This window comes from Peromyscus californicus, unplaced genomic scaffold (genome assembly GCF_007827085.1).
Source record: "Peromyscus californicus insignis strain IS unplaced genomic scaffold, ASM782708v3 Scaffold_4__1_contigs__length_199733344, whole genome shotgun sequence".
Taxonomy (NCBI): domain Eukaryota; kingdom Metazoa; phylum Chordata; class Mammalia; order Rodentia; family Cricetidae; genus Peromyscus; species Peromyscus californicus.
The window spans coordinates 59,707,915-59,838,514 of NW_026294562.1; the positions used below are offsets into that span (position 1 = coordinate 59,707,915).

The 130,600-nt window shown below is 50.6% G+C and overlaps 2 protein-coding genes across 7 annotated transcripts; one reads left to right on the top strand and one right to left on the bottom strand.

Moving 5' to 3' along the window:
• Window positions 1-12,635: 12,635 nt before the first annotated feature.
• On the top strand, window positions 12,636-15,386 carry Cdkn1c (cyclin dependent kinase inhibitor 1C). Of its 6 annotated transcripts, none has more exons than XM_052762032.1 (4): window positions 12,647-12,845; window positions 12,982-13,966; window positions 14,476-14,614; window positions 14,703-15,386. In XM_052762032.1, the coding sequence occupies exons 2-3, from the start codon at window positions 12,991-12,993 to the stop codon at window positions 14,607-14,609; spliced, it is 1,110 nt and encodes a 369-aa protein (XP_052617992.1). In that variant the 5' UTR covers window positions 12,647-12,845; window positions 12,982-12,990; the 3' UTR covers window positions 14,610-14,614; window positions 14,703-15,386. The 6 variants fall into 6 exon arrangements, with proteins under 6 accessions (XP_052617994.1, XP_052617992.1, XP_052617991.1 ...); XM_052762037.1 differs by having other exon boundaries at window positions 12,650-12,845; window positions 13,023-13,966; XM_052762036.1 differs by having other exon boundaries at window positions 12,651-12,845; window positions 13,020-13,966.
• Window positions 15,387-49,287: 33,901 nt separating this feature from the next.
• Window positions 49,288-120,416, bottom strand: LOC128123804 (potassium voltage-gated channel subfamily KQT member 1-like). Its single transcript, XM_052760108.1, has 6 exons — window positions 120,307-120,416; window positions 118,913-118,988; window positions 114,958-115,052; window positions 114,312-114,358; window positions 113,351-113,412; window positions 49,288-50,302 (listed from the first exon to the last, which is right to left on the bottom strand). The coding sequence occupies exons 1-6, from the start codon at window positions 120,414-120,416 to the stop codon at window positions 50,087-50,089; spliced, it is 606 nt and encodes a 201-aa protein (XP_052616068.1). The 3' UTR covers window positions 49,288-50,086.
• Between the last annotated feature and the right edge of the window lie 10,184 nt (window positions 120,417-130,600).

The following is a 130,600-nucleotide window of genomic DNA, read 5'->3' on the forward strand; positions in this document are numbered from 1 at the left end:
CCAGTGGCGGCTTTGACTGCTGTCATTCCGGGAACAGAAAGTGCCTTATGCTCTCCTTTCTCACAGAGTGGAAGCTTAGCTTTATCCCAGTGCATGCCAGGCCTCTCCGTAATGGTGCAGATCTCCACGGCAGCCTCCCTTCAGCACCAGCCTCGCCTGCAGCGCTCACCTGGCCAGTGTCCTTTAGCTCTCTAAACTGCACGTTTGTGTTTCTTTCTGCCCCACTGCTCTTTTTCACTCTAGACCTGTATAAGAGTGATCACCAGTAAACACTCCCCAGAGTCGATATTAGGCTGTCTTGAGATTGCCTCTGTCAGTGAAATTAGCCTGTTACTCTTAAACAGCATCAGGCAAGCTCTTAGGTCAAAGGCAGAAAGCAAATGCATTCTTTTGGCCAGAATACCCCAGGAACAGTCTCTAGCCTAGTTGTTAATACTAGTTCCTTTTGAAATCTCTTGAGTTGAGCCTCCACAATCTGCATTTCTCTTGGCACTAATGTCTTCCAGGCTACTCAGATGGTTCATTAAGCTCTGTTTATCACATTTAACTGTTGTTGTTGTTTTTAATCCCAATGTCTTTTGCATTCTTCTGAAAGCCCAGAATGAATAGGCCTGTCACATCAATACCCTACTCCTGGTACCAACTTCTGTATCAGTTACTTTTTTTTTTAAGACTTATTTATTTTGTGTACAGTATTCTGCCTGCACGTATGCCTGCACACCAGAAGAGGGCACCAGATCTCATTACAGATGGTTGTGAGCCACCATGTGGTTGCTGGGAATTGAACTCAGGACCTCTGGAAGACCAGCCAGTGCTTTTAATCTCTGAGCCGTTTCTCCAGCCCGTCAGTTACTTTTCTAAGCTGTAATAAAACACCACAAGGGAGACAACTTATATAAGGAAGAGGTCATCTGGCTTTATGTTTCCATGGATATAAGTCCATGATGGCAGAACAGAGGTATGACGCCTAGAGCTGGAAACTGAGAAATCACATCTAGAATTGCAAACAGGAAGCAGAGAGAGTGAATTCAAAATGGTGTGAACCTTTAAACTCTCAAAACTTGCCTTCAGTGACACAGCTCCTCCAAGACCTCCTAAGTCTCCCTGAAGATTTTCTCTTCTAGGGAAGAATGTTCATGGTTCTGAGAGACAGACATTTATCAGACTGTGATTACTCCAAACCACAGAGGAGGTAAAAAAAAAAAAAAAAAAAAAAGTCTGCAGGGAACCATGACCACACCTAACAGTGACTTTGAAATCTTCAAAAGGATGATGGGACCCCACAACGATGATTCCACATGGACTACGGTAAAGCCATTAAGCTGATTAACACCATGGAAAGATTGACTTTGGACTACAAACTGCTCAGGACAATTTCGAGTTGGCTGGCTGAGGTGATCCAGCCTGACAGACTATTTGAACAAGGATTTGAAACAAGCCCTGCACTTTCTCAATATGCAGAGACTGAACAAATGATACAGGACTTGACAATTAACCCAAAAATTTTCTTTTCAAGATTCCCTAAAGATTCACCCCTAGAAAGCAAAAAGAAAAAGAGAATATAGATATGAAATAGATCGTTGAATCTACTCTGAGAAAAAAGATAAAGAAATAATAGGATAAATAAATAGGTAGATCACTGAATCTACACTGAAAAGAAAAAGGGGAAGATATAAAAATGACAAAGGGTAGATTATTGAAACTTTTATGAAAATGGTAAGATAAAAAGGTCAGTTTTTGAATCTACTTTTAAAAAGGAACTACTTGTTTTAAATAGGATAAGTAATGAAAAATTTTTGTCTGAATTTGTCAAATATTACTGGACTGGACATTGGTTATATATTAATGGAGTTTTTTATCTGAATCTGTCAAATGTTAATGGACTAGACATCGTTAATGTAATCTTGACTGTGTATATTGTATATACTTACTGGATGTAATTTTTCTTGTATTAGTTATAAGCTTTTTTTAATTTAAGGCAAAAAAGGGGAAATGTGGTGGTATTGTATTCCCCAAAACATTGTGTACCCTAATAAATTTATCTGGGGTCAGAGAACAGACAGCCACTAGATACAGAGGCTAGAAAATGGTGGCACTCACACCTTTAATCCTAGCATTCCAGAGGCAGAAATCCATCTGGGACCTCTGTGAGTTCAAGGCCACATTGGAAAGAGCCAGGCATGGTGACACAGGCCTTTAATCCCAGGGAGTGAGCCTTTAATCCCAGGGAGTGATGGTAGAAGGCAGAAAGATATATAAGGCGTGAGGACCAGGAACTAGAGGCATTTGGCCTAGTTAAGCATTTAGCTGGTTAAGCTTTCAGGCTTTCGAGCAGCACAATTCAGCTGAGATCCATTGGAATGAGGACACAGAAGCTTCCAGTCTGAGGAAACAAGACCAGTTGAGAAGTTGGCCAGGTGAGGTTAGCTGTGGCTTGTTCTGGTTCTCTGATCTTCCAGTGTTCACCCCAATACCTGGCCCAGGTTTGATTTTATTAATAAGAATTTTTAAGATTCCTGCTACACCTCCCCAAAACAGCATCACCAGCTGGGGACCAGGTACCCAAATGCCTGAGACTGTGGGAACATCTCCTTCCAGCTGCCACAACATGGAAGTCATGCTCTGACTGGTAGCATTGGGCTTCTGATCTGACCTGCTGTGGGCTTGCAGAGGAATAGCCTGGCTGAGGAGCCACTGAGGAGCTGAGAGACAGCCAGCACAGGCAGGGGATAAGGCTGTGGGTCTTAGGTCTGATAGGAGCCTTGAACAGTGGGACCTACACATCTATGGAGAGAAGAGTTGACCTGAGACCTTGGGTAGCAATCCGGAGAGCTAACCCCGTCGCCAGTTCTGCTGCATGGAGCTGTCCTGAGTTGAGCAGACCAGGAGTTTTACAGAAGGATGAGGGCTCCGGGCTTGTCAGCAGAGGGGACTGTGAGCAGGCAGCAAGGGAGTGGGCAGTGTGGGGTTGTGCCTGAGTCTGCTTGTGACTATTGGGCCAGAACTCAGGTCCTTGTGTGCAGTTAGGTGTGTGCTCTATCTCCTGTGGCCCGACACGAGCATTTTCCAGTGTAGCCAACAGTTCAGTCCAAACAATTCATTCGAGAAGCTTTAGAATCACCTCTGTGGTACTTCGGGAATAACAGGGCTTTGACTGGGGCTGGGGACAGAGCAGGGGTCAGGATTCAATGCAGTAACAGCCCTGCTCAGGCTTTCGAGGTCTCAGCCTGTCTCAGGTTCCTTCTCTGTTGAAGCGGGTGAAGTTTCAGACCTTGGCCAGCAGGCGGCGCCCAGGTCTACAGCTCTCTCCTCTGTTGCCAGAAAGCGGCAATGTGTCAGGTAGCCTCTATTGGTGTCAATGCCAGGAAACAGCCTGTGGACTGTCTTGAGGCATCAGAGCGTGGGATCCAGGCTGGGCAGACAGCTTCCCATCATCCACTAAGCTCCACTGTGGGTCTGTTCCCTGGGAGTTTACACAGTCCAGGCTGATAGTGATAATGGAGACCGATGAAGGCTTTCCCAGAAGTCTATAAAAGTGTCCACTGAGCTTCTGAGTGAGAATTTGCAATGTGCAGAGCCTGGCCCTGTCTCTCCAACCCAGGCCAGATGACCAGAGACTAGGGTAGGATCTGGTGAAGCCCGTAGTTGTCTCGGGAGTCCTTGGCTTGATTGGGATGGAGGGCCCTCCCTTCTCTGATCTTTGGAAGCCACACAGACCACTGTGGTATCGCAGCTGGCCTCCTGATCAGACCAGACAAGAGTGTTGGGGGTCCTGTAGCTTCCCTTGCAGTGGTTGCCCCTGCACCCCAGTTAAGGGATCAGGGTTTGTTCTTTGTATTTTTTAAATATTTATTTTATTTTTTTAAATGGGTTTCTCTCTCTCTCTCTCTCTCTCTCTCTCTCTCTCTCTCTCTCTCTCTCTCTGTGTTTGTATGTGCATGTGTGTACACGTGAGTGCATAGTCACATGTGCAGGTACCTGCAGAGGCCAGAGTCATTGGCTTCTGGGTTTTATGTAGGTGTGAGCTGCATGATGTGGGTGCTGGTGTGAGCTGCATAAGGTAGGTGCTGGGAATCAACCTGCAGTCCTTTGGGAGAGCGATATGTGCTCTTAACCACTGATCCATCTCTCCAGCTCTTGTATTTTATTTTTTTTGGGCCAGGGGCCCACTCTGTAGACTAGTCAAGGCAATCCTCCTGGCCCTGCCTCCTGAGTTTAGGATTACAGGTGTGAGGAGACGTTTTCACTCCCCCCCCCCCCCCCCGCCACCCTCTACCTTGCTCTTTTGAGACAGGGTCTCACTGTGAAGCCCTGACTGGTCTGAAACTCACTCTGTAGACCAGACTGCCCTTGGACTCCCAGAGATGTGTTTGCTGTCTCTGGAGTACTGAGATTAAAGATGTGCATCACCACACTTGGCTAGCTGGGTAAGTTTCTGAGACACCCTAGGGTCCCCACCTAGGGGGGGGGGGCTCAGGTACAACCATTCAACCCAGGGAGTGGCCAGTGAAGACCCAAGTCTCTCTGTCCCCACTGGTTCTGAAACAAATATGCCAAACTAAGGCTGCCTATCAGAGCCTGCCATGGGTTATCCCCTGGGTTCTGCCTGCCATGATCATACATGGCATCTCTGGGTGCGTCTATCCCTTGTCCAGCTGCTGGCAGATCCCTTCCACCTGTGAGTGTGGCACAGGTTAACATCTTGAAATCCCTTCTGTCTCCAGTCTTGCTGGGCCTGGGACTTCTCTCCCTACCCACCTGCTTGGAAGCTCCTAAGGGCTCAGCTTCTAGGCATACTTACTGCAAAGCAGATGCTCCTATTCTGTGTGCTGGTTAAACACGTACAACGGGAGAGTATTGGCTTGGGATAAGGAGGCCCAGGCCCAGAGACTCCATGTCCTCTTCCGTGCCCAGGGCACCAAGGCTGAAATCCACGTGTACTAAGGCTCAGCACTGGCCTGATTGGCTGTCTGCTGCCATCCAAAGCCTGGTGGAAGCTGAGCATGGTGTACTGCTTGTAATCAGGACTCAGGAGACTGAGACAGGACAGTTAGTTGTGAGTTTGAGGCCAGCCTAGGCTACACAGGAGATCCTTTCTAAAAAATCCCATTCAAAATAAAAGTCTAGGGTGATACAAGGAGGTAGCAGAGGAAGTTGGAGCCCGGCAGAGGGACTGCTAGTATGGGAGCATTCACATGAGGCTCTGTGGTCAACAGTCATGATCGACCAGGCTTAGATAAGACACTTGCCCCCATCCAGCCTCAGTTTTCCCATCTGGGATGTGGCTGTGAACCCTGCTCTCCGCCTCATTGATTCTCCTGAAGATTCCATGCAGTTATTGGCATCTAGAGACTATAGCCTGGGAACTTTGGGACGGAGAGGGCGCACTGCCGGATACAGTGGGTTGGTGGAGACACTACTGAGTCTGCATGTGTGTGCAGAGACTGGAGGAATGGGCCACTGCTGACTTGCTGGGGGAGGGGTGGTGCTGTCAGAGCTGGTAATTAGGCTGCGGATTAGGGGACCCCACGTGACTATTGGTGCAAGTGCTTTTGTTGTGGTCCGAGTCTCCCTTAGCACCACCCCCCACCCCTGGGATCAAAGGAAATGTCCAGTTTTCTTTGCAACACAGTGGGAGGGGGTCACCCGGAAAGGTCCGAGCCTTCCTCTCGGCGTTGTTAGGGGCGACCAAGGGAAGAAGGTAGTAAGGCACCTTCGAGGAAGGCCTGTTTGGACAGTTCACATGCCGTGTACGAGACGAGAAGGCCAACGCACAGAGAGGGTCATACACTTGCCCAAGGACACAGCCAGTAAGAGGGTGGGCCTCTGCCTGGTCCTTCTGCACTTGCCCCCATCCACGGAGTGAGTGGGGTGGACCAGCCTTCAGGGATGGAACCTCACCCCACCCCCCTCCACCTGGCTCCAGTGGTCTCTTTAGCGCCTACTCTCATTCTCTGCTACAACCATCTGAGAAGGCTGGGGTGCTCGCAGACCTGGGGTCCTGCCCGTAGCCACCGTCCCGTGAAGAACTACTGACTGTAAGGCCTGAGAGCTGCTAAGCCGTCACTGTTGTGCCTTGTACCTTAAAGCATATCCACTCACATGGTCACCTAGGCCCAAGAAGGGCCAGGGGACATGTCTCCTAGCCGGCACAGCTGACTCTGGAGCTCTGAGGCCTGGGGCTTTGTGCAGCAGTTTCAGGGGAGGGAAAGAAGGCAGAAGGCACTGGAGGCAGGCCAGGCCTGTGGGGGATAGTGAGGGAGCAGGTGGGCGCTAGGAAGGAGGGCTGAGGGGAGGAGGGGAGGAGGGGAGGAGGGAAGGAGGGGAGGAGGGGAGGAGGGAAGGAGGGAAGGAGGGGAGGAGGGGAGGAGGGGAGGAGGGGAGGAGGGGAGGAGGGGAGGAGGTTAGGAATGGTGGAAGAGAGACCTCACTTCCCTTGGGGCTTGATCTCTCCCTCCTTTTTGGTTTGTGCCCCTTTTAGTCTTGGCTTTTTTGTTGTTTGTTTGTTTGTGTTGTTTTTGTTTTTTGAGACAGGGTCTCACTATGTAGCCCTAAAACTCACTATATAAACCAGAACTCACAGAAATCTACCTGTTTCTGCCTCCCAAGTGGTGGGCTTAAAGACTTGTATCACCACATAGGGCGCCTTCAGTCTTTACAGCAGGCACTTTGTCCCTGCCTCTGGCCTTCCTTCCCTTTGTCCTTCTACTTACCAGCCTTGGGGGACAGGTCAGACCCACAGGCTAATGGCCAGTTTGCCTAAGGCGTGAGTCATGGCCCTGGCTCCCCAAGTATCTGGGCTTTTAACAGTTCTCACTGGACACATTGGGCAAAACTATAATCTTGAGGGCATGCAGCCTCAGAACAGCGAGATCCCTACCAGGTCACCTTCAGGTGTGAGGCACAGTTGTGGGCAGGACCAGCTTTCACATCCCCGGTGACGCCCTCTTGCTGTAATGTGGCTACTGAACACCAGGGGGCAGCAGGAGTCCAGCCTTGGTCTTGAGGCTGCAGGAGGCCTCTGCTGTAGCTTGTCTTTGCCACTTTTGCCTCAGCCTTGAGTCGCCCAGCTGGGGAAGAACCTGCTCACCTCAGCATGGGGTCCTGGAGGAGACACTTTAAAGATGGACTGTTACCTTGGGAGCTGTCCTAGGCCCTGATGTTCCAACTTCCAGCCTGGCTAACTTCTCTCTTTAAAACACAGGCCAGAGAGGGTTAATGAAGGAAGTGAGGAAGCCCCCCTCCTCCCACCAGCCCGCCCGCCCTGACCATCCAGGTCCCAGATGAGCCGTATTCTTTCAAACTCCATTTACAGCGGGATCCTGAGCTACCTCTCTGGCCTTGGTTCCTTCACAGGGATGTTACAGGATTAAGTGAGGTCACACAAAACAATGTCTACAAGTCCTGTGGTCTGAGGACACAGCTCAGTTGTTAGAGTTCTTGCCTACCACACACATCCCCAGCACTACGGTGTGTACCTGAAATCCCAGCACTTAGGAGGTGGAGGCAGGAGCATCAGAACTACAAGGTCATCCTTGGCTGCATATTGAGTCTGAAGCCAGCCGGGTCCACTGGAAGACTGTGTCTCAAACTATAATAAAAGAAAGTATCTTTTGGCAACTCCTTTCACCCCTGAGGTTCAGTCTGGGGATCTGAGTGTGTTTGTGGTGGTGGGTGGGCTACATCTCCCTGCAGTGGAGAAATACTTGGGGTGCAGAGAGGATCCTCACCCTCCTCTCTAGGGAGTTGCTCTCTCCCCTAGCCTCTCCAGCAGATCCTGGGCTCCTCTGACACTGTAGCTATTGGAAGCTAGGCCAAAGGTAGGTGACTTGGAGGGACCTAGGGGTCCTGGGTAAACCTCGTGGGCAGGAAGTTCTGATTGTGAGTCCTGCTAGTACCAACAAGAAAGGGGATGTGGGGGAAGGGAAGCCAGGAGCACAAGATCTACAATATAATTTCCTTGGTAAAGCGGGCTCCTTGGCCTGGGAACCCAGCATTGCACACGGTCTGTGGAAAGAGGGAATGCTGGGGGCTTTGGGTTGGCCCAGTGTTTGACTTCAGCTCCTACCAGCCCTTAAGACCTCCTCATCCCCGAGAGAGGGGCATCAGGATCCTGGGGTGCCCAGTGGTTCTGAACTTCTAGAACTTGAGTGGGTCCTGGGCCCAGTCAAGTCATGCAGCTGGGCGCAGGCTCCCCGCCTCCAAACCGCGGCGGCGGCTAGGCGGCCGCCGCACGTGTCTGGGGGCGGCTCCTGCCTGCGGCTGTTCCTTGTTCGTAGTCTCCCTCTGCAGGGCCTGCCCTGCCCCTCCCACCCATTCCTGGGGAGTGAGGACCCCCGGCCCGGACCCCGAGTACAAGGCAGGCCCTGTAATCGGAGCCTGGGCCGCATGTGGCCGCGTCACCGGAGAGAGGCCGGCACCTGCGGAGGACGTGTCTGGCAGCGGCCCCAAGAACAGCCCGTCCTGGGGGCGGGGCGAGCCGAGCGCGGGAACTGGTGCGGGAGGGCGTTCGCGCTGAGCCCGCCTGGGGCCCCGCCAAGTGAGCACAGGGCGCTGCTTGGGGGCGGCGGGGTTGGTCTGTAACCGCGCAAACCCCTCGGAGCCTCCAGCCCAACCAATGAGGCAGGAGTTGGAGGCTTGGGGGGCCGTGTGGGGGACATTCCAGGGGCTCCCGCCATCGCAAACAGCCAGCTCAAACTCCATCCAGGGCTTGGTCCAAGTGTTCGTTAAGATCGAGGCCAGTGAAGCGGCTGTTGCCCCTGCTTGCTGAGGGATCTCAGGCCGCATGCCGAACCTCTCTGAGCCTTTGTCTTTGGTCTGTCCTCTCTCTTGGGTGTTGAATTAAAGAAGTAAAGGAGCCCAAAGCAGATGCAGGTCAGAGACCGGAGTAGGCACAAGATGGAGACGCGTTGGTCCTCCTTGAAAGTGCATCATTATCAGGGAGGCAGCTGGAAACTGCCCCACTCCCCGATGATGAGACCCCAGAAGGACTATGGGAGGAGATCGCTCTCTGTCAATGGCCCTCCAGGGGCCCCCAGAAGCAGCAAAGTGTGTCACCCAGCGCTGAGACCTTCTCCCTCTAGTTCTGACCCTGGGTCTGCATTCTCCACCTTCCTTGATGGATGGGTGACATGTGGCCCATGGCTTCATGGAAAATTCTTCAAGGTCTTAATTTATCTGATAAGACAGCTCAGGGTCTTAGAATCTGAGAAGGCTTCAGGCAGGTTTGACTAAGGGCCAATGGGGTGACAAATCTCAATCCTATATTTGGTTACCCCAGGAGGGCCCCAGAACCTGGGGCTGTGGGTCAGCGGGTGTGTATGACCAGGAGAGCCATCCACGCAGGCAAGAAAGGGAGGCGTGGGGCAGCCAGGAAGCCGGTGCTGCCCTAGTGGGCCACCAGGGGGCAGAATGAAGCCAAGGACAGGCTTCTTGGACGCTGCCTTCGTTCTAGTTAGGGGCTGGAAGACCCTCGGCACCCGGTTTCCTCGGGGTGCCTGAGTCCCTGCAGCTGAGCAGCTATGCCGGTGTTGTGAGTGCGACCCCGGGACGTTCCGGGAAACTGAGCTGGCTTAGCCGCTCCAATCTCCTCTAAGAATGAAAGTGCAGGAGGGGTGGGGCCAGGATTTTTCCTGCGTTACAATTCACTAATCAAATCTTGAAGTTGGTTCGAGGAGGTGGAGGGTGTGGGTTAAGCTGGCCTTAATCACCTAGGAGCCACAGCAAGGGTTTAATCTAGCCAGCCCGTTTCCTCCTCGGAACACAGTGCCGAAGTGCCGGCCTGCCTGCTGTGTGTTCTAGCTGCAGTCAGCAGCGCCGCGGCAGAGTCAGCTCCAAACTTTTCGCGATGTAGGACACAAAATTTATTTATTCATTCATTCATTTATTTTCGGTGCTGGGGATGGAACCCAGAGCCAGTGTTCATACTTCTCGAGTGCCTTACCACTGAGTCACCCCCAGCTCTTCAAATTTTATCTCCTACTCCAATCACCAGCAGAGTGGCTGTGCCTGAGCCTTGCCACGACCGACCCTCTTTTCTCTATTTGGTCCGCCGAGTGAGTACACACACACACACACACACACACACACACACACACACACACACACACACACACACACAAAACAAAAAGCAAAAAACAGCTCCCATGGTTGTCATATAAACGGGTGCACATAGAAATTTTGCCAAAGATCTGTGGCAGAAACTGGTCTCTGGATTTAGATGTGTGGCCTTTCCAGGTGCTCGGGAGAAGCTAGAAGTGAAGTACACACACTGCCCAAGGGTATGGGTGAAGACTACAGGAGAGAAACATCACTCTGCTCACCATGTCCCAGAGCTTATACCTCCTTTACCCCATGAGAGAAGCCCAGGAAAATTGTCCCTGATGAGCCCGACACCAGACCAGCACCCCACCAGCACCCCACCCCCCACCTCTCTGCACAGTAAAAAAACGTTCCTTTTTCCTTTGGATGTATTTTTAATGACAAAAATAGGTGATTCTGGTGGCCAGATAGATGTTTACTTACCTGCAGACCCCTTGGGCTGGAGGACTAGGTGAGGACTCAACCCTGCTCCTGGAACTAGTGTGCTTAAGTCTGTGGATGTTACCCTTGATGTGATTTCACCTGTCTCAGACGTGCAGAGCGGTCATTTTCTCCTGTGTTGAGGTGGGACAAATAAACTGATGAAATAGTAATATCAAGAGAGAAAGCAGCCGGGCAGTGGTGTCGCATACCTTTAGCCGGAGCACTCGGGAGGCCGGTGGATCTCTGTGCAAAGCCGGGACAGCCAGAACTGTTACATAGAGAAACTGTCTCAAAAAACTTGAAAAAAAAAAAGTAGAAAGCAAACAAGAGGGCAACCTAGGGCAGGGGTGTCCTAGCCAGGCTGATGTCCAGTGAGGCAGGCTGCACAGCTCATCTGCGTCTCTATACGGCTTCTCCCAACAGATAGGGCATGGTAGCTCCACACCACAGGGAGTGTGTCCAGTCTCATGGCAGCTTTGGCCTGGGTTGTGAGCAGGGTGGGCCTTCTCTGTTCTTGCCATCCTTGACAGCTGCAGACTGGGCATTCGGACTTGTTGGGGAGACCCAAGGGGCCAGGTGGTCACTAACAAGTATGGTCCTGTGCCCAGGGGTCTCTGGAGAGGCCCCTGCGGCCTAGACACAGGGACAGAACAAAGCCCTGACTCTTTCTGACCCTGGACTAGTTGGTTTTAGCCTTTAGTAAGGGGTTCATGGGGCCTCTCAGAAGCCTTCATTAATTTTACTTTACTCAAGAAAAATACCGTGACATACCAATCAATGTCCTGAGAGATTTGCAATGTGGTGTACTTGAGAAAAATAAATCCTCACAGGTCATGGGTGCTGGTTTCTCCACCAGAGCAGCTCCCAATCCCTGTCTCTCACCTGTTTTAGGATGACCTATTCAGTCTGGCACCTGGCTTCAGGGTTTGAAGACCTGTTATCAATCACGTGCCTTCTTGGTTGTTCCGAACTACCTAACCACTGCAAATAAAATTTTGTCTCCGAATTCTCAGAGGCATCTCTGCTAGGAGCTGAGAGCTCGGGGGCTCTGCAGGGCCTTTCAAGTATGTCGGAAGGTCCTGGTTCCCCATGGCGGGGGAGGGGGCCTGCTCCTGGCACATGCCGGAGTCACCTTCTGGACTCTCTGCCCTAAATAATGGACTCCTTTTGGCGGCGGAGGTTGGGGCAGGGGTGGGCCAGCCGCAGTCGGGGTGTGTTTGTGTGAGTATCCAGGGCCTTACCAAGAGGCACTGCTGTGGAGGAGGGGTGGGTCCTTCCCTCCTTCCTGCACAACTACTTCCAGCCAACCAAGGCAGGCAGAACTGGGGGCTGGATATGGCCTGACCCAAACCTGAGGTCATGGGCATCTATCAGTATCGTGATGTAGGTACAGGCCAGAATGGGCCAGCTTGTGTCTCATCTGGGTAGGTAGGCCAATGGATCAGGCTACAGACCGTGGTTCAGGCCCTCAAGATCTCCACAATATTGTCCCTCTGGAAGAGAATGGAACTGACCCCTGTCTCTATCTCCTTGATAGAGGCTCTTAGGGCCAGCAGGTGTGCAGACGCCCCGAAGGCAGGGACACCGGCCTGGGTGCAGAGAGTGGTTCCAGCCATGGTCCTGCTAGGGCCAGGACCCAGTTAGTAGTGGTGGGTTAAAGCCCTATCAGCTGGCGCAGCCCTAGTGAGAGCACAGGCGGTGGAGTTCGAAGGACCTGCACCGACGCCGGAATCGCCGAGGGGCTGTGCCCAACTCCAGGGTCCGAGGGGGCGCGCGCGCGTCGCGGCTGCGCAAGCCCCCGCCTGCAGACAAAGGAGCCCGCGGGGGGCGGGAGGGGGGGGAAATGGGGCGAGGGGGAGGGGCGTCGCGGTGTCACGTTACCGCCCGCAGAGCTCTTTAACTCGAGCCCCGCCCCCTGTCCCGCGCAGCCCGCTCGCTGCGCGGCCGCCAATCAGCGCACGCCCGTCGCCGGCCCCGCCCGGCCCCGGGGGTGTGTGCGCGCAGCCAATGAGCGACTCTAGGGGGCCGGGCCTCTGTGGGCGGGGCGGGGTGCGTCGGCCAATCGCCGCGGTGTTGTTGAAACTGAAAATACTACATTATGCTAATCGTGAGGAGGCCCGCGCGCGCGGGGGTGGGGCCAGCGCATATAAAGGGGCGCAGCGGGCTGGGCGTTTCACAGGCCGAGTGCGCTGTGCTCGAGGGGTGCCGAATAGGCCCGACTGAGAGCAAACGAACAGGCAGTCAAGCTCCGAGGGGGCGCGGTCCAAGCTGGACAGGACAAGCGATCGAGACCTAGGAGCCTTCCGCCACCAATCAGCCAGGTAGCCGCCGCGTCCCTAGGCAGAGGCGGACGCGGGCTGTGCAAGGGGTCTCACCCAAGCCCAGCCTCCGCCCTCCTCCTCTCCCCTCTTCCTTCTCCTCCCGCTCCCTTCTTTCTCGCCGCCCGCGTTTGCACAGCCTTCGACCATGGGCATGTCCGACGTGTACCTCCGCAGCAGAACAGCGATGGAACGCTTGGCTTCCAGCGACAGCTTCCCAGCGATAGCGCGCAGCAGCGCCTGCCGCAGCCTCTTCGGGCCTGTGGACCACGAGGAGCTGGGCCGCGAGCTGCGGATGCGCCTGGCGGAGCTGAATGCCGAGGACCAGAACCGCTGGGACTTCAACTTCCAGCAGGATGTGCCTCTTCGAGGCCCTGGTCGTCTGCAGTGGATGGAGGTGGACAGCGAGTCTGTGCCCGCCTTCTACCGCGAGACCGTGCAGGTGGGGCGCTGTCGCCTGGTGCTGGGGCCCCGGCCTCCCCCGGTGGCCGTGGCTGTCATCCCGCGTTCTGGGCCGCCGGCTGGCGAGGCCCCCGACGGCCTAGAGGAGGAGCCTGAGCTGCCGCCCAGCGCCCCAGCCTCGGCCGTGGTCGCGGAGCCCACCCCACCCGCGACCCCGGCCCCGGCCGCAGATCCAGCCTCAGACCAGATTCCAGATGCGACCCCGGACGCGACCTCGGACCCGACTCCGGACCCGATCCCGGACGCGAACCCGGACGTGGCGCCCCAGGACGGCGAGGAACAGGTCCCTGAGCAGGTCTCTGAGCAGGTCCCTGAGCAGGGAGAGGAGCCGGGTGCTGAGCAGGTCCCTGAGCTGGGCGAGGAGCCGGGTGCTAAGTCGGGCTCTGAGCAGGGCGAGGAGCAGGTCGCGGAGCCAATCGAGGAGAAGGACGAGGAGCCGGTCGAGGAGCAGGGCGCGGAGCCGGTCGAGGAGCAGGACGAGGAGGAGCCGGTCGAGGAGCAGGGCGCGGAGCCGGTCGAGGAGCAGGACGCGAACCAGGAGCCGCGCGGCCGGGAGCTGAAGGAGCAGCCTCTCTCGGGGATTCCAGGACGTCCCGCGGCAGGGACTGCTGCGGCCACTGCGAACGGTGCGATCAAGAAGCTGTCGGGGCCTCTCATCTCCGGTGAGCCCCGCACGGCCCCGCCCCGGCCCGGCCTCGCTTTGTCCGGCCGGCCGGGCTCTCCCTCGCCCTCGGGGGCCTCGCCCGGTCCCCGCCTCCTCCCGTGGCATTAAAGGGCCCGCGGCGCTTAGGGCGCGGTTGCGCCCGCACCCCTCTCCTACTGGTGGGGGTGCATCATGAAGGCTCCCGAGCGTGCAATGGGAGGGTGAGCCTGGCCGCGACCCACTTGGATCGCGGTCTTTGGCTGGGGCCGCGGGAGCCCTTAGGGCGCCGTGTGTGCGGCGAGGAGGGGGTTAAGTGCGGCGGCAGCCCCGGGGGGCTTGGCCGCGGGACAAGGGGAAATGCTTACACAGCACATTGCGCGGCGACGTAAACAAAGCTGACCCGCCGCGGACCTCGGCGCGGGCGGGGATGGCGCCCCCACCCCGGCCCCGCGCCCTGCGCACTCCGCGGGCCCCCTCGCGGGTCTCCGGGCCGGCCCCGCCCTGACCGGCGTGCGCTGTCGCCCGCAGACTTCTTCGCCAAGCGCAAGAGAACTTCGCAGGAGAACAAGGCGTCGAACGACGTCCCTGCTGGGTGTCCCTCTCCTAACGTGGCTCCTGGGGTGGGCGCGGTGGAGCAGACCCCGCGCAAGCGTCTGCGATGAGTTAGGTGAGTCTGGTGTCCCCCGGGGGTCGCGGAGGGGCCGCCCCCGGGGGGTTCCCGCCATGCCTGCTCACCTGAGTCCTTTTCCTCGCAGTTTAGAGCCTAACGGCCAGAGAGAACTTGCTGGGCATCTGGGCAGCGGACGGTGGAAGAACTCTGGGCTTCGCTGGGACCTTTCGTTTATGTAGCAGGAACCGGAGATGGCTGCGCAAAGCAGCCCACGGTTTTGTGGAAATCTGAAAACTGTGCAATGTATTGAGAACACTCTGTACCATGTGCAAGGAGTACGCTGGTCCCAAGGTGTAAAGCTTTAAATCATTTATGTAAAATGTCTAATCTCTACTCGCTCTCAGTGCAAAAAAAAAAAAGAGAAACTAGAAAATGTAGAACGAAGGAAAAAGATGAGAAAAGGAAAAATGTATATTTGTACAAAAAGTTAAAAAAATTATGCTAACTTAATATTTGTATTTATCCATGCGTGGATCTCTCTGCCACGCAACTTCTGGGTTATTGATTATTACCAAAGGCACTAGAAATCACCAGCTTCAGATTACCCCACAAATGTAAATCTACTTTTATATTAGACTCTAGGGAAATGGTTGATGTTTAAAAGCCCCCACACGTTCATCTCCAGTTAGCTTACAGTCTCCCCCCTGCTTTATTAGATTGTTCTTAAACTTGGTGACCAGACTGTCGAAATGGTTCCTGTGATGCCCATACCAACTGCCCAGGGCTCCTTGTCTGCCAGGTTCTAAATAAAGAGGCCCAACAAAAATTATATTTCGTCTGTTTGTCTTTTTACACCTTTGTAGTCCCAGAGCTGGGGTAACTGAACATGGTGGGTGGGGGCTGGGGCGAAGAGGGGAGTCAACTAAGCATATTCACCACTTGACAGGGTGTGGGCTGCTTACAAGGAGGTGGGGGGTGGCTTTCAGCGGGCATACTGACCTGCTACTCAGAGGTTTGGGAAACAAGTGTCTGTCCACAACAGACTCTCAGCTTTTCTCCTAACTCCGCCGGGCCCTGATGGGGACTTGCAGGACTTAGTACAACACACACAGTTCACACGTATCTGTAGGAGTTCTCCATGTGCTGAACACAGTGGAGGCCCTGAAAGCTCCACGGTCCCTAGGTCCATAAGGCTGAGCATCTCCAAGAGCGGGCAGTGTGATGGCTTGGTAGGGAGCGGGGAGGGGGGTGAGGAACAAACACTAGAGTAGAACACAGGGTGGGGTGTCTGTGAGCAGGTGGGGTGGGGTGGGGATGGGCTCTGACCCAACTTCTGTGGAAGAATTCAGAGCTATGCCTCCTACATCCCATACCCTGTTTCCAACAGCCCACTGGTTCCAAAGAGCCCCCTTTTAGTAAAAAAAAAGGGAAGGGTCCTTTATACCTGGTCTATAAACCTATGAAAGTGATGGATTTCAAAAGCAAAGGTGACATTAAACAGATTAGCCCATGAAATCCTTGCAAAGTTCCTTGGGCCGAGAGAGAACTCGTGGACAGTATCAGACTGTAAAGACCTGACCAAGATTTTAGAGATGTGTGGGGGTGTATCATTAACAGAACCTCTCCTGAATACCTTAGAGGTCTAGCTGTGGTCAGATTCTGAGAAATGTGCCCACCCCAATGAGAGGGCAGACCTCAGTGAGAGGGTAGGCCCTGCTGACTGCAGCAGCCCCTCGGCTTGTTGGTGACTCAGGAACTAGATCCCAGCAAGGAAAGCTGCTTGCAGGCTCCTAGGTGCTCCTATCGGTGGAGGGGAAACTCCCAGCATTTACCTGTGTGCCAGAGCAGCCCTTTTCTCCATGACTTGAGGGTGGCCATGGTACTTGGGGTGCTGGGCAGCAGAGGTGTGGGTTAGGTCCTCACCATTAGGAGAGCACTGGTCCAGAAGCCTGGCAGGTAGCCATGGGGACTCAAGGACCTGCATGACTATGTGGCATGCCCACAGTGCAGAGAGGCCTCCATGTGCAGATTGGCTAGACCTCAGTTCCCTGCTATGATTCTCACAAACACCAACCCTAGGGCCCACCTGCAACCCCACATTCTATGACACTTGGTGGGGGGCTTCCTCAAAAGCATCCATCATTTCTTGCGTGCAGCAGTGTCTGTAGCAGAAGCCGGAAGATGCCTGGCCTAGGAAGCAACATCACACATGTGACTCGGAGCCCATGTAGTCCCAGCCAGGCCTTCTTGACCTTGGGAGTGAGTTTCTCTATTTGAGCTGGGAAATGTCTGATGTCCTATGGCTGCTGCCCTGGGCATGCAGGATGTCGCTGGTACTGTCCTGTCCTGTGCCCAGATGGAAGGGCGCTTGCTAGGTCTGTTGTACTAACCACCCAAGTGGTAATGACACATGATGGTAGGGGGGTCACCCTGGGAAGGGTGGGTGAGTACCTAAATAGGGGTGATCCAAGACCCCTCAGCAGAATAGACTGGATCATGAGGGAGGAAAGGGAAGAAGGGTGTGCTGGAGCAGAGGAGGAGGAGGAGAAAGAGGAGACCCTGGGCCGTCAGGCTCTCAGGGACTGCCTGGGGCCTTGGTGGAACTTGGGCTACCACCATATGGGTTATGTTATTGAGGGTGAGTGTGCGCTCTGGGGTGTGACTGGTGGGCCTCCTTCTGCCCTGGTCTCTTGAGCCTGATCGACAGGGTGCAGGTTGGATTTGGGGCAAGGCAGTGAGGAATGGAAGCAAAGGAAGCCACCACTAGCAGAGGGCAGGAGAGCCAGCAAGAAGGCAGACACGACAGGAGGGTGCTGTGCTGTAAAGGCTGGGTGGCTCATATTCCAAAGGAATGAGAGATGCCAGAGAACTCAGGAAGAAGAAAGCTGGCACTTCCAGGCTCCCTAAGACCCTCTGTGTGGGAGGCAGAGATAAACCCAGTGAGCCACAGTACACTGAGACCAGTGTTGGAGACTGCTGAGCAACACCCAATCTTTACTTAAAACAGGGCACAGTTGGGTTTCTAGCGGCCAGTGCATGCTGACTGCACAAGATCAGTGGGATCAGCAGAGGAAACTTGCCGTGTCTAGGCCCTGAGGCCCTGGGGTATTCCCGGAATAGGGAGTTAGAGTAGCTGGGGGCAGGGTTAGGGACTGCTATGAGCTGTATTTAGCTGGAAGGCCTGAGGTTTCTAGGGTTGATGTGAAGTGTGGGGTGGGAGCAGGTTGTCAGAATGAGGGAAGGGAAAGGACCAAGCTCTCTGCTTTGAGATGTAAGTTGCAATCCAGGCCATGAGAGCCTTGGAGCATGTTCATTATCTCAACAGCCCTGTGGTGAGGTATGAGCACCCATGTCACAGCTGTATGTATGGAGTGAGGTTTTGAGAGGCAAGTTAGCTTGCCCAGTACCACTGCTGGTTCAGCATAGGAGAGAACTGGCCAGTGCATAGCCTGACTGGTCCCCAGGGTCAACAGCACTGATTTGGTCTCCTGCTTTTTGTGTTTGTTTTTGACACATTGTTTTTTTAATGAAAGTTCACGATTTACATGGGGACTCACTTTTGGTGGGTTGTCCTATCTGTGGGTTTAGACAAATGTGTGATGTCCTGTGTTCACTATCGAAGATTCAAAGAGTGGGATCCATCTGCCCTCTGCCTCCACCCCCAGCAACCCTGATCTTTTCAGCTGCTATAGTTTTGCTCTTTCAGAATCACTGTGTGGAGCCTTTTTAGACTAGGCGAAAAGGCTTCCGTGGCCTTCCCATGGCTTCTCTTTCTTTTTAGCACACAATTATAGTAGCTGTAGGGTGCTCTACACTAGTTTATCCCACCATCCCCTGAAGGGCATCATGGCTGCTTTCAATTTGGGCAAGTTTAACTCAAGTCTCTGAAAACATCTGTGTCAATCCAAGTTTTTAGTTCACTAGGGCAAACACCAAGGAGTTCAGCTGGTGCGTCCTGTGGGAGGAGCCTGTTTGGTTTTGAGAGAAGCCACCAAACCTCCCCAGGGGCTGCAGTGTTCTGATCCCAGCAGCAGTGAGAGAGTTCCTGTTGAGGACTGGACTGGTTTCCAGGGCTTCTCCTCTGCACCACATCTACCACCAACCAATTCAGGTGAATCAGAACAGAAACCAGGCTTTGAAAATGACTCAGCAAGTAAGAGCTAGACAATGATAGGCCTGAGCTAATGGCCAAGCAGTTTAAATAATGTAAGCGTCTTTGTGTTTATTTTATAAGTGGGCTCCGGGACTTGGAGGGACCGGAGAGAAAAGCTCTCCAGCTACAGGCACCCGGTGCCACAGCTGATGGCCCGAGTTTGATCCCTGGGATCCACATGGTGGAAAGCAAAAACCAACTCCTACAAGTTGTACTGTGTGTACTATGTGTGTGTGTGTGCGCACACGCGCACACAATAAATAAATAAATAAACAAACAAATAAATGAACACATGAATGAATAAATAATGTATTACAATTAAGAAAAGAAAGAAAATCTGAAATGGGGATGTGACTTAGATGTTAGAGAGCTTGCTTATCATTTATGAAGCCCTGGGTTTGATCCCCAGCACTGCATAAACTGGGTGCAGTTGTGCACAGCTGTAATCCCAGTACTCAGGAGGTGCCAGCAGGAGGATCAGAAGTTCAAGGTTATCCTCAGTTATATAGTGAGTTTGAGGACAGAGGGTAGCCTGAGCTACATGAAATCTGTCTCAATAAACAAATAAATAGAAAAACCAAAAAAAGTAAGTTGAGGATATGGTCCACCCCTGTCACCCTACACTTGGGAGGCTGAGGTAGGAGGATTGTCATGAGTTTAAGGCCATCCTAGGCCGAATATGATGCCCCAAAACAACCCCCCCAAAACAAAACAAAACCCCTATATTTAATCTTTAGTACCAAAAGAAAAACAATCAAACCTAGAATCAGTTGTATGTGGCTCATGTCTGGTGGCTGGAGAGTTCCAGGTCAGTCTGAGTTGCAAGTGGGGACCCTATCTCAAAAAAAGGAGGGGGGGATGACAGAAACCCTTTTAGCTGTGCACAATCACAACAGAGCACAATTAAAAATTGACACTGATGGTCTCCACTTTGTCTCAGCTCATCATCTTCTTTGACCTGGCCCAGGATGAAGAACCAGAGCTGTGGCCCATCCTCTAACTGGCTGTGAGGTCCCTTGCATCATTGCCAAGATATCTGCTGCCCTTCCTTACAGGCGAGTCTGCCTCTACTGTGTTCTATGAGACTGCACAGGTGACTATCGCTGCCTAGTGAAGTATGACTGTCCTGTGTTGCTTCTGAAATGAGCCTGCCTGTGCCAGTGTTCTGCCATTTTGTCTCTACCTTGGGACTGGCAAGATCTGAATCTGGCTGCTCCTTCCCAGAAGTCAGAGCAGAGTTCAGCCACAGCCCCCAAGTCTGGTTGTCATAGAGAGTGAGAAAGCGCCTTGCTTTCTGTCAGCCACTGAGGGTGTGGGGTATGTTTGTTATGCAGCATAGTGAAAACCAAGTTGACAATACACTTCCCAGCTCACCATCTGGAGGAAAGACACCAGGAGCCTGGTGACACTGTATTGTCATTCTGGAGGCTTGGTGATATGTTTTGTACAGTATGTTTGAGTGTATCCCCCAAGGGCTCATGAGAGGGAAGCTCTGTCCCCAAAATGTTGGTGTGAATTGATGGAGGAGATAGTTGGAGGTCCTTAGTAGACTGGGGGCATACCCTTGGAAAGGATGGCGGGATCCTCAGTCTTTCTCTGGCTTCCCATTTTGTGATGTAATTTGTCCTCTCCTATGTACCAGCCATGAAGTTCTCACCAGAAACTTGCAGATCCTGGTGTTGTCTCCTCAAACCTACAGAACTGTGAGCTAAGCAAATCTTTTCATTTTATAGAGTATCCAGTTTCATATAATTTGTTATAGTAACAGAATATGAACTAATACACATGGGAATGTGTCCAGAAATGATTCACAGACTCCTGAGAGTCATAGACAGTTTCTGACATTACCAAATCCAGCTGTAGAGATACTGAGTGTCTTGGGATATGTGATGTAGATAAGCCCTGGGGTACAAAGGGGAAGTACAAACGCTCAGTAAACCTTATGGACTTGGGAAGAAATGCTTTGATCTTTACTGTCCTTAGAAGCTCTGGGAATGATCTTTCTCCTCTGTCCATGTGGCTTCAGCATTGGCTCAATTCCTATGCTGTCCAGCTCCCCCCATGGCTCTATCTCCACCACACATTACCAATGGCATGGAGTCAGGTACGGATCACAATTGACATTTTCTCTTCTGTAGCTAATACTTGTCCCAAGTTTTTTGCCAAGTCAAGAACCATCCAGTGCTATGTGGTTATAAGTTGGGGGTCTAGGGAGGGCTGTGCTTTGTGGGGCAGCAGTGAGGGTGATGTACCAGAGGTTGACATCAACATCCAACACAGCTCACCCCCTACCTCATCCAGGAAGGAAATGCCAGCAGGTCCCCCGTTCCTTGCACTTAGTCTCATCCTCAGACCTGTCTGTGCATCTTCCCCATATGCATGTCAGAGACCATGCGTTAGTGTTTGGGGCGACCTAGGCAGAACTTGAGCAACCTCTTAGTCCTGGCCCTAGAAGTGGCACCTTGTCACCTCTGCTGCATGTGAGTCTCAGCACAGAGACCTCCAGATTCAAGAAGCAGGAGGCAGAGTCTACTCCTCTGTTCCTGAATCTGCAGCCATCATGGCTAGAACAACCCTTGGTGTGGGGTTGACTTCAGGGCATAATTGCCATCTGCCTTTCAAACAAAAGCAAATATTTTTTTTCCACCTGAGCAAAAATACTCAGCAGTAAACAAACAAAAAAATATCGAAAACTTCTTGAGTTCAGCTTGGCGGGGGGCAATGGAAGGTAATGGGAATGGATATGATCAAAATATATACATGTATGAAATTTTCAGAAACATAAATTAGGGCTAGGAATGGTTCAGTGACTAATGTGTTTGTCACATAAGCATGGACAGGAGGACTTCCGATTCCCAGAGTCTATGTAAGTGCCAGGTGGGCACGATGGCTTGCTTCCAGTGCCAGCACTTAGAATACAGAGACAGGGAATCCCTGGAGCAAGCCGGCTAGTCAGACTAGCCACATCAGTGAGCTCTGGGTTCAGCTCAGAGACTTTGCCTCAGTGAATAAGATGGAGAGAAATCAAAAACTCTCAAAGTCAACTTCAGTTATCCATATACATATGCATACAAGTGTGCATCCACACATTTGAAATATATGCATGCCACACACATGAGGACACACTCATGTACATCATACATGTGTGTGCAAATACATGCTTATCACATATGTGCACACACACACGTACACCACACCTGAAAAAGAAAAAAAATGAAAATAGAGCAAATTTAGAAAGCAGTAAGAGTCAGCAACGAGTAAATAGAGAACTCATGTAGTATGTTAAATATGCACAGTCTTTAATGAATGCCAACAATGGCTCCTTAGAGAAATCCAAGAAGTACGATGTGATTATAAAAACAAACTTCCTGGGGCTGGGGATGCTGCTCAGTCGGTTGTACGTTTGCCTGGCATACAGGAAGCCCTGGATTCCATGCCTAGCACCACATAACAGGCTTTGATGATTCATGCCTGGGATCTCAGCTCTCAGAAGGGGAGACAGGAGGATCAGACATTGAAAGTTATCTTTGCTGCATAGCAGCCTGGGTTACATGAGACCCTCTGTCATAAAAGAAAAAAAAATTCTTTTGTTTGAAACGCCCAAATGGCTTTCTGCACGCCACATCAGGAAAATGTGCATGTAGGCAGGAGCAAGGACACTGTATCCTGGAGCCACTGAGACAGCACCACCAAAACACTTAGCCAAGACACCCACTAGCAGCCCTTTCTGCCTTTGTTCCTGTGTTGTGTGTGTATATGTATATACATAATGCATATGGGTGTGTGAATGTACCCTATCATATAGCCCTTGTATATATTTTCATACACACACATCTAATTTGTTTTTAAATTTGATTTTTGCATTTATTTATTTTATTAAATTTAATTTTTTTGTATGTATGTATGTATGTGCACACACATGTGGAAGTCAGAGGCAACTTGTGAGAGTTGGTCCTTTTCTTCCACCATGTGGATTCAGGTCATCATGCTTAGTGGCAGTTGCCTTTACCCAATGAGCCTTGAATCTCTTGGGTCTTGCATTTATCGTGTGTGTGTGTGTGTGTGTGTGTGTGTGTGTGTGTGTGTGTGTGTGTGTGTGTGTAGGTCAGAGGACACTTGGGAGAGTCAGGCCTCTCCTTCCACGATGTGGGTCTCAGGCATGGAACTCAGGTTGTCATGGTAGGCTGCAAAATCATCTGGGCACTAAAGTGTCTTTTTTTTTTTAACTTTGTATCTGATATTGAATTTACTCAGCAACTTGTAATAGTGTTGCTTAGACTTCCTGAAAGATTCTTAGGGAACTTTGCAAACAGGGCCAGTAATAAGTAATCTAACAACAAACTAACAGAGAGCTCCCCTCCACCTTTCAACAGAGGTTACATTTTACTCTTCTTAAGTTTGTTTCCATTTCCTTTTTGTTTTCTCTGCAGGGCAGTAAACTAATCCCAGGCCTTGCTTCCTGCAGATGCCCACCGGGTTTGTGCCCGCAACTGGCCTTGTCCCGCAGGCGAATCTTCTTCTTCGCTTTGAGGAGCCTTCCTTAGCGATGCCAATCCAGGAACCATCATCAGTGTCGCCTGTCTAGCACTGGTTGTTCTCCGTAAGGCCCTGTGGTTGGCTACTCTCTGGCCAAGTCTTAGGAGATGCTGGGTAATTTTGTACTCAGTACCACCGTGTGTCCAGTGTCCTGCTTCCCAGATGGGTGGTTCCCCACTGGAGGAGGGCATCCATGTATATTTGCCCTCGAGCCCTGACTGGTCCCTATGCTGCTGCTCTGTTGAGCTGAGACACTGATCTATTTTTGGTGACCAATAGGAGCTAAAAAGAGAGTGACACATAGGGACACTAATGGTTGAAGGACCCTGGCAAGCTGAGGAACTCATCAGCTGAAAACCAGACTGGGGTCCTCAGCCACCATGAGCTGTCCTTTGGGACCATAAGGGTTTATATGTAGTTAGAAATCATCTTTTCTGAGCTACGCATGATGGCAAAGGCCGAGAGATAGAGGCAGGAGGATCAGGAATTTAAGGTCATCTTCTATTACATAGTGAGTTCAAGGCCAGGCTGGGCTACACAACGCCTTGTCTCTAAATAAAAACAAACAAACAAACAAACAAACAAACAAATAAGCAAATAAATAATTTTGAAAAAAATAACATTTTGTTCTTTCCCTTGAAACTACCCATTTCATTGTCCCAGGGAGCTGCCCTAGGGCCACATCTGTGGTGGTGGGGACTGTGAGCAGGGCCTTGGGTTAAGATGGTTGGCTCCTGTCTGGGTGTTTAGGGCTTGCTAAGCTCCTTGATCAGTATCTATGTGAATTGGGCTTGTAGCTGTCCAGCTCACCTTGGGTGTGGTGGATCCAGCCTGGCTTTGGGCAGCAGGAGGCTGTGGCCATGCTGGGCTCTTCTTGTTCTGTACCTCCTCTTCTTGCCAAGGTCTGACTCACCTTGCCTTTCTGTCAGCTCTGGCTTCGTGATCATGAAGAAGGCAGACAAGAAGCCTGTTTCCTTTTGTGGGCCTCAGTTGTCCCTTTCTGATGAAGAGCATGTGATCGAGAGTCCAGCAGCAATGACCTCAAGATGTAGTAAACCTTCTCTGGTCTTCACTTAGTCCCCCAAAAGGCTCCCATCTGTCTAGATGCCAAGGTTCCTATGATGTCAATCCCATCCCAAGCCTTGTCTGGTGTGAGGCCTGGGAGATACTTCTTGGTCTGTCGAAGTAGAAGGGAGTCCCAACCCTGTTTCCTAGGCTTTGGGGGTCTTTCATGTTGATGGCCTCATGGCCATCATGGGGATTTATCTTTTGACCCCAGTATTTCACCTTCAGTCTTGAAGTCCAAAGTTTGGACGACAAGGCCTTAACCTTAAAGACAGTGAATGTAACCTGAGAGGCCAAGGTGAAGCTGCTGACACCCAGGACTGGGTGTGAAGGTGCCTCAGAGTCCAGGAGGCCTTCATTATAATGTTGAGTGTCAAGGCTTAGGAGAGGTGATTCCATTATGAAACCCCAAACACCCTCATATCCCTTGTGCCAGCCACCATCTTGGAAGCAGAGAACAGCCCATGACAGTTGCTAAACTATAGGACTGGACTTGCAGTCTCTAAAGTGTTAAAAAAAATACCTTTCAGCTTTGCATAAACAGCAAAGTGTCTGGTGTTTGGTCACAGTGCACAGGGTGGCTGGGGAAATAGCCCAGTGGTAGAGCACTCACCTAGCATGTGCAAGGCCCTAGGTTCAAACCCCAGAACCATTTAAAAAGAAAAGAAAGTCACAGTTCACAGGAACTGGATGCTCCTGATAGTCTAGAGGCCATTAGGTACCTATGTGTGGGGAGCTGTGATACATGGTGAGGTGGGCAGGGGCTTGGCTAGAGGTTACAATAGGCAGTGCCCATTTTCTGGTCTCTGGCTAGAGGTCTGTATCCTGTCTTCCTATTCATGGTTATTGCTCTCACAGACTGTTTTTGTTTGTTTGTTTGTTTGTTTTGTTTTGTTTTTTTGGTTTATGATACCCCAAAGGGTCAGGGAATTTGGGCTTTGCTTTTTCGAATTCCTGGGTTATATTACTCAGTTCAGGAGCTGCCCTTAGATACTCAGATTGGTTTTGATGGTGCTTTGCTTCAAGGCCAGAGCCCTGTGCATAAATGAGGGAGGAAGAGGGGTGAAGAGGGTAATTTGGGGTTGGGGAAGAGAAGGGAAGTGGAGATATGCTCAGGGGTAGAGTGCTTGCTCAGCACGTGCAAGTTCCTGGGTTCTATCCCTGGCACCAACAGAAAAAGAAGACAGGAGGAGGAGGCTGGGGGAGGGGAAGAAGTGAGAGCTCTGTGGAAATAGGTGCTTGTTGCCAAGCTTGACCACCGCAGTCCCCTGGGGCCCCACTTGGTAAAAGCAGAGAACTGATTTCTGCAAGCTGTCGTCTGGCTTCCACTCATGCAGGCCTTGGTGTGCACCCCCCCCCCCCCACTAAATAGAAATATAATAAAAGCTTTTTTTTTTAAGGAAGAGAAGAAGGAAACAGGAAAGAAAGAGGGGAGGAAGTTGAATCGCCTCACATGGCTGATTTGTCTTGTTCTCTCTCAGTTGCTTAATTCAGGGGTTTCCTGCACTTTTCTAGCTGTGTTCTAGGATTGGTAGAGCCAGGCTTGAGCATGAATCTCCCCACCACCCTGCCTGGCTCCACCCCTCGAAGGCTTTGAGCACCACCAAGGATGTCAGCCCCCTCCACCCAGATCAGCCTGTGTGAGGCGGCAACATGGACAGAAGTGGCCCTCTGAATGGAATAGCATTGGGAAAATGAATATTAACGTGGGTGGAGACCAGAGGGGAGGCATAGGGTCTTGTAGTGAGCAGGCTACCTTCATGGTGGACAAGACCATCCCTCTCAGGGAGCCACTGGAAGAAAGGAGGGGAAGGTGGATAACCATGGCCCACAGAAGACTGAACCCTCTTAAACTAGCCACTGGGTGGGGTGTCAAGGAGACACAGCCACCAGGCAGCCACAGCAAGTGTCTTGAGTTGGAGTCACAGGAGGTTAGAAATGCCCAAGCAGGAAATGAGATGCAACTTATAAAAAACATCAAAGGAAATGGAAAAAATTCTTCTAATATGTGAGGGAGGCAAGGATGGGGGAGGAATGCCGGCCTTTTATTAGGGCAGGAGGGAAGGGTTAGAGCTAGCACCAGGGCGTCGGAAACAGTCACACCTTCAATCTTAGACACCTGTGAGGGAGTTGTTACACATACACCTCGTCCCATCAAGAGGCCTGCTGTGGCCCTGCTCAGCTATGCCAACTCCTCTACGCTCCAGAATGTGTCCTGGGTGCCGTTCAGTGGGGTGCACACAGGCAGCCAGCTTAGAGCTGGTGCTGGCAAGTACCCGGGGACTGAACACATGCCTTTTCCTGGAAGAAAGTCCTGGTACGTATGTGCCAGAGCCTGAAGAGTCCAGAGGGAGTGAGCTGCCAGGTCCTGCTCTCGTTGAACAGAGACGGAGTGTCCAACAGAAAGGGTGCTTCTGTTGAGGGAGGATGGTGGCTGGCCTTGGATGCAGCCAGGGGCCACAGCCTCCCTCTGCTAAGTCTGGTTCCTCTTGTCCCTTATGCCATTTAAATGTGGCTCTTTTAGGCAGGCATGGTGGCTAATGCTTGTAATCCCAGAATTTAGGAGGCTGAAGCAGGAAGATTGTTGAGTTGGAGGCCATCCTGGGCTACACAATGAGTTCCAGGTCAACCTGGAGTAGTGTGAAATCCAGGTGGGGTTGGGGCGGGGAGTGGGGTTATGCTGATGATCTCAGTATCCAGAGGCGGAGGCAGGAGGATTTCCCTGAGCTCCAGGGCAGTCTAGGCTACAGAGTGAGACCCTGCTTCAAAAAGGCAAAACCAACCCAAACCGAAACCAACCAAAGAATAAAAAGAGTTTTCTATCCTCACTCCTGCCCTTCCTGGGGCTGTCATGCTCAGAAGCCCCTCCCATGAACCAGGGTGATCCCAGGGGAAGCCTTAGAGTGCCAGGGCTTTCCAGGGGACATTTGCCGCTTCCTGTCCACCTCAGCTCTGGTCGATTTACTGGTCAAAGCCCTCACCTCTCCCAAGGCTTCTCTGAGGGATGTGTGCGTTAGAAAACCCTAACTAACTCCCTCCCCTGAGCAGGGTCCCTGGAGGGGACCACAGCTTTCCTTACTGTGAGGGGAAGTTGGTGCTGTTTGCACAGAAAACTTCCCGGAAGCTTTGAACTCATTCTGAGCCTGCTCCACTTCCCCACTCAACCGGGAAGTTGGTTGGAAGTGGACCCAGACCAGCAGGGCAAGGATTCAGCCTGTTTCCTGCCTGAATAAGTAGCGTTAGAACTAATATAAGTGGGGTTGTGTCCTAGTTTAGCCAAATGAGGTGGGCAGAAATTTGGAGGGTAGAGAAGCTTGTTTTTCTCAGGCCCTGGGGGGAAACAAGGGAACCCATACTTTTTTAAGCTCCCAACAATGTGGATGTTAGAATCTGTAACAACTTGGGGTTCAAAAACTCAAGGATTCGTTTCTGAGCTGCCTAGTTACACCCCAATTCTGGTAGGTCAGCAATCTCTCTGCAGGAGTGGCGGCTGCTGCCCAAGGCCACCCCTGGGCAGAGCCAGGGTAGGCCACGGCGGCTCAGTTGGGGGTGCAGGCAGCTGCGCTGAGGCACAAGGGCAGGCGCGCGCCACGGTGGCGGTGGCCCCGGTCTCTCTGCCGGGACCGACGACCGAGCCTCCCCCTCCCGGCCGCGGCCGCGCTCAGCCCGCCGGTCCTCGGGGAGGGGCGGGAAGGCAGCTGGACCCGGCGGCGATTTATGGGCCTTTCAGGCGAGCAGGTGCCTCCTCGGGCCGCTCATTGTCTCGCGCGTCTCACAATGGGGCTGCGGCAGCCGTAGAGCCTCCCCCGCCGCGCCTCGAGGCCTGCACGGGCGCCACGGCCGGTCCGGGGCGGTGCAGGAGTCCGGGATCCGTCCATCCATCCTTCCATTCTTGCAGTGGACCACCGGTGCTTCCATCCATCCACTCGTCTGTCCTTCCATCCTTCTACCCACCCACCACCCATTCATCCAGTGCCTCCATGCATCCACCCACCTCCACCCATGCACCCATGCTCGCATGCATACTCTCCCCAAACTGCTCCCCCCCACCCCCCACGCACAGCGGTCCTGCTGCACTCGCGGCATCCCACCCCATATGCCGCTGGGCCCGACTGGACTTCGAGGACCCCGCGCCCCGACGGTGCGGCTGCGGCGCCCCGCTCCTCCTGAGCCGTCGGGCACCCGGGTCTCCGCCGGGCTGGCACGGCCAGCGCCGCCGCGTCCGGGTCGAACACACAGGGGCCCATTCTTCTGGGCTCCGCGCAACCATATGTCAAATCCGCGTCGACGCAGCAGCCCCCCGCTCATTCAGGCGCAGAACGTCCCGCAACAGCGAACAATCGCAACTCTGTTCATGTCTATTATGGATGCGAACCAGGCGAGAAAAAAAAAATCATTTAACGCCAAGAGATAGCCAGCTAATTACCAACCATATGTGAGCCCGGATTCAAAGCCACGCGGAGTTCATTCTGAGTCCCGGCGACTTTATTAGGTATAGAAGACAGATGTCCCGACAGCCCACGCATCACAGAAAACTGTGTCAGGGAGTTTTTGAAACGAGGGGAGAGATCTTTAAACATTAAAGGCCCAGACTGCTGATGGACTGGGCCAGGGTCCTCTGGGACCAGGGCCCTGGGAGTAGGATTTGGCCACCGGCTGTGCCAGAATCTTGCTTGGCTGGCCCAGGGGAGGGCCCCCCTTCACTGTAGACTCAGGTGTTCCAGAGACCTCTTAAGATTTATGGCATCTATGAGGGCTTCAGGGCTATCCTATTGCGAGCTTAGAGTCCTTTTCTTTTATGCCTAAGGGGGCTTTTAGTAGGGATCTGTGTTGGTAGGGTCTGGTTAAACTCGTCTAGCCTGGGCTTGGCTAGCCTGGCACACAATAAGTCTTCGCCTGGAGTGGAGGGAATGAGTGATTTGGTGAATGAGTGACAGCCTACCCAACTATGAAAATCCTGGGGAGTGGGGGTGGCAGAGTGCATACAATGGCAAGGAAAACAGTCATGATTCCTTTACCAAGAAAATAGCCTCTGGCCCTGAGCCTCCAAATCTGTGAAGATGGAAAAGGAGATGTGAACAAGAGACAGAGGAGAGAGGAGAGAAGGGAGAGAGGAGAGGGGAGCGGGGGAGAGACTGAGACAGAAGAGACAGAAAGACAGAGAAAGACAGAAAGAGACAGACACACAGAAACACACAGAGAGAGATCTTTCTGCTTTCCATGCAATGTAATTACATCCCAGCTTTCCCCCCTTGTTATTCTTTTAAGCCAAATGTCTGAATAAAAGGATTATGTCCCCCCACCCGGGACCGACTGTGCCCCTGTGAGCAGGCGGGGGCCTAGATTAACTGCGGCCTATGCCTTCTGAATTTTTTCTATGAAAATAAGTGAGGTCAGCTGCCATTCAATTGTCACAGAATATATATTTGAGAATTTAAATATTTGAATCAAAGGAAAAGACCAGGCTTTACATCTATGACCAACCCGACCAGCATGTTCCCCGAATCCCCGCACAAAGGAAACAGTTCACTCCAAATGAATTGTCTCCTGCAGGAAGATTCTGCAGAAGGGGTAGCCAGCTCTCTCCCTTTTGTTTCTTGTGCTTTTGTTTTGTGTTGTAGTTTTCTTTCCTCTCCTTCCCCACCTCATCCAATAGAGGAGGGTGTTTTCTGAAACTTGGGGACTGACTTTGCACCAGAGGACATGAAGAAACATGCAGAGGCCCCCCCAAACAGTTCACATCAGAGACCACTCTGGCATAAAGCAAAACTTAATAGAACATGTGTGAGTGAAAACCCAGATAGGAGGGGAGGCCCCATGTCACTAGGACATGAGCAGCTGATCAACTGACTCCAGGTGGGGAGGACTGGCCTGTGCTCACAGCTGGGAAAGCCTCACAGGCTAGGCGGGACTTAGTTTTACAGCTCTTACCCTGGTTCTTTAGGATGACAGATCTCTAACCCTCAGACTAGACTCCGTTAGCATTTAGAGATTAAGAGACACAGTGACTGTACATGGACTGTCTTGATCTGTAAGGATGGCATGGGGGAGGGCACTCTCATGATGTGTCCCTAGGTGTTAGTATGAGACTTCTAAAGGGCATTGGCTAGAGCCTCGTTAGCAAAATTGCACAAAAGGTCTCTGGGCCGGGGTAGGAGGCAGTGGCTGTTGTCTTAGGTCTGGAGGCCAAGGCTGGTGTCTCTTTGTGCCGGCAGGCATCTCCTTTGTGGGCTGATGGGATGGAGGCTGGGTCTTCACAGGAAACACCACAGCCAGGGGCTTCAACAGTCCAGTCCCCTGCTCCATGTCCGGAGGCGGGAAGTCGGAGAGGAAGAGCAAGAAGCTGAGGAGCTGGCCCCTCCCAAGGCCTCTGTCCTTAGCTTGTAGACTGTTAAGTGATTTTCCTCTGCACAGCTATGCCCCATCTCCCTTTCCCACAAGGATCCCAGTCAGAGTGAAGCAGGGCCACTACAGACCTCATTTAAAAAAAAAAAAAAAAAAAAAACATTTTCAGATATAGTCACCTTTTGAGATTAGGGCTCAACAGAAGTGTGTTGTTTTTTGTTTGTTTTTTGAGGAGGGGACTTGACTCAGCACATGACTTTAGGCTTTCAGTTTGGATTCCCACCGTGTGTCCCTCTGCAGAACAGTGGGAGCTGAGGCTGGGGGTGAGGTTCCCGACTAACATGGGTCTCAGGGCTTCCTGCTGCTCTGAGAGGCATTTGGAGACCGGGAGTTTCCTCAGTCCTCCCCTCCCCAGAGGATGAGTCTAGAAGCAGGCTGTGTATGGGGTACCCACCCTCACTGAGAACTGAGGCTCTTTGGAAGCTGGCTCTGACCCAGAGGTGAGGGAGGAAGAGCTGACAGAGCAGGCTGGCTCTCCACTGGGGTCCTTAAATGCCATCCTGCCAGGTCCTGTGCTCCCCCAGATATCCGTTGCTTTTTGCTTAAGTCTCTTGTATCTGCCTCCGGCTCCTTTCCTTTCCCTCTTTCCCAACTCCCTCTCTCCCTCCCTTCCCCTTCCTTTCTTTCTCCTTCTGCTCTGGCCTTGAACACTTTCTTAAATCCAAAGGAGAGCCCAGCAGGGGCTGAGAAGTCAGATAACCTCTCAGTCCAACAGGATGGCCTGGCTGGGCCTGATACCTTCTCTTCTTGAACCAGCCACACTGTTGCTGTGTGACCCAGGTGGGTAGGTTGACCTCTCTGAACTTTGGCCGGATTAGTTGGTAGCAAGCCAAATGCTGAACTGCCTCTTCAGCACAAGTGAGAAGGAGCTAATGAAAATGGCTGAAAAAACACTCCAGGCATTTAAAAAATGTCACGTAATTGCAAAATAATAACAATAACAACAATATACTTTGGAATTTTGCTGGAACTGAGATCAAGCTTGAGTGGAATTTGGCATGAAGTGGTCTGCTCTGGCCTTTGTCCAATGGGGTCTAGTTACTGCTGCACCCCAGGAAGGCATTCTGAGGAGGCCCTCTTGTAAGGTGGTCCTGCCACTGGACTCTCCCATATGCTGGGGCCCAGGCGTCCCTATCCTCCAGGGGCCAGCTTAGAGCATTGTTGCTACAATCCCAGGTCATGCAGCTGGTGAGTCAGTGATGTTTCTTATATATATTTAAAATACCCCAAATAAAAATATATTTCTCTGACTGTAGAACTGTGTGCCTGGTTTTTTTTTTTAAAAAAAATCAAATACAGAAAGATGCTGTTTCCCTCAGTAGAGTCTTGTCTCTGCCATAGCCCAATACTGGATGTCTGGGGATCTGTACACTCATATTGAGAAAAACTGTATTTACTTTTGAAGTAAAAATCCTGTATTTAGTTAAGCATTAGAATATACATGCATGTACACACAGAGATGGCTCATTGATTTTTGACAGGGTCATGTCCCAATAAACTCATTGTAAGTTGAAAAATAACATAAGCCAAAAATGGAGTGACTAAGTCCAGAACCGAGAACATCCCAGTCCATCTTAAGCTCACCTGATCTATGCAAGGGGTGCTTAGAATGTTAGCCTGCAGTCCAGCAAAATCATTGACAAAGCTCCTTTTGTGTGCTCTCTTGAGACAGGGTCTAATGTAGCACAGGCTGACCTCAAATTTGCCATGTGCTCAAGGCTGGCCCAACTCCTTGATCTTCCTGCCTTCACCTTCTGAGTGTTGGATTCCAGGAGTGCACCTCCCCTACAAAGCCTTCTCCTTTATAAATGATAATGTGTGGGGTACCTCATGCAACTTCTTCAGTACTGTACTGAAAATAAAAGTGGAATCATATAGATTCAAAGTTTAAAGTGTCCTTTCTACTGGAGGATGAGCTATGCTGTGGGAGGTGTGAGTTACCTGCATACTTCCCTTTTTTGTCTTCTTTGAGACAGGGTCTCAGGAAGACCAGGCTGGCTTGGAGCACCTGATCTTCCTACTTCTACCTCTCCAATGCTGGGCTCTTTTTTCTCTTTGAGGGAAGGTCTTGTTATATTGTGCAAACTGACCTGGAACTCACTATGTAGACCAGGGTGGTTTCTAGCTTGAGACCATCTTGCCTCAGCTTCCCAAAGGCTGGGATTCCAGGCGTGTATCCTCATGGTCTCTGCAATTGTTCAAATTGGAAATATTTACCATAATGAGATGTTTAAGAGGCTCAGAACACGAGCATGTTACAAACAAAACATATGAAATGCAGCTTAATACAGTGTGCTGTATTAGTAATACAGTGGTCTGTTAGAATCCAAGATTCAGCAGAGCTGCTGGGATGTTCCTGCCACCCTGGGACCTGTGGAGACAGACAGATACATGGAGCACATTGGTAAGATAGTCTAGCCAATCAGTGAGCTCCAAATTCTGTGAGGCCTTTGCCTCTAAAAGTCAGGTGGGTTTCAGGCCCAAAGGTAGATCCAGAGGCTAGCCCCAACACCCCCATTACCCACTGTCCCTTGGAGGAGGTGGCAGAGTGTAACTGCCAAGGAAACAGGGATGGGTCTATGTCATCTTGGTGTGAAAGAGGTTCTGCTGGAACAAGCTTGTGCTGATGCAACTGAAAACCTTGAAGATGGCACAACCACTCCCCTGACATCAGGGAAATGCCAAAGCCGTACTACAATTAGTGTTGTCCATTTAAGTGACCTGAATCCTAAGAGGTGGTAGCAAGGATCCTTCAAAAAACAGTGCCCACAATGGTTGCTGGGAGTCTTGGATTGTCTCTGTCATAGACACTAAACTTTCCTGGATTGTCACCTCACCACAGACAGCAAACCCTCCTGAAGAGACCATGTTGAAGTCTGGGAACACACCCTTCTGGGAATGAGAAGTAGAGACTTGCTATGAAGGTTGCAGGGGTATCCCTCCATCTTATAAGTTTTCTTCTCTCTCCTTGAAGCCAAGATGGTTGACCAGATGTCCACCTCCAGTCTAGGCTCAGCATCCCTTATTGGAAATTTACAGCTAAAGCATCTGCTCACTGTTCTGTGTCCCCACCTCTGTTCCTCCTCCTCTCTGGTTTCCACTAGTTCATCTCATGAGTTTATGTTGGAGATTTCAAGTCCCATGTGGTAGCAACACTGCTATGTAGTAAAAAAAAAAAAAAAAAAAGTCTGATTCCTAATACTTTGAAATTCTTAAGAAGGCAGTACCCTAGTTTTGAATTTTTCTTTTTTTTTCTTTTAAGTAAATATATTTAAAAGACAGGTGGAGTGTGATAGAGGGAAGTGCCCGACAACAACCTCTGGTCCCCATGGGCCTTTATACACGTGTACTCATATCCACTTAAACCTAACACTGCACACCTAAATAATGACTAAAGTTGAAGATGCCCACCACTCGGAAGTGTGTTAGGAAAGGTCAGCTTCCAGGTGGCAGGCTTTAGAAGCTTCTGTGGAGAAGTGAAAGTATGATGAAGAAGATAACATTCCCCAGAAGCCACACCAGGCCATATGCATTGCAGCTACAGCAGAGTGTCCATCAAGGTCCAGGCCAGGCTGTCCATCCAAAACTCACTGAAGACTTGCAGCAGAGATGGGGACTGGCTTTACTGAGTAGGCCCCCAAAAGGAAGATGGGACCTCGGACTGTAGGGAATGGAAAGCAAGCCAAAGGAGGTCTGTGAATTCCACATTAACAGGAGACCAGTTCCATCCCTGGCCTTGGAAACTTCCATGATGTTTCCTGGATGTGCATTTCCTATGAGCCACCCCTACCCACCTAGTGTCACTGCTGGCAGGAACTGTCAGGGTGAACACTGAGGGTCAGCAGAGTCCTTGGGGGTGTGGGCAGGATTCTCCTCAAGGCAGGAGCAAAGGGATATGACCAAGAACGAGGTCCCTGACCCCAGTCCAGGGAAGAGCATCAGGTTCAGGATACTCAAAGGACACCAGGGAGGAAGTTCGGGAGGAGAGAAGCTTTACAGGGGCAGGGTATGTTGGGGCAGGATGGGATTTAGCCAGCCCAGGCTGCAGTAGGATGGACTGGAGGACAGGAGCTGCAGCCTGGTGCCAGGCCAGAAGAGTAAGGCCTTGGGAGCAGCTGGGCCAGATCTTCCTTGTCAGCTGACTTCACAGTGGGCCAGTGCCATAAATTAGGATCCATCTTGAACAGATGACAAAAACATAGCCCACTGAAGGACTAACTGACGTGTCCCAGAGAAAGGGACACTTTCCAGGAGTGCTGTCTCACTCCTGGAAGACCATGGTTGTATGATGCTCTGAGGCTGGTTTGACATCATGCTAGCAAATGGGCACACCACTGGAGGACTTGCTAGTCCCTTTCACTTACTTACCCATCCATCCATCCACACATCTATTTACTCACTTATCCATTCATCCTTCAGTCCATCAATCCATCCATCCATCCATCATCCATCCCACCCACTATCCATCCACCATTCCTCTATCCATCCTTTCACCTGTCATCCATCCATCCATCCATCCATCCATCCATCCATCCATCCATCCATCCATTCATTTTATCCATTTCACTCAATATTAATCTATCCTTCCATGCATTCATCCATGTATCCATCCACCCATCACCTATCCATCAACCCACTCATCTATCTCTCTAGTCATCTATCCACCCACTCACTCACTATCCATCCCTATACCTACCTACCCATCCGCAAGTGTATTCTGTCCAGACAGCCCAACCAACAGTCCTGCTGTCCTCCACCCTGGTAAGGCTGCAGGAGGTGAGGCTGACATCCCCTTCCCCGCCTTGACCCAACCAGCTTGGAAAACAGTTTGGGCGTGTAGGGGTGGGGGCGGCAGCAGCGAATTTCTGCTCAATTGCAAGGTGAGGCCTCAGAGGTCTCAGTTATGGGAGATCCACATCTGCAGCCAAAGCAGCCAGGCCTGGGCGGAAGGGCGCAGGCCGAGGGCTTGCCCGGCAGGGGGTCCCGTGTCCCCACCGCCCGCCTCCCCCACCGCCCCGCGCGCAGTCTGTTTGGAGAAGAAAGCGGGCCAATTTGTTTTCATTCAGAGTCACTTAAGATCCCATTTTGGAGAAATGAAAAGAGAAAAGCCCGCTTCCCGCGCCCGGCCCGCTGGGTGCTCGCCCGTGCCCGGCGGCGCGCTGGGGGGTGGGGCGGCGCCCCTCCCCCACCCTCCCTCTCATTCCCTCCCCTCCCCCACCACCCCCTTCCCACCTTCCTCCACTCTCCTCTCTCCCTCCTCTCCCCTTCACTTCCCCACCCTTCTCCTTTCCCTCCCCTCCCCCTCCCCCGCATTCCCTCCCCCACTCCTGCAGTCCCGCAGCTCCTTAGCCCCGCGTCCCGGCCCGGTCGCGCTCATCTACATGGCCGGCACACTCGCGGCCCATCTGCGGAGGCGCAATTAAACGCGGGGGGCGGGGGGGCGCCCGAAATTAGCATTTCCGCGGCCATCTGGCGCGAGGAGCGGGCGCGGCCGGACAAAGGGCGCCGGGCGAGGGGAGAGGCGAGTGTGCCGCGGCATTGACCTGCAAATGAGGCTTTGTCTGCGTATTAAAGCTCGCCGGACCCCCGACCCTGGCCTGCGCCCCCACCGTGGCCCCCGGCGGCCCAGGCCGGACCCGGCACCCCGAGGCCCGTGACCCCCATGAGGGCGCCTGTACCCGGGGTTGCACCGTGGCCTCCAGCAGAGGCTAGCCGGCTCCTTGGCCCAGTCTGGTCTCATGGGTTCCTCAGGTGGCAGGTGTTCCAATACCTGCCCAAGCCCTGTTAGGGCTGGCCAGGAAGTTGAGGTGCTGGAGACACCTTAGGTAGCCACCTGCATGGATCGATCAGTCTCTGAACCCATAGCCATAAGGGCGGGAGTCTTCTGCCTTCAGCACCAAGGAGGCCCAGAGAACTGGAGTTGCCAGGTACTCCGGGATGCCTCAGAATGCAGGCCAGGACTGCAAGCCCTCAGGACTCTGGATCTATGTCAGTGGCCTGTGTCTCTTATAGGCCTCTCCAGGCCATTGGACTTTCTACAGTGTGGCTTAGACACTGGAGCTCCTCAAATGGGGTCCGCATAGCAGATCCCATGACCTCCATTGGACTGGGGAGCAGTGTGAGGCTGCCTGTGGGCCTCGGTTTCACAAAGTGGACACATGGGAGTGTTTGGGAGTGCTGTTTCTGGGTGAGGACCTTGTGTGACCTTGTCTAGAGGTGGTGAGGTTTCTCAAGCAAGGGTCCAACAACAGAAAGAAGGCTCATGGTCCATCCTGGGATGAGCAGAGCAGACCACTCAAACCTCAGATTCCATCCTGAGAGAGTGATGATGCTAGAGAGATGCAGGTAGGGCCAGGGTGACCACTGAGAAGAAGCTGTGAGTAAGGATTAGTAGTGTTAGAAGGGCAAACCTAGCCAAGGCAGAATCTGAAGATTTCCTTGGCACTGTAGTAAGACCAACTCATTTCCTCAGAGATTAGACAAGGGTGTTCAGAGAAGTGAGGGTATGGACATGGGGCAGTTCCTGGCACAGCCTGGCATTGAACCACAGGTTCATGAACCAAGGGGCATGGTCCCCTCATCAGTGATGCAGCTGAGTGGCTGGGACATTATATATGGGCTCATCCCTACCTGTGGGTCAATAAACATGAAGAATTGTTCAGTTTTATCAGCCATCAGAGAAATGCAAATAAAAACCAGTTTGTGGGGCTGGGGAGATGGCTTAGTTTGTATGAAGATGTGAATTCTATCTCTGGAACCCATGTTTTTTTGGGGGGGAGCTAGCACAGTGGCACACATTTGTAATTGCAGAGATGGACGGGGACAGGTGGATTCCTGGGGCTTGCTGGCTGTGAGGTGGAGGAAAGAAGCTGGGCCCAGGGCTATGGGACCTTGGAGAAGGCTGTCTCCACTCAAGCCTTGCATTTCAGCCTCTGCACACACCAGAGGAGGCCCAGCCACCTCTGGGTAGGCCTCCAGGAGCTGAGAGAGCAGCCAGGGGTCAGGGAAGTGGCACTCTAAGAACACTAAGATGTTCTCCAGAAGGGACGAGCACCTTCAGGCCTGCTCAACATGGGTGAGATGGCTAGGATAGGCATGGTCAGCAGGCATTGATAGCAATGGGGACAGTGGTCACCTGCCTTGTGGGGCAGTCCCTGGCACAACGTGACCACCAAGGTTTAAAATAATCTCCTGTTTGAGGGGATTGCTATCTAGAGTGTATAAAGAACTCAAGAAGCTAAACACTAAAGCATCAAACTACTCAATAAACAGACCAGCAGAATGCGGGCTAATGCTTGAAAGATGAGGTACAAATGGCTAAGAAACACACAAAGCATTGTTTGGTTTCACCAGTCACCAGAAACGCAAACAAAAGCCACATTGAAAGGTTGGGGCAATGATTCCATTTGCATAAAGATATGAGTTCAATCCCCAGGACCCCCTTACCTCTCACCCCCCTTTTTTTAAAGCTAGGCCAGGCTTGTGGAGAGGTGAAGACAGGTAGATGCCTGGGCCCCGCCAGCCTAGCAGTTTGCCAGTTTGCCAGTTTCAGGTCAATGAGAGACAAGGTGGACACGCACATGAAGAATGACGTTCTGGGGTGCCCTGCATGTGCACATATACCAGCTACACTGGGATTCCATCTCATTCAGTCTGAAAGGCAGTCACCAGAAATAACAAACACTGGTCAGGCTGTGGAGAAAAGAGTTCCTGTGTGCACTACACGGCTGGAAGGAACGAAACTAGTCCAGCCACTATGAAAATCAGTATGAAGTTTTGTCAAAAACATAACAATGGATCTTCCATATGACCCAGCTATACACTCCTGGGTATTTACCCAAAGGCCTCTAAGTCAACACATCACAAAGATACCCTGCACGTCGCCGCTCATCACGGCATTACGCACAATGGCTGAGTTTGGAGGCAGCCTAGGTATGCAAGAAAAGGCCACTGGGTAAAGAGAATGTGGTTTATACACACAATGGATTTTTTTTTTCGGTCACAGAAAAGAATGAAATGAGGTGGTTGGAAAGAAAATGGATAAAACAGGAGATAATCACGTTAAGTGAGTTATGTCAGTCCCAGAAAGACAAACATTGCAAGTGTCCTTTGTGGGTCCTAGACTTCAGAGATAACAAAAAGTCATCTATGCACTGATGATAGGAAAACAGAATCAGAAACTGGGGGAACAAAAGACACTAATGGGAGGGAGGCCAGCAGAGCACGGGGGAAGGGGAGTAACTTGGGGTATACTTTCTACTTGCATGGACATGGCCTTGTAATAGCAGTGATTAATAAAGACGATGATAAAGATCTGGGAGGGAGCTCCGTTGTTGAGGCACTTGCCTTGACAGCATGAAGACCCGACTTTAGTTCCTAGCCTTGCCTACCTGGCAAACTCCAGGTCCATGTGAGACCCTGTCTCAAAAAAAAAAAAAAAAAAAAAAAAAAAAAAGGTAGACAGAGACTAAGGAATGGCATTCAAAGTTGACCTCTGGTCTCCACACACATGCACACGTATTGCACACCCAGAACATGTGTGTGCACTTACATTTGAATAATAACACACAAAATCATTACAATGAATCTGCTGCCTGCTGGGTGTGAAGTGTATGTATATGTATGTATGTATGTATGTATGTATGTATGTATGTATGTATGTATGCAGTCCTGGGTGCATTTAGTGACACTGGGGACCAGGTGTGAGCCTAGGGCATGAGCACACAAGTGATCCTGTGTTGGTGGGGCACAGGGGCTTTGCTGTGTGTAGGGCTGGTGGAGAACAGGGAAAGCCAGTGCCTCTTTTTCCACACCAGGCACCTCCCACTCTGCGGGGCTAGGCCTCAGGTCCCCAGCAAATAGCGAGTCCCGTGTGCTCAAGGCTGTGAGGGACCACAGCCCCCCTGGCAGTTGTCTTCAGGAGTTCTTGGGTCCAGCTTGAGCTGGCTTCCTTGGAGGTCAGCATTTCTTAATCCCCATTGGGTTCTCCTTCTCAAGTGTCCTCTCTGTAATCCACTCTGAGGACATTACCTCATCTGTAGGGACAATAGGTCCTGAAAGCCAGAGATCCTGGATCTACTTGGGAAGGCTTTGTGTTTGGTTTTGTAGGATGATCAGGAGTTTGGCAAACAGAGACAGGAGGGGGCGGCGGGGGGGCGGCAAGTGCCAATTTGGTCTGAGGTGGTGGCGTTGGGAAAGATGGAGCTGCAGCAGTTAAAGAAACAGGGGGCTGGGCCTTGACTGGGCTCTTGTGAGGGTTTCTCGTCCCTGCTTCCTACCTCTCATCCACAGGGCTCTCTTTTCAGGATGACCTGCCTCACAGAGGAGCTGAGTGGAGAGGCAGCCAGTCCAGTGTCCCTATCCTCAGGAGAGGCTACCATGGAATCTGGGACTTGGGGGTGGAGTCCTGGCTAGAAGGGCAGCCTAGCAGGCAATAAGGGAAAGAGCATTGGCCATGGGGCCTGGGTGCAGCTCCAGTTCTGCCTTAGCTGCTGGGCAATGACTCAGTGACTTCAGCCTATGTTCACCTCTTGTGATGTCAGCCTCTGTCTTCTTGCCCAACTCATAAGTAACCTTTAGGCTTGGTCTCTGTGGTGGTTTGAAGGAAAATGGCCCCCACAGGACCATACGGAGTGGCTCTATTGGGAGGTGTGGCCTTGTTGGAGGAGGTGTGTCACTAAGGGGCGGGCTTTGAGGTCTTAGATGCTCAAGCCAGGCCCAGTGTGGCTTGTAGTCTTTTCCTGCTGTCTGTTGATCAGTATGTAGGACTCTCAGCTACCTCTCCAGCACCATGTCTGTCTGTGTACTGCTGTTCTTCCCACCATGACAATAATGAGTAAACCTCTGAAACTGTAAGCCAACCTCAATTAAATGCTTTCTTTTATAAGAGTTGCCGTGGTCATGGTGTCCCTTCACAGCAATAGAAGCCCTAACTAAGACGGTCTCCATTCAGCTTCTCCTTTAGGGAGGACTGTGAAATGAGCACTGGGAAGAATGGCTCTCTCCAGCTCTGTTCCATGGGAATGGGAAGGTGGATAAAGGCCCAGCCTTAGTTTCAGAACATAGCATGGGACAGGAGCAAGGGCAGGGCAGGGCAGGGCAGGGCAGGGCAGTCCCTAATCCTGCTCTGGGCTGCCCTGTCTGTGAGATTCTAGAGGCAGTTGTCTTCCTTACCTACCCTCCCTGTGGTCCTGGGCTTCAAGGTGGGGTCCATCCTACCCCTCTGTTCCTGGTATGGGCTCCCAGGATTTCATTAGGCTCTGATGGGAGGGCCTAGGTGGGGAAGCAGTTGCTACATTGGCAGGCTGGCTGCTGTGGAGGCTGAATGGGCCTTTTGCCCTGCCACCCTAGGCTGTCATCTGCTGCTAGGATTCAGTTTCCTAGAGCGGTCTAGCTGCAGGTGGATTCTGGAGGCCCTGCAGGGACTTCATAGCTCATGAGGCTGGCTCCCTGGGGAACAGGGCCCAGAGTGCTTCGAGAAAGAAATCTGCTGGTGATCTGAGGTCTGTCTCTCTGCTCCTGGCAGTGAGAGTGATTGCTGGGGGCAAGGGTGCCAGGCCTTGGCAGGGCTCTCTGGAAGCCAGGCCAGCTGGGTGCCTCATAACTGAAGCCCTTGGATGCTTTTGGGACACAGGACTGACTGGTAGAGTGATTTAAGGACAGTTCCCAGGCTGGTGGCTGAGAAGAGGGTAGAGGGATTTATATCTGGGGAGAAAGGGATGGAACTGGCCTCTGTTGGCCCTTCTACAGTTCCAGCTCTTGAGGGCTGCCCTCTCTGTGCACTTTGAGGGAGCTACTGGTGTCCTAGGTGGTATAGGGGAGGGAGACATGTCTTCCCCCAGTCTCCTAGGACCTTTTTCCTGAACTCTGTGCTAAACGAGCCAAGTCGATTAACCAAAGGAAGCCCGTTTTCATTACACAAATATGTATGCACACCCCTGAAGAATCAATTGACTTTGGGTTAGAGCTGGAGGTGGAGCCCCTGAGGTGAGGGGTGTTGTGTGGGTTGGCAAGCTATCTTGATATGCAAGATCTGACTTCAGGTAGCAGAAGGAGCCTGCCAGCCTTCAGAGCAGTGAGGGACACTGCTTGCCTGTGGAGGCAGCCTCCCGTGTCCTGTCGCCTCGAGGCCATCAGCATATGAAAGCCACCTGCTTTACCAGTTATCTTCTGACCTCCATCCTGGTAAAGAACAGAGCTTCTTGGATGGGCTACAGGGACCTAAGGGAGCTCTGCCAGGCACTCCATTTGCATCTTGTCCTTGGCCATGGGCTGGCTATTGAATGAAGAATGAACACAACAGCTTCCAATGAGAGTTGTGAAGGCTGGGAATTGGGGGAATGTGTGGGGAATGCTTTATAAGTTCAAAGCCCTTCTCTGTAACTTCCTGGTCTGCACCTCTCCCTACTCTTCCACTCAAGGATGTAGCCTCTGTTTTCTGAGTGTTTTGGGTTGAATCACTCACTTGTTTGAATCTCCTGTCCAGCTCTCCTAAGTGGCTCCAGAGGATCAGGACAGGCCAGAGGAGACAATGAGCTTCCTCCGACCACATACCTGGTGGATCTTTCTGCTCCACTCACGCACAGCTCAGGGACATGGAGGTTGTTGCCTTGGGGTTAGGAATGGATGTAGTCACCATACTCACCCATTAGAGCTGTACCTAAGGAATGAATGACTAGCCCTCTGTAGGGACAACTGAGCACAGTTGCCTAGGAAGTCCCACACTGTGAGAAAGGGAACATACACAGAGATGGGATGCACAGGGCCATCTCAGCCCTGAGTGTTGCTGCTGCAGGCATACCCACAAGAGGTGGTAGATCGGAGAACAGAAAGGCCTCCCTCCTCATCTTTGGATTCAAGGTGTTGAGAGATACACAACAAAGTTTTGCTTATACCTTGAAAAATATTACAGGAAGAAACAAGCCTCTGGAGGGGACTCAGGAGTCATCTAGAACATTGTAGAACTGAGGCTTAGATGAGTCTTAAGGTAGGCAGGGGGTTCCAAAGGCTCTGGAGCTGTTTCCCAGGCAACTGGGCCCCAACTATGCTTAGTAGTTCCATGCAAATAGGCAGATTCTAGAACATTCTAGAATGTTCTGGCATAGCCTTACTTAACTTCACTCTATAGGATGGAGGGGGAACATAACACTTAGGTACCTGGCCAAGTTCATAGGTCAGAAATTCAAGCTCCTAAAGGGCACAGGCCTGTGGTTCTAGCACTAGGGAGGCTGAGGCAGGAAGTTACAAGTTCTAGGTCTTCCTGGGCTTACAGAGTGAAATCCTGTCCCTGAAAACAATGAAAAGACATTTACCATCCAGAGTCTGTGACAGTCCCTTACCCACCCCCAGGCAAAGCTCACAGGTGCCTTAGTTTCTCTTCATGTAAGCCCATAAGAACTGTTTCTCAGCTGTTGAAGGTTTGGAGGGTGGTGAACCTCTATTCTCCAGCTTCCCAAATAGAGCAGACCATGCAGGTCTGCCTGGGCCATATGGGGACAAGCTGGAGAAGAGTAAGTCTAGCTTTGGGCGTCATAGCACAGGAGCTTAGGCCCTCCCTGGAGAGCCAGCCTGGCTTGGAGCAGACCTAGGTTCTCTGACTGTCCCTGCTCTGTACTCCAAACTCCTTTGACAGGACCCTTGATGATTGGTCACTGTCCTGTTAGTTCCCTTTTAAGGAAGACTCTATTGAGGGGACTCCATACATCCCAAGGACAGGCCTGGCTCCCGAATGATGCTGGGGTCTCTCTCTTCTTGGCCTCTGCTGGGACCCACAGCATCCCTGTGCCTTGGAGAACCCTCCCTGGAATGAACCTCCTTCTCCCAAGCCTGGATGATAACTTCTAGCTTGAGTCTAGGCCTGTGGACTGTGGGGGATGTTGGTTCCCCATGTGCTCTTACCAGGTCTCACTGGCAGGTCTTCTGAACCCTCAGGGTGCCTAGTCTGTGACATGTCTTAGCATAGCCATGGGTGCCCCACTTAACCTGGAATCCTGAGCTGCCACTGGATGAGGCTCTATCTGGCTATTCTACCAAAAAGTGCTCCATCTCACGTGAACTCAAAGCCTGCTGCTTCTCCCAGTTCTGCCTGCCCCCTCCCCCGTGTATGGAGGGGCTGGTGGTAGGGAAGGGTAATAAAGTCTTAAGAAACAACCAGAAAGGGGTTTGGGGAGTCTCATTAGTTGTCAATATATAAGCATTTTTTTTTTTTTTTTTTTTTTTTGGTTTTTCGAGACAGGGTTTCTCTGTGTAGCTTTGTGCCTTTCATGGAACTCACTTGATAGCCCAGGCTGGCCTTGAACTCACAGAGATCCGCCTGGCTCTGCCTCCCGAGTGCTGGGATTAAAGGCGTGCGCCACCACCGCCCGGCTTTATAAGCAGCATTTTTGAGGACCCAAGTGGCCCTCTATGTGGCAGGGGTTATAGTAACCTTCCTGAAATCAGTGGGCATGTCCTGGAGGGCTGTCTGGCTCGTGGCTGCCTCAGGTAGGCATGGTGCTTAGTGACTTCCAGCTTGTTTGGGCCGGCAGAGGAGCTATGCTCTGGCCATCTGAGAGCTTTTCTCCATTTTCTCTTTGGCCTGGCCCCTGACATCCCAAGGCTCTGGAAGGCAGCTCTGTCTCAGCCAGTTAAATATCCAAGTCCTGAGGCTCCCAGGCAAAGCATCTAACTTCTCTGTTATGACTCTTTTTCTCCTTCAACATAATGTTTTTATTAATTATTTGGGAATTTCATACAATGCACCTGATGACACTTGCTTCCTATTCGCCCCAGGTCCACTCTCCCACCCTTGAGCCTGCCCCCCCCAAATAAGAAAATAAACAAACAAAAATACAAAAAACCCACCAAGTCCAATTTGGGTTGCCCATATACTCACTGGAGCCTGATCAAACTCCCAGTGGGCAGCCCCTTAAAGAAAACTGAGTCCTTCCCCACCCCACCCTCACCAGGAGCCATCAACTGCGAAGAGCCATATTTCAGCATCTTTATCATGATTTTTAAGGACTCTCTTCAATAACTTCATATCTGGATTGTTTTTTTTTGGGGGGGGGAGCAAAGGGGAGGGGTTGTCACAGAAGCCTTAAATGTCTCTCATTCTCAGTTATGAGTCTGCAGTCATCGAGATCACTGCACAAGATGCCTCTCTGCCCATAGCAGCTGGGGGCAGCACGGATCATGGACATCCACACGGTTTCTGGTGAATGCCACGGCTCTTTACACATACAGATACTGAGTTGTTTGGCCTCACCCTAGGCCTTGCTTGGTTTCCTCATTCCCCAGGTGGGGAGGTTTCACTGCTTGAAGGCCCTTCTGTTTTAGGTCTCTGTCCTCTTTGATGCTCCCTTCTTGCCCCTGAAGCCCCTTTGGATCTACTCACTGTTATGGCTTGGCAGGAAGATGAGGCTGTGTGTTTGACTGGAGTAGGGTGGAGGGGCTAGGAGGGTGAGAAGGTTCGAGGGTCACTATGGTCCTCAGTATGTCTTGATGTCCCCCTCCCTATACTTCGGCCCATATCTGAGAAGCAGTGAGAGCATCAGCCTGGTGGCCTGGGTTCTCTTGGGTTGATAAGCTGCTGCCTGGGCCTGTGTGAAGGCAGGCCTGGAAGCAGGTGACTGGGGGCTGTGCTGGGCTCTAGGAGCTAAGGAAGACTTGTTTTCTTTGGGACCTCAGGAGTGGGCCCTAGGGGATTGGAGAGAGTCTGAAAAGGGATGGAGATGGCTCCCTTATGTGTCATGAGAACTGCAGAGGGGGTTGGGGATGCAAGGAGAACCCTTGCTGTTCCCTGGCACCCTGGAGTGCCTGACAAGGACACTGAGAGGAAGACCAGATAACAGAACCAAGCTCAGGCCATATAGGGACTGGCCAGGAGAGAAAAGGATCTTGTGTTCTAGTGGATTCCATCTCCTACACTCAACCAGTATCTGAGCCTTGGTGGGAGGGGACCTGGTCCCAGAGCTTAGGGATGGGGTCGTAAGATCCATCCCTCAACTTTCCTAGACCCTCCATTAGAGAAGACAAGATGCTTCCATTCTTAGGGAAGCATCTCTGGTCAACACCAAGAACTCTTACTCAACCTGAGCTCAGGAGGTCCAGTGAGCAAAGCAGGGGCAGCATTGTCCTAGAGCGGGAGAGAAGGTAGCCACTGACCAGGGAGTGAGAGGTGGTTGGCTGGTGAGCTCCTATGCTGCCCAAACAGTCCTGCTCTGCTTGCCTACCAGCCTTGTGCTGGGAAGAAATAGTCCAGCATGCTGAGGTCAATGAGAATGGAGGTTGTCCGCTCAGATCTGGCTGCCCTAAGCATAGCCTAGGTCCTGTAGTAGCCTAGGTCCTGGACACCTGTTGTCCCAGGTGGGAGGACCTGAGGGACAAGATGTGGCCTCCAAAGCTCGGGGCATAGGCCTGGCTCCTTCCAGATCTCAAGTATACAGACACAAGAAGAGGAGAAGGATGCCTGGGGCTGAGTATGATGAGGGATATACCCTTGATCACCCAGAGGGAGACCTTAGAAGGGCACCCACAGTGCTGGGAAAGTGGCTTTTGCTAAACCAAGAAGACTCTCAGAATTGAGGGCCCAGAACTTCAATGGAGGGTTGTCCCACCTCTGTTGGAGGCCATATTATACTGGGGATGCCTGCTGGGGGCTGATGGAGGAGTGGGGAGGGTCCCAGGAGCATTGTCCCTGGCCCTTCATCTTCTTTCTAATGGGCTGGGAGGCTGCTGCAGGTCCAAAGGCAGGGGCCAGTGATCTTCAGGGCACAGGTGTGGCTCCTCCATTGGGTCCAGACACCTCTGTGGCCTTTATTTTATCCAGTGATTTAACTGGTTTTGCTTGAGCCCAGTTGAAGTTGGGACATTCCTGGGCCAGCTGCTCCCTCTGTTTTACTGTCTTTCTGGCACCTACCCATCATGATGGAAGTCCTGAGTACGTGTGTGTATGTGTGTATATGTATGGGGAGGGGCGCTGGGTGCGGGGGGAGGGAGATTCAGATAAACATGGCTGCTGAGATTCCAGGGTCAGTGGATTTACTATGTGTTTAGCCAGGGTGGTTTTGGGAGTGATCAGCCAGCAGCCTTCCGGCCTTTGGGAGGCTTTCTCTGCTCTGAGAAGGCAGGACTAGGAAGAGGCGGGGCTTGATGCTGGGGGGTGTGGCTAGGAAGGGGGTGTGGCTTGATCCTGGAAGATCAGGGAAGGAGTCTAGCTAGAAGGCCAGGCAGGAGTGCCGAAGGGAGGAAGAGCCAGCCTCACCCACCTAGGGGATTTCTCTGGCTGCCTTAAGCATATGGTTGTGCCTGTGCCTCTGTCTGGCTTAGGTGTCTCATCTCCATCAGCCTTTTGTTAAAGGACACTTTTACTGTCCTATGTCACAGGCAGAGGCAGGTAACTGGTGAAAGGCCACAACAGCCTGGGTAGCAGGGGTCTCTTCTCTCTGTATGCTGGCTCAAAGATGGGAGACGCTCAGGTTTGGGCAGGGCCAAGCCCAGTGCTCAAGAACCACAGCTGGGCCGGAAAGAGCAAGGGCAGCAGGAGAGGCAATCCCATGAAACAGGAGCCTTGCTGGTCCTCTAGCAAATGCTCCTAGCACCCACTGGACACCAGGGCCTCGATAAGGGGACAAAGGCACAGCTCTGGGGACAAATACTCATGGGTATTGTCAGCCCAGCCACTAGAGAGCTGAGGCGAGGCCCACAAAGGGCCCCGAAGAAAGGGCCGCGGGAGGGGCTGCGAATGGGCCTTCCCGCACATGCCACCGTTGCCCGGGCGACGGCCCTCTCATGGAGAGGTCTGCTGGGCCATTGTCCGGGGCCCGCAGGACGTGTCACACACCAGATGGTCGTGTGCTGTCTAGGTCACTTATAGGGGGACAGAGTGAAGGAATGTGGCCAGCCCGGCAGGCCGGGGCACCATCTGTTCCCTCAGACCGTGGGCATCGGGCGGGCATTGAGCGTCCATCCTGCCAGGCCCAGCCTTCTTCCCGGCTTTAATTAGGTAATTCCATAATTGGCCTTTATTTCAGGTAAATTGCATTTCACACCCGAGAGGGCTGCAATGGTCCTTGTGGGAGAACAGCACTTGGCCACTCTACACAGTCCATAGGACAGCACTGAGGCCAGCAGGGTGCAGGGACTGGGTCCTGCCCAGATGGGCGGCCCTGAGCTCCTCATGGGTTGTAGCCTGCCTGGGCAAAGCTGAGGGCCCTGGCTACAGTCAGCCATAGCCTGGGGCTTCCACAAATATTTACTCAACAAGGAAACAACAGCTTCTGCCTTTCAGCAATTGTTGCTGCAAAACCCCCCTTGAGTGGGGGCTGAGGCTGGGAAGCCTGAGGTCTAAGCCGTCCTTCTACCTTTCTCTGCCAGGGATGGCCAGTGCTTGTCAGACCAGAAACCAAGATCTTGTGGTGGGAGCTTCTAGGACATTCAGACCCCCAAGAGGTTCAGTGTAAGAGGGACCCGAGGGCCTCCTCAGGGGCCTCTAGTTGCATCCCCACACTTGGATCTTCGATCCCACCGTTGGTTACCTGCTGCCTCCAAAGACCCAGGGTGTCTCCATCCTTCAATTCTCAGATGCCTTCAGTCCTGATGGCCTGACATATGGGGTAGGTTCCGGAAGGACAGAACAGGGACAGAGTAGGTTCACTAGAGACAGTGGACACTGGTTGGACAAGTTCTGTTCCCAGTGCACTGTTTCCATTTACAGTGACTGGATCACAAAGAGTGACAGACACAGGGCCAGGCAGGCAAGGTGGTACTCACTTGGAATAGGCCTCCAGCCTAATAGACTGACTGGACAGCCAGAGGAACATCACTGTATCCCAACAGGGGAACTGAGGCTTTAAGGGGAGCCTAGGAACTCCAGTACTTATTTGTACACTTCTATTTCAGGAATCAAATTCTTACAGTCTTGGGGGCCGGTCCTGGGAAGGACTCACTCTTGAATGGCCTCTTGGGTAACTAGTAAGAGCCATCCTGGTGGGCAAGGACAGATGAGAGGCCCGGCACATGTCTGAGGGTGACTTCCTGGGCATATGTCAGTGTTGTCCAGCTAAGCCAGACCCTAACCCAGGCTCGGCTACTCCTAGGGCTCAGGGTCTTCTGGGAATCAGGTGGTAACTACATCTTGATCATATTGAGTAGACAGGGATACCTGGAGTGGAGGCCCAGGGCTGCCCTCAACCCAACCCAGCTCAACGACTTTGACATTTCTCCTTGTCCCTTTGAGCCCTTGGAGCCTGGGCTTTCTCTGAATCATGCTCATTCCATGGCCACCTGGGCACCTGGGTCCCAGGGAACTGTAGGGTCCTGTCCACAAGGAGTGTGAGGCTGTCTGTGGGGAACAGCAGGAGACAGGAGGGTGGGGTAGGGCAGAGAATGGAGGTTGAGCTCTATGTTATTGTAAAGACCCTCCCCCCACAAGACACTCTCAGAAGCAAGCATATGCCAAGATCAACCTGAGATGTCCCACGTTTATTTGGAAAAGACTTTCAATCAAGATCACACTATAAAATTCATTAAAACAGAGATTCTGAATCACCAGAAATTATTCTGATTTCCGTGAGGTGCGATGCCCAAGGAACCAATCCTGGGAGAAATGCTGATACCACTAATGGCACCATGGCTCAGCTGCTGGCTGAGGGATGTGGTGTGATGAGGCTGGAGTCAGAGCATCTGTCTGGTACCTCTGGTCACCAAGGAGTAGGGGGCTGACTGCACATATAGGACTTGTAGGGCTTGAGGGCCCTGCTGGTCACTTTGGGGGAGGAGCTGTCAGTCCACAGCTGGCTAGGGTGGTGGTCAGTGGACATTCCCCTGCTTGGGATATCCTTTGAGGGAAGCTGGGAAACCCTATGGTATCCTGCTCATGTGATCAGCATCACTAGAGAGTGAAGGAATCAGGCTGACCTGCTGAACCCCCATTGGCCTCTAGCCTATAAAGTGGGCTGGGTGTGGCTTGCCCTGCCTGCTCCCAGCTGAGCCCTGGATTTAAGGCTGAGGGTGAGGACCCCAGACTCTGCCAGATTCTTCTTGTCTCCCTTTAGGAAGCTACTTGACATCACCTGGACAAGCCTCCCTCTGCCTGAGTTGCATCCTAGCCCTACACAGATGCTCCCCATCACTGTGTCCCAGCCATCAGGCGAATAATATCACCATCTTGATAGGACTGACAGTTCTGGCCTGAGAGGAACCCCATGCCAAGCCAAGTTCTAGTACCCACTGGCTGGGCCTTGGTGAGCTCCAGGTTCAAGCTGGTGGCTTGGTCCATGGGTTTTGGGGCCATGGGGAGCTAGACTGTCATATCAAGCCTTCAAGGGGGTGAGGACCAGCGTGAGTGCCCTTGTTGAGAGGGAGGTGGGGCAGACCTGTCGGGTTACCCCTCACGAGCCCTCATCAGGGCCTATCCGGGGCACGGTCAGCTGTTCGTAGGTGGGCAGGCTGTTGCTGGGTAGGAAAAGCTCAGGGTTGATGGAGCCACCTTCATCACTAGCCACCACCTGTGGCCTGCCATTGCAACCTGGACCGCTTTGGTGCAGGGAGAGCAGCTGGTGGAGCATGTCTGTGATGATCATCAGCCTCTGGTCCAGTTGTGTCACCTGTGAGGACAGAAACAGAGATGAACATGGTGCTAGGGACAGGCTAGTGCAGGCCACCTTAGGGCCTGGGCATGCAAGGCCTGGAAGACAGAGCATGACATGTCTTTATACATGTGTGTTGAATTTATACATGTACCATGCCTGAGAGGCCCTTGGTCACCCTCATGTGCATGTCTATATGTGTTTACTGAGGTACAGTACAGTACTGAGTTCCTGTGTGTGTCCATACATGTGTATTATTCCTTTCCTCTTTCTACATAGACCTAGTGGTTGGGAGTCACCTCTTAGCTCCTTCCCAGGCTTTTTGGTCTTTGAGACTCTGGACAAGCCTTCTGGAGTCTCTAGTACAGCCTCTGGCTTTTTGTGGCCAAGTGGAGAGAGGGAGGAATGAGCATAATGGGTGGACCTTCAGAGGCCAAGGGCTATGTCTGGCTCAGCTTGGAGGGGATTAGAACACAGAGGGGCCTAGCTGGGAAGGGGCTGGCAGCTGGAGAGAAGGATTGGACAGCTGAAGGCTGAGCAGGCAGAGGCTGAGTGGGCCCTGGATAGTGCCAATCCCCAAAGGTATCTCACCAGGTACTAACTTAGGACACCACCACCTTTCTAGGTCCCTCATTGATCAGGGCAGTGACTGAATGGAGTTCTGGACCATGTGGTTCCTACTCCATGCCTGTAAAGGGCTTGTTTTGCTCTAAGTACTAGGCGGGTAGCTAAGAAACTGGAGGAGAAGTAGAGACAGGGCAGAACCTGGGACAAATGGGTGCAGAGAAGGCACTTGACAAAGGCCACACTTGCTCTGTTTGTAGGGGACAATGGAGAGCCATTGGAGAACCCCTTAGGAAGAAGGAGCCGGGGTTGGGGATTTAGCTCAGTGGTAGAGCGCTTGCCTAGCAAGCACAAGGCCCTGGGTTCGGTCCTCAGCTCTGGGGAAAAAAAAAAAAAAAGAAAGAAGGAGCCATTATGCAAAGGGCTAAGCCCAGCCCTGGGGCCTGAAACGGTCAGCTACTTCCTTTTCTCCTCTAGAAGAAGAGAAGACCCATCCAGGTGCCTAGGAAGCAGGGACCGCTCCAGGGCCAGTTGGAGGACTGGCTTGGGGGATATATGAACCTACCTAGCATAAGTAATGGAGCAGGGGTTGCGAGTGAGTGAGGGGTTGTGAGTGACCTCAGATGCGAGCACATGGGGTGGTTCCTTCAGTGTGTTCTGTTAGTAAAGCAGGGGCCTCCCTCACCTCCACATGGGGACCTGGAGTAAAGGGAACACCGGTGATGTAGGGATGGAGTCACAGGTCTTGACAGATGGCCTCATATGGTCAGACCTGCAAAGCTGCCTTAGGGTAAACCATGAGATGACTCAGCCAGCTGCTGACTGCTGGCCTCAAAACCTGGTTGACTTGGGCCCTGAGGACAAGGGGCAGTCAGGGGCTGGCTCCCATCTTCCTGGACAAGTGTGTACCATGGGTGAAGTCTGTGTCCTAGGCAAGCTCCTGATGCTTTCAGAACTGTCTCCTCTGCCCACCCACTATGTGTGTGTATTCTGAAAGGGCTGGATGGAAGCATCAGGCTGGGTGGAAGCATCCAGGCTTGAGGGCTCACAGGGGGAAACTGAAATCAGGGCTTAAGAGTGCCATGGGTAGAAGCCAAAGCTAGGCTGTCTCTGGCAGGTGAAGCCAGAGTTCACACCCTGTCCGAGCCCCCCCCTGAACTCTGCACCAAAGGAGGGCTGTCTGAGGCTAGTCTTGGTCTGGCTTTATGCAGCTTTAAACACACAGAGCCAGTATGAGTAGGCAGGGGGAGAAGCACCGGTTGGCTCATGGGAAATGGACGTTTCATGAATGTTTACTATCCCACAACTGAACACCTGTGGACACCTCACCTTTGCTAATGGGCAGAGTCCTTAAAGAGAGTTCTCGGGTTGGGGGAAGGCTATTTGAAATCTCCTGCAGGGCAGCTGCCATAGGGCCCACCAAACCTGTGTGTGCCATGCCAGGGTATCCCTGAAGCTTCCCTGGACTGTTCTCAAGCTTACAGTGACCCTATGGCTGCTGCTTATGTCAACTGGGGTTTTGAGAAGCCTGTTTGAGTCCAAAGGTGTCCTATTGGCCAAGCTGTTAGAGGCAGGATGTGGACTGGAGTCCTAAGAGGGTCCAGAGTCTGGGGCCTCAGTGTGCTGCTGTCACTTTGTTGATGGGGGAGGGGTAGGACTGTGGAGACAGGAAATAGTGCAAGGCGTCATTTAAATGTATGGACTCCTCCAACTCTCTGGTTGCTGGAGAGTTTGCCTGGATTCCATGACCATGTGTGGGATTCACATGGGTTCTCTTGGCCAGCCACAAGAACCTCCTAGACTGTCCAGCTGCTCACAAATAGGGCCCCCTTGCTTGCCCTGGCCATTATGGTGATGAGCAGTAACTTGTAGCTGAGTTCTGTAACTTTCCTGGCCTTGATCAGACCAGATTGCCTCAGCCAGCTTGGCCTGGGGTAGGGATACCAGGGCTTGGGTTCAGGGTACAGGGCCCTAGGATACATTCATGTTGAGGATCCTTGTTGGTCAGCCCAGGGTCTCCCGTGACCTGTAGGGTCATGGGAGAGTGGTCTTTGGTGCCTTGGGGGACATTCATAGGCTATAGTAAAAGTATTTGCCACCCAATGAAGAGTCATCAGATGCCATCTGGCACTAGAGGAGCCTGTGGGGTATTGGCCAGTGTGGACGTCATATGCTTATTTTATGCTCTTGCCTGGATCATGGTGGCTGGTTGTGATGCTTGCCAGCTAGTCTGTCCAGCACAGCTTGGGGATTGGGGTTGCCCTGTGCAATAGGACTGTTTGGTGCAGAGACCTGGCCATGCAAGCTCCTTGTTGCCTCTGTTTCCCTAGCTGGGAAGTGAACCAAGACGCTGCTCACTGGGTGTATTATACAGGAGTCTGAGGAGCTTGCCTGCCAAGGTCATGCTTCTGTCTTGAAGGCAGGTGGTCTTAGTAGCTTGCTCTTCTGGCCTCTGCCTCCTTCCTGGCCACTCAGGCTCCCAGAGTAGTCCATAGAGAACCTCTATGCCCTTCATGCCCAAGCCCGTGTCCAGTCCTGCTGGGCCACTGCAGGGAGGGTCCTGGCCTGGTGTACAGTGGCTCCTTAGCCCAGAACTCAGCTCCAAAGACAACACTTCAGCAATTGTTCCTGAAGCCACCTGGCTCTACTTTTCCCCTTTGGGGTTTTGAGTACATGACCAGAAAGATGGTGAGCATTCTGCCCAGTGCTGAGTAGGTGGAGGCAGGGTGCCATGTCACCACAGGCAGGTGCCCAGGGTGGTGTCACCACCTTCAGGGAAGGGAGTGCCTGCTCTGGGCTCTGGGATGGTATCCTCCAGGAGCCATTGGGACAGATCGGTTTTGGGGATCTCAGATCTCATCACTATTTGCAATTCAGTAGTGATTAACAGGGCAAGGCAGACAAAAGCCTTGTTGTACCCTGTCTCTGCTCACCTAAGTAAAAGCCATAGATGACTTCTGTGGGCCTCAGAAGAGAAAAAAGCAATTAGAAGAACAGCTAGCTAGAGAGCCTGCGGCGGCTGGCGATCAGACTCAAGGCGACGGGGATTCCTGTTTGATGTGGTTATGAATTTGTTTTCAAAGGAAAATCTTGAAGAGTCTTTTCAGAATTTTTTTTTCAGAACCTGCCCAGCCTTGATCCTTGGTCAGGATCCCCCAAACCCTGGCCTTGTGGATTGCTTCAGGCAGCTTAGCCTGGGATGGGGACACCTGCGCTTGGGTTCAGGGTGTAAGGTACTGATGGGCATTCAGGTTGGGAATCGTTGTTGGTCAGCCCAGGGCCCTCTGTAGAGTCACGGTGCCTTGAGGGACATCCATAGGTCACATTTGGAGGCCACATTAAACATGTTTGATACCCAGTGAAGAGCTATCAGATGCCAACCTGGCAACAGAGGACCTTGTGGGGAGTCGGCCAGTGGGAGGCAGGGAGAAGACAGAGTACATAGCAGCCTAGAACCCAGTTGAGCTGCTCCCTGGCCTCCTACCGGCCTCCACTTCTGCATCTTATGGATCAGGCAATAAGGTCCTCGGCCCCACCCTAGGCTGCCTGCCTCTCAATCCTCCTCCACTCCCCTCTCCCCAGCACCCTGACACCACCATCAGAGAGACACCTCTTTAGTGCTGTCTAGGCTAAATGTAGCCCTACTTTGCACAGAAGGAAGGAAGTCTGCCTAGGATGCCATGGGAGAGGGAAGATCTAGGGCAGAAGTTGGAGGGGTAGCAAGGGAGCAATGATTGGTGGGCCTTTACTAAGCACTTACTGGGTACTGGGGCCCCAGTGGGTTTATACATGATGGTCCTTTCAAGACACAAACCAGTTTAGCGCATCTCAGCAGGCAGCATTATGATCGCTCATTTCAAATGCCCCACGGGAATGCTAAAAGAAGGGGTATGTAGTGGGGCTGGCTGCTAGGGTCATCTCCTCCCTCCTTCCCCTTTGCTGGCCTTCTGCTATGGAACTTTCCTCCCATCCCCCAGAGTCCATTCAGCTGGAGGCCAGGATCCCTGAACAGTTCTATCCTCCAGCCCAGCTAGAATCCTCTGTTACAGTAGTGTCAACCGGCTGGCCTCCCACTTCAGCGGGTTTATACTCGATGGTCCTTTCAAAACACAACATCACTGTGCTGCTGGCCCAGGAGCCACCTTAGAACTCACTCCCGTTTTCCACGTGGCCTTTTTTTCTTTCTTATTCCCTTGACTCCATGCTGCTCCTCAAACATGGCAGTGTGTGCCTATCTCAGGGTTGTCCACTCTCAGCCCTTTTTTTGCTCTGCTGTGGCCCTGCCAGCCCAGTCATGGCTCCCTCAGGGTGCCTGGCATCGTTTGTTAGCCACCAGTTTCTCTCACTGGAATTGGGCCATGTCAGTTGTGGGTCTCTGTCCACACAGGCTGTAGGACTCTAACTTGGGGAAGGACACAGCCAGTGCTAGACATGTGAGCACCTTCACTCCAGAGTCCAGGCCTGAGGGGAACGAAGGTAGTTTTACCTGCGTGAGAGCATTTGGGGAGGGGGTGCTGCCTTGCTGCCTTACAGGCTCCATCCTCACCTAGCACCCATCTGCTTGGTGAGACCATGGAGAACTCTCAAGAATTATATGGTCAGCTTGTATAGGTTGGCCTTGTGGAGTGGATGCCAGCCCACATTAAGTGTGGTGACTAAACAGAGGCTGTGCTTACAGTTACCGTATTTATGACTTCATTTTAGTGCTCTGGCTTTTGGAGAGAAGCCTGCATGCAGTATCTCTGGCTGACAGTCATTAGGGTGACCTTCTGTCCTTTGGATCCCAGGATCCGTAGGGCGCATGGGTGAGTATGCCTGAGAATGCAGGCAGAGTCCAACCTGGTGTTTCTAGGTCATGTAGAACAGTGTCTTTCTGTACCAATCCCAAGGCCTCCATTGTATAAAGCAATGTCTTCAGTCCCAGTTGTTCGTTTTACAAATGTCTAAAAAAGGCCTTGTGTGGTGGCGCACACCTTCGACCTCTCTGTGAGTTTAAAGCCAGCCTAGTCTGTATAGTGAGTTCTAGGCCAGCCAGGGTTGTGTAAAGAGACACTGTCTCTAAGAAAAAAAAAATGTCAAAAAACAATGACTCAACCCCTTGTCTTGTTTATGCAGATAAACACTCAATTTCCACCAGCACACCAAATAAATTATCTATGCCAACAAATAGATATTCCTGATGACCAGAAACACCAGTCGCTTGGGTTCATCAACTACACCAGATGGGACCTGGGACTATAAAGAGCATCTGAAAACTGAGATGTGGCAGGCACCCCAACTATTCATCAACACATTCCTCAAGAGGCTCACCAGAAAACTGCCACAGCAAAGACTTTTGCCTCTGTCCCTGGGCTCTGTCTATGACACTTAGCCCACTTTCTATGGATTCTACCATTCAGACCTGCAGATGAACAGCTCTCTCTATATACCCATGGTTCATAAGACTTTTTACCTGGTCCTCTACAGATGCTTCCTCGTACCTGCCTCTCTAACTCTTTCTTGGACCCCTACCACCATGTACACATGCATACATACATGCATACACACACATACACACCCATGTGAGTACTCATACAAAAGCCAGACCCTTCAGCTCTGCACTCAGGGCCTGGCCCAGGCCAGCAGTCTCACCCCTGACCCACACGCCTGTATTCCTCTCCTCTGCTTTGCTCTGGGCAGTATCAATTGACCTTTGTGCTCAGACCTATGCCTTCTTCCCCCAGCTTTTCCATTACACCAGTGAATGTCATCTCCCTCTGCAGCCCCTCCCCAACCCCTTCTCACACAGACCCTGAACACATCTTCCTCCATTTTACCTGAGGACCTTTGCACTCACTGGACTCTGCCTGGAAAACCACTCTCCACTACTGTGTGGACTTTCAGCTCAAATGCCCACTGCTTTAGCGGAAGCTCCAGCTTATCTCATTTCTCCTAGCACACTCTGTGACTGTTGCCCCTCCACAAACTTCCCAAGTTTATTAATTGACTTGTTTATTGTCTCTTCTTCAAACTTGAGGATCCTGAGGTCAGGTCCTAAGTGTGCCATTCTTGTTGAGTCCCTGACAGTCTTTCGGTATCTGACACACAGTAGGTGCTCATAAACTTATGTGATCTAGTACAAATATTATCTGAGCGAGTAAATTAATCTCTAGCCTTTCTCTTGAATGAGGGGGTAGAAGTCCCCAAGATCCCTGATCCTCAGAAGGTGCTGAGCAAAGGCCAATGGGGTTAGCAACTGCTGACAAGTCCTTTCATGTTCATTGATTTGTAAAGACTCTTTGTATATGAAGGCTTATCTTTTGGCATGTAGATCACAAGCATTTTCTCTTGCATGCTGTTTGTTTTGTGACTGCACTTAGGGTTGCTTTTCCAAATAGGAGCTCCATCTATTTTTTTTCCCACATGGTTTCCAAGTGTGTACTTGGATCACCTTTCCTCAGTCCAACATGAACTTTTCTGGTGCTTTTTAGGTTTGTATTTCACCTTTAAATCTTTGATGTGTGTGGGGTTGATGTAGGTTTCCCTGTAGTGGTTAATCTCTCCCAGTGTGTGTGTGTGTGTGTGTGTGTGTGTGTGTGTGTGTGTGTGTGTGTGTGTGGTATCTTTTCTACATACCAAGCTCCTTGCTTGGTCTCTTTTTCTAGGTTTCCCAGTAAAGAGCTCCCTCCCTGACCTGGGTTTCACAATATAGACCAAGCCAGCCTGACACTTAGGATCCTTCTGCCTCAGCCTTCCAAGTGCCGGGATCACAGGCCTGACTACACACACACACCTGGCTTCTAAATAGCTTTAATCCCTCCCAGGCAACCCTGTTGACTTGGCTCTTGACTCCCCAGCCTGAGCTGGGGGCCCTTGTCACCTTTCCTACCCAATCCCATAGGCTCAGGTCACTGGGCCTCCCTTCTGCTGCTTCTCCAGCTGCTGAAGTCAACCTTGGTGCTCATATGACTCACCCCTCACCCCATCTCCAGACTGTGCTGCCTCATACAGATGAACAGTCCATGTCCCTGGGCCAGCACTGTGTGGCCCCAAGGTACAGGACACTAGGTCATCTCCTCCCTCCCAGGTACCTCTGTGGCTTGCAACTGTCCATTCCACAGTTTTCCTGCTCTGTGTGAGCTGATGACAGCTTCAGGGACAAAGGTCCTGGAGCTGAGCAATGGCAGGCTTGGGGCCCCATAGCCCCTAGCTCCTGACGACACTGAGGGCCTCTGCTTGCCTGTTCTGGAGGCTGCCTAGTGGAGGTTGAGGAGACCTAAACTCAGAATGGGGACTCCAGGCTCCCCCAAAGACCAGCCAGCTCTTCCAAGCCTCAGAGCCCTGTTTGCAGAGGCAGCTCCATGTCATGGTGCTTAGGAAGCAGTTCTCCTGCCTGCTCAGTCCCCCCATGGGCAGATCCTGCAGCAGCTGCTCAGGCTGGGCAAGCATGTAGACAGGCTGGAAAAGTAGAAGGCGAGAGGCCCTGTTTGTGCTGGCGGCAGGCACAGGCCCCACCTGCATTGGATTCTCTTCTGATGGAGTCCTGGAAGCTTGAGGACTCCAGACAGAACATGTTGTACCCAGAGCCAGAGCCTTCAGCCAAACTAGGTGGGCAATGGTGGCAGGTGAACAGGGACCAAATGGGGCTCAGGCACTGGATCGGGGCTGCCCACCTGGGCCTGCACCACACCCTGTGTCCTGGGCAAACACAAGCCTGTCTGTGGCTGCTGCTACAGGAGCCACGCCTCCCTTCCCCTGTCCCCAGCCTCTCCAGACCCGGAGCTTGTTCTGTCTGCTCTTTGTTCATGTCCACCTCTGCCTGCCACTCTGGGACCACTTGTCAGTGTGAACACTGGTGAGCCTAGCCCTTCCCGTGTGTACACCCAACCAACCAGCCACCTTCTTGTTCACACAACAGACATTCCTATCATCCCCCAGTAAGCAGGTGGGGGAAAGAGATGTTCAACCTCTTGGTTCCTGCTTTCTCTCTCCCTTGCAACACTTGCTTCCTGGTGGACAACCGCACAGGGCCTCTGACTATAGCCTGGGTCTATCCCTGTTGCCACACTGACCAGGACCCGCCTTGCCTAGGTAGGCTCTGGGTGCTGCTGGGAGCTCACTCTCTGTGGGGATGTTCTGTGACTTAGCTCATCCTAGATCTTCCTCTAGATGCTTCTTTCTTGAACATTCTCAAGTGCCATTTAGTCACAGACATAGCCCCAGTTTTTTCTTCCATCCAAGATTTTCCCTGGTCCCTTGTGGATCTCATAGGCCTCTCAGGGGACAGAGTGGGACCCCTGAACACTGCTCCTCTCCTGATCTGAGTACGGGTACCCCCTTGCACTTCTGGTATAAGAGCACTCCCCCAGCCCCCAATATCAGCTATACCTACAACCTTGGTAAGTGTTCTTCTTATACCTTACCCAGCCTAGGACTGTCCTTGAGACAGACCCTTGAAACTGCCCATCTGTGCATACTCAGCTTGCCAGGCAATGACTTCCTTCCTCGCACTATCCCAGACACAATCAGGAGTATTGGTAACCTGGTCCCCCATGTCTCTTCGTATCATCTGGGTGCTGGCTTTCATGGGTGCCAGCTTTCATGCTGGTCTATACAAGATGGATCTACACGCTCTGCAGTAACCCATTCTGTAAAATAAAGAAATGCAGTGCAGCCTCCCACTTCTCCCTGGGGCCTCCTCTCCCAGGTGCTTGGCTAGCGACAGGGTGTTTACCCTCCCTAGCTCCGATATGAGACACTGTATCCCTCCATGCAGTTTTGACTTCAACAGTAATATGATCCAGGTGTGGCGGTCCACTTGCTTGTTTTTGCTCAATGCAGGCTTTGAGGCCGCCGGTTAGAACATGTCAAGGGCACTTGCTTCTTGGGGTGGCTGCACATGCAGTGGGCCTCCCTGAAGGGCCTTGATGCTGGACAAGGGAACACAGGGGACAACTCAAGTCTGGGAATGGCCTGTGCCTGCAGTATGCCTAGAGGAGACCCCTGTTCTGGTGGATGGAATGCTAGTATCAAGAGCATGGTGGTACCCCAGGGGTTCCCCCACCTGCCTCTGGCTCCCATTGCCCCTCGCCCGCTAGTGGTTCCTAAGCATCTGTCCTTGCTACAGGTTTTTCACTTCTGACCCGGTCTCCCCAGGACCCACCTCCTGGGCATAGCTTCCTGGTTCCCAGTTGCTGGTTCCTTATAGGCTATTCCCATTCTGGTTAATTCACTGGCCTCCTTCTCCTTGGCCTCCACTTTGGATCTGGTGTCTTTAGAGGATACTTCCTGTATCTCATGGCCCACCCAACACACTCAGCTCTTGGCTTTCTCCTCATAGTAGTTGGTCATCTTTAAGACATCCATCCTGGGTTTTCCTTTGTCCTCCTGTCTGATAAGGACCTGAGCCCCAGCCTCGGGCCCCACCGCCACCCTGTAGGGATGGCTATTTCCCACTGTTGGCCTCTGTGCCTCTCATAGCTCTTACCCCAGAGTGACCTCTGACTGACCCCAGTCCGGCTGGCTCCTGCTAGCCCTGGGCATCTTGGCCTTCTGGGATCCTCCAGGCCCTCTGCATCTGCTGAGCTCTAAGCAGCCGCCTCTCTCCCTTGGGGACTCCATGTTGCTCTCAGGTTTTCTTTCCTTTTCCACAGCCCTTCATACCTGTACACCCAGGATGGCCTTCCTCCAGTCTGCTGCTGAGAGCTCAGGTCTCTTGTGCTGACTCTGGTTTTCTGCCTCTCCAGGACAAATAAGCCGAAGGAGCCTCTTGCTTTACCCATGCCTGGCTCACAGTAGGCTCTCAACACAGACCCATAGGATGAGATGCGTGAATCACGGTTACTACAGGCTAGAATGATCCAGAACTCTGCTGGCAGGGTGACTGAAGAGCCTGGCCTATGCGTGTCCACTGTGTATTCACACACCTGTGGATGTGTGCATGGTGTTGGGCACAGACTTTGTGGAGCTGAATGTGGCTATGTGCTGGAGGCCAGGAAACTGGGAGCTAATTCTGGAAAGCAGATACCACGTTGGCAGCAGGGAGCTGGGCAGGAAGTTCCGAGGTAAAGGTGAGCAATATCCAGCCAGCATCCCAAGCTCTCGAAGCCCTGCCTACCCTCCTGGGGCCTGAACATCCTGCCTCGCTGTTGTTCAGACTCTGTCCCAGCCTGGAGATGGAAGGGGCCCCATGTCAGTCATCCAAGCTGCAGCTGTGGCTGACCCAGGTGGGCAGGCAGTCTTCAGCCCAGCCTGCAGAACGGGATGGGGCCCCACTCCCTCCCCTGCTTCCTGCTTCTACTCTGAGACAGGATTTTCTATAGTCAGGACCCCTGAGGCTAGAGTCAGGCTGGAGGCTAGGCCTGGGGCTCCGGATGGGGGCTGGGTGGCTAGGCCTGGAATCTAGAATCCTCCATCTCTCCTGGCCTCTGAAACTTGTGGGACACAGAGTTGAGATGCTCCTATTTCCTCCTGGCAGCTGGGTCAGGCCCTGGACTCTGCTTTGAGTAGAGGCCTGGCTAGAGCGTTGGAGTCGGGGGTGGGGTGGGGGGTGTCCCTTGTTTCTCAGGGACAGGACAAGGCTTCCCATCCTGTTTCCTTTTGTTCTTTGTGCCTCAGAACTCTCACCTCTCCTCCTTATACCTTTCAACACAGGGTGCCCTAACTCCACTGGTACACAAATTTCAGTATCTCATAGACAGGCCTAGCCTTAACTCTGTGGGTTGGGAAACTCCAATGGAGAGACAGGTATCCTGAGGTTGGGCTCCTATGGGGCTGGCAGTGGATGAGCAGATCTTCAAGGCTTCGAAGGTATCACAGGAATAGAGAAGCCTGGGATCCAGGGTCCCTTTCTGGCCCTCCAGTTACTGGGAACAAAAGGGCTGCCAGCTCTTCTCGCTTTCATCTCCCCACACCCAGCAATGGCATCTCCCTCCATACTAGCTACAACACCACACCACCAGCCACCTTCTCCCCACCATCTCTCCTCTGTGCTCTGCTTTGGTGTCTGCGCTGCCTCCTCATTGTGACACTGAGCACTCATCCTCTATGACCTGCCATACAGACACAAGGCTCTGATGTCACCCACCAGGTGCTCTGTGCTGGTCCCCACACAGCAGATCAGAGTGGGTGGGGCTAGCCCCTGGCTGCCTCTGGTCTCCGACTGAATGTTCAGGAAGGGGCTGAAAGGAGCTGGACCAGCAGGAAGTCGTTGGGGCTTCAAGCCAGGTCCCAGTGCTCCAGCCCATCTGGACATATTTGGCAGGTTCTCTTCTCCATGTTCCCAGGCTTGTCAGGATGGATCCTAGCACTAGACATGGCCAGCCCGCTACCTGCTGCCAGCCCCCCTCATACTGCTTCCCATGCCCCTAGGCCACTCTGCTGATCCCAGCCCAGGCTCAGGCCCTGGTAATTGTCCACCTCCTGCTTCTGTGACAGGAACTGCAGGAGACACCCCGGTGCTAAAGGTGTTGGATGTGAGGGGAGTGAATTTGCTCTTTGACGTTGGCTACTCACTGGTCTCCTGTAACCTCAGTAGTCACCCAAGGGATCCTAGTGGAGGTAGTCAGGACCCTTGTCCCCAGGATGGTAGATCAGGTCCCTTCCTGGCTCAGATTGCTATGGGTCTGGGTGACCCATGTTGCACTGGTCACCTCTGCTTAAGTCCTGCCCCAACCCCTGAGTGGCACATACCACTGGGCATGCCCCTGGCTCTGCTACCTTTTTTGAAGTTGGGCTTCCTGTATGGGCCTCGGCTATGGTGGCAGGGCTCAGGCACTGTCTGCCCAACCAGTCCTCCTAGCTACTAAGGGCCCTGGAGGAGATGCCGTCAACAGATGTCCAACTCTGGAGGTGGTGGTGGGCATTGCTGCCCCCTCTTTCCCCTTTCTGGTGACAATTCTTCCCTAAGCAGCCTGTCACAAGCAGAGAAGCATAGGCGTGATCTGCACTGGGGACACACTGGAAGGGGAGGGGGACCCAGGACCATGTCAACACAAAGCAAAGAACAAGGTTCTCTGGCTCAGCCCTCACCCCGGCAGGGCTCCAGCCAGGCTCCTGGTCAGTGTGGGTTACAGACACTACCTCTTCCTGCTCCCACAGGCACTCTTATCCTCACTGTAGTCCAGGGTCCACATCACAGCCATGTCCCCAGCTCCCAACTCTGGCCGTGGCCTCCTGCCACCTTGGAGATTGACGGTTCTAGTTTGCAACCTCCAACCTCACCCAACAGCCAGAGACAGGCCATTTACCCTGCTGACAGGAGCCTTTCCCCTGACGCTAGGCTCTGTGGAACGCTGAGCAGGTCCTGGGTCCAAGCAGGGCTAGTGACCCTGAAGAAGGACTCTCTGGAAAGCTGTTGTCACTGTGGCTAGCCTTGGCCTGGAGTGGCTCTCCTTGTTCTTGAGAGGAGCCAGGTGGGTGGGCTAGGCTGAGGGCTGAGTTGTAGGGAGGACATGCAGAAAAGCACCTGGTAGGTTTGGAGGTTTACCTTGTGCCCATGACCTGAGAAGCCAGAGCCCTGACAGCCTCATCCCTAGAGAGCACTGAGACACCTCAAATGCCCCACCAAGTTCTTGTTCTGCCCAGGCCATGGCTGGAGTCAGATGTGGGGTGCTCTTTGGGACCCAAGGCTGAGGACAAACAGGTTGTAGGGGCTCCCAGGAAGGTCCATAATTCTTGGAAGGTGAGCCAAAAGGTAGGGAAGCCTCCACCTAGGAAAGAGGTTCTGGTTGGCCCTGGGCCCATCTGGCCTGGGCTGACCCCTCCAGCTGATGAGAGATTCAGGCCTATCCTGAAGTTCCCAGCCCGCCCTTCCTGTGCTTGGGGCTGGGAGGAAGAAGTCACCCGGGACACTAGGGCTGTGGTAAGGGGATACATGCTGACAAAATGGGTGTGGTTCACAGACCTCAAGAAGCCCCTAGTCCCCCTGGCCTTCAGTTCTCCATTACTAGCCCAGATCTTGAAGTCTTGGAGACCATCCAAGTAACATTCAGATCTGGGAAGCCTGCCTAGGGAGGAACCTGAGTTCCTCTGTCACCCTTGGTGAAAGGAGGGGACACCTTCAGCAAGCTCTCCTCTCTTACTACCACCCCATCCCACATGACCACAGTTCTATTCTTCCTATCCAGGGTCTAGCTGACCCCAAGGCTGCACATAGTACAGTGCTCCATCCTGGCTTGCCCTTCATCTCCTGCCACCCCAGGCCCTAGCACATCCTCACTCCCTCCTTCCAAGTCCCAGCTCTCTGTTGGACCCTCTCCTCTTCCTCACCAGGCCAACCAGTAGAATTCTCGGCTTTTTGGCACCTACATTCCCTTCCTGCATTTTAGAGGCTTCTTGCCAACATTAAGCAATCTATCAGAAGCTCTTCCATCTCCGAACAGCCCTCTCTGGGGGTTACATCCCCAGCCCCCAACTCCTGTTTCCGGAGGGAAGTCTTTAACTTTCTTGGCTAATTCTTAGTTTTTTTTTTGTCTTATTTCTTGACACTCTCTCTCTCTCTCTCTCTCTCTCTCTCTCTCTCTCTCTCTCTCTCTCTCTCTCTCTCGCTGTTTTCAGTTTTAGGCATGATCTGGTGACTAACATGGAAGATGAGCCATCAAGATTTTGTCCTACAACTTCTTCCTCAGCATTCTTTCTGTGTAGTCACGCCACAGTTCTAGGCTAGATAAGTATTTACCATTTGCCTTTTAAAGAAACATGTAGCTTTAAAAGATTGCTGTGAAAATACTGTGTTCACAAGGTCTTCTGTGATAAGAGCTTTCTGTTTTCTCTGTCGTTAAGGGTTGCCTTTGGGTTAGGCTTAGTTTTTCTTTTTTCTTTTGTTCTTTCTTTTTTACAAAAATATTTGTGTGTGTGTGTGTGTGTGTGTGTGTGTGTGTGTGTGTGTGTGTGTGTATGCATGAGAGTGTGCATGTGCATGCACACACATATATATAGAGGTCAGAGGATGACTTGTGGGTTGGTTTTCTCCTTCCATCATGTAGGTCTAAAGATCAAATTTAGGTCAAGCTTGGTGGCAAGTGCCTTTACCTGCTAAGCCATCTTGCTTATCCTTTGGTTAATTAAAAAAATATTTTAAAAACACTTTATTTTTATTTATGTGTATGTATCAGTGTGTATATGCATGTGTGTTTCAGTGTCTATAGAGGTCAGAAGAGGGTGTTGGATCCCCTGAAGCTGGGTTACAGGTGATTGTGAACTGTCTGATATGGGTGCTGAGAACTGAACTCAGGTCCTCTGCAAGAGCAGCAAGTGCACTTAACTTTGGGCCGTTGCACTTAACTTCCAGCCCCAGAGAATTAATATTTTTAAATATTTTTCAGCTATTTTTTTAATTGCTTGGGATCATATTAGGTGAGCACTCGACCACTGTGCCATATCCCTAGCCCTTTTAATACATCTGTCACGAATCCATTCTTTAACTTTCTGCAAGAATTGTAAAATTTCTATTGATCATATTGGGAATACTGGTAATGAATTTCTCCCCGACTCTGTCTCTGTCTGTCTGTCTGTCTCTTTCTCTATCCCACCACTCCTCTTTCTGCTGGAGCCTTACCAGGGCTAGTTTCTCTTCAGTTTTTAGGTATTATATTCCCCCTGGTCCCCAGCTTCTGTGTTCTTACCCTGTTTTCCCTCTCATTTTGCAGGAGTACATCACCAGACAAGGAGGAGAATAAAGCTGGGAAGTGGAAGGCTGAGTCAGAGAGACACTGACAGCCACCACAATGACAAACAGCATGTGAAGATGCCAGTAAGCCATGAGCCATGTGGCAAGGTATAGATTAATGGAAATTTAAGCTGTAAGAACAGTTAGCAAGAAGCCTGCCACGGCCATACAGTTTGTAACCAATATAAGTCTCTGTGTTTACTTGTTTGGGTCTGAGTGGCTGTGGGACTGGCAGGTGAGAGAGATTTGTCCTGACTGTGGGCCAGGCAGGAAAACTCTAGCTACAGTAGATAAAAATTTTTGAGTGTGCATTTTGGCAAATATCTTTATTTTTCTGTTATACTTGGGATTCTAGATTGAAAATTACTCCTCCTTCCCTCCACCAGAAATGTGAAGATAGTGTACTAGCATGTGCTCACTTCCTGATGTTTCCATTTTCCGTTCTCCATTTTCTGTGTATGACCTATGTTCTTCTCTCAGGAGACTTAGGATGTCTGTTTTATTGCTGTTCTAAAACAATAATGGAATCCAATGGGGCATTCTAGGAGTTGACTTTTCAGCCCAAAGTGTTCAGCTCCATCCACAGTTGTTCCTAGTGTCCTCAAGTTCAGACCTGACAGGATCAGCTTCTCCAGAGTGTAGCCTCTCATCCCTGGTTGGGTGTGTGTCAGTAAGTACCTGGGTTCATGGACTGAGGGAGTGCTTGGCACTCAGGCTGAACTTCAGTAGGCAACTTCTCTTTGTGGCCCTGCCCTCGCTCGGGGATGGTGTAAGGTTCTTCCTGGATCCTGACTGGGAGCGACTTCATCTTTGGTGGTAGCTCTGCCTGGAAGGTCAGGCTCCAGCTCTCATTTCTATATCATCTCTGCTGGTGTATCTGTGTCTAATTTTCCAAACTTTGTGGTGTGTGTGTGTGTGTGTGTGTGTGTGTGTGTGTGTGTGTGTGTGTGTATGTCTTTCTCTCTCTCCCTATTTTTCTCTGGTCTGCTCTTCTAATGTCTTTGCTTGCTTTCTTACACTAGCAATTACCCCCTTTGGTGCTTCTACTGCCAAAGTACTACTTCTCCTTTGAGGAAGTAGAAATGAATATTAGTGGAGTCACAAGGTCTTCTGTGATCTCAGCTTTCTGTCTTCTCTGGGGTTAGGAGTCACCTTACACCCTCAGACTCCCAGGATGCACATTTCCTGGGTCTCTTTCTTCTATCATCTCCTTCTCCTCCTAGGTCTTCTGAGTCCTGCCTTACACCTTCGCTGGTGGGTGCCTCTTGGCTGCTGGCCTCACTGGCCAAGCTTTAGTGCCTCTATACAACAGTGATGCCAGTGTGGACCCTCAAGGCGGGCTGGGTCACCAAGTTGCTGGTGTCTGACCTCACCACTTAGGAATCCGAGAGGCTCTTAACTTTGACCTGTCCTAAACTGAGCTCTGCAGACAGCCTGTCAGCCTTGTCTTCATCCCAGGGACCAGCTCTGCTGTGTGCCTGGTTCTTAGGACTCAGACTGAGCCCCAAGGGTCTGAGTCCTCCCTGCTCTCTTTCCAACACCCAGCTCCTATCAGAGTTCTTTTCCTCTAAACCACACGGGTTTGCCCTCAGACAAAGACAGAACCACTTCCTCCTTTAGGAAAAGAACCTTGAATTAACCATTTATTCACCAGGGGTCCTTGCAGTGGCCAGTGCCCAGAGAAAAGCAGATAGGGGGCCTGTTGGGGTGACAGGGCTGTGTGGAGAGGGAGGTTGCCCTTCAAGTACCTTCCTCCTTCCCACTGCTAGAATGCAGAAGTGATGGCGATTGTGGGAGCAGCCATGAGGGTGTCACATTGTGGACAGAGAAGTAGACAGAGAACAGAGACAGTTCCTGACCTGACGGCTGCGCTAGACTCATGGGAGCTCTTGCCTGAGACATCAACTGTTATTATCTGAGCAGCAGCTTAACTAACCTGTGCTGCCTTCCTCATGGCGTGGCTGATGCTCTGCCTGCTCCTTGGGACCTACCCCATTCTACATTTTACACCTAGCTCGGCATACTCACATATAGGTCACCTATATTGCGTTTAAAGCCTCGTGACTGTCCAAGTAACTGCAAAGCCCCTACTTATTAGGGTGCAGCTCCCGTGCCACCTACTGCTGGTACCCACCCTGTCTCTTCCTCCTTGGCCTTGAGGCTTGCCACAAGAACCCTGTGCCCTACCTCAGTGGGTCTGGCTGTGACCATGTGGTGCCAGTGGGCTGGGAGCACCAGTAGGAAGGGGTTGTGGGTTCTTCTAGAGCCGCCAGAGATCCAGCTGAGTGGGGGCAGGCTGAGGAACCTAGGGGTGCCTGGTCCTTTTTGAGCCCTACTGGGTCCCAGCCAAGCAGGGCATTTCCTCTGTCGGCTGTAGGCCTGCAGGTGAGCCCTGGAGAAGCAGGGGCAGGGGAGGGAGAAAGGGCTGGGATGCTGGCCGGGCGCACCGACAGCCCGCCCAAGTTTCCACAACTGTCTGCACAGAGCTGCACGGTGGTTTCCACAGACTCTGCCAAGTGGCGGCTGCCGGCTCGGCCTGGGGTTCTGACCCCCGACAGGGCCTGCTCTCTGCCAGGCAGCCCTGAGAAGCTAGGGCAGACAGGGCCCAAAGAGTTAAGCCACCCTCCACCCCATCTCATTCCTACAGTTTTCTGTCCAAGGCACAGCTGACGTGAAAAACAATAGCATTCCCTTGGAGAGGTTCGGCTGCGGGCTGAGGCCCCCCTCCCCAATAATTACTCAAGACATTGGCACGAGCCAGGCCTGGTTAGGTAACAGGCTGCTCGCTCGCTCCGGAGACTTATAACTCACAGTCAGTTACACATAATCTCTGCAGACAACAAAATCGTTTCCAGGATGGTGGGGAGGGTGAGGCCTTGTGGAGAGGGTATAGGGGGTAGAAGGGGCAGAGACCAGGGTAAGGTGGGGGTAGGGTCTTATTGTGGGGACTCCCAGGAGTCTCAGGGATGCAGCTAGAAAACTCTGGGTGTTGGTGAAGTAACTATGGCAAGGGAGGGAGTTACCCTGCCCCCTCTCTACAACCCTCCCCACCCTTGTCCCAGTCCTTGGAAATGGGAGGCCACCCTGGTCTGGTCTGTTATTGAGCAGAGCCCCAGAGGCACTCATTCATACTGGAGTGTGAATGACTGCTTTGGGTGCTTCCTCCTCCTCTCCTGACAGACTTACAGAGGACAATTTATTGCCTGTTTACTGTCCATGGCTCACTGTACATGATTTCCTCAAGGGCAGGGCCACATACTGCACCCCCCTGCCTCTCCCCGCTCCCCATGTTCCCAGAGTACATAGCAGACATTCAGAAAATATCTGCCAGGAACAACGGAGGACATCTAACCTGAAGAAGCAAGCATCCATGGGGCGGAGTCAGGCACATGGGAGGGGTGCCCGGCAGGGAGGGTGGTGGAGACTGTGGGTGCTCTGCCACCCTTCAGGGCCTGCTCTCCTGGCCCTGGGACTCTTCCACAGGAAACCCGCCCATTTTCCTGGAAGGATGCTGAGCAGAGTAGGCTAGGACTGGGAAGCTTTGGGTCTGGAAGTTCCCCCTGGCAACTGGGCAGCTGAGTCAGGCCACTGAGAGCTGGGATAGTGTAAGGGAAGAGTCCAGCCTGTGTCCAATCTACAGTCTGCCTGGCCCCAACTTGGGGAGGGAGCCTGCCTCCTTCCCTTGGTATATCTCAGGACTTTCCTCTCTCCATGATGTGTCTCTGAGTACAAGGCCCGCTGTGGGCCCATGAACAGAGCACACTGCTGCCTTTCTTCCAGAGCAGGCTCTGGAGGCAGAGATGACCTGCTGACTTCATGCTACCTGTCCGGTCCTTCAGGCCTTGTCCATTCTCTTCTTCCCTCAGCTCAGGAGGCCCAGAGGACAGGCAGCACGGCTCTTGCCATGTCCCACGTGGGCAGGATGAATGTGGCATCAAGCGGGCACCCAGCGGGCGATGCGCCCTTGCTTTCCTGTCCCTTTCTTGAAGCCTTCCTGGGACTTCCTAGGATGCAGGAGCTCCTGGATTTCTTCTGCCTTACCTTCTGGCCTCCTCTGCACCAGCTTAGGTCTCTCAACTGCCCATGTTCTCTGCTCTCTGTGGTCTCCTGTCAGGTGACCTTGAGCACACCCTTTTTTTTTGGGGGGGGGTCCCCTTCATGCCCACAGTCCTTTAGCATCCACCTTTAGCTTCTCTGAGCCTCATAGCCTAACTTCTCAGTCCACAGCTGAGAAGACACATAACCATGTGGCCACCTCACCCACTCTGCTCCAGCCCAGAAATGCCCTGAGACCAAATCCCAGTCATGTGGCCAAGGAGAGCATAGAGTCCCTTTCAACCTCTATCCTCACCTCCCTTCCCCTCAAGACCCTCCCACCTGCCCCCATTGACCTATTTCTTACTTCTCCTGTCATCTTTCTTTTTCTCCCCTGCCCCTCCCAGAAAGGGTTTCTCTGTGTAACAGCCCTGGCTGTCCTGCATCTCACTTTATAGATCAGGCTGGCCTTGAACTCACAGAGATCCACCTGCCTCTGCCTCCCAAGTGCTGGCATTAAAGGTGTGTGCCATGATCACCCAGCTCTGTCATATTTCTTGAATCTTTGTTCCTTGCCTTTGTAGTCTTAGGCATTATCTAGTGACTAACATGGAAGATGAACTATCAAGATTTTGTCCGACAACTTCTTCCTCAACATTCCTTCTGTGTAGTTACACCACAGTTTAGGCTAGACAAATATTTACCACTTGATTTTAAAGAAACATGTAGCTTTAAATGATCGAGGTATAAATACTGTGTTCACAGGGTCTTCTGTGAACACAGCTTTCTGTTTTCTCTGCAGTTAAGGGTTGCCTTTGGGTTTGGCTTTCCTTTAAACATTTGTTTATCTTTAAAAGATTTTACTATTCTTTTGAATTGTGTCCATGTATCTCTGTGTGGGCATGTGCATGTGAGTGCAGATGGCCGCAGAGGCCAAAGATATTAGCTTCCCCTTGAGCTGAAGCTACAGGTGTTGTGAGTCATCTGGCATAGGCACTGGGAACTGAACTCTGGTCTTCTGTCTGAGTAGTACATGCTCTTAACCCTGGAGCCATCTCACCAAGTCCTTGCTTACTTATTTTTCTGTGCACGTTCATACGTGTGGAGGTCAGAGGCTAACTTGTGTGAGTCAGTTCTCTTCTACTATATAGAGAACATTTCCCCACAAACTTCTAAAAGAAGGCATGAAAAGCAAATCTGACAAATTCCCAAGTGTCTCCTTGCCCTTCACAGAAACTTTGGCTGGGTATAGAATTTTCTCTTCACAAGTTTGTAAGCATCTTCTGTTGAGAGGCCCATGGCTTGGTAGCTCACTTGCCATCTCTGAGATGATTCTACAGTATTCTCTTTGTCACTGTCTCTCTGGAAGAATAGCCTGGCACAAGGGCTCTTTCTGGCTGGGACTTTTGGGATGTCCCTTTTCATATATGTGTATGTGCCTGAGTCTATGTATGTGTACTGCATGTATACAAGTGCTCTAGAATGGGGTCACTAGAGTTCTAGGATCTGTGATCTCCACATGGGTGCTGGAAACTGAACCCAGGTCATCTGTAAGAGCAACAACTGTGCTTAAGTATTGATCTATCTCCACAGGCCTTCTCCCATGCTTTCCCTGGAACTTCTAGCTATGAAGTATTGGATCTTTTTTGGACTGAGTTTGTACACATGCATGGGTGTGGTACATGCATGCATGCGTGTGTGCGTGCGTGCGTGCATGCATACGTGCATGTGTACATGTGGTTTGTGTGTGTGTGTGTGTGTGTGTGTGTGTGTAGTCCAGAGGTCAAGCTCAGGTGTTATTCCTTAGGTACCTTTTTTTTTTTTTTGAGATGGGATCTCTCACTGGATATGAAGTTTATTGATATAGGGTGGATGGTTATTGAGCCCAAAGGATCCTCTGTCTCTACCTCCCCAGTGCTGGGATTATAAGTACATGCTACCATGCCTGGCTTTTCATTTATTGTTTAACATGGGTTCTGGGAATTGGACTCAATGTGCTTGTGTGGCCAAAGCCTCACTGGCTGACCCATCTTCTGAGTCTTCCTTGTTCATGGGTCTTCTTCTATTACAACTTTTTGTTTTCTCTGGGCTTAAAAGTTGCCTTTGGGTTTTGCTTAATTTTTCCTTTAAAACATATTTATTTATTGAGTGTCTATGCTTCTTGGCTAATTATCTTTATCATTCAGTTTTTATCCCATTTCTGGAAGATTTACTTCAACCTTCTTCTGAGTATTTGAAATCAATAGTCTATGATACATTTCCAAAAGCTCCTTTGGGGTTTCTATGCCTTTTCCCTTTTTTCTGGGTAGCATCTGTTCTAATTTAATAGTTGCATGGCCTGAAATTTCAGAAGGATCTTATACATGCGCTTCTAATCTATATTTCCCTCCCTTCTGGCCTCTCTGTGCTCAGGTTAGCCCTGCCTAGCACTCTGCCTTCCCTAATCCCACCCAGCCTCCTACTTCCCCTCAGAGCAAGCTAGGCCCCTTCCTTCCTGTGCCAGAGCAGCCCTTACATATGCTGCACACCCTGCCTAGAGGGCTTATTTCATCTGTGCACTTGGCTCAGCCCTTTGCCTGCATCCTTTGGTGTACAGCTCATGGAGGTTCCTGAAGCTCCTCTGTAGATGGGTTCACAACCCCTCTGACACCTTTATAGCACTTAGCACAGTTAAGTAAATATATGATTCCTGCCATGGTGATTGAACTCATAGTGCCCATGAGTTCTCTTGTCCTTTGCTGAGGCCTGGGCTCCTGCCATTGTCCTACTCTTCTTAGCATGTCACTACAGCCTTAGGAGTATATATCTTGATATTTTTGTCTAAGAAGTCTGAAGTTTGATATTTGCAGGGCTGACTACTTCCTGAGAATTCTGGGGCAAGTATATTCTGGCCTTTTCAGCATCCAGAATGGTCTGCCTCCTTCACTCATGGCTCTTCCTCTATTTTCTAAGCTGGCAGCCTATGGTTTCTCCCTCTCTGGGCTCTGCTCTAGCACCCGTCTCTTTCATGGCTTGTACCTACTGCCCCCTCTTGTAGTAACCCTTGTGATGATAACTATGCACCTCTAGGCTTCAGTAGTCTTTCTATCTTCCTTTTGGCTGTGCCCATGCCCTACACAGGGCCTTTGCATATGCTGTTCCCTCTGCACCTATTTCACAGCTGAGGAATAAGGAGGTAGGATTTGCATAGTGTGTCTACTTTGTAGCCACCATGATTGTTGAAGGAAAGAGCTCAGTCATGAGCCAGGTGAGGAGGAGGGGTCACATTGTCTGTGCCACCTAGAGGGCCAAGAGCCTCACCCAGGAAGAGAGCTCAGACAGGGTGAGCAGGAAAGGGCCTTAGAATTGTTCTGATGTCCTTAGAGAGATGCAAAGGTCAGGCATATACAGGAGCCCAGAGTCTAAGAAGTCCCTGCCCCTATGATGGTTGAAAGGGGTCCAGAGATACTCAGGTGCAGAACGGCTGTAAACATGGGAGTAGTGATGGGCAGGCAGCAAAGATGCCCTGGGCAAGGATGGGAAGTTCCAGGGAGCAGGAAGACTGAGTGTGCAGATTTCATGGGAGGTGAGGGAGGGAGAAGCTTCCAGAAGTGGAAAAGGGAAAGAACATGGTGTCTGAGACTTGAAGGGGAAGAAGAAAATCAAAGAAAGCAATAAATCAAAGAATCCACCACACTCCTGAGAACTTTCACACCCATACCTGAGAAACCAACACCACAGGCAGGGGGAAGACAAACGACTAAGTAAGCAGAAAGGAAGTCAGGCTATGACTCATGACAAGCTGACCTCCTGACAGAGGCCTCTGCCTCCTGTGTACACGAGAAGATCACAGAGGCAGTCCTGGTCCTCCAAGGAAAATTCCGTCAACTTAAAAAAAAAAAAAATCCGAACGTTGATACAAAATTGGAAAGTAGCCACCAACAGACCCACTGGAGGTCCAAAAGTAACCCCCTAAATAATTCTGTGCTTAAAAAGGAAATGTAGTGGGAGGCACATCAGTTTGAGGATGGGCTTGCCATGCAGTATGACATAGCTGAATGTGTGTGATGCGGCCAAAGGGACATCGAGAGGCATGCTCAAAGCCACGTTTGAGAAGCAGAGGGGATGAAAAATGCATGTTCTGAAGTTTTTACCTAGGAATCTAAAAAAGAACAGGCACAAAAATAAATACGAAGAAAGAACAGGGAAATAACTGATCAAGATGCAGGAGACCATTAGCAAAATGGTGGACAATTCTGAAGAAAGACTCAGTGGGGAAAAACAAATGTTAGCTGTTTGAATGGCCAGTGAAATAAACTTTCAACGAGTTAGAAATTCAAAGGGAAGGACAACTACAGACACCCAGGGAAGTGTCCAGTTGCAGCTGGTTATGAAACACTGTTTGTTTTTGAGACAAGGTCTTGTTCTGCAGCGCAGCCAGATCTAAGTTCCTGATCCCCCTGCCTCAGCGTCTCAGTGCCAGGATCATGCACCACCAAACCTAGTACTAACAGAAATTTTATATCAGTAAAATTGAAAACTCAAAATGATAGATAAATTTCAGGATAAAAAACTGAAGTAAAATTACAAAAAAAATTTCATGAAAAAATTATGAAGTAGAAAATTCTTATACACATAAGACTGCTGGAGAAATCAAAGTACCAGCACCCAGAATGTTCTTGGATCAGATTTTAGATCCAAGATTTTTTTTTTTTTAAAGCAGATTACATCTATACAATGTGCTTCAGGGCCCAGGTTAACATAGAAAACATTCGTCTCAAAACCAGAGGCTGGAGCTAGGCACAGAAACACAAGAAAATTCTAGATCCAAATAATGTCTGAATATAAACCCTCAAAGGCATGGGCAGATGGACCTTAACAGCCTATGGTCATATGCCAGCAAAGGATGTTTCTGATGTGGTGGTGGTGGTGGTCTAGTATGCTTCTATTACCTGGTATCACTGTAGCTGTCTTGGATTGAGTAGGAACACACTATGAAGTTCACACAGTGATGGAATTTCCTAATGACACATTCCATAGAACAAATTCCTGTTAGTAAGAGGTGTGCAACGAACATAGTCAAGATCAGGTAAGGTTCCTCTCAGGAGTGCCCAAAGGTTTCTAGTCAGGACAGCTCCAGGCTCCTATTTCTAGCATGATTCACAGGGACCTCTAGTCCCATTTGGAGGCAACAGCCCTCTTAGGGATGGGACAGTGGGCTTGTACCTCCTGTACTCGGGATGTCTTCCCTGTCTATAGCCCAGCATGTGGCCAGCCACGTGGCTGGTACTGCTTATCACCTTGAGATAACCTTCTCGGCCCCCTCCCCGCCCTTGAATTGTTGAAGAGTCAGTCCTCTTCAACAATTCCAACAACAGCAGCTATCCAGCTCAGCCCTGTTGTGGGGGAGCCTAGGACATGAAGGTGCTTGAGCAATGTTGGATGGACAGAGGTCAAAGGCTGGATACGTGCCAGATAAAGACACCCCAGACCCTGTAGGGCCAAATTTCCCTGGCCAATGTCCAGTTTGTCTTTGAAAGGGTCAGGAAGGTCTGGCCCAAGCCAGCTTGAACTGAGTATGACTGGCGTGGGGTTCCTCTAGTGCCAATAACTGTTGTGGAGTAGGCTGGACCCCTCATGTTACCTTCTTCCAAAGTAGCAAGTGGCCTACCCATCTGACATCATTCTGCAGGACTGGAACAGCAGAATAGCTGCCTAGCTAAGCAGTCCCCCCACCCTTGCAGTTGTGGGGACACCTGTTGGGAAGGATGGAGGGCTTTACTGGCAGCTGACAGCAGGCTTGGCCAGCCCTGAGGGGTGCTCATCCGGTTGTGCCGGGGTACAGGAGCTCTGGGCAGCTGGCGCTAAGGACCGGACAGGTGGGAGGGTTTGGGGCTTAGCAGCTGAACTGCTTAGGGGACAACTGGAGGTGGGGTGGACTGCATTCCAAAGAGAACAGCCTCTAAGCTGTGTGCACATGTGTGGAGTGGATACACAGCATTTGTGAAGAAGGGACAAAGGGGGCACTCTCTCGGCCCCTTGCCGGGGTAGCCAAGCCAAGTGGCCCAGGCACATGGTGACATATGTCAAAATATCCTGCTTCTGTCCTTTAGTCTGAAAGGCCTCTTTCTTTGTCTTTTTTGAGGGCTGCTGGGCACTCTGCACTGGGCAAACTGGGAGGGCGTCCACAGGACCACAAGGTACAGCCTGACTCAGAGCATGTGCTTTGGTTGGTATGGCCCTGTGCCCTGAGGATTCAAGGCCCTTGGGCACTGTTCTGACTTCCACATGCTTCACTATCTTACTTGAATGGAAGAATAGACAGGCTTGAGGGTGGCAAGGAGGCAAGCATTTCAGTGCACACTAACTCAGAAATGCTGGCGTTTAATGGTGCGAATGTGTGGGCCAGCGGATGTTGTTTTAGACAGGCTTGCTCCTTCCTGCAGGGAAGGTGCGTTTTAGATCTCAGCACACATTCCGAAAGAAAGTTCTGGGGGATGGAAGGTGTTTAGAACTGCTTAGGTTCTTTGGGGGTCCTTTTTCAAGGTCTTTAAAATGTAAATGGACACCATTTCAACAAAGCGGGTGATTGTCCAATGGGAAGGGAGAGTTTGAGGGAGGAGTATGTGTGCCTACAGATTTGTGTGCAATGTGTAGAGACCAAAGGTCAACTTCGAGTGTCTCTCCTCAGGCACCACCCACCTTGTTTGTTGAAATCGGGTCTCTCACTGGCCCGGAGCTCACTGATTAGTCTAGGCTGGCTCCCCAGCAGCTCCAGGAGCTGCTGGCTTCTGCCTTCCTCCAATGCCTAGACTGCAGACTTGTGCCGCCCCTGTTCCTGGCTTTTTGGTTTTGTTTTTAAATTCTGGGGATTCAACTCAGATCTTTACGCTTGTGTGGTGAGCATTTACTGACCATGCCATTTCCTTAACTTAGAGAGGTTTCTGAAACTTGTTAGACTCTGAGTCCAGCACCCCTGCTTGGATGCCACTTGCATCTTCAGGATTGGGTGTTTCTTTAAGTCTAGTGGTTGGCCCCTGCCAGAGAGGAAGGGCTGAACCCCAGGAGGAGCCCAGCAAGGGAAGGGGCCCTGGCTGGGTCTATAACCACAGTTCCCTTGGCTCAGGGTAGCTCCAAGCCTTTGTGGAGTGGGGACGGCCCTGTTAGTACTCAAGATACCACGAGCCTCAGCCATCCGCAGAGACTTTCTGGCTGAGGACCACGTCAGAATCTTCCAAAGGCAGCATCCCAGGTGCCAATCACCAAGACTAGGGCCTGTTTTTTCATGATGTCAACGCAGATGCAGAGGCCTGGCTCAGCCTTCCTGCCTACCACCACCGGGGTTAGCTTCTCCCTGGGAACCTGGGGACAACTACATCTGTGTAAAGCTGTGGGAGCTGGGCACTATCACAGCCCTCATCCTGCAGTGTGACAGGGCTTTAAGGTAGTGTGCAGAATCTGGCTAAAACCACGGAAAGACCCGTCATGGGTTCCATCCAACGTGGTTAAAAACATCTGACTGTGACCACAAAAATGCTGGCACCCGGGCCCCTGCTGAGGCCGTTCATCTCAGAAGCAAACGAGCGGGTGCAGAGAGCTCCTGCCTTAACCCATGGAAGGGCGTGTGTAGGAGCCTGTGCAGAACTGGAGCCGCGCGTGCGCGCATGCGCGCGCAAGCCTTGGCTATGAATTAAGCCAGGCTGGGATGAGCAAGGGGCTGATTCTAGAGTATTCTGGGTGCCACTGGGCATGGTTGCCCTAAAACTGCTGTCAACCTTAGGTGTCAGAGTCTTCTGGGGATAGGAATGAAGGTATTAGAAGGGACTTCCAGGGGCAAGAAGCTGTCATTTTCCAGGATATAGCCGTGGTAGGAAGACATGTATCTGTTCATTCATGGAAACAAGCAAACACTACCAGGCGGAGGTGTGGAGGACAGCACGGAGCACTGACCTCCCTAGGTGACCCTTGGGGTTTTGTGGAGATGGGCAGTAACCATGTACCACACCACGCATGTCAGACAGAGGTGCAGGAGCCCTACAAGGCAAGTCTTATGGGCAGGAAACTTCTGGGGTCACGAGCAGGTGGGAGTGCCAGTGAAGAGCAGGACCTCAGGGAGAGTCAAGGCAGGGTGTCAGGAATGAGAAGGAAGCATGTTGGAATGTTCCAGAAATAGATAAAAGACCATTTGTCTTGCTCCTTAAGCAAGGACTTGACTCCATAGTGTCCCTATTTGCTACTGTAGCATTTTGCCATGATGGGGCCTCCTGTCTCCCCACCATGGCAGAGAGTCTATGATCAGTTTTTAACCATTATGAGGATTCACAAAACTGGTTCCCACTCAGGGGCAGGAATACAGAGGGCTGGATGTTTGGGTGAATACAGCCTTCATTTTGTCAGAAACCATGCAGACACTCTCCAGACATGGAGAGGAGGTCCTGTTTCCTCACACTGTCTCCAGCATTTAGTGTTCCTCCACTTTTTAACCTCTGCCTTTGGAATCTCCCTTTCTACCTGAGTCTTCAGACTGCCTGCCCTGATTCCCATTATGAATTCCCATAAGGGCTTCTTCCCGGCAGCTTTCTATGCTGTGGTTTTTGAACCCCATAACCCTTAATGAAGGCTAATGAAGGGCTACCGATTCCTGGTTCTTATCCCTTTCCTTGGTAGCACAACTTTCTCCAAATTCTAACACCAGCTGTTCATGTCTATCTCATGGCCCTATTGCCCAGGGCTGTATATATGTTAGGGCTTCCCAATGCCCAGAACATGCCTATCAGGGAATGCATCTAGTTCACCTACTTCCCAGGTTGCCTGCTCCCTTCAATCTTGCAGGTGTGTGGTGACTCAGAGGCACCGGCAGCTGTTGGACATAGCCTGGGGACCCTTGTACAGCTTGCTTGTGGTGGGATAGGGGCTTGAAGCCAGGGACTTAGGGTGTGTGAAGGGAGGGGCAACACAGTTCCATCCAGTACTTCTCGGGTATAATCAGTACAGGGGCCTTTCAGCTTTCTGTTTGACAGCTGGTAACTGGGTCTCCGTAGTACCTCCTGTGACTCTAACATAGAGACCCAGGCATCCATCATTTGGGTGTTGGCAACTTTGTTCACACCACTAGAGGCTCTGGAAGGAGAACCAGGGTGGGAGCTTGAGGTAGAACTGGAGGATGTGATCTACAGAAAACAAGGCTTCTGGAGAAGGGTCGCCAAATTCAGACCTACCTGTAAAACCTCAGGCTGCCTCACCCAAATCCAAAGGCAGCCCCTCCCTGAACCTAGGGGTCTAGCTGTTCCAGGTGGGCCCCTAGGGAGCATCCTCACTGGATTCCCACCTCCTGAGTATCCTTGTGACAAGGGCCCTAGAGACAGTTGGCCATCCAGGTTCAAGGTGTGGCCTCTTCATAGAAGGCTTTGGTCCCTCACTAATCTTACTATGGTTTGGGTCTGAAATGTCCTCCAAAGGCTCATGTGTTGAAGATGTAGGGCTTGGGAAAAGTGATGGCCTCTTAGATGGATAAGCCCACGAACAGACCCTAAATCTGAGTGGACTGTGGGGAGGTACTTGGCACTGATGAGGTGGGACCCAGCTGAAGAGAGTGCACCCTTGGAGGCTATATTTTGTCACTAGCCCCTTTTTGTCTTTTCTTTATGTTCCATGCTGTCACAAGGGGAACAACTTTGTCCCTACCAGAGGCTCCTACCACCATGATGTTCTGCCTTATTACAGCCCACAAACCACAGCACCAAGTCACTGTACATTGAAGCCTCAAAACCACAAGCCAAAGCAACTCTTTCTTTTGAGTGATTTTTCCCCCCTCAGGAATTCTGTCATAGAAACAGAAAATTGACTAACGAATAGGAAGGAGTTGGTACAGATAGCATCAGCAGGATCTTCTACAGTGCCTAAGAGGTACATGGAGAAGGGTTGCTATGACAACTGCCTCCATCCATGAAGCTAAGGTGAGGAAAATCTGGGTTTGTAGACAGCTGGCACTGGATAGGCACTGATACAGTTTTGCATGGGTGCTTGCTCACCAAACCTCACACCAGGCCCAAGGAGCAGTGGGCCAGGAAAACCGGGAAGGAGAGAGGGAGTTGGCTTCATCAGCACCTTCTCATAAACAAGAAGTTTGAAAGGGAAATGGCTCATGTCCTAGGCTTTGGCAGGATAGTAGAATGATAGCCAGAGGCTGATGGAACAAAGAGAAGGATGCCAACATTTTGGGCTTGGGGCCCACATGTTCCAAAGTGGAATACTTGATTAAAGTTATTAATATTCATCCAAATTTACTCCTTCTATCCCTTCAGTGTAGCTATTTCTCCTTCTTCTTTCCTGTTTTACAAACGTTCATAACTCATCTATCCATTTGTTATCCATTCACATATCCATCCACTCATTCATCTATTATTTATCAACCTACCCATGCATCCACCCACCAACACATCTACCTATTTATCTTCTCATCCATCCATCACCATCTACCCATGTATCTCCATCTACCCATCCTTCTACTATCTGTCATCCACTCATCTGTCTATCCATCATTGCTATCTACCAACTCACTTATTAACTCATCACCCATAGTGACATCCACCCATAGTCTATTAATCTACACACTTATCCATCTTTCTATTGACCCATCACCATTCATCTATTGCCATCCATCCATCGTCCATCTACACATCTATTTAGCCACCATCCATCCATTCATCTTTCCATTATCTGTCATCCACTTATCTATTCATTTCTCTCTGTCTCTCTCTGTCTCTGTCTCTCTCTCTCTCCGACTATCTGTCTATCTATCTATCTACCTATCTATCTATCTATCTATCTATCTATCTATCTATCTATCTATCTTCCATCAAGCCATCCATTCACCCATCCTGTACTCCTTTATTCAGCTTTTTCTTCCTCTTTTCCTCTTGCTATTCCATCTGTCAATCCACTCATCCAATTCATTCATATTCACCCCTCCGTTCTCTCTACTGCAGCTGTCTCCTGTGTATCTTGCAGCAATGACAAGGTCAAATGGCATGGATGACAAAGCCACTGGTCTTGGAGTGACAGCCTGCCACCAACTAAAAATAGATCAAGACCAACCAAGATGTTAGTCCTCTACTCCTTCTCTCTCGTCTCTTGAACCCCTGCCCTTATCAACAGGGTACAAATTCCATCAGATCAAATCAGACTATGGAGACAGGGATGGGATATCTTCAGGGCTGGATAACTAGGCATGGGACTGGGGAAGTGGGTAAGTCAGGGTGATTGGATGGGGCATTTCTGAGAGAGCTAGTTTAACAGAGGGTCAGGTTTGTTGGGGAAGGAGGTGTCACGAACACAGGATCCAGTGTTCCCTGAATGGTTTAGGCTGCTTGGAGTCAAGGTGGCCATTGCTAACCCCATGTCCTTTGGACATGACAAAGACCTCTTCTTAGTTCCTACTCTTCCCAAGTAACTGCAAGTAGGGGCTGTGACTCAGAGGTAGGTGTTGTGGCTTACTGCCCATCCCCAGGGCTGGTCCTCATCTCTAGACAGGTGAATCTGCTGTAATAGGAGGGGAGGAAAGTTTACAAAGTTTCTCTGGTGTATTTTATGTGCCAGGTTCTGGTGCAGGCCCAGGACTGTAACATGAATGGCTTCTGTTCTTGGGGGGCGGAGCAGAATTCCTTAGCCAAGCACAGGCATGGTGGGTTAGACAGCACCACAGGACTGATGCTATGATCAGGAACCCAAGGCAGTGAAGGGACAGCATGTCAGGAAGGGGCCAAAGTGCCTCTCATGTGGCTATGAGGCCGCTGTAGCTTCCCATCAGGGTTGATGTTCCTGCAGGAGCCCAGGGGCAAGAGGAGCTTCAGGAAGGTGCTGCTGGGGAGACTGTCTGGCCAGGGGTGGGGCTGCACTGGAATTGCTTTCCAGGGAGGAGGGAGGCTGACAGGCCATGAGCGGGAGTGCTGTGGGTCTGGTTTATGTTTTAGACATCCCTCTGGCTGCTGCACGGAGACAGGAATGTGGGGGGAGAGTGGAAGCTGGGGTGCCCCTTGGGATGGGGAAGAACTCTGCCTTTCTGTACATGCCGTTCCCGACTGCCAGAAATGCCCTTCTGGCCCTGGCAGAGACCATGGTAGGAAGAACAGGACCACTGAGCAGGGCAACCATGTCTCCCCACACCTACAACCTAGGTGGGCACACTGTGGGGGCGGGACTGGGAACAGATCCCTGCCACCGGGAGGGAGGGAAGGAGGAGGAGGCTACACCCTGGACTACACCAAATGCCTATCATGGGAGATAGCTGTCCTTCGTAGGCTGCCATGTTCGGGGTTGTATTATTATAGCAGTGGTGCTATGCCTGCTAGAACTGCTTCTGTGTGGGACAGTGACAGGAGGGTCAGCATCCCCTGCAGCACCCGCCACGGCCACTGCCACTCCTTTAGTCCTCTAGAGATAGCATCCACCTTTTGGGGACTACCTTCTTTTGGGTGACCCTTTTCCTTAGACTCCCCTAGCTTCGGACTAGGGTACATGACTCCAAGGCAGGTACAGAGTACAGCTGTCCGCCAATCACAATAGGGACTGGGCTTGCGGCTCAAACTAGCCAGCAAGTGTCAGCTGGTGATATATATTTTTAGGAATGTAGGGAAGTTGTAGTTGTTATCTTCAAGGTTGTGAATCTGGGGCTGAGAGCCATTGGCCATCACACAGAGACCACTGAAACCAAAGACAAGTCATGGAAGCTATGGTGTTTGCTCCTGGATCTAGCCATTCCTGAAGCTGTGATCTTTGTGGCTTTTCAAGTGAGTGAGTCAACACATAGCATTAGCATTCAGACAAGTTTCAGGGACAGGGATTTCTAGCCCTGGAAACAGAATATGTGTCTGAGAACATCTTATCTCTAGAGGCTGGGGTGTGGTGCAAGGGTCAGGGTACCTGGATGTTTCTTGAAGTGGCTTAGGGGGGCCGTGATGGGCCAGTTAAGGGTCAGCAATACAGTGAAGGCAATGCCAGGATAATGTAAGGATGGGTTTCAGATGGTGTTGTTTGGAGGCCCTGGGGCTGCTGTGGTAGGTCGTTGCCTGTGGCAGGGCCTGAGCCACTACTGGACTCTGAGAAGCCTGGGCTTCAGAGCCTCTCAAGTGGCTACAGTGGTAACATCTAGGGCTCCCAAGCCTGCACCCATGAGATGCATCTCTCTGTCACCCCACTTGTCCTCAGAAACACTGCCAGGCTGGGACCTAACAACTATCCCATATCTATTTTGAAGATGGGGAAACTGAGACCCAGAAAACTTGCCCTGACTTAAGTCTACAGAGTACCAGGGAGTCTGGTATAGGAATATAGGAAGAGAGAAGGTGCAAAGGCCATTGGACGTTAACATGATAATGTGTTTTTTTTTGTTTTTTTTTTTTTTTTTTTTTTTTTTGGTTTTTCGAGACAGGGTTTCTCTGTGTAGCTTTGCGCCTTTCCTGGAACTCGCTTTGGAGACCAGGCTGGCCTCGAACTCACAGAGATCCGCCTGGCTCTGCCTCCCGAGTGCTGGGATTAAAGGCGTGCGCCACCACCGCCCGGCTGATAATGTGTTTTTGCTTCCCCATTGGCCCAAGGAAGTGAGAGACTCAGACCAACAACTGCTGAACGGAGTCCAGCCACCCCACAACAAGTAGCAGACACCTGAACAACTATGAACAATAGGAGATCCGGTGTGTGCTACTCAGCAAAACTGACTATTGCTTAGGACTGGGCCCCAAATGGCAACTTAGCAAACTATAGGACTTGTGACCACTCCTCTCCCAATTAGTTAAAAATAGGGCAACATCCAAAGTTATGTATCCTCTGTGTCAGATCCTTGCTAAGCCAGGCAGATATATGGACAGTGGCTGCCCCTCCATCCTGGGCAGAGCCTTACTCTATATAGACACACCCATCTGTATCCCAACTTTTCTGCTAATGAGTCAGTCTTTTGGCAGCAGCCTTACTGTTCTGATGTAGGGGTCCCTCAGTGTAAAGACTGGCATTCCCATCACTGTCAATATCTTAAATGTTGGCAGGATCTGCTTTTGTACAGGCCCCAAGAAAACACTCGGTAATTCTAAGAAGGGGGCAAGGACAGGTGGGCTAAGCAGACACAGAAGCTCTTTTGACATACAAGCCATATTTGGAATCTCCAGAAAGACCTAGGAGCTGCTGGGCCCTGTAGGCTGTGGTGAATGTCAGAGGGCAGGATTTACTATGGGATGTTAAAGTTAGGGCTGTCAAAAACAGGAGACAAGTCAAAACCAAAGTAAGGGCTAGGAAGACAGCTGTAGGTAAAGTGCTTGTAGTACTGTATGAACATAACCCCAGAAACTAGGAGGAAAATGTTGAAGGGCATGAAAGTCTCATCAGAAATGTCTTTAACTACTGGATGATGGTGGTGCACACCTTTAATCCCACCACTTGTGAGGCAGAGGCAGGCAGATCTCAGTGAGTTTAAGGTCAGCCTGGTCTACAAAGTGAGTTCCAGGACAGCCAGAGCTATAACACAGAGAAACCCTGTCTCAAAAAACCAAACCAAACCCACATCAGAAATAATGGTGTAAAGGAAATGATCATAAATAATAAAGGGAATTTTCTAGAACTCAAGAACTTATCAAATGTCCAGAGCAACCAGTGATTAAAGTTACCCACAAAGTAATTTGGCCAGGAAATTTAGACACCCAAGACAAGAATGTGGCTACTAAAAACTTCCAGGAAGAAAGGAAAGAAGGGGGCAGGTAAGAAGGTGTGTGAATAAGATTTTTGACTGCCAAGATTGGATGCTACAAGACCATGGGACCAGGTATTCAAAGTTCAGAAGGAAAATCCTTTCCTACTTGAAATTCTATACCTAGCTAAACTATCAACAGGGTTTGGCAATATAATGGAGATGTTTTCAGGACCCAGAACCCAGAACACAAATCTTCTACATATTATTAGAAAGGTGCTTGAAATCTCCTTTGAAAGACAAGGGGACAAGTAGGAGGTATGAGATCAGACAGCTGTACACTCAATCTAGAAGTTCTTATCAGGGTGCCTCTGGAGAAAATAGATGCTAATTAAAGCAAGAGAGAGGAGAAGTCTAGGGGAATGTGGATGAAAGGGGTTTAGAAAAGGAGACATCAGTCTGGATACACAGGCAATGGGAATAATGAACCCAAAGAACGAAGAGAGTGGTCAATGGGAAGCAGGCAAGAACTGAGGGGTCTTCTAAAAGGAGTTATTGAGGAAGAACTCTGTCCCATCAGGAGATAAGTCAAAACCAAGTGAAAGCTGGGGAGACAGTTGTAGGTAAAGTGCTTGCTGTTCAAGCCGCTAGTTTTATTTCCAGCATCTATGTGAACCAAATAGGGAGTCCTGGCATGTACCTGTGATTCCAGCACTGGGTAGGAGACAGATGGATTCCTACAGTTTGCTGGCTAGCTAGCCTAGCCTTTTTGGTGTACCCCAGGCCAATGAGAGTCTCTGTCTCAAAAACTAAGCTAGATGACTCTCAAGGAATCATACCCAAGTTGTCATCTGGCCTCTATAAACACATGCACACATGCATGAATACCCCTAAACACACACATCCTTCAGTGGATTGTGGTGATGCTGAGCCTGTCTCCAGCTTTGCATATAACTGAGACAGATGGGCGTACCTTCAAATTTCACAGTTTCTATCAACCTCACCATAATAGCCACAGCTCAAAGAACACACAGAGGGCAGGAAGATAACCTTTGGCAACTGTAGAGCTCCTACCATGGAAGGCTAGGACTGTAAACTCACAGTGAGTCCTATTTTCCACATTTTATAGTATTTTCCCTCATAACCTGAGAGTGATGTTTTTCTATGGGTGAAGATATGTTTATCTGAATTTGGCCATTTCTTCCACTTCACTTCTAATTTTCTTTGTCAAGAATAATTGATTCAAAAGTTTTGAACCAAACTTATAATAGTTTCTAATGGTGTGAGTCTCTTTATCCATATACTTACATTTCCATCTGTCCATCTGTCCACCTGCCCTGTCCCACTATCTGTTCCTTCATCCATCTGTATACTCATGCACACATATATCACTCATCAATCCATTTTTCCACTCACTCATCTATCCACCCACTTACCCATCATCCATATACCCATCCATCCATTCATTGACGCATTCATCATCTATTTGTCCTTATTTATCCATCCATCCACCCTTCCTTCAGCTTGTCTCCTCACTCAATCCCCTCACACATCCATTTGCCCATTCACCTACCTGTGCACATACTAATTCATCTTTCAATCCTCTAGCACTCTATACATGCATCTGTTCATCCATTCACTGGTCTGTCTGTCTATCCACTCATTCTTTTCTGTGCCATACATAGAGAATTATCTGGAATGATGCTTCTTTCATGCTGAAGATGGATCTTTCTGGGAAAATAAGAACTATCTTTAGGAAAAGAGGATCATGAAGGTTTTCACTTTCTTTTGGTAGACTTTCCTGTACTGCTAGAATTTGAAACAAAATCTCTTTATTATCTAGCATTCATTTATTTATCTATCAACTATCAATAATCTATCATCATCATTATTATCTAAGTATCCATTTATCTATCTATCTATCATCTATGTATGTATGTATCTGTCAATCATCCATCTACCTCCATTTTTGACATGAACAACAGTTACCTATGAAGATCTGGGTCCTCTTTTGCTTTCTTCTCTGTTTGGCTTTGCACTGAGGCCTATTAATAGCATCTTGGCACACTATTTTTGGACGCCCCTCCCTCAGAGGTCTTCCCTGACCACCCTGGCTCCTCCCGGTACAGTGCCCCACTCTGTCTCTACATGGTAATTTTCCCAGTCTGTAATTACGTGGTGTATTTTTGACCAGGGGCCACTCCGTAATGCCAGGAGCTCTTTCTTGTCCCTGTGGTACCTCCAGGACTGTCTGCTGTCTGAGACATAGCAAGGGCTTCAGTGGGGAGGGGACTGTGGGAAGGAAGGAGTGGACCGTGGGCAGCCTGGGATTCTCCCTTGACACCCAGGCAGACAACCTCTAGCCTCAGTGTGGTGCTTGGCAGTGGGCGGGGAGAACTGATTCCTGACAGTGCCCGCAGTGGTGCCCATGAGAGGAGGCGGAAGCAGGTGCTTCCACTTGCCACGTGCCGGGCACTGGGCCAGATGCTCAGCAGGGAGGGTTCCAGGTAATGTAGTCCACGAGCCTGGAGGAAGTGTTCTTATCTACTTTTAGATGTGGGAATTGAGACACCAAGGGGCTCATAGGATCTCCAAACTTGGCCCTTTCTTCTATAACCATATTCTAGCTCCTGCTAGGGGCTGCAATGAGGCAGGAGCATTGGATGAGGACAGATGGGGCCTCAAGGTGGAGACTAGATCAGGCCAGGTGAGAGACGGGGGGAAGGGGGAAATCCTAGTGGGTGGTGGCTAGTAGGAGGGCCACTGTGAAGGGATGCCCCTGAGATAAGGGCAGGGAGCCAGGAGGGGGTGGAGAGGCTTGGAGGGATGCCAGGCCCAAGTACCTAAGCTTGAGTTGCCCACAGCCCACACTGACTCTCTAGGTACAGTTGGACCTGGACGCTGACTCCAGGGTGACAGACTAGCTAGCTTGCCTCGGCCACCATTCTGGCTGAGATGTCACTCTTGATCCTTTCTCTATACAGTGAGACCTGCTGTCCCTGGAGAGGCCTAGGGCAGGGCCAGGCTCCTTCTGTGCTCTAGGCAGCCTCAGGACAGAAGAAGGCCACACTGAGGAAGAGTAAGCAAGGCGAGGCAGTGAGCTTCAGAGATGGGAGGTACCACGGTTTGCTGGCTTCAGGCTGTACGTTCCTTAAGAGGGTCTCAGGGGGCCAGGAAGGGGGTGGGCAGGAATAGGGGGCTGTGGAGAGAGTGTGATAGATGGAGAGAGGAGAGAGGGTTCTGGAGAGTGGGAGGAAGTGAGGGGGAGGAGGGGCAGCTGGAGGTGGAAGGGGGCTGGGATGGCCCAGTGTAGGAGGCTCAGCAGCGGGAGAGGGAGGGAAGGGCAGGGCACTCCCTGGCCTGTGTCATGCCTGCCACAGGGCCTGTGTGTATGCACATGTATGTGTGTGTCCCTGGGGTGGATCTGGGGACACGCACTGAGCGGGAAGGCCGGCTGCTAGGCTGAGGAGAGCCCTGGGCCTGCGGGGAATGTTCCAAGGAGAGATTTATTAGTGAAACAAAAGCATATTTTTTAGGCAGGACTGTTTGTACAGTTATTTCATGACATCGCCTTGGCCTCGGGCCCAGAGCAGGACGGCCGAGGAGGCCCCGCACGGCTGGCCGGGTGCACAGGCCTATTCGTTAGCTGGCCGTCCTCTCCCGTCCTTATCTGGTCCTGGACATCAAAGCGGGGGCTTTTCATAAATGAATTAAAATAGCATACACACAGCACCGGGGCGGAAGACCCCAGGCCAATTAGCTCTAAGTAGGGTGAGAGGCCTTTCAGAGACGAGCCCCTTTCTGAAGGAGTCGCAGCGGCTTGTCAAACTCGATGAAATATTTTGCCCAAAGCTCATTAAAATAATGAACCTGCATTTCTTTCCTCAAGAGAATAATTAGCAGACTTCCAAATGGGTTAAAGCAGCAATTTAGAAGTGGCCCCCCTTAATTGTCCCATTTACTTCATTTTGTGACAAGGAAACTCTGGCGCCTTGGGGAGGAGCCGATAGTCTCGGCACTGGCCCTGTGTGGTGATGGCAGGGCTGTGGGGCTGGGTGGGAGCTGGGGGCCTGCAGAGAGGGCTGTGTTCAGCTTGGGACCCTGCCTGGCTCTGCCACCTCCCTTGCTTTGTTACCACAGACCCCATCCCCCTCGCACTTCTATCCGTGACAAGTTGGCCAGAGACTGGAGGCCTGAGGGTCATGGCTAGCACCCAGGTAAGATCTGTACCTTGATACTGGAAGGGTGTCGATTTTAAGGCACAAGAAAGTGAAGGTATCAGCTGCAGGCTCGGCTGCAGACAGGTACTGATGAAGAGAACCCCAACAGGTGATCGGAGCTTCAGCACAGTCAAGGGTAGAGCCCTGGTACTCTGATGAGGAACGGGAGGATACGAGTTGAGTGGATCAAGAAGGGTGAGCTCAGAGTAGGCCAGGATCTGTCTCCCTGGATGGTGATGACACTGATGGCCAGCGGGTAGAGTGGATAGTTCATCTAGTATCAAGTCACTTGGTACAACAAGCGGGGGACAGACAAGCGGGCCCCAGGTCACTTGTCTAGCATGGGTCCCCTGCTGGGAGTCATCCACCCTTCCCCATACTGCTGACAGGGAGGTTCCACTTTTCACAGGAACCTGAGGTGGCTCTGGACAACTCAGAGAACAGCAATGAATTCAAATGCAACCAGATGGAAAAGTTGAGTGGGCCTCAGCAGGGCGCCTCCAACACCCTTTCTTCGCTGTGTCCTCTCTTCCTTATTCCACAATTGTTGTTTATAAAGTAAGACACTCATGACGGAGATTTCGTGAAACATAAGTAGTGACATGCGCAGTTGGGCACCATTTACAAGGTGCTCTAGCATTCACACACACTCCAATGTGGGGCTTGCTTTCCCTGCTGAGATTAGGTACTTCTCACTGAAGGGTACCTGAAAGCATACTATGTGTAACATAATCAGCCATGGGCCAATGACAATGTGTAGTCTCTTTCTGATCCCTCTCTGTGATAAACAAGGCTGCCATTAACTTACTAGCAACTCTGACTAGGGACAGGGTCCTAGAAAGGGGTCACAGGGTTAGGGGAAGGATGATCTGCACCTTGGACACACTTCACCAGTGCAATCTGGGAAACAGGATGGGCTCACTGTTCCCTGTTGCCTCGGTGTCATCATCACAGTGGCTTTTGTCCCTTTGCAGAACAAAGCACAAAATGTGAAGCTTCATCATAGGCCACATGATCACTGTGCAACTCCAGTGCTCTTACTCTCTGGCAGGATCCAGTCCTGAAAGCCTATTGTATTGTATGCTAGAAATACACAGAGCCCACCAGCCCCATGACATCATAGCTTAGCTGCAGCACATTGTAGAGGGTCTGAGGTTCACCCTGGAAGGTAGGGGACTGAAGGGAAAATGCTCCTGAAGCTGCCTGGCACCTAAAGATAGAATTGTATAGCTATAGCTCAGGAAAAGGTCCAACTTCAATATCTAAAGTACAATGACTATGTACACACATGTGTGCATACACATACAAGCACACGCACACACAGATGGTGTATACACATGCACATATACATATGCATACATTACATACACATATATGTATATATACACATGTACACACACATGCACAAACACACATGCACAAACACACACATTGCACGTACATATATGCACATACATATAAATATACATGTACAGATTCACACACACACACACAGACACACACACACACACACACACACACGAGTATAGTTGTATAGTTCTTACTGACATGCATTGTGCTCACACCCTCAGACAGTCAAGTCGTAAGTTGAGGACTGTCAAACCTATCATTGAAGCATGCCAACTGATAGATCTTGCATGTCTATGAGTGGGTGTGGCTCTGTTCTAATAAAACTTTACTAACAAAGACGGGTGTTAGGCTGGATCAAGCCCATGAACTGCATTTTTTTTCTGGCCTTGCTTCAGCAGGTGAATGGGATGAGACGTGCTTCTTTAGTCTTGGGCCTTCTGACTACAGGATCCCATAGACTTGGAGGCTATATACTAAAAATGGCCTTTCTCCATCATGACTCTCTGTCTGGTGCAGCCTGACCAACAGAGAGGGCCCCTCTGCTCTGCCAGCCAGGCTGGGGCTAGAGGGGATTCTGCGACAGCTCCTAGCATCTGTGAATTCATTCTTTTTTAGAGACAAAGCCCTGCTTCCAGCTGTCAGTCCAAGCTATCAATCAGGCTCAGCCTGACCCTCTGAGACCAGTGGGCAAGTCCATCTGCTGTTAATAGCTTGTCAAAGCAGGGGCCGATCTCAACTCAGGCAGACTGGGCAAACATGCCTGATAGGTGCCAGCATGCCTGCTGCTCTCAGCCAAACTGTGGACAGTCCTGGAAATGGTACTGGGTGAGATGAAGGTGGGAAGCTGCGGGCCGGAGCAGAGCCACATACTTATCACGGCTGCATCCACACAACCACCCATGGCCCCTTGGCTGACTCCTGAGACAACAGAGCTGCCTAGAAAGATAAAAAGCAGTTAGGACGAGTAGCAATAAGGGAAGCTGCCTCACACAGTGCCAAAGTACCCAGCCGCTGTCTGCTACCCTAGGAACCCGAGGTCTATGGGGACTGTTCACCTTGCACCAGTCACCTGCCATCACCAGCAGGAAGCAGAGGCCGCTCTTGGTTCCCTCTTGTGTCTGAGGAGACTGAAACTCTAGTCACAGTCACACAGTAGGGATTTGTTCCCCTGGGACACCTGGTGCCACATGTCATACATACCTGACGTAAGAGAAACAAGAGCACAAAGCAGTGTGGTGCCAAGAACATTGACCAGGGAGAAAGGTGAAGTAAAACTCTACTTACAGCATTCGGCAGAGTCTACAGGAGACGGGGCCATCGTTGTAAAATGATTGGTGCCTAGGCCCCCCTTCTGGAGAAAGATGTTGCGGGTGATCTTGAATGTGAGGTTCTGGGAGATCTGTGCCTGCCAATATGCTTAGGCCCTTTGCATGGCTAACAGAGAGCTGGCACTTGCCTTGGCTGAGTGGTGGTTGCTCTTGTCCCTGTGAACATTTTTGTCCCTTGTATCTACTTATCAGCCAGCAGCCACCATAGAGAATGAGTGACATCCATAGCACTTCTGTTTAGGATGCAGAATGGATTTAGGTTGTGTCTCAACTCAGGGCACATTTGCCTCTGCCTTGAGTATTTCGTCATTCCCCTTGGTCTTGACCCCTCAAAGCCCTGTTCTTCCCTTGAGGCTGTGAGCAGGGCTGAGTGGGACAGATGGGGGTAGGTGATCTGAGGAGGCACCACGGCCAACAGCTGCAGTAGGGCTCTGAATACACCATGTATATGAGAGCTGACCCTGAGATCCTCAGGGGTAGCAGGTGGGAGCTTCTGGGACTGAATGGGAGATGAGTGGGGAGGAGAGAGGCTGGGAGAGGAACAGGGTATGCTGGGAGAAAAGAGGGCCTCAGGAGTTTGTGGGCAAGTCTGGGCAAGCTGTAGCTCCGGGCACTCAGGGGGCAGGCTTGGGCGGGCAGGCTGGGGCAGGCAGCAGGAAGGGGGCTGGTAGAGGGGCACAGGTCTAATCCTGTGTCCCTGAGGCCTGGCAGGCATCTCTTAAGTCCCATGTCCCTACAGCTTGCCATAACCTGTAGAAGCAAGGTGGGGCACTATGGCTTCATATGAATACCCCCCAAACCCTAGAGACATAGATGTGTTTTCTGGTGTCTGAGGGGACAATGTAGTATGGAGGGAGCCTCATTTTATTTATACTACAGACATCATCATATTTCCTCCCCTTGCCTATCTTTAGGGTTTCCAGTTCCTGTCTCACCCTCATCCAGGGAAACCCTGCCTGAGATACTCTGTTCCTGCCCACACTGCCTCAGCCCCTCAGGAAACCCTCACTCTTGGAGCACTCTGTTTCTTGACTGGGGATAGTTATGGGACAGTATGCTGCACAGCTGGTCTGCTGGATGTTCCCCATGAGGGAACTCAGCTGGGTGGTAGAGCTGCTTTTCACAAGTGGCTTTTCCCAGCCTCTGGTCTTACAGGAGGCCACAGTGATGGGCAGCTGGCCATCCCTCATAACTGTTGGTACAATGGGATCAGGAACCCTGTTGTCTGCTTTCTGCTCTGGAGGCATTGGTCCCTGCTGAAAGGTAAGCCATGTCCTCAGGTATTGAGAATGATAGTTTGTCTTTATTGCCAACTTGGCTAGATTTGGACCACCTAGTAGACACACTTCAAGGCATGCCTAGGAGGAGACTCCAGAGAGATTTAAGTGAGGAAGGAAGATTAACCCTAACTGTGGGTGGCACCATCCCATGGCCTGGGGGTCTCAGACTCATTCATCTCTCCCTGACTTGGGATGCAATGTGACCAGCTGCCTCATACTTCTGTCATCATGCCTTCCTATCATAATGGACTGTACCACTCTTAAAACATTAGCCAAAAAGAAAATCTTCCCTTAAGCAGTGGTTCTCAACCTTTCTAGTACTGCAACCCTTTAATACAGTTCCTCATGTTTTGATGACCCCCCTCCCAACCATAAAATTAATTTCATTGCTACTTCATAACTATTGTTATGCTACTATTATGAATCATAATGTAAATATCTGTGCTTTTCCAATGGTCTCAGGTGACCCCTGTGAAAGAGTTGTTTGACCCCCCAAAGGGTTTGTGACCAACAGGTTGAGAACCACTGCCTTAAGTTTCTGTTTTGAGAAGTATGTTGTCACAGTGATGTGAAAAGTGAACCACACATTGGGAATCCTGTGGCCTTCTTTGAGGCCTCACCTGGTACCCTCTCTTCCCCAGAAGAATGTAGATTCTTTTTCAAAGAAAGAGAAGGAACCCCCAAGGGCTTGCTGTGGGTGGACAGGCATTCCAAAGGCAGAAGGCTACTGGAGGGCCAGCAGAGAGCTGATAGTCTCTGCACAACAGTGTCCTAGGTAAGTCGTTTGGATGGGCAGTGTCACCTAGAAGGAGACTCTGGAGATCCCATCCCTGGATGGGATGGCTCTGCTGGCCCCAGACTTGGGCCACTCTTGGATAGCTGATCTAACCTATCTGGATCCCAGTTCTTCACCATCAAAATAAGGTGACACAGATAGACACAAGAACTTATCACTGGGTTTGGGACCCTTTGTTCAGTACAAAACAGGGAACACATTTCTCATGGCTGCTGTCTCTGGACCGAGTCCTGCTCTCAAACAGGGACTCCTTTCCACTTAGCATAAATGAATGAGGCATCTGACTCCATCTTTGAATTTCCATTCTTGGGAAGACTGGGGGCAGGGATATAGGGGAAAAACCAGAGAGAGCTTTACTTAGAACCTCAGTACCCAGCATACCTCAAGTTCACCCTGAGGTGGTTTTTAGACATGCCACAAGTCTTATAGACAAACTTTTCACCTTCATGCATGCACGCATACCACACAATACTTTTACACACAAACACCCACCACCCTCATACATACAAACATACCAGATACACACTTACACATGCAAACACCCACCACCCTCACATGTGTAAGCACATTACATGTCATCCTTGTACACACAGACATGCTACACACTCATAAAAACACACCACCTTGGCATGTCCCCAACCACACACAATACCTTTGGATGTATAAATGCAACACACGCCATTCCATTCAAAAGAGTACTGGGCATTATGATGACAGAGACATCTTTGGGCCCAGCCTAGGCAGCCCCTAGACAGAGTACCACTGCCCTTGTCAAAAGCAAGGCCAAGGGCACAGCTCTTCTCCCTCACTTGGATGCAGAGGAGCTGGCTTTCTTTTGTCCCACCTGTCCCATCGCCTTTGCTCTGCTGTCCCTCATTCTGGATCCTGCCGTCTCCTCCTCCGCAGGTGTTAGATATCACCTGTCAGGTTCCTGCTGTCGGATCACTTGTGCCCACTCTGCCGCCCCTCACATCTTCTGCACATGGTGCCTGCTCTCACCACTCCTCTCTTTCCTGCCTTGTTTCTGGCCCCTCTGACCCCTTCCCCTGCCCCAAATTAGGCAAATGGGCACTCACAAATCAACCCTGCCCACAGCATAGAGGCGAGAGTTCAAACAACGTGGCCAATTTACAAACAATTTTCTCTGCAACGATTAAGTTACATTTTCCCCAATAGCTGCTTCATTTTCTTGTCAAAAATACACAGTTTTCACATTTATCTCACTGCAAGGGTAATTAATTTCCAGACCGTAAGTAAGAACTTAATTCGATACCTGCAAGGATTATAAACCATTTCAATCTGTTGTTTACATGAAATCAAGAAAGATTCGTTCTGTTTGCAATTATGTTAATGAGGAAATAGAGTGGCCACTTTTTTTTTTTTAATTTTCAGGGAACTCAGCATAATTTTGCCATTACCAATGGATTGGTCTAAAAAGGTCCATGGCTACCACAAACCTCTGTGTGGCTATTTTTAGGCTGACCCTAGTGAGGGAACCCATGTAGACAGCCAGGAACTTCGAGGAAGACTTTTGGGAGAATGGCTCTCAAACAGTCATGGTGGTGATTTCCAGGGTGTGGTCCCAGGTTGGGTTGTGGGCCATAAACTGGTGGCAGGCAGGGGGGATGGACCTCCCCCAACCCTCTCCCACTACTGAGCTGCAAAGAGGGGATCTAAGAAGGTCAGGGTAGCAGGAGAGCTAGACATGGTGGCCCACCTCTCTGCTCACACTGCATACTGGCCAAGGCTGCAGGTGGGGACGTCAAGGAAGAGAAGGGCTGCTTTTGAACCAGAGATACATGCTAACTCAGCTCTAGTGCTGTCCCAGGGCTGTGGGGCAAAAGGGATTGAGATGCCTGGTAAGGATGTGTTTGCCTCCCAAAGCACACTGTAGGTTGTCCATAACCCCCCAGAAGCCCAAGCAGTGCAAGGTGACTGGGAGATGTCCACAGGATGCCCAAGAAGAGAGGTGTTTCCTATGTCAGAGGGACCAATTATCTTCTTAGGATGGGGCTGGGTACTGAAGGCCAAGGGTGAAAGAGGCCTGCTCGGGGGGAGGCGCAGCATGAGTAAGGGTGAGAGGTCTAAGAAATTTCTGCAGGCACAAGGGGAGCTGTACATAGAGGGTATATGGGAAGTTCATATGATGGAGGAAGGAGCTGGACCAGGCTGGCAAGGCCAAGGGCCATGTGTACCCTTCATAAAGGTAAAGAGCAGGCAAGGAGGGAAGGATGCTTATTGGAGGTCCTACAGACTCCTGACTCAGTGTGGGCCATGGTGGGCAGCCCGGGAGAGGTTCTGCATGTGTGGACTTGGGTACCAGGGAAATCCTTAGGGGTCTAGGAGGCAGGAGGCTGCCTGGCCCAGACCTCTCTAAGGTAGGAGCCCCTAAGAAGGTGGGCTGTAGGAACTGGCTCAGTCCTCTGCTTCCCAGCCCTCCTGGGCACTGTGGGGTTACGGGAGAAAGAGGGCCCATTCATGGCGTGGCCCGCTGTGGTCTGCAGACACGTTATGGCCTGTCCCTGGCTGGCTGTCACTAGGGAGATGGGGGCTGGGCACTGTCCTCTTCCTCGCTGCCGCCCCCCCAACCCCCTAGTCAGCCCAGAGCAGCCGGCCTGAGGCTGCGGCTGAACCTCGTAAATCCTGGGATGCTGGAGACAGCCCAGGTGAGGCTGGGAACAATGCCCCATTGTGGCCCCGTGGGGACGGTCTGCCACCACTTGCCACCAGCCCCTACGCTGTAAAAATCTCTCCCCACGGATCCAATTTCGCCTCTCCGGCCCTTGAGGGGTTAGGCCTGGGACAGGCACAGCTCCACTCCACACAGAAACCATTTACGGCCGGGATAAAGGCTGCCTTCATCAGCACCGAAGGGCCAACGTTTCCCGGCCTCATCGTTTTGTCACCGCCACATCTGTCAGGTGGCGGCATGCACAGCAATGGGGGCTCATGTGGGGGCAAGGAAGGACCTCAGCAGCCACTACAGGGAAGAAGGGCCTACAGTCTTGTGCTTCCTGCGAAGCCCATGGCGCCTCCCTGGCACCCTAACTTGTGCTTCAGTGGGATATTATCGCAGGGTCTAGCTCCGAGGTGGGGGGCAAGTGTCCTGAGGGGTTGGCAGAGAGGACACCAGACCAGGCTGGGTGGAGGCATTGCCCTTCGTGGCAGAAAGGGTTTGTGTGTACATACATGAATGAGCAAGCCAGGATGGAGGAGGCTTGGCTCTGGCCTTGCCAGGCTCTAGTTCTAAAGCCTGAGAAGAAGAGGGGCTGGGAACACCTGGGAGAGGATGGGAGGGAAGGAGAGGATGAGTCCTGCCACCTCACCCTTTAAGTTCAGGGCCAGCAGTAGGCCTCAGTTCCATCATGCATTTGAGGAGCGACAAGGAGATAGGGGCCCGCTTGTCCTTGGCTCGGCTCTTGATCTTCAGCGTCTTCAGAAAAGCCTCTCCCAGGCTGTGGACACCACAGCTGTGCTGGTCTTCTGTGGTGACAGGATGGCCTGAGCCATCATCGCCGGTATCTTAACATCTTATGCTTGAATCCCAGTGCAAGGTACAAAAGACTATTTTAAGCCAGAGAGCCATGGCTTCGTGGCTGTCACTTGTGTTCACCAAGGTGAGGGGGCACTCAGGAAACATCACAGAGAGAATAGGATGGGTGATCATAGCCCCACAACCTGAGGCAGCAGAGGCTCACTGCCCTGGCCCTCCAGCCTGCCTTCCCTGCCCACCCCTTCACTGGGGGAAAGAAGCTGGAGAGAGGCCAGGACTAGAGGCTCGTAAGCTTTCTCACGGACTGGCAGAAGATGGGTGCATCGTGGCTCTGTAGCAGAAAAAAAATGTTCTCTTGCAGTATGGCAGTGGGCATTGGGTGGGATCTGTGGCTGCGGTGCCAAAGTCACTGTGACAGCTGAATAGCTGAAGCCTACGGGACTAGGGGCAAGAGAGCGAGTTCTGGAGACCGTTATTAAACTCCGGTGAGCCCCAGTGGGTGTAGGATAAGGAAGGTTATGCCAGGCTCTTCCTCTCAGGCAGGGAGCCAGGTTAAACTGGGGAACTAGTGCTGGCTGGCACCTACCAGTCATGGTTACTTTTGGGCTTGCTCTGTAACTGGGTGACAACTGGTCACAGTGCCCAGGCTGATTCAGGTCCAGGATTTCAATTTTAGGAAAAAAAGTATGTGATAGTTAATTTTGCCTGTCAATTTGGTGGGATTTAGAAACACCTCTGGGCAGATCTGCGACAGTGTTTCCAGAATGTTTCAGTGGCAGAGCCACCCTGAATGTGGACAACACCAGTCCATGGGCTGGGGTCCTGGACTGAATGAAAATGAGAAAGCAAGCTGAGCACGTGTTCACCTCTTTCTGCTTCCTGACTGTGGCTGCAGCGGGACCAGCTGCCTCACACCCCTGCAGCCATGATACACTGGATCTCTTCAAACTGTGAGCCAAAGTCAACCATTCCCTTAAGCTGCTTCTGCTGGGAGTTTGGTCACAGCAAGAAAGAGATTAACACAGAGGAAAAACTGAGTCTGACAGACAGATGACCGAGTGAGCGAGCACCTGTTGAAGTATGTGTGTGGATTGGGGGTACATGGGGTCTGTATGGATGGAGGGTCATAGGTACAAGGGGAGGGTGGACGCTCCTTCCCAGGACAGGTCCTGGGTCCTGGCTCCTCCTCCACCCTTCTCCCCACTGGCCCTGCATCAGAGGCCTGGGGTCTTGCCATCTATGTATCCCACACGTTTTCCTGACTCCACACCAACCAGGAAGAGTGGGGCTGGAGAAGGGGCTGTAGAGCTGTGGAGGCCACTGGTCACCTGACTTTCCTTCTATGATCCAGCCACTGCTAGGAGCTAAGCCTGCTTCCTTTCTTGCCCCATTGGACTTTGTCTTTCTCTTAGGAACAGCAAGTCCCAGAGCCTTCCGCCTGGGAAGCCTGATGCCTGGAGTCTGCTCCCCTCAGATTCTCACCAACCTGGTCCACCCCTTCTTTGCACTGAGCCCTGAGCTCAGCTCTGGACTGGGCTTGGGAGCACTGGCCCGAAGTAGGGCCAACCTCACTCTTCTACTCTTCTGCCTCTCTGAGGAACAGGCAAAGCCCGCTTCTTTGGCTTTAGCTATGACTTGGTGCCTTCTTGCCTCTCCACCTTGCACTGACTTTCTTCAATGCTTTCCACATGAGCTCCTGACATTGGAGGTCTAGCTGCCTGCATCGGAGGCCTGGGGTCCTTGATGCTCTCTGTCCTCCATCTTCCTGTCTCGTCTCTGTAGGGGCCAGCAGTCTGTGGGCCTGGTCCATACTGTTAATGCCTCACCTAACCCCAGATTTGCCCCTCACAGCTATCTGGAGCCCTCCCTTACCTCCATTTTCCTGCCATAGGAAGCCCTGGGGCCTAGCTGAGCAGTCTGCACCTTTCTGGCTGGGTTCTATCTTGCTGTGTTCTTTGCCTTCGAGAGGTACTGCCTTCATGCCCCAAGGTCTTCGTACAGTCTGCCCATTCTGATCTCCACCTGGACCACTGCTGTTGGCTTCTGGCTCCTGACTTCCTCACCAGGGAAAGCCTGCTTCTGCGACTTTCTTCTCTCCACCACAGGAAATACGTAATTACAGGCCATTATGGGTGTCCTCTCCTCCGTCACTGGACTATGTGTTTCAAGGACAAGAGTCAGCCCACCCTACTAGTCTAAGTGGCAGCACTGGATATGGAGCTGGCATCAGTGGGTGCAAGATGACTGGCCAACTGAATGAATTCATGCAGTGCTCAGAGGTTTCCTGCCTGCTTCCCTGGGGTTTCTGTCCCTCTGTCCTGGCTAGAAGGGCTGCATTTCAGAGGATTCTGTGGACTCTGGGGAAGTACCCCACATGATCTGACAGTACACATACACCCTGGTTGTTGGAGGTGGCCCATTGTAGCCAGAGAGGATGTCATAGACATGTAAACCAAGTCTGTGGGCTTGCTAGGCATACCCAGACATGTCTTACATGGTGCCTGAAGGCTGAACCCCATCTGTAGCCACGGCCCCCTCACCACTCCCACACAACCAGCCAAGAGTGACCAGGTGACATAGGCTACCTAGGCCCTAGGCCAGGACCTCACACCTTCCTCAGAAACCCCACCCCTTGGGGGGTGGGTGCTGGTGGTCCGATGGGGCGTCCACCTGGCTGGATATAGCATCTCTGTGCGGGCAGCGGGCAGCTGGCCACCTCGCTGCCCACACAGATGTCTCTTTATGCTCCAGACCTGACTTGCGGCTCCTGGCTGCCTGGGAACAGAGGGGGCGCTGTGCATACTGACCAACCTGTGTCCTTGGCTGTGGGGTGAGGTAGTGAGCAGAGGTGGGGCAGGGGAGGGGATGGGGAGGGTACCCGTGGGCCTCACCCCACCCTCTGGAGCTCATAGTAACATGTCAAAATGGGCCTGCTGAATATGCAATGGCTGCTCAGCAAGCCCCAACTCCCAGCCTCCTCAGAGGGAAACCTTCAGGGCCTCCAGGGTACACTGCCGTCCTCAGTCTGCTCCACTTTCTGCTCCTCTTAATCCATCTTTTGCTGTGGGGCAACATGACAGGCATGCCCTGTACCTTTCTTCCCCAGAGCCCTTTGTGGGACAGCTCTCCCCCTAGCTCACTGACCCCCCTAGAGATCCCTGACAGACCTGCCCACCCTCCAAACTCCTTTGCAAAAGCCTGCGTTTGCCTGGAAGAAGTTCCTGGGGAGGAAGGAGGAAGGCTTGCCCCACCCATACCAGCCGGGACCTTGTGTTTTCTTGGGAGCACAGTAGCCCCTGTGACAGGATCGTGTCTTGGTGCTTTCTGAGTGCTGAGCCACAGCACTGAGTGTTGAGCTCACCTGACTCAAAGTCAGTCTTCTCCTTCACAGATGAAGATCTGGAGGTCAAGAATACCCTAAACTTGGGGTCCCTGCAGGAGCTGCTGAGGAGGGCCCTGGTCTCCCCTGTTCTGGGCCAGCACAGCTACCCCTCAAGGCCACAAGAGAGGGAAGGGATATAGAGCGGTGGAGGAGGGAGACCCAGGAGCAGAGGCATGAATGGATGTGCCGAGGGCGGGAAGCAGCGGATGAGGAGCGGGCGGGGAGGCAGCATGCTGCCAACCCAAACAGCCCAGCGTGCCTCAGCCCGGCATTTAATCCACAAAAATTTCCATCTGCTTCTGGAGCCCTTGGAACCCAGGCAAGGGAAGGCTGTTCCCTCAGCAAAGCAAACAGGCCTCCGTGTATGCAGCGGTTCCCTATGCTTGCCATCTCGGCTGAAAGGCAGAGTCAGCCATTTTGTGGACGAGGCCCTCCAGGCCAAGCGAAACCCACCTGCACCCCAGGCCGTGGGTGGGTGAGCATGGAGAAGGTGCTTGCTAGATGTTAGCAGGTTTCACTGGCAGGGACCTGCTGGATCCACCTGCCATTCAGTAGGGGCTATGTGGGCCACATGCTGCATGCGCTGGGGCTGAGAGGCCTTTGCCTATCCAGAGAGACCCACTGTGACACCATCCAGGCTTGGCCCTGACTGTCACTTGCCATGCCAGGTATTCCCAACGGTCTCCGTGCACCCTAAGGGGTGCCCCCAAGTGTGCCTCATGCCTGCTATCCCCGCCCTGTCTTCACCAGCCCATGGTTTCCGGAGCTGCCAGGGCCAAGGCCAGGGCCAGGCATGGCTAGCTACCCCTTTCTAGGCTGGTCCTCTCCTAAGGAGGGAGGGAATGGCTCTAGGTTGGGAGACCTATTTTTGGTGGTGACCAAACAGCTGCTTAATATGCAGAGCTGGGGCAGGGTAGGCCCTGGCCCACAGGGTGACAAGTTTAAAAAAAGAGGCTCATTTTGACCAAAATACATGTTTTTCTGAGGTTGGCCAAGGAGGCCAGGCAGGTCTGGCCACACGGACACAGGCTCACACCACCCTCATGCCCCATCCCCTGTGGACGGTGTCTACTGCCTCCCTTTACAGAAGCTACTGATTACAGATCACCCAACAGCCCTGCTGAGGCCCAGGGCCCTCGCCTGTTACAGGCAGACACATGTGCCTCTGTCTGCTGCCCGCCTGCCCCCTGCCTCTCAGAAGCAGTCGCACCCACAGAAGTTGACACGGGCTGGAGCTACATTTTCAAAAAATGTAAATTTCCTCTCCAGCCAATATTTGAGGCCTATAAATAGAGTTACTCAGGAGAGCTGGTGTGGGGCGGGGGAGTGTCTCCCACACAGACAGAGAGAGAAACATCCCAAGAGAAAGGAGTGCAGAGGGAATGGATGTCTCTGGGGTAGGGGCTGCTGGGGACTTGAGAAACAGCGGTCACTGTTGCCGTGGGGGAAACTGAGACCCAGATTTGGAATGATTGCTCAGGGATACATGACAGGCTGGAGCAGAGCCAACTCTTCCCCACATTCTCATGCTCACACCATGAGCTCTGGGCTCAGTGCCTTGGGTCTCCTGGTTCTAGAATATTCACACAATATCACCCACACCACAAGTCCCTTGCATACAACGGTCCTCTGGCCTGGCTGGGGATCCTCTATCAGTGCTGGACACATGGTGGGTGCCCACAGGACCTCATGGCCACCTCATGCCCACAGGATCTCATGGCCACTGAGTGTCAGCAGTAGGGCTACCAACCTAGATGCTGGCTCCAAAGGCACCGAAGGAGGGCCAGGTTCTGGCTTGCATGAAGCAGGCAGGGAATGATAGTGCAGGGTTTGTGCTGTGCCTGTGTGCACAAGTGGGCACAGCACAGACGCAGCACTCCTGGGTAAAGCAGTACCTGAGAAAAGGAACCGTGACGACTCTTAGCATGGGACCCAGGGGCTAGATAGGCCCAATGGGGGCTTGAGATGGGCATTGAGACTATGCCTGTGGAAAACTGGCATGGTTCTCCCACAGGTGAGTGACCCCCAAATCAGGCTAGACTAGAAAACCGGGGCGGGGCATGATTTTCTCTTAATTTCTCCAAATTCATGGTTACTGACAGAGTGTCCTCCCTACCTTGGTTAAAGGAGAAAATTTAGGCTCAGTGAGGACAGTGGGGCCTCCTGAAGGCAGAGAGGACCATCCATCCCCCAGGGGGGTGAGCTCTGGTCCCATGTCTATCTGCAGCTCTGAGGTTTCAGATGATGTCCTTGTCATATGGATGATGGAGAAGGTTCCCAGTCTCTCCTAGAGTCTGCGTGGGTTGGACTGGGCTCTGAGACTTGCTGTCACAATGGGCAGGGTAGAAGGTCATTTTTAGGCTGACCATTTATTGCTGGGCTATTCTGTAGGCCTGGGAGGAACTGGGGCAGAGGGGGCCTAGCACACAGGGTATCAGTCTGGGATAGTCCTGGAACCATGGCAGACTGTAGTCAGACAGTTAGAGGACCAGGGCAAAGAAAACAGCTATATTGTTTCTGAGGTAATTTTGTGGGTTAGACATAGTTTTCCTTCCAATGCCAGTCCCGGGAGAAGCATCCGGAGGCTGCTAGGCATCAGAATCTCCTGCTTGAGCAAATCGAGAGCCATCTACTGCCCTAGTATTCTGCCTATGGTCTGCTACACCAGAATCACCGGGGAAGAGGAGGGCTGTGAGGCTTACAGCTGCTCCCCACAGCTCTGCCTTAGGTAATTGCAATATCCCTACAGTCCTGATGGCCATAGGACTGTCGGACACTCTGCGTCTGGAGGTACCCAGTGTGACCAACTCCTCTTCTTCCACAGCTTCTTGAGGTGTCAATAGTCAACAGTGTCCTTGTACACCACAGCCCTCTGCTAAACCTAGAGCTTATCCTTAAGCCACAGGTTGGAAAGGCACACTGGTGTCTAATTCTCACAGCCTTCCCTGGGCTTTTCTACAGAATCTGTGACTGAAGGGAGCATGCTACACCAAGAGGGACAGGAAGCCTGTGAGTCATACTATGCTACCCATTGTGGCTGTGGTCATTTTCTTACGTGTTGACTTCCTTCTGGGAGAAGCTAGCAGCTGACTCTTCTCTATAACCTTGGGGTGGGGGGTGGGGGGGCGTCTTTTGCAAGGACCCTTCTCAGGCCCTAAGGTATTGCTGAAGGCAGAAAGGGGTGGCCCACAGGACACAAGCTGACTCCTATGGCCCAGCACTGTGAGTTCAGGTTCTCTTCATGAGTGGCCTCTCTCAGAGTGTTAGCTGGGCCCAGGGGCTCCCCAGCAGCCATGCCCACTCCTGCCCAGGACCAGGGTGGTGGGGTGTTGTGTCAAACGGAGCTTTCATTATAGGTTTATCTTTGAAACCCTAGACAAAACAGGGCTTGTGTGGTTTGACTGAAGAACCAGCACCTCAGGACTCCACCATCCACTAAGACGGCTCCTCAGGAAAGAAAAAATACACGAACCTTAAAATAACCAGTTCCCAGAATAGCAAGCGAATGCCGGCTCCTGAAGGGAGCTCTTTGATCGTCTGGAGCCCCATGCCTTTGCCTGTTTACGGCCCTGTCACTCAAGAGTAGCCCAGCAGCCAGGCAAGGAGGGGTGATGGAGTGGGGCTGGGGGACAGTGGGAAGGGGACTTGGTGGGGGAGGCAGTGTTGTGGTGTGCTCTAGGCTGCCCCACTTTCTGATGTAAGCAGCCCATCCGTGCAGGTAGCGAGGCTCTTAATGGCGGCTGGCAAATCATCCAGGAGTATGGCCTGTGGGTCTCAGCCTGTGGTCCTCTGAGACCTGGAGAGGGTGGGTCACGGACTAGGGAGGGAGCTTAGGAGAGGGAGCCCTTGCCCAGGTAGGCAGAGGGTTCAGGGCCAAAGACACTGCTTCTTATCCCTCTTCCCCTCCATGCCAGCTCCCCTCCATGCCAGCTCCCCTCCATGCCAGCTCCCCTCCATGCCAGCTCCCCTCCATGCCAGCTCCCCTCCATGCCAGCTCCCCTCCATGCCAGCTCCCCTCTCTTGGTGTTCACAGACCTCCTGGTCTGGTCACGGCCACCCTTGCCTCCACGGAGGCCACGAAACAGTGCCATCCAACAGCTTAGGCCCTACCCCCATATTAGCTTTAGAAGAACTGAGTTTTTATGATCTAATTTTAATGAATTTAATTACACATAGATCCGTAACTGAGTTTTGAGAACATTTAAAGAATCTCTTTTCCCAGCCTGGGTGTGGTGCCTCATGCCTGTAATCTAACCATTTGGGAGGCTGAAGCAGGGCAATCACTTGTGTTTTTAAAGTTAGTGTTAGCTACATAGTGAGTTCCAGGCTAGCCTGGGCTACAAAGTGAGTTCTAGGCCAGCCTAGATTGCAGAGCAAGACCTGATCTTAAAAACAAAGACAACTGCCCCCAAATCTCCTTTCCAAGTTGTAAATTTTATGAAGACTCAATACAACTCCAGAAGCTCTCATGAAAACCCAGCTTCCAAATTGAGATGGGTCATGTGTATAAAATTTGTCTGGCTTCTGAGGACTCAGAATAAGGGAAGACTGGTAGCTGCCCTAACAGCTTCTGTATTGATTATATTGAAATCATAGTATTTGGGGTCTCCTGAGCTAAGTAAAATGTATGGCTGTGTTTTTAATTTCACCATATTACTTTTTAGTGCAGCTATTGGAAAATGAAATATCTGTGGCTAGCAGCCAGGAGCTGACCAGATGGTGGGGAGGTTAGAAGCTGAGGACTCAGAGGTGAGCACTTCCCAAAGGCAACCATGCACCAGGAGCTTTAGTTTCTATCATCTCACTAGTGACACGGGGCATTGGAACCTGGGTGTCTCAAAGCAGAAACCTTCACCAAGCTCCAACCTTCAAATAGCCCAGTGGGAAAGTCAACACAATTAACCCACTCCCCGAGAAGACTGTCAAGATGGCTATAACTGTTAAGAGAAAGGGAACAGTTTTCGCCCTGGGAAGTTATATCCTCAAGCGAGTTACAGCTCAGATTAGAGCTCAGACTCTTATCTTCTGAGTGGTCTGGAAAAGCTCGAGCCTAGGACTGAAAGGCCAGGCTGGATGTGTGCCCATATGTGTAGCAGCAGAAGAGGGAATGAAATCAGGCACTTGAGGGGAGGCAGCATGTGTGAGAAAGAGGTGGCAAAACTGCTGATCATATGTATATGTATGTTCATATACATATGTATGAATACACACACACACATACATATATCCACATGTGTACAACACAGACACACAGACACACACACACACACACACACACACACACACACACACACACTTAGAAAGCCATAGTACAATATTCTTGGTGACTATCGATACAAGTCAGGCATGGTGGTGCTGGAATCTCAGTACTTGGGGTTGGGGCAGAGTCAGGAGGATCATAGTGAGTTTGAGACCAGCCTGTGTTACATAGTAAGTTCCAGGCCATCCTGGGACAGACTATACAAGCAGACTCTGTGTTAATTCCCATGTTGTCCCTCTCACAAGTGTGTGTGTGTGTGTGTGTGTGTGTGTGTGTGTGTGTATGTGTGTGTGTGTGTGACCAAATGGGGCTTATCCCAGAAATGTGAAGTTGGTTTAGCATCCCCAAATCAGTTACTGTATCATAGAGTAAGTGCCAAGTGGGTCATCTTGACAGAGTCAGAAAGGACAGGTAGGAAACCTGCACATTTACTCTGGCCAGCTCTCAGTGCACTCAGCATAGAAGGAAATATTCTCAACCAACAGGAAGCGTTCATGGGAAACCCAAAGCCATCATCCTTAATGGCAGGTGACTGGAGGCCTTCTTCTGGAGATTCTCCAGTCACTCCAACACATTATTGACGTTTAAGCCAGGGCAAGGGTGATGGGAAGGCAGAGAGAGCAGGAAGGAGGGAAGGGAGGAAATGAAAGGCATTTGGACTGGAAGGGAAGGAGTGAGTTTGTCTTCATTATCTGTAGCAGGAGTGGAAAATCTAACAGAATCAACAGCAAGAACAAAACACAAAAACTAAGAATAGCCAATTTAGAGTTTCCTAGATCAGCCAAAGATTGAGTTTCTAGTTCCAGGAACCAGCAATCCTAAAGTGAAATCAGGAAAAACAATCCCATCGCATGGCAAATAAAACAGGAGTGAATTTAACAACAACAAAAAGCACGACATTTGCACATCAAAAACTACAAAGCACTTACCAAAAGAAATTTGTAATCTTAGCACCTGGGGGTGAGGGGCTGAGACAGGTAGATTGTGAATTTTATGGAATAGTTAGTTCCAGGCTAGCCTGGGCTACAGGATCAAAACTCTGTCATAATCTCACCTCCCAAGAAATGAAAGGAGAACACACACAAAGAAAGAGATAATACTTTCATGGTCTAGGATGTCCATTTACCCAAATGATCCACAGGTTCAACAGAAAACCCCAGAAGCCAGCCACACTGTTTGCCTGCCTTTTCTCCTCCCTCTTTCTCTTTTAAAAATGAAAATTTACAAGTTCGTCCTAAAATTCATACGGAAACTTTCAGGTCTCAGATTAGGGAAGGAGAAAAACAAATCAGAGGATTTTCACTGCTTGATCTCAAAACTTACTGTAAAGATGCAATAATCAAGAGGTTGTGGGGTGGGATTAGGGACAAATGTATGGACCAAGAGAACAGGATTGAAGGTCCATAAAGAAACGCATACATTTATGGTCAATGACTTTCTTTTGAGGTAGCCCAGGTTGACTTCAAATTTGGAATGTAATTGAGGCTGTTTTTAGACTCCCTATCCTTCTGCATCAATTTTCCAAGTACAGGGATTAAAAGTATGTACCACTGTGCCTGGCTTGGTTAATTGATTTCTGACAAAGATGCCATTGCTACTTGATCAAAGAAAAAGTATTTTTGACTCATGGTGCCGAGCAACTGAATATCTTTAAGTTAAAAAGAAGCTGTTTGTGTGGTAACTGCAGTAGGCAAATATTGAAGACTATTAGCCTGTGAGAGGTCAGCTTGGGCTTTTTTGTTTTTTTGGTTTTTGTTTTTGTTTTTGAGATAGGGTCTCACTATGTAGCCTTGACTGACCTAGAACTCACCATGTAGACCAGACTGGCCTTGAACTTACAGAGATCAGCTTTCCTCTGCTTCCTAAGAACTGGGATTAAAGATGTGTGCCATTATGCTTGGTCTCTGGGCTAGATGCCTTTAAGGGGCTGGGGAGATAGCTCAGTTGCTAAGGATCTTGCTGTGTAAGCTTGAGGAGTAGAGTTTAGCTCTCAGATCTCATGTTAAAAAGTCAGGCATGGTGGCACATATTTGTAATCCCAGGGCTGGGAAAGAAGGGACTAGTGGGTCCCTGGAATTCTCTGACTAGCCAGCCTAGCTTATTTGGTGAGCTGCAGGTCAAGGCGAGAACTTTTCTCGAAGAATAAAATGGATGGTTTCTGAAAAACAACAGTGGAGGTGTTTCTCTACACACATTTACATCCCCACACACGTGTACCTGCACACATTCAAGCATGCATATACACAAAATCAAGCAAACAAAAACTTGGATTTCTATCTCCTTTCATACCCTCAAATTACCTCAAAATCTAGACTTAAATGCAAAAGCTCATTCTATATAATTTCTAGAAGAAGAAGAAGAAAAATAGAGAAAGGAAGAAAATGTTCGTGACCTCAGATAGGGTAAAGAGGTCTAAGAACATCAAAAGCAGGAACCATACAAAACATACAAAAGACAAATTGGGCTTCATTAAAATTAAAAACTTCTGCGGTTTAAAAGACAATTCAGAAAATGAAAAGACAGCCGGAGATTAGGAGAAAGTATTTGCAAGTCATCCGTCTGATGGAGGACTTGTACCCAGAACATATTAAAAACTCCTGCCACTCGACAATAGAGCGGAGCACCTAATTGGAAAACGGGCCAGAGAGTTGAATAAACATTTCACCAGCGAAGACTATGAATGGCTAATAAGCACATGAAAAGTTGCTCAACATCATTAGTCATTAGGGAAATGCAAATCAAACCCACAATGAGATACCATTACATACTCACAGGGCTGAAACGGAAAAGACCAGGCCTACTGCCTAGCTGCAAGGCTGAGAGCAAGTGGGCCGTTTACACATTGCTGATGGGAAAACAAGGGGGGAAAACAACAACAACAACTTTAGAAAATAGTCTAGCGGTTTCCTAGAAAGTTAAACAGAAATTTACCCTATGACTTCTCAGAAATGATAGATCAAATAGATAAAGAGATTCCAATGAGGATATAGAAGATTTGAACAAAACAATGAACAAGCTTGTTCTAGTGCTTGTAAACACAGCCCTGCATCCAATGACTGCAGAATGTGCTTTCAAGCACTCAAGGCACATTACAAAGGCTGAGCATGTGTTTGGCTATAAAACATCCTTCAAAACGTTCCAAGGGGTTGATATCCCAGGACCACTTTCTCTGACAGTGAAACAATGTTACTAGAAAGTTCTACCACAATAATAACAATGACGAAAACCACATAGTTGTGCTGCCATGGCATAACTCTTGGAATAAACAAGCGATGATGGAGATTAGAAAAATACACCATAAGCAGATGAAAGTGAAAGTGAAATACTTTATTAAATGTAGGGAGCCTGGTGCTGTGCTGTGAGTCTGTCACCCCAAAGACTAAGGAGGCTAACACAGGACAGTCTTAAGTTTGAGGCCAAACTGAGTGACATAATGAGGCCCTGTCTCAACACAAATGGGGTATGTCTTTTCAGTGATATTTATAGAAAAAAAAACTACAGTGTAAATGCTATAAATAGCTATCATGGCTGACATGCCTTAAAAATCTAGAAAATCTGGAGATGAACAATTATCCAGCTGAAGAAGTTAGAGAGAGAAAAATACATTGAGGCCAAGTGATTAGAAGGAAAGAGATAAACAGACGTGAATAAGCAAGATAAAATCCACATGCGGGAAGATCAACAAAGCCAACAGCTTGGTGAAAATATCAATAAAATCGGGGAATGCATAGCACGCTTGGTCACTGTGGGAAACAGTAAAGGCACAGATAAACAGCCCTGGGAATGAGAGAGAGCAGGGGCAAAATGTAGATGTTACAGGCATGAAGTAACACCAATAAAATTGAAAACCAAGATGAAAGGTACAAATTCCTCAGCCCTGCTGCTTATCAAAACTGACACAAGAAGAAATGAAGAGCCCTAATAGTTCATAAGCCTCAAATCCCTGTAATCAGTAGTTAAAAATGTTCTCACAAAGGAAGCAGCAGTCTGGAGGGTGTTGCCTTGAAGTTCTAACAAACCTTCAAGAGGGAGAAAAAACATCAAGACTCACATAAAGATTTCCGGGATATAGGATTGGTGGGAACACCTCACCACTTAATCTGTGAGGAGCCACAGCTCAGCAAAGATGGCAGACTAGGATCAAGTGGATTTGGGCAGCATTTAAGACTTAATATGGGATGTGAGAGATGAGGTAGAAGTCTGCAGTGACATCTATGTAACTAATCCCCCAGCCAGAGAACACGAAGGCCTGGGCTTAGAAGATATTCCACTGGAGAACAAGAATGGAGCAGGATACCCAGAGAATGGCCTGGGATGACAAGGTCTCAGGGACCAACTAGTAGGCCTCATGAATAAAAGAGGGTCCATGAAATGAAGGCAAGTGGTGGGGGCTAGATGGTGTCCTGGTACAGGAAATAAGTATGTATGGCCTGGGGGGGGGGCAGGACTAGGCAGAAGGAGTGCTGTGACATTACCCACCCCCATTCCCCCACCCCCTGCCCCCAGATGCCCCATGAGCAGGGTCTGGAAACCAGAGTTCCCCTGTGTCCGGCTTTGAGCCACAAACATTTCCTGCAGAAAACAAGAAAGTCAGTCTCTTGGCCCCACTGTGCTCTGCATATCAGTGCGACAGTGTGAGCTTAGCTTGTAAAATAAACACTGTGGCAGGTCCAGGTCTAAGAAGAGCTAAGAACACCATGGGGAAGAGGTGGGTGTGGGTTCTGTAGAGAGTCAGGGGACCCTAAGGAAGCCAGTGGGGGGGCCCAGGCAGGGCCAGGCAACAGAGAGAAAGAGAGGTGGGGCAGGAACCAGAACTCTGGGGTTCTTGTTATAGGGATAACAAGATGGCCTGTACTATCTTGGATTGCCATCCGTCCTGACTACTGTAGCCCCTGGACAAGGCCACTGGCCCTTACCCAGCCTTGACTCTCAGAGCTGATTCCAGCCTCATTTCCAAAGGACCTTCACACTTCTGAAATGTTCTTCCCTTACCCACATCTGTGACTGCTACAAACCAGCTCTTTGTATAACTTGCTGTGTGACCACAGGAGACTGCTGGATTTTTAGAACAATGGAATCAGTAATATTCAGTGGTTATACAAAGGGAGCCCATGGACATGGCTCCCTGGTATAAGTCCCTGGCCTAGGCCTAAGGAAACTCCTGGTCAGGGGAACTGAAGCACCCCTGAACAAGTTCAGCTGGCTTCTCCTGGAAATCCCTTACAAGGTGGACACCCCAAATCTCCTTGGGTCCTTAGCCTGATCCTCTTCTGAGGGTTTGGTCCAGCTGTTTGTGAGTGGGATTCAGCCTTGCCATGTGGGTTGACTATGGTGGGACACATTTCACAGCTGAGGGGCTAAGCTAAGCTAGGCAAGCTGCTGGGCACTGGAGACTTGACTTTGGCCAGCCGCAGCTGGCCTGGAGGTGGGGGAGGGAGGGGCTGTCAGCAGGGAAGCCCAGGGGCTCTGGCTGGACTCAGCCAGGCTGGCTGGCACTGGCTGGGCTCTGGGACTGCTGGGCTCCCAGGGATTTCCTGTCCCTTACTTCCCAAGGTCAGCAGGATTGCGCTTGGGTTGTTTCTGGTCCCGATGGTTAAGTTGATAACTGTGATGATGTGGGGCCCCGGCCATGCCATCGTGCCCTCTGGGCCCAGCAAAGCTCTTTCCCAGGGTCTGTCCCCACAGGGGGCAGTGGTCCCGGACAGGGGAGGGACTGGGCAGGCTGCCACAGGCCGTTTGGGTCAGTGCATCTTTGACAGCCTCTTGATGTACAATGGGGGTCCAGGCTAGAGCCCTGGGAGGTGCCTTGGCTTAGTGTGGACCATGGCCTTGGACAGAGGACTCACTCCTCCATCTTAACCATCTTGAGGCAGGGGACGAAGATGAAGAGTGATGCCCATGAGGTGTTTTTGCAGGATCCCAGCATCCTTGCAAACCTGGCTCAGAGCCCAGACAGGGCCAAGGTTACCAGGAGCTCTGAGGATCGACCTAGCTTTGTTCCTAAACTTTGTTCCCAGAGACCATGGACTCTGGAAAACCAGCCCTTTGTTGTTGTTCTGATCTGATGAAACACTGGCACGTACTTCTGCCCTGCTCCTGCCCCTGGACCAGTACAGGCTTCACCTTGGTTACAGAGTTGTGACCTGGCTCTTAAACCCCAAACTGCTGCTGGGCAGCCGTATCTTGAGTTTGGAAAGGGGGACACTGGTAGGAGATAACACCAGTCACCTTCTGTCACTTACAGGAGACACTAGGTTTCTGGTCTGAGTTTGAGGGATAGCCTGTTCTATGGGTAATGGGGAAAAGGGGAAAGCAGAACAGTTAGAATGGGGTAGAACTCGATCGGGTCGGGAATTTGTGGTGGTGGGGTTATTGGGACTGGAGGCTACTTTTACATTTCTGGGGAGAGAAGGCTCACATTCCTAGGATTTGGTCTGGGATATCTAGGGATCGGAGAGACCTCCCTGGTTCCTTCCAGCAGTAGGGGTGGCCAAGAAAGGTGGCCTTGATCAGGAAAGATGTGGGGCTGTCTGAGGAGGTTGAGTAGGAGACTCAAACCAGGGCGTCTGTCACTGGTTCAATAGGCCCATATGCAAAAAGAGAGAAGCCAAGAGTATCCTTGATCCTGTAGACAAATGACAAGGCTCCCAAGCCACCACTGAGCCTAGGCCTTGGGAACTGAACACTCTGAATATCTTTCCCATCCTGACAGATGTGCACAATCTTTGTTCTAGCCGGGCGGTCTGCTGGTCAAGGGCCACAGTACCTCCCTGCTCAGGTCCTGGATGCTACAGGTTAGGCCAGACCCTGCAGTGAGACTCAGTGTTGGATATATACATCCCCAGGGTCTCAGAGAATATCTAGAGTCCAGACCATGCCCCCTCCTGATTCTATTTATGGGCCACAGACCTCTGTGGCTGCCCCAGACTGGGGACACATGCTAGCGAGGAGCAGAGAGGCTTCTGAGCCTAGTGCCTAAGACGTGTTTAGGAAAAGAAAGCTGGCTTGTCCTATGTGGGCCAGACTATCCTTGCCTACCTGCCCAGCTGCAGCCCATATTGGAAGAGAGCCAGAGCCAGGCGTTGCTAGGGCAACCCAGCAGCAACCACACTCCCCACTCAACTGAAATTCCACTATTTTTAGCCTCCTAGTTATGTTCAGATAAAATCCTTGTATACAGACGAGTTGTCTGGCAAGATAACAGCACACCTCAAACTGCAGAGACTTCAAAGAGTAGCAGTGGGTTGTACCATGGGCCCAAGAAAGCTCCCCTGGTGAGTCAGAGCCTCCAGTGGCTCGTGAAAGGTGAGGTGTTCGGCACAGAACACAGAGGGCAATGGAGTAGTCTAATGGCTTAGCTAATGTCAACTGTGACATTCTGGGATATGAGACTGTGGACAGCCAGTGTACAAGGAGCTGCCATAGGGTATGCACTCTACTCTAGGTAGAAGCCTATAGTAGTGGATGCTAAAAATAGCCTGGCCAGGCAGATCCAGCATAGCCTACCACAGTATCTTGAGCTGGACTTTCACCACCCATTCAGGTCCTGGGTAAATAGAGGCCAACACCATTCAGGAATCCACCCTAGCCAGGTTCTGAGTCTTCTGAAGGCTTGAATACACAGAGCAAAGACCCTAGATAGATGGCCTATGGGGAGGCTGATGTGAGCCCAGCTGTAGCCATCTCCTGGACACAGCCAGGAGGCACTTAGAGCAAAAAGCTCTAAGGGTAAAGGGTGGAGGGAAAGAGCCAGGTCATGTTCAAGGCTTCAGTGTGTCTGACTTTTGAGGTCTCACTCTTTCCTTCCCAGGGCAGAGGCAGGGCCATGGGCCTTGGGACACTAGGCAAAAACAGCCAGCAGGTAGGCAGGCCTGATTTCCCAAGCACACAATTGTGAAATATATTGCCCACCCACCATGCATAGAGCTTCTTAAGAACTCCACGGAAGAGATCAGCAGAGTGTGGAGCTGAGTGGGGCAGTGAGATGCTGCCCCTGGGGTATCGCACTGGCTGAGGAGAGTGACTATCAGAGCTGACAGAGTTGCTGTAGGGGCCTACCTTGTCTTCTACCCGGTGCAGACGGGCACCAATGGTGTTGCTACCACGGTCCTTGCTCTTCTCTGTGGGGTAAAGCACAAAGTCAGGGGTATGGGCTGTGGGTGTGGGCTTGGGAGCCTGGATGGACCCTAAGGAGCAGGAGATGGGAGAAGTGGGTAAAGACATCCTTTACAATTAATTCTCTTGTGGTTAGAACAGCAGGGTCAGGGCAGGAGGAGGCACTATAGTGGCAGAGTGAAGCTGGGGTCCATCCTTGCTCCTCCCAGCTTTGGAACCCCTGAGAGTCTTCCAGGAGGGACAGAACACTCTCTGTTCAGGGAGTGACTCAACGGGGTTGGGCTTGGACCCATCATCAGGCCAGGGTATCTGCTGTCTCAGTGGTCCCCAGCAGTGGATTATGCCCCACAGTCCTGTTTGGACCTCAGCTAGCACTGTCACTAGGGATAATATGCCTTGTATTGTCTTTCCCTGGTGTGGCTTAGCCCCTTGTCCTGAGGACCTGAGGGTTCCCACCAAGCCAAGGGGGCTAGAGGGTTCCCAACTAGCCCACACAGTACCATTGTACATCCCCGCACACCTGAGCCAGGAAGGACCCCCATCATGTCCTCCGAAACTCTGGGCTGACTGCTTGTCTGACCCATGCTCCACACCAGGCCTTCCATCACAGGAAAATGTGCCCTTGGCTCACACTGCCATACCCAGAGTCTGACCATGAAGCTTTAGAAATCTGTCATTTAAAGGGACACAGCAGGTCCTGCCCTCACCAAAACATTCCGTTACACGGCCCATTACACGGCCCATTGACAGACATGCCTAGCATGGGTCTACCTGTTCCTTCAAGCTTCTACACAAGGGGCCCTAGTGGCCTGTTGTGATGAAGAGGAGAGGCAGATGGGGCAAAGGGGTGAGAGGGTGAGTCAGTCATGGGTTGCCCTGTCCAGGTACCAGTGCAGACACCCACCTGAGATGGGGATGAACAAAGATGGCTTTCCAATGGACTGGTCCAGCCTGGGAGAGAAGAGAGGGACACCAGTTCACACAATGCCTGGCGTACCACAAAGACAGACCATTGTGTCTAGGAGGACAGCATGACACTCACGCCAGTCTTCCATTGCCACTCCAAGACCTGCCAAGAGGCACCCAAGACCCTGTGGCCCATGCTCTTGAGAGGGCCAGGCAGAAAGTTCAAAGATGAGGGGCAGAAGCTGGGGTGCTTAGACTCTTTCCCTGGATGAAATGAGTGGCGTCAAAATGGGAGTCCCTGAACCTTTGACCTTGTCTATGGAAGGCACAGTCACATTCTCCCAGCTGCACCCCATGATATACACAGAGCTAGGTTTGCAAGCTAGCCCACCAAGCTAGCCTTCTAGGTCCAAACCTGTGTTGGGCCTAGGGACCACATTGCTCTGATGGAAATAGGATCCAAGCCAGAATCCCAGACCATGTTGGCTCTGAACGATCAGGATCCTTAGCTCCACTCCAGTGGCAGGAAGATCCATGGATGGAGGCTAACTCAGGGGTGGGTCTCAGTAAGAACTCTTGCTTTCCCTGCGAGGCTGGGGCAGGGCCTCCCGGGGCTGTGTCTCCACACCCATTCCTGTGCCTACCTCCTCTGTAGCTCTTTGATGCGCACCATAAGGTTGAGATGGCCCTGAGAGTACTGCTCGATGACATCCCGCACATCATAGGGCTTCCGTGCTTGCTGCAGGTCAGAAAGACACATGTCACTTTCCCCTGAGTCCTGTAGGCTCAGTTCTAAATGCAGACAGTGAGGGGGCCAGTGAAAGGGAGGAATGGCTTAGAACATATATAAGAGCAGGCTTGACCCTTGCAGGTTGCCAGTTTAGCCTGTCTGGGCCTTCACTTCCCATCTTTCACCAGTGGGACTAGCCAGCTCCTACCAGTCTACTGGCCCTGATTCCAAGTCTCCTCAGAAAGAGCTGGTCTAGCAGACCAGAGACATGGTGCTGCATCTCCACAGTCTATCTGGGCCCTAGACTGACCGGTGACACGCTTGCTGCTTCTCTGGGTAGGGAGCTAACATACCATGTGTTCTAGATGCCTCCAATGCCACACAGACTTCCCCAAACACAGTCAAGCTCTCATTAAGGACCTGCCATGCCCAGGGTCATTCTGGGAACCAAGACCATCACATCTTCTGCAGCCTACATACCCAATGACTGTTATGAGGCCAAGCTCGGGATGGCACTTACACAGATCCTTGGTCCTGTGCATATGTAGCTAAGATAGTCTAAGAACTGCACTTGATAATGTCTCCAGGTCTTATACTCTTCTGTAAGATGGAGCTGTAAGCCCTGATCCTCCCTTCTGTAAGATGAGATTCTGAGCCTTGTTCCTGTCTTCTATAAAACAGGATACTGAGTCTGTTCCTCTTTTCTGGAAAATGGGTTGCTGAGGTCTGCTCTGCTATGTCTAGGAGGGAATGAGAATTAAATAAGATCTAAGGTGAGAAAAGCCAAGGAATCCTGATGCAGCACTTTGTCAGTCAGAGGTGGCAACGACTGAGTCCAGGACCTGGGTCTCTTCTTAGTGCACACGGAAGGTCACCCTCAGTAATGGGGAAGAGAACTTGTGGGCCAAAATGCTTTACAAAGTGTGTGGCACCTCTCGGGATGCCTGGTAATGTCTGGGGATAAGTGAACAAGGGAGGCAGAAACTACAGCGTGGGTCAGCACAGGCCTGGATGAGGAGCAAGACAGGTCCTTATGTTGGTGTATGGACAGTCTGAGAGTCTGAGGGCTACTGTCCCCAAGTGTGCATGAGTACCCTTGTTAGCCTCTTGCAGGCACGCATTTGATCCAGTGTGTGGTGGGGAGGTGTGAGTAATCAGGCCTGCAGGAGTATGGTGGGGGGCTGTAAGCAGGGCACAGTCAAGAAGGATCAGAGAGTCAGCAGAGGTGGCACATGCCTTTAATTCCAGCTCTTGGAAGGCAAAGGCAGATGGATCTCCAAGTTTGAGGCCAGCCTGGTCTACACAGCAAGTTCTAGAACAGCTAGGCTACACACAGACAAACCCTGTCTCAAAAATCTCCCTCAAAAAAAAAAAAAAAAAAAAAAGGAGGAGGAGGAGGATCAGAGATACCCTACCAACCACACATGGCCAGCACTACTCCAGGCCTGCTGAGACTTATCTTGGAGCTGCCAAGCTCCCCTCCAGGATCTGGTTTGGGACTGAGGGGCCTTTGTCAAATATCTGCCTAGAACTAGTGTAAGAGACCATCTCAGCTCTTTCCTAGGGCCAATGTCCTAGGAATGTGGCAACAGGGGCCAGAGATGAGCCAAGATAATGCCGCCTGTCCAGACTGACCAGACTGTGGACGTGGGTGCTCAAGGCAAACTTTCAGGGTTAAGAGGCCCTGGCTCCTCAGGCCAGACACAAGGGCGGCTGGCCAAGGACTTATCGGCCAGTAAGGCAGGCAGGCATGCCTGCATTAAGACCAGCAGGGGAGAGTGGGGAGCAGGTGGGTGCATGGCTGAGACAAGAAATCTGGGTCACTAGGGTGACCTGGAACCCTTGGAGCCCTCCTCACAGGGGCTCCCTCTTCATCTACTTCACTCTTTCTTGGAAGCCTGCCACTACCTGTCCATGTGTCCCTTACTTTTTTTTTTTTTAACTTAGAAGCCTCTGTACCCCACAGGGCCCCTCTGCCACCTGGGCTGAGTGTATAGGGGAGAAGCAGAGAGCAGGAAGGTAGGAGTTGTCTGGCCTGTTCTGGCAGCTTCCTGAGCCACTCTTAGGCTCCAGTGTCCTGAACCTGGATGAAAGTGCGGGGCTCTGGATCTTTTCCTCCTCAGTCTTGCAAACATGTCAACAGGCAGGCCCCTTGTTTGTTCCATAGAGACTGGGTCTGCATGGGCCACTGAATGACCTCTGACTCAAAGGGGGACTGCTTGGAAACCATGAGGGTCTCTGTACTCCACTGGGTATCAAGACTCTAGAAGTTAACCCCGGGAGCCATGGGCCTACCCAGCATAACGGCATAAAACTTAGCAAGCAGGTACTGTACTGTTTCATGTGGAACCTACTCCAACACCTACAGGGCCACTTCTCAGCCTGAGGACTGTCATGCCCTAGCAATTTCTTATGACCCTTTAAACACTAGCAATTTAAGCTACATTGCTTCCCAGTTAAGAGTGCCACACCCCAGCCCCTCCTTTGCTCCCGAGAGACTGTCTTGTCAAGATGTGACTCCCCATGGGGTTCTTGTGGCTCCTTGCCAATCTGGGAAGAGCTGGTTCTACAGGAGGCTGTCTCATCTCCCAGTCACCTTTAGCACCTCAGCAGTGGAACTGTAGGGCATGTGGCTTCTAGAGAGGGGGAGAAACAGCATCAAGTGCAATCTCCATGGAGCCTTTGGACCCTTCGAGGACAGTGCCAGGTGCCTCCTGGATTTAGCCCCTGCTGAGTGTGATCCTTATTCCTTTTGACAATATGAGGTCCCTAGCTGTGGTGGGAGCTTGGGCATAACTTGGTCTACTTGAGTTGTGACAGTACCAGGGGGTCCAGGCTAATAAGTGGGTAGCAGAATGCCACCATGGTACTGTTGAATGGGCACAGGATCCCTCCAGTGATCCCTAGTGAGTAGCTAGGTGAGAAGCCACATGCTGTTCTCATTAGTGTCAGGAGCTTGGCTGGAGGGCCAAGGGCCTTGGCCATCCCAAGGGCTGTTCTTGGGCTGGAATAGCAACAGTTGAGGAGCTGAGGACTACTGTGAATGAGACTCATGTCACCAAAACTCTTCTCAATACAGTGACGATAACCTGGAATGGGAACTGTGTCTTAGCCCCTATCTCTCACAGAGTGTGGAGGTTTCAGCTGCTCCAGGGATGGGGTGGGGGCTGTGTTGAGGGGACAGTAGGAGCCTGTGTCAATCCCATGGCCTGGTGTGGAAAGTATGGCCTATAACAAGACACAGGGCTACCACTGAGATTGTCCTTGGAGACTAAGGTGGGTTACCCCAAACCTTTTCTCCCCAGGGACAAGGGCCTTGTGGTAAGATAATGCCCTCTACTCCTTGCTGCTTCTATTGACATGTTCTCAAAGTGAGGAGTAAGGCTCTGTCCTCCCCATGACTGCTGCTCACAACTGTCCCATAGCAGAGGAGGAACACAGCTTACTACCTTATTCTCCGAGAGCCCTGGACTCAGGGCCTCAGGACAACAACTCTGGAGGTGTGCTGACAGCAAATGGATCCCAGAGCTGCAGTCTTGCCTGCCCAGGAGTCCCTCAAGCTGGATAAAAAGTGATATCTGTCCTCCTAAGGACAGATATCACTTTTTATCCAGGTGACACTGACAGGTTCTAACTTTCACAGCCTTGCACAGAAGGAGGAGTTAGGCCATGAAGTTCCTTCTAACAATCAAGGTGGAGGGACAAAGGGTCCCTGGGCCAGGGCTGGGTCCGGTGTCCTTGAAGGAACCTGCTGTGTTGGGGAATGGTGAAGACCCAAGGACTACAGTCACAGCATCTTGGCATCTAAGGGTGAGGGCATACAACAACTGTAGTCTTCCTGGGGTCAGTTGCACTGGACATGATCTCACCTGGAATTTCTTCTTGGCTACAAAGTACTGCATGCGCCTGATCACCTTGATGGTGGCCCGATGGTGTTCCCGAAGCCTGTGGAGGAGGGGAGCAGTATGAGCAGCTTTCATGATGGTAATCCCTTAACACATGCCAAAGGTACCCCAGCCAAACATGGATGGACTCTCCGGGAACAAGGAGAACGTTCTATCCAGAGCTTGCCCTGTCTCTAGAGAAGCGGGAGGCTAGGAGTTTCTAAAGGAGAAAGGGAGGGTTGCTTCACCACAGATGGGGAGAAGGGAAGGACCCTTTACCCACTTGTATTTCAGAACTGGGGTGGGTGTCTGTATCCCTACTTTGCAAGGGTTGCAATTCTAACAGGAGAGTCAGGGAATGCCCTTGGAGAGGGTAGGACCACAGTGCCCTCATTAACACAGGGTAGGTGTTAATGAGGGCACTGTTCCCTGAGATTGTTCAGGATTCTTCACTAGTTTGCCTCTAAAGCTCCTTCTAGAAATAAGGTCCTTTTAGAAACATCACTGGAGAAAGCAGGCCTGGGATCAGATGTCTGTGTGCACAGAAATAAGACTGGAAGGCATCAGGGCAATGGAGAAACCGGGAGAGTCTGGAAGCTCAAATTTGACCAGCCAGACTAAACCGCATTGGCAACAGAGAGCTGCTGGGAGCCTCTGGGAAAGCTAGACTTGAAGGGCCCCGAGCCCAGAAAACAAGAGGCAAGAGGAAGCCAGCCTACCCTCCAGGCTGCACTTCCTTCTCAGAGAAGTGTGGGAAATGTCTACACCAGATGGGATGGTGGGGCTTCCTGGGCTGTGAGGAAAACAGCGGAGCCTGGGCTACAGAGCCACCAGGATGCAAGTGACAGGACTCCAGAGAACAAAGGCTATCAGGGTATCTTTTTTCACACAGCTCCCCCTTGGAAATAGCTGTGGGTTCTCACAGAGCAATAGGGGCTGCTGGGAGGGAGTGAAAATAAAGCAGCAAAGCCAGCAGGCTCTTGCTACTGAGGACAGCAGGCTTGGGATTCAGACCAGTCTAGGATGGGGCCCCAGGAAACAGCCAAAAATGTTGGTTGAGGTCCCCTCAAAACCTCAAACCCAAACTAGTCCAGAATTCTTTTTCATATTAGAGGAAAACCTAATCATCTGTACAGAGATATCTTGGAACTTCTGGGAGTTTTTTTTTGTTTTGTTTTGTTTTTTTTGCTTTGCTTTGTTTTATCCACATATAGAAGTTGAAAATTAAGGGAAAAAACAGATCCTAGATAGAGATCTGCAGGTGTGATGCATTCTGCAATCTTAGCTGTTAAAGCCTCAGGAGATAGTTGTTTTCACACTGTTTGAATTTGAGCTGACCTTGTGACCTAATGTTAGCTGTAGAGTCCTGGGGAGCTCACCACGTGTGGAAACCACAGGTGTTGGGAGTGTGGCTGGAGTGGTTGTGGGGAGGTGAGTGGAGGTGTCCAGCCATCAGCCAGCACTGATTGTAGGCATGCAACTGAGCCATCTTCGACCACCCGGCCCTAAGCAAGCTACTGGTGACTGGTGCTGCCTGAGTCATCCCAAGCACAACCACAGAACCACCTTCCAGCAGAGCTGAGTCCAAGCTCCTGACCCATGGAGCTGTGAGCAAGACAAATAACTGTTAAACCACAGCATTTGGTTATGGTTTGCTGCTCAGTAATAGGTAGCTGATAAATAAATTAGAAGCTGGGCCCATAATCCCAGATATTTAGAAGGCCGAGGCAGGAGGATCCTAAGCTCAGGCCCTGCGTGGGTAACAGAGTGAACTCAAGGCCAGCCTGAACAGCTTAGTGAGATCCTGCCTGAAGAGATGGCTCAGCAGTTAAGAGTACTTGCTGCTTGTACTTCCAGAAGTCCTAGGTTCAGTTCCCAGCACCCACGTGACACAACAATCATCTCTAACTCTAGTTCCAGGGGATCCAATACCCTCTTCTGAACTCCAAGGACCCCAGGCACACACACACATGATGAACATATATACATGTAGGCAAAACACATATATACATAAGTAAAAACAAACAAAAACAAAAAACTTTAAAAAGTTAAAGTTGTGTTGGTTCATGCCTTTAGTCCCAGTACTCAGGAAGCAGAGGCAGGTGGATCTCTGTGACTTGGAGACTTGCCTGGACTATATAGTGAGTTCCAGGCCAATTAGGACCTCATAGTGAGACCCTGTCTCAAAAAGGGCTGGTGTGGGGCTGGGAACATAGATCAGTGGTAGAAAGCTTTCCTAGCATGAACTGGCTTCAATCCCTAGCACTGAGGAAAAGAGAGAAAGGAAGGAAGGGAAGACGGAAGGAAAGAAAAAAGAAAGAAAGTTATTAATTAGAATTCAGAGGTGGGACATTGTGACATCAACCTTGTATAATATTTGGCATTGATTTTAGGACCAGAAAAAAAAAAAGGCAGATGACAGAAGACTGGGACATGTGGTGTTGTCTGCAATCGGTGAGACCTCCAAGTGTGCTGGAGGGAGAAAGAACTTTGTTTTAGGGAGGAGTATGGAAATAGTGGCTGCTAAAGATAGCTGAAAATCCCTCTTTGTTCCTGCCATTAAAGATCCGAGTCTGTTTCCACCACAGGGCTGTAAGCTTCAGCCTCAAAAGACCTGCAGATTTCACTTTTACCCTCTCAGAAAACGTCTGCCTCCTGGACAAGTCCGAGCTAGCCTGTTGGAAAAGCTGAGTGAAGGAGGAGAGTTGAAGGGTTCGGATGACAGCTGACAGCTTCAGGCATGTGAGGCTGACACTGCTCAGCCACCAAGTGAGAGTTCTGCCCCCGGGAGTGCGCCCAGCAGAGCAGTCCAGAGTCTGACCTACAGAGTCATTGGTAGATAGATGACTGTGGTTTGTATCAGGCTCTCTAGATGAGAACTTTAAGATAACTGTGATGGATAGAGTCAAGAGAATAGATGAAAAGATGAGGGATTTCACCATATGATAAAAGTTATCTCCAAATACCAAAAAAGAAATTCTATAAAAGTCAGGCATGGTAGCACATGCCTGTCATTCCAGCACTTGGGAAGTAGAGGCAGGAGGATCAGGAGGCTCAAGGTCATCCTTGGCTACATAGAGGTTTGAGGCCAGCCGGGGTTACCCGAGATGCTGTCTCAACCTCATTCTATGATTCCCTCTAAAAAAAAAAATGAACAAATAAATACAAATAAATGAATACATAAAAGAAAAAAGAAAAAGAGAGAATGAAAGGGCAACACAAAAGTAGAAATTAAGAATGCAATAGGTGGTTTGATAAAAGAGACAATGCAGTAAAAAAAAAAGAGAGAAAGAAGAAAAATAGTAAGAAAAAATGGGTAAGAATAAGATGGTAGAGAATGTACATTTAAGTGAATTGATATTCCATTAAATAGATCAGGACTGTCAGTCAGGATTAAAAACAATGACATGAACTCACTAAAAGCATAAACAAAGAGAGACTGAAAAGAAAGGGGCAGAGAAACAGGTGTCCTAGCATAGCTCTCTAAACACAGGCATCTGCAAACCAGCACCAGGCACTCCAGAGCCAGACAAAGAAGATTGCAGAGTTACAAAGTATCAGCTCAGGGCTAGCTGGTAAAGAGCTTGTCTTACAAGCACAAGGACCTGCGCTCCTTTCCCAAGAACCCACATTAAAACAAAAACAAAAACAAAACAGTATAGTAGAATAGCATGTGTTTGCAATCCTGTGATTGGAGAGTGGAGACGGGAAGATCTCTGGGGCTCACTGGAGGGCCATCCTAGCTCACTTGGCAAATTCCAGGCCAGTGAGAGACACTCTCAAAAAAAAAAAAAAAAAAAAGTGCACAGCAGCATTTGGCATCTGTGGCTTTCCAGGGTTTTTACCCACACCTATATAAAAAAAATGTCAGTTCAACAGGAGAAGATCAATTCCAAATCTGCATGCACCTACAAATAAAACCTTAAAAAAGATATAACATACACATATATAACATATAAAGCAAACTGGGAGAACAAAATCATAACAGAAAATCTATAACCATAATGGGAGATTTGAACATCTCTCCTTGGTTATGGATTGAAAAGATGCCAAAGCATCAACAAAGATAAATATGAACAATCTGAGTGTCAGTCCACCCTAACTGACATGGACAAAACCACACCATTGCAGGCCAGCACATATAAGTATTTATACAGATACTAAGTGTTAGGTTTTAAAAGCAAGTTTCAACAAATTTCAAAGAAATTAAATCATTTTCTGCATGACCACAATAAAATTAAACTACAAATCAAAAATACTACTAGGAAATCCCCAAGTGCTTTGGAAATTAAATGATCTAAGTAACCCAAGGTTGAAGAAAAAGAATCTTAGATGAATTAGAAAATAGTTCTAGTTGAATAATAAAAATGTATCAAAAGTTACAGCTAAATTGAGTGTGGGGCATACACCTATAATCTCAGCAACTCAGGAGGTCAAGTCTTGAAGATTACAAGTTGGAGGCCAACCTGGGCTGCTTAGCAAGATGCCATTCTTGAAAACGGCAAGATGGCTCAGTGAGTAAGGGTACTTGCTGCCCAGTCTGAAGACCTGAGTTTGATCCCAGTACTTGCATGGTGAAAGGAGAAAAACTAACTCCCAAAAGTTGTCCTCTGACCTCCACATATGGGCCATGGCACATGCACTCCCCCCACATACACATATAAATAAATGTGATAAAATTGTGCTTCCAAAAATATAATTAAACAAATGTTGGAGGTACACGGAAATATGGACACTGAGGGGAATATAATATACGGCCTTAAATGTGTTTGCTAGAGGAGAGGCTGAGATCCAGCTCAAATTTAAAAAAAAAACCACACACACACACACACACACACACACACACACACACACACACACACAACACAAAACAAATTTAAACCTGAAGGAAGTAGAAGGAAAGAGATAATAAAGATAAGGCTGTAAGTTGATGAAATAAAAAATGAATGTTGTAGTAAAGAAAATCAACAAAGTTAGCATTTGGCTTTCCAACGAGACTAATAAAATTGATAAAACTTTTAGCAAGATAGATGGAGCTGGGTGAGGGGGATCACAAATCACCAATGTTGGGAGTTAAAACATGAACACCACTGTGGAGCTACAGACATTAAAAAAAAATCTATCAGAGGATGATATGAACAAAAACAATTTTGATAATACAGATAAAATAGATTAACTCATCAAAACGTGTTTTAAGAAAAGAATAAATACAAACTGCCCTATGTTAATGGAATTACACTTGGAATTTTAACGATCTCTACAAAGAAGTTGGTCTAAAAAAAAAAGTTGGTCTAGATGACTTCACCAGTGCGTTCTTCCCAACACGTAAGGAAGAAGTTCACAACTATATACAAAGCTTCTTACAGGGCTTTTATGAGGCGGTCTAACCTTGATATCCAAATCTGCCAAAGATATTCCTGAAAGAAAACTGAAGGGTAAGGTCTGTCTTGGATGTGGAGGCAGCCTTTAAAAACCAGCAGCCAGTGAGATCCAGGGTTCACGTCAAGATGCAGGATCATCGCTGGCTTCATCCACTTATGCAAGGCTGGCTTAGCATTTGAAAATCAATCAACAGAGCTCACCACATCAACAGAACAGGGAGAAACATATAATCAACTCAAAAGATGCAGAAAAGCACTTGATAAAGTTCAAGGCCTACTCCTAATTAAAAACACAACTCCTAGCAAAGTAGGAAACATAATTAAAAAAAAAAAGAACAAAAATGAAAATTGAAACAAAAAATCCTAAATACTAAGCACACATCATGTTTAATGATAATGTTAAATCACTTTGTTGCGGAGATGGTATGTCCCCTATTTTCTAACAATGTCCATAAAGTCCCAGCCTGTGCATGAAGGTGAGAAAAAGCAGGATTGACCTGGCAAAATGGTTCATTGGGTAAAAGGGCTTGCTATTAACCTGGTGACCTGAGTTCAACCCGCAGAACCCATACATTAGAAGAAGAAATTGACTCCCACAAGTTGTCTTCTGACCACACATGTTGTGGCAGGCCCACTCCCCCATATAAATAAAACGTAATTTAACAGTAGAATAAAGCACTTGGGAGTTAGGAGCAAGTGAATCTCTGGGAGTTCATGGCCAGCCTGGTCTACACAGTGAGTCCCAAGATAACCAGGGATACATAGAGAGACCTTGTCTGAAAAAAAAACAAAACAAAACTAAACAACAACAAAACAAAACAAAAAGAAAAAAAAAAGAATTTAAAAAATGAATTTAGCAGAACCCTGAACTTGCTGGGTGTGGACATGGTAACTCATATCTGTAACCCCAGAAATCTGGGGGTCAAGAAATGAGGATTGGAAAAGGGGGCAAGCCTGGTTCTACTAAAAGTTGAAAGTTAACAATCCATTATCTTTCTATCTGCTAGCAACAAATAATTAGGTCACAAAATAAAGACACTAACTTTTATAGTGTCAAAGTTACTACAGCCATTTAAATTGCTCACAGGTGAGGCCTATAGGCAGACAAGAACTGAACACCAGTGAGAGCTGAAGGTGACTTGAATTCATGGAGGCTATAACATGTTCTTATCTGTGGGGCTAGAGAGATGGCTCCATGATAAAGAGCATTTTGGCTTGCTCTTCTAGAGGATATGCTTTTGATTCTTAACATCCACATGGCAGCTCACAACCATCTGTAACTCCAGTCTCAGGGGCTCTGAAGCCTTCTTCTGGTCTCAAGGGTATTGCATGCACATGGTACACATATGTACATGCTGGCAGAACACTCATACACATTTAAAAAGATAATAAAACATTAAAAAAAACCCTCGATGTAGCTAGGCAGAGTGGCTTACACCTTTAATCTCAGTACTTGGGAGGCAGAGGCAATCAGATTTCTGTGAGTTCAAAGCTAGCCTGGTCTATGCAGTGAACTCCAGGACAGCCAGAACAATACAGTGAGAACCTGTCTCAATCAAAAAAGCAATAAAAAAAAGTCCTTTTTTACAAGAAGACTTTCTTCAAACTTTGGTATAGACGTTTCATTCCAGCTTCTATCGTTTTCATCATTTTTCTACCTTTTGAAATTGGCAATCTGATCTTAAAATATTTATGAAAATACCAAGCACCATCCCCCTGACAATTCTGAAAACTAGCTGCAATGCTGAAGACTTACACAATCAGAGTTCAAGTATCACAGTGAGACGGGTGACGGCTCTCTGGCACAGCACTTGCTGCGCATGTGTGAGGCCCCTGGGTTTGATCTCACATAAACCAGGTATGGTGGCTCACCCCATAATCCCAGCACTCCGGAGTTGGAAGCAAGAAGATCAGAAGTTCAAGTCACCCTTGAATAATATGGAGTTTGAGGCCACCTGGGCTACATGAGACCCTGTCTTAAACAAACAAACAGAGGTCATAGGGTTGGAGAGACGGCTCAAGGTGTGAAGTCCTTGTCATATCATCATGAGGAATAGTTTGAATCTCCAGAAGCCAAGTAAAGCAAGATGGAGTAGTGCACCTCTGTAATCCCAGCACTCCCATGGTGAGAGAGGAGGTGGCGAGGCGAGAATCCCTGGGAGCTTGCAGGCCGGCCAGCCTGCAGCTGAGAATGGTACAGGGTGGAAGACAGGGCAAAGACCTGAGGTCATCCTCTGTCCACTATATGTGCACTGTGGCCTGCATGCCTGCAGTACATCCATAAGCATGCACATACACACATACAATCACATATCCGCAGCACAAAGAAAAATCCCAGTAAAGCTGCATGGTGGGCAGGGCTACGGGACAGAGCAAGACCTTAGATGTCATAAACACATACGTGGCCTCTAAGTCTATCACGGAAACTCTGTTTCAACAGAGAACCAGTGTTCTCAGTAGATGTGCTTGGACACCATACGTGATAGGTACTGTGATTCCTCCCTTACCACAGCTGCAAAGCTAGTTTGTCAGGCCTTGAACAGGAAGGTAGACCAAGCTTTGAAAGGCCACCGAATGCCTGCATAGCCTTGGGCTAGGTAAAGGTGTCTTCACGGAATGCAGGGAGCATGAGCTATTACGGAAAAATGCTTGACAAACAGGAGTCTGCCTGAAACCCTTCATTCCGGGCCTGCCCTGAGGAGATATGACTCTATCCTCTTTCCATCACCTGGAAAGGCCTGAAAGTGGGTGAAAAGTGGGACTCCATGCATTTGTCACTGGGAAGGGCCCCTCATCAACCATGACTGTCATCTTGAGAACCTTCTGTCTTGGCTGTAGTAACCATCTACCTGAATCCTGTTCTTGGTTTTTGTTTTCATATATATATATTTTTTATCATATCCATATGTGTCCTTAGAAGGCATATATATTTTTTAACATTTCTTTTTAAAATTTTATTTAATTTTATTTTATGTACATTGATGTAAGGATGGCAGATCCCCTGGAACTGGAGTTAGACAGTTTTGAGCTGCCATGTGGATGCTGGGAATTGAACCCAGGTCCTCTGGAAGAGCAGCCAATGAATGCTCTTAATCACTGAGCCACCTCTCCAGCCCCAAAGGCATATATTTTTAATTTTGGTGATTCAGTGAAATAAAAGAGCTGGGCATGGTTTCTGAACATGCCTATAATCCCAGCACCCTGGAAGCTGAAGCAGAAGGATTGCTGTGAGTGTGAGGGCAGCCTGAGCTAGAGAGTAAGACCCTGTCTCAAAACAAATGAGTAGATAAATTTACGAAAAGGTTATTCAGCACTGCCTCGGTATTATTACTCCATGGCTTGAGAGCCCCTTTGTGTGGCTGTCTGTCATTGGCTCAGTCACATGAGCTGGCATAAAGTTCTTCTTAGTATGAACAACTATGTTTATTAATTCTCTTTCCTCCTGACAAGGGTGTGGCTAGTGCTAGGCCTCAGGCCTGTGGACTGTGCCATGACACACATTCGCTTCTCGAGGTCCCAATACCAGAGTTTCCTGAGGATGCAGTCAGACATCTCCTTGCTCATCAGCTATTCGACTCCTCCACCTCAGAGCTGATGCCACATTTTAGAAGTGGTGGCTATACACTGACCAGCAAGATGAGCTTCCTCTGCTGTAGTGGAAGTAGGCTGGTGGTTCCTCAAAATACTTAACATATAATAACCCCACCTCTACATATGTGTCCCAAGAAATGAACACATACATTCAAGTAACAGCTCGAGTGTGAGTGTCATAGTACTGTTGTTCAGAGTAGATCTAAAAATCCAACCGCAGACTGACATGGTTTGTCCATAAGACTGCCTATCAAACTAAGAGTGTTGACATGTTGACACATATCACAAAACGGATAAACCTAACGGCATTGTGATAGGTAAAAGCAGCCAGCCACGATGGAGCCCATGCTGTGGACCTCCAGTTCCATGGAATGCTCAGAATAGCACATTGTAGAAATTCGAGATTGGTGGTTCTTTGGGCAGGGAGGACAGGGAGTGACTGCTGATGAGGGAGGGTGCCTTTTGAGGGTGATGAAATGCTCTAAGGTTAGCTAGTGGTGACGGCTGCAGAGTGTGACCATGCTGACGTGGGCACTGAGGTGGGCACTGTGGCAGGAGTGGCTGCCCTGCAGATTGCAGCAGGAAGCTCAACTAGAGAGATAGGGAGGCTCTGGAAAATGGAGAGAACCCCTTTCTCAGGGTGTCCCGGGAACCCTGCCAGGCACCCAGGGTGCACTGATATTGGTCTCATTCCTTCCCTGAGGGTACAGCAGCCCATCCTCACCCCTTCTACTCAATCCCCAGACTGTGAATCACAGGGGCTGCTTCCACAGGACAAAGCCCAGCTCCTGTGACTCCCCCACCCAGTACTGCAATCCTTGCTGTAGCTCCCTACTACGCCCAATGATATCCACATTCTTAGGGTAGCCCACGGCCCAGTGTCAGTGAATTTTGACTCTCTTGGCAGGTCTAAGTGATGTCTCATCACATACAGTGTTCAATGGGTGGTTCTTGTGTCTTTGTCAAATTATTTCCATATCAGCCATCAATGTGAGCCACCCCACACTGGGCCCCCGCCCAGGCAAGCCATAGCAGACATTCTTGTTTGGCACTAACATTCTGCAGGGTCTCAGGGGGCAGGTGGCTGCAATGCAAAGGTCACCCATTTCAACTGTCCCAGAGCTGAAAGAGGAGGGCAATTCTGTTTCCCCAGAGTCAAGGCTCTTGGGTCTGAGTGTCTGCATACACTAAAACTTCATCTCCAAGGAGACTGTGGTGGGGCCTTTGGGAGGACATTAGGTCATGAGAGGGGCACCCACATGAATAGGGTTAATGATCTTATACAAGAAGCCTGAGGGGGTTTAGTTATCTCTTTTTGCCCTTCTGCCATCTGCCACAGGACACACAGAAGACACTATCTAGGAAGCAGACATAGTCCTCACTAGATACTGAAACTGTCAGAGCCTTGATTCTGGATTTCTCAGTCTTTAGAACTGTGTACAGTAAATCTTTATTGTTTGTAAATCGCCCCAGTTTAAGGCACTTTTGTCACAGGGCTAGTACTGAACTTGACACTGAGAATGGGGTGCTGATGAAAGATATGGTGGCAGTGTTGGAAGAGGGAACAGGAAGGGGCTGGAAGGGATCTGAAGCATATGAAGAGAGTCTGGGGGTGGCCTGGGGGTGGTCTCAGAAGACCAGAGCTTTACAGACTTCCTGGCAATGGGCAAAGAGCTACAGCTGGGATGCTGGTGGAAATGGGGACAGGAAGTGACATTTTGGTAAGGGCTTGGTAGAAACATAGAGCCATGAAGTAGCAAAGGACCTAGTAGGATTGTGTCCCAGGGTCTTAGCGTCTGTATAGGATGGCACTTCTGAGAAATGAACAAGGTTATTTAGCAGAGGATATCCCTCAGCAAAGTGTTCATGGTGCTACCTAGCTTCTTTTGATTGCTTATAGTACAAAGTAAAAGGAGAGTCACAAGCCAGTGACAATCACAAGAAAAGCAAAATGTACCGACCTGGATAAGACTCAGCTACCAGAAGGAAGAAAAAAGTGAAATGGCTCCGGGCATGGTGGCACACTCCGATAGTCTCAGCATCCAGGAAGCCGAGAAAGGATGACTGCCTAGCATTCACGTCAGCCTGGGCTAGTACCAGGCCAGGACTACACAGCAAGATACACAGTAAGACCCTCTTTCAAACCAACCAGCCAAATGGAAGAGAATGAAAAAAGGTGTGTTCACAAAAAAAGCACAAAGGGAGGAGGTCAGAATGTAGCACGACAGAAGAGGAGCTGGTGCTGCTCATCAGGTGACGCTCTCTGTCACAGAGGCATTTCAGGGGACTTCAGGGCCACCTTATCCCTCACTTCTCAAGCCTCTGCTTCCTGAGTTCCAGTTCAGGGTCCCTGGGATGCCCCAGCTGGGGCTTCAGTGGCCAAGTAAAGTGTTGGCACAGTGACCACCCCTGCAGTGGATGGCAAGTCTTGGTGTCCTTCATGGGGCCATTTCTACTAGGTATAGGAGCTGAGGGCAGAACTGTCTCCACTCAGAAGACACCCCAAAGGACTACAGAGCTGAGGCAGAACTGCTGCAGGGTGCTGCAAGAGAAATTCCCAGTCCAGCCACGGCGATAGACTTGGTTCTAAAACCCAGAGTGGTAGAGCCATCGGCATTGAACTCTAGCCTGGATGACATATGGGATATATTCAGTCAAGTCACAAGGTTGCTGCTATGTGGAGTCTTGGCTTAGTGAGCCC

Coding starts and splice junctions, on each gene's coding strand:
- Cdkn1c (XM_052762034.1), top strand. CDS start 12,991: ATGGGCATGTCCGACGTGTACCTCCGCAGCAGAACAGCGATGGAACGC. Junction 13,967..14,475: donor GTCGGGGCCTCTCATCTCCG/GTGAGCCCCGCA, acceptor TGTCGCCCGCAG/ACTTCTTCGCCAAGCGCAAG.
- LOC128123804 (XM_052760108.1), bottom strand. CDS start 120,416: ATGGCTCAGTTGCATGCCTACAATCAGTGCTGGCTGATGGCTGGACAC. Junction 114,359..114,957: donor ATCAAAGAGCTACAGAGGAG/GTAGGCACAGGA, acceptor CTTCTCTCCCAG/GCTGGACCAGTCCATTGGAA. Junction 113,413..114,311: donor TTTGTTCATCCCCATCTCAG/GTGGGTGTCTGC, acceptor TTTACCCCACAG/AGAAGAGCAAGGACCGTGGT.